Source organism: Jaculus jaculus, chromosome 19 (assembly GCF_020740685.1).
Source record: "Jaculus jaculus isolate mJacJac1 chromosome 19, mJacJac1.mat.Y.cur, whole genome shotgun sequence".
Taxonomy (NCBI): Eukaryota; Metazoa; Chordata; class Mammalia; order Rodentia; family Dipodidae; genus Jaculus; species Jaculus jaculus.
The window spans coordinates 32,688-159,468 of NC_059120.1; the positions used below are offsets into that span (position 1 = coordinate 32,688).

The 126,781-nt window shown below is 39.8% G+C and overlaps 1 protein-coding gene and 1 non-coding gene across 2 annotated transcripts; one reads left to right on the forward strand and one right to left on the reverse strand.

The window, feature by feature from the left end:
• Positions 1-987: 987 nt before the first annotated feature.
• On the reverse strand, positions 988-121,471 carry Wls (Wnt ligand secretion mediator). The gene is made up of 12 exons (XM_004671382.3): positions 121,108-121,471; positions 66,419-66,691; positions 36,280-36,404; positions 30,168-30,329; positions 27,891-28,027; positions 22,073-22,241; positions 20,550-20,647; positions 20,187-20,250; positions 18,073-18,216; positions 16,512-16,595; positions 6,941-7,094; positions 988-1,817 (listed from the first exon to the last, which is right to left on the reverse strand). Exons 1-12 carry the CDS (start codon positions 121,211-121,213, stop codon positions 1,708-1,710), a joined length of 1,626 nt encoding a protein of 541 aa, XP_004671439.1. The 5' UTR covers positions 121,214-121,471; the 3' UTR covers positions 988-1,707.
• Positions 68,501-68,607, forward strand: LOC123456091. The gene has a single exon (XR_006634312.1). It is a non-coding gene; the product is annotated as a U6 spliceosomal RNA (small nuclear RNA).
• Positions 121,472-126,781: the final 5,310 nt, after the last annotated feature.

Consider the following 126,781-nt stretch of genomic DNA (forward strand, 5'->3'; position numbering starts at 1 on the left):
AAGCCTAGAGAGAACAGCTAATGCTTGAAAAAAAGACAACTTGGGGGCAGGAGAATTAAACAGACTGTACCCCAGATGTACAGGCAGCAATTTCTAAGAAAAATAAAAGCACTTCTAAAATTGTTGTTAGATTCCAAGGTGAACCTATATATATGAACTTATAGTTGAAGCATTTCTATACGCATGAATTGACTTAATTTTCACTAAGACTCTGTAACACAGTTTCAGTTTGTGAGCACTACTTTGTAGATGAGGGATAGCCAGGTCAGATGGCCTCAACAAGACCACACAAGTAGTAAATGACATGTCTTCAACAGCAAACTGCATTCTAACCTTCTAACAATGTTCTTTCTTTCTTTCCTTTTAGATTTTATTATTTATTTATTAGAGACAGAGAGTGAGTGAGAATGGGTGCGCCAGGGCCTCTAGCTACTGCAAATGAACTCCAGATGCATATGCCACCATGTGCATCTGGCTTACGTGGGACCTGGAAAATTGAACCTGGGTCCTAAAGCTTCGCAGGCAAGCACCTTAACCACCAATCCATCTCTCCAGCCCTCAGTGTTCCTTTCTATGTCATGTGGCCTCTCCAGTGACATTAATATAATAATGCAGGCTATGGGGGGGTAGGGAATAAGGAGTGTGGGAGGGGGTAGGGGGATCCTGCTTCTAAGATGTCTGAATTTTCCTCCATCTTTATTGCCATTCCCATGAGCATTTCTTGCCAGCCTAGGAAGCTTAATGACCCAACACAGAAGGTTATTACCTCACTTATAAGAATATATATATTCCCAAATACTTTGACTGGAAAAATATTTTAATGTTTTCATTAAGCTATTTCTTCTCCTCCTCCACTCAGTCCCTCCTAGATTCCAGGCAGACTTAAATCTGCATTGGTTGGGGTAGCAGGGATTTAAATTATTAGACTGACACTTTTGGAGGCAGTTTGAAACATCTTATCAAAAGAAAACACGTTTAAACAAAAGGTTAAAAAAGCTTTTAGGACCCAAAGGCCATTTAATACTGTAAATCCTACTTAGATAGTTTAGCAAACATTTTTCAAAACCTACATCCAACAGACAAGTTAGTAATGGATACATAGATTTGGTTTCAAAGCTGAAATGCCCTTAGTGGGATATAATTTCTCATGGAATTCAGTTTTTTACATTAAGCCATAAAAAATAGGGGCACATAGGTATTGATATCTTAAATATTAACTCAGCCAGCTACTTGATGATATAAATAGGGGGACAAAAGTACCCATGGACTAGGGTGAAAAGACTATTACATCAGCATACCTTGGACTGTAAAGAAAGTTTAAATCTATCCCAGAATCTAAAAACAGAAAAAAAAGGTTATATTCCATTTAATATAGACCCTACTGGTCCAAATCATCCCAAGAGGTACACCCTTCAACACGAAGCTTACTAACCACCTGCTACAGATGTCACTATGTCACTAACAATGATCACAGATATTGTGTCATATCAGAGTTTTTGTTAGCATGTACAATGTATTAGTGTCAGCAGTCCTCCAAAAGCTACTGTAAGAAGACCAGTTAGCAAATACCATCCACTGTCCAAAAAACTACAGCTAAGGGCCACAAGGCATTTGCATGTGAATTGAGCTCTGTGTGACGGGCTCCCCACTCCAGGGTATTGATATGGAATGGGTGGAAAGACAGTCCCAACCCAGCACCCCAGTCTCCTATTCCTGTGCTTCCTTGCGAGTCAACTTGTAGATTTCAGTGGGCCCATCCACATGGGTGATGGTGGTGGTAAGCTGCAGTTCTTCTCCACTGTGAACACCCAGGTCACCTGAAACATAGTATTTGGTATTAGACTTGTTCAAGGAAGAGGAAGTAGTGAGTCACCTCATATTCTGTACTCATAACACCCAACTTTTCACTTGATACTTGTTATATTTTAATGTTTTTTTTTTTTTTTTTTTTTTTTGGTTTTTTGAGGTAGGGTCTCACTCTAGCCCAGGCTCACCTGGAATTCACTATGTAGTCTCAGGGTGGCCTCAAACTCACGGTGATCCTCCTACCTCTGCCTCCCAAGTGCTGGGATTAAAGGCGTGCGCCACCACGCCCGGCTCTTAATGTAATTTTTTGAATAGATGATATGAGTTAGATCACTATTGATATTATTCATGGTAACTACTAATATATGTTGAGAGCTGACTTTGTGTGTGATGCTATTCTAAATGATTCATACCTGACCCTACTTAATCTTCACAAGAGCCAGCTAAGGTTCAGGCACACAAGAGTAAGCCCTTGGACTCCAAGGACTATGAAGTGGGTGAGGTGAGCAGGGCATATCTCCATGTAGATGGCCAAGGCTGGGTAGGTGCATATACAGTTGCTGGAAGCCCCTAAGATACCAAGTTAGACATTGACGGATTTAACAATTTCAGAAGACCATAGTTCATCCCACTCAGGCCATATAGGCTGCTTGGCTAGTTCCTTCTAATATGACATGGTATCAGTTTTTAAATGTAGCTCCATTTCTCAGTGTTGCTTATAAAAAATATGTCATATTATTAAACAGCCTGTAACTCTCAGGACTTGGAAAGAGGCATTAGCCCAGCCTCCAGCACCTGATTAGTGTATACTCCTGGAAAGAACAGAGGCAAAGCAGAGCTGGTAAGAGATGCTGCCCAAGGCTACTTCAGGCCATATACAATTACTGCTTTCACAAGGATCATATTCACTCTGGTCACTAATATGTACTCTGTTTTTTTCTTTTCTTTTCTTTCTTTCTTTTTTTTTTTTGGTTTTTCGAGGTAGGGTCTCATGCTAGCCCAGGCTGACCTGGAACTCACTATATAGTCTCAGGGTAGCCTCAAACTCTCAGCAATCCCCCTACCTCTGCCTCCCAAGTGCTGGGATTAAAGGCATGTGCCACCATGCCTAGCCCTGTTTTTCTTAATTTTTTAAGGACCTTTTAATTACATCCTTACAACTACCAAAGACAGTTAACCCATTACTCAAGATTACACATCAGAAAGTTCCTATCCTGTGAGCTCCGGTATGTTTCTTGAGGCCATACACAGTCTATGCTATAGCCAGAATCCTGAGTGTCTGTGCCTACCTTTAAATGGTGTACTCATTTCCTACAATTCGTGACTCACTTCATCCTTTTTCAGTAGATTTTTCTTTGTACCCACACCTGCCTCGCTCCTATTCACTTTCAAAGATAAGATCAAATGATACCTCTTAAAAAATAAAATCCCCAGCTGAAAATAACAAAAAAATGCATAAAGCCAAATTTATGCAAAGGACTATTGTTTAATATGTTTTCCCTCTATGTGGAGTGTTAATATGATTATTAGTTAAAAATATACTTTTGGGGGCTGGAGAGATGGCTTAGCGGTTAAGCGCTTGCCTGTGAAGCCTAAGGACACCGGTTAGAGGCTCGGTTCCCCAGGTCCCACGTTAGCCAGATGCACACGGGGGCGCACGCGTCTGGAGTTCGTTTGCAGAGGCTGGAAGCCCTGGCGCGCCCATTCTCTCTCTCTCCCTCTATCTGTCTTTCTCTCTGTGCCTGTCGCTCTCAAATAAATAAATAAAAAATTTTAAAAAATATACTTTTGGAATAAATATGTAATAGTGGACAGTAGCAGTTTTATTTGATCCCTCATTTTTTTTTTAAGAAAGCAAATAGTCAGCACAATATCTTATATTCAGTAAATGCTCAGTAAAATTCTCATCATGATTTGTTTAGTAGCTGGGCATGGTGGAGCATGCCTTTAATCCCAGCACTTGGGAGGCAAAGGTGGGAGAATCATCCTGAGTTTGAGGCCAGACTGAGACTACATAACAAATTCCAGGATAGCCTGGGCTAGAGTGAGACCCTACCTCAAAAAACAAAACAAATCAAAAAGCTGGGTGTGGTGGTGCATGCCTTTAATCCCAGCACTCGGGAGGCAGAAGTAATAGGACCGCTGTGAGACTACATAGTGAATTCCAGGTCAGCCAGAGCTAGAGTGAGACACTACCTTGAAAACAACAACAACAAAAATATTGTTTGATGTAGGTAACCCAGCTCCTCCCTAAGCTGCCCAGATAGCCTAGCATCTTAGCCCTGTTATTCTCTCTTGGGTTTTAGAAACAAATTCTCCACTAGAAAGCAGATATGTCTTGGAGTGGCTTAGCTATAAGGATCCTTTTAAGGGAGGGAAGTTTGGTGGAACAGGGTTCAGGAAGTCTTAATCTATTTGCCTTTCAATCTCTTATACCAAAGGCAGTTGATATCAGCCTTGAATTGAGCCATTTCCCATCTGCCTCCAAAGTATTACTAGACACACACACACACACACACACACACACACACACACACACACACACACCAGGACAAGTCCTGCTTTTAAGGACTGAAAAATAAAATAGGAGAGAGAAGGTATAGGCCAGCTTACCTCCCATCACTCACAGAAAGTAGAATTATGTTCCCTCAGGCTTAGTTCCAAAAGACATACTGTCTTGAAAAATGGTGATGGAACACAATTTAAAGCCTGAGGAAAGAGGTCTGGAGCAATGGCTCAGTCAGTAAAATGCATGGCATGCAAACATGAGGGTCTGAGTTCAGACTCCCTAGCACTCATGTAAATGCTGGCCAGATGTGGCAGGCCACCTGTAATCCCAACCCTTGAGGGGTAGAGACAGGGGATCTCCAAGGCAAGCTGGCTAACTAGAATAGCTAAACTGGAAAACTCCAGGTTCAATGAGAGACCCTCTTATTAAATAAGATTGAAAGTTTGGCACGGGAGATGACCCAGCACTTAAAAAACATAAGTTTGCAAAGCCTCCTGGTACCCAGTACCCACGTAAAGTCAGCTGCATGAAGCGATGTTTGTCTGCTGTTAATTTGCATCAGCAAGAAGCCCTGCCATGCCCATAGTGTATGTATGTGTCTCTCTGTTTCTCCTTTCTGTCCCTCCCTTTCTCCCTCCTTTCCCTGTATCTCAAATAAATAAATAAAAATATTTGGAAAAAATAGGTTGAGAGGGATTGAAGAAGGTACCTAACGTCAGCCTCTGACTTCCACTTCATGTAAGCCATATATATCCACATACACATGCAAGAAAAAAACATGAGAAAATGCTATAAATACTGTTAATCCCACCTCTTCTAACCCACTTAAAATACAAATTACTAAAGGCATTAAGATGACTTGCAGTAAAAGACTATGCTTATCAACCTGTCTCAAACATATGACTACTAAAATCTGCCACCAGTCCACAGAAATGACATTCTACTGGGCATAATTTGCTGATTTCTGATGTGAGTGATCAGTAATAGCTTCCAAGTTCATGGCTACATGCAGACTAGATAAAGGTGGGAGGAGTTTCATCAGATCCAGATGAAGACAAAATTTGGAATCTCTCCATTCATGGTACACATGCTTCTTAAAGGTGAGACTAATCCTTGGTGTAAGGAACTACCATGACACCTGCACTAAGGCAGACAATGCCAACCAAGAGGAACTTTAAGCTTCTGTTTTCCTGCAGGAACTCACTTAGGGTAATCTTAAGTATGAAAGAGAGAAGAAGGGCTAAGGCTAGAAGCCAACAGTAAGGAGCCATTGTGTCAGATGTTTACTGGGCCATCTATGACACATTAAGAGTACTGGCCTGGGCAGAGACAATCATTTCCCTCTGCCATGATGAGCAGAGAAACCCCAGCAAGTTTTTCCCCCTCTCTAGTTCTCAATTTACTCATTTCTGAAATGATCATATTAACTACATTCTCTTAGTTCCTACAGGCATCAAAATCTCAGGGTCCTGTGATTGATTATAAGACAGGAAAAGGCAGTTTTCAGCACTAAAAGACAGGAAGGTTCCAGAGACAGATAAGCTATTGGTGTATTTGTTAAAGAACAAAACAACTCGAAGGATCAGATATATAGTATACATCAATAGTAGAATAAGTGCCTAGTATGTGTGAATCACTGGATTTGATCCCAGTGCTACAAAAAGAGGAGGTGAGGGCTGGAGAAATGGTTTAGTGGTTAAGGCGCTTGTCTACAAAGCCTAAGAGCCCAGGTTCCATTCTCCAGATCCCACATAAGCCAGATGCACATGCATCTGGAGTTTGTTTTCAGTGGCTGGAGGCCCTGGCATGCCTATTCTCACTCTCTCTCTCAAAAAGGAGTCAAGCCGGGTGTGGTGGCACACGCCTTTAATCCCAGCACTTGGGAGGCAGAGGTAGAAGGATCACCATGAGTTTGAGGCCACCCTGAGAATACATAGTGGATTCCAGGTCAGCCTGGGCTAGAGTGAAACCCCACCTTGAAATAATAATAATAATAATAATAATAATAGGAAGAGAAGAAGAAGAAAACAAGAAAATTGAGGAGGAGAAAAGTAAAATTTCTGTTTTTAATTCTTAGGGTTTAGACCCCCTTTACCTGGTATATCAAGATTTTATTCCTCAAATTGAGAAATAAGTATAGCATACTTTCCAAGAGTCTTTCTCCTTCTTCTTCCTTTAGTTTTTGAGATAGGATCTCACTCTAGTTCAAGCTTTCTTGGAATTCACTATGTTGTCTCAGGGTGGCCTTGAATTCCCAACGTTCCTCTTACCTCTGCCTCCTGAGTGCTGGGATTAAAGGTGTGTGCCACAATGCCTGGCTAGTCTTTCTTTTAATCAAAAAAGTTTGAGGGAAACAAATTTGGGTTGTTTTGTATTAACACTATGGCATATTTTAGAATGTAATGAAATATTTTCAACATAATTTAAATAATAATTATTTCAAAAGATGTCAACTTATACTAGCTTTTTGTTTTATGGTTTCAAAATCCTTTGGGGTTCCCATTCAGACTATTCCAATGTTAGAAAGACACCAGAGGAAAGCTGAACTGCTGAACCTAGTGTTTAATCTATCTGATCTTGCCTACTTATCTTGAGTGAATCTGTAACCAAGAGACAGAGCCTCACCATTAGACTGGTCTTCCCCATAATTCTTATGGGATGGTGCATACAGAAACATCAAAGCAAAGACATACAGGTTCCACATTCCATATATGCCTGTGAAAAAAGCACTGTTCACTTGGACTGTAACACCACCCCATTTCCAATGGCCTTCTGTTACCTATAGGGAAACAAATAAAGCAAAACAAAAAATAAGTGACATTCAACTGGAACAAAGGAGAAACAATACAAATAGAGACATAAGTCAATCAGAACGCTTCTTCAGATGAGAAAATCAAGGGCTATGATAGACCCCATGTTTTAATCTGAATGATAGTTGTATAGATCAAGGTCAACTGAGGGCTTACTATGCATAGGTGGCTCTTATCTTGGCTACATTAATATAAACAGGGGAATATCTTTTCCTAGGAACAGCAGTCTACTGTTATTCATCAGTTTGACTTCATCCATAATTAGTTTCACTTCTGCTATCTTACCAGCTACACAGAAGCTCCTCGAGGTAGGCTAGCTCTGGCTTGCCTGCTAGGACATCTTTAGTGCCTGATCCACCACTGGTGGGCAATGAATAGAAATTTACATTTAGGTTTTAATCAGTCATTCAATAAGACAAGATTGGCAATACTGGGCTTTGAGAATTAAGTAAAAAATGTTTCTAGAAATTCTGTGGTACCCACTAAACAATAAATCTTATTTATGAAATGCCAGTCTATGTAAGTCATTTGGCAAAAGTAATTATGAAGTTTCCATATGCATTGTAGTTTTGCAAGAGATGATCTGAATTAATGACTTGGTACTTGTCTTAAGGATGGCCTGAAGTTATATGGGCTACACTAACTGTCAACAGAGATGATGAGCTGAGTTCCTTATAATTTGTAGCAGCTTTGCAATCACTGAAAAGATTATGAGCACTTCTATTTAATATATGAAGTTTTAAATGGGAATAAAAGAAAGTATTAAATAAATGTTTCATGACAGCTTAACGAAGCTGTTGTTAATATGGTTATAGAAACCTTATTTAGGAAATACTTTTACATTGCAAGAAGAAAAGCTCAGATTGAATGTTAATGGTTTTAACAAGCAGCTTGAGCTCAGCTTCAGTTTATAATACAGTGAGTCTATATTCATTCATGCCTTTGACTGTATTCACCATAACCCACTGGGTCACTAGGTGTAGCAAGGGATAAGCTCATGTCATGTTTTCCTTTTGAATGACTTTAAGTATCATGGAACTAGGTTACCTAACTGTAGACTTACCAACTTCAGGGTGGCCTTGGTGATATATAATTTTTCATTTTTGTGACTCACAAACAAACTGCCACAATAAAGTCTTCCTTCTTTGGGAAAATAATTCATTTTATATGAAGTGTCCAGGACTGATTTTTTTTTTTTTTGTACAGGAAAGATTTTTTTTTTTTTTTTTGGTTTTTTCGAGGTAGGGTCTCACTCTGGTTCAGGCTGACCTGGAATTAACTCTGTTATCTCAGGGTGGCCTTGAACTCATGGCAATCCTCCTACCTCTGCCTCCCAAGTGCTGGGATTAAAGGCGTGCGCCACCACGCCCGGCTAGGAAAGATTTTATAACCATTACTGACTTAAGTCACATATCAACATTCAAGCTACTAATAACATCTTTGAAATATCTCCAAATGCTACTCTTAGGTTTAAGTACAGAATGAATATCATCTTTATAAAAATTACAGTGTATCATACTTGGGCTGCAAGGCCACTGAAAAGTCCTGCTGGAACTGAGCTGATAACTTCCTCCATGTAGACCAGCTGACAGAAAGCTGAAAGAAGCCATTCTGCATGCAGTTCAATGGGAGAAAGAGAAATCACCAGTAAAGATGCTCAACAGTAGACACTGCAAGCCTTATATTTGGCCAGCCAGGCCAAATGAGCCAACGGGTACACCCAGTAAGCACTTCTCTTAATGTTCATTCCCTTATATTAATGCTACTCTCACTTTTGGTAGAAAATTTTCTCTTTTCAGATGGCAGTGACCTTGGGGATAACTCAGAAGATATCATGGTGCTTGAAAGAAGTGACCATAATGCTCAGTACTGCAATATCTCGATCACACCTTCCAAGGCTCAGGGTCTAATGCAGAAGAGGTGGCGGAAAGAATGTAAGAGCCAAAGGAAGGGTAGGACTCCTTACAACGTGCTCCCTTTAGACACAAAATGGCCTGGATATCCATGACTTCACAGTGCCTGACACTACCTACACAAGACCATCATAAGAGGAGGAAAAGATCATGACATCAAAATAAAAGAGAGACTGATTGAGAAGGGGAGGGAATATGATGGATATTATGGAGTCTCAAAGGGGAAAGTGGGGGTGGGGAGGGCATTACCATGGGACATTTTTTATAATCATGGAAGTTGTTAATAAAAATTGGGAAAGAAAAATATATTCATATCAGGAACTGGAATGGCTCACAAGCCTCCTCCAGTGATTCCAATAAAATAAACTATTTGCTCTGTTAAAAAAATTACAGTATGAGAGCATGTTATAGTTTTTAATGTATGCTAAGAAATGGGAAAGGAAGCTTTAAGACAGTCCCAGAAATCTGTGCCTCTGCTGTTCTAACACAGGAACTTTACTGCATGTTAAGGAGTGGAATTTGGGCTTGATGAGCAAAATGTAAAGCAGAATGGTAGCTTTTCTGCTCTATTAGGGCAGCATGATTCTAGCTATAGGAAGGACATGTAAAAGCCTCCATTCTGTGACATAACATGTGAGAACTGAGAACTAATTGATAAATTGATTCTTGGTAGATTTGTCATGACTGACTCATCTAATGACATCATCTTATAGGCCAGAAGTACTCAATAAATGCTTGTTGAATAAATAAGGGAATACAGGGGGCTGGAGAGATGGCTTAGCGGTTAAGCACTTGCCTGTGAGGCCTAAGGACCCCGGTTCGAGGCTCAGTTCCCCAGGTCCCACGTTAGCCAGATGCACAAGGGGGCGCATGCGTCTGGAGTTCGTTTGCAGAGGCTGGAAGCCCTGGTGTGCCCATTCTCTCTCTCTCCCTCTATCTGTCTTTCTGTGTCTGTCGCTCTCAAATAAATAAATAAATAAATAAATAAAATGTTAAAAAAAATAAGGGAATACAGGAATGTCAGTGCAAGCATCAAGAACAGAAAGGAAAGCTAGAACTGGTGACTCTTCAGAAATATACAATTGAGGCAGGAAGCTGACAGGGTGAATGAACCTGGAATGGAACAATACTGTCCATGGAGGAGTTTCAGCAGTGTAGGTTCTTCTTACAAGAGATAATATAAATGGGTTAGGAGGAGGGAGCCATGCCACAGGCTCTGAGGAATTAGTTGGGTTGGACACTGAGTCTTAAGGGGTTGGTTTAGAGAATGGAAACAGGCCCTGGTGGTAAGACTCTTGAATTCAAATAGTGTTTGTGGGTTCTGTTAGTCTTGTGGAAAGAGCATCCTTGAATCAAGCAATACCTTATTCAGACATGGGAATGATAAGACCTTTCTGTGGGTATACAGGGAATACTGCTGTTTAGAGATTGAATTGTTTTCCTATTTTTTTAAACTTTTTTTAATCAACAACTTCCATAAATATAAACAATATACTATGATCATAATCCCTTTCCAAATACCCCCACCATTGAATCCCTTCTTCTTTTCAACTAGTTTCTCTTCTATTTGATGTCATCATTTCCCCCCCTGCTATGATGCAGGTTTTATGTAAGTAGCATTCACCACTGTCTTCTCTCTATTCCTCATACTCAAAATACCTGAGCACCGAGCACTTTCCTATTCACATGAACAACAATGCCTCCACACAGCAGGCCTTGTAGATCCAAAAGCTTATAATGTTAAGTTGGTAAGTTTCCCTTTTAACTTTTAGAGAGAAAACTCAAGTAGCCTTCCCCCAAATTTTCTCATACTCTGTAGTATTTTCTTTTAATTTTTATTTATTTGCATGCATGTATGTATATGTGGAGGAATGCCAGAATCTCTTGCTTCTACAAAAAAAAAAAAAAAAAAAAAAAAAAAAGGCCAGCTACTTGTGCCACCTTTTGTGCCTGGTTATGTAGGTGGCTGGGGAATTGAACCCAGGCTGGCAGGCGTTGCAAGCAAGCACCTTTAACCACTGAACAATCTCCCCAGTTCTTTATTCAGTCTCATTTCTAAAAGCCTCTGCTTTTACCGATCTTAGATTTCAACAAATTACTTTTGTGTGAAACCACCCAATTATACCCCTGTAGCCAAGTGAGGTCAGATCCTTTATACCCAGTAGTCTTGACAACCAGTAATCCACTTAACAATGAAATTTCCAAACCCTCAGGCTCACTTACATTTTCTCTTAAAGTCACAGAATGAGGTGGAGATATGGCTTAGCAGTTAAGCACTTGCCTGAAAATCCCAAGGACCCCAATTTGAGGTTCAATTTCCTAGTAGCAATGTAAGCCAGATGCACAAGGTGGCACATGCATCTGGAGTTCATTTGCAGTGGCTGGGGGTCATGGTATGCCCATTCTCTCTCTCTCTACCTCTCTCTCTCTTAAATAAATAAATATTTAAAAAATAAAAAAATATGAAGGTCACAGAATGAACAAAAAATGCAAGCATGTGAACATGAACACACACACACAAACATACATGGATAGGCTCTCTGAGAATTTGCTGTGTATGGCTTGACCCAAATATCAGGGACCTGGGAATCTCTTCAGTGAAGACAAGTGATCTTTTTCCCTATACTGCACTTCTGTTCCTAGTTGACACCACCTCCAAATAGAACACCTCTCTCTTTGAGAGGAAGGTATTGAAAGACCAGATTGTGATGTAGCATCTCTTGGTTGCTATGACTGAGGCCATTAAAATAGCAGGCATTAAAAGACTGCACACACCTCAGTTCCAGCTACAAAGCCTGAAGGTTACTACATTCCACAACCTCCTGTGGGTCTTTCATTCCTGGCCTCAGACCTCAGAGCTTCAATATTGTGGCAAGGTCTCCCACATTATATTTCATGGGGCTTAATGCAAGCCCTCATAGCAAGACTGAGAATATAATGAGTTTTTTTTTTTTTTTTTAACATTCCTATTACCTAAGCCTGGGATCCATTTCAAAAAAGTTACCCAATATGTTTTCTTTCAGGTGAGCTCATTGCTCTGGCATTCCAAAATGACATTAGAAAATAAATCCTCTGATGACTATATTAATACAGTACCTGGGACATGGAGAGCTATGCTGGAAAATGTCTTAGATGTCTATAAATAAACCTTGAAAAAAACAGCAGGAGGAATGTGAGAAGCTAATGGAATTCAAAGGCTTCATGGCTACCTCCTTAGAGTTGAAATCCACTTTATCGCAGCAAATATAAAAAGCCAGCCACAGGTTGTAGCCTGAGAGTAGGGTAATGGAAAATTACTTTTTTTCTGCAAAGAAAGACCACAACCTATGCTCCTTGAAAGACAGCTTTCATCACTTTAAAAAAGTAGAATAATAAGGGGTGGAATACCTCTCAGTGAGTTGTTATTGGTGAGCCTTTTGAGACCCCCAAACAATACAGGCTTGCTCTTGGATGCCCCAAAAAACTACATGATAAAGGGCTGAAGAGATAGCTTAGTGGTTAAGGTGCTTGCCTCCAAAGCCCAAGGACCCAGGTTCAATTCCCCAGGAACCATGTAAGCCAGAATGTTAGGTGGTGCATGCGTCTGGAGTTTGTGTGCCGTGGCTGGAGGCCCTAGCGGACCCATTCTCTCCCTTTCTGCCTCTTTATCTCTCTCAAGTAAATAAAAATAATATTAAAAAAAAACTAGATCATAAGATTCTGTTACTGAAGACACATGGTTTGGTTGTAGAACACTTAGAAATCAAGTTTGGAAGTGAGCTGGAACCCTCCTCACTGCTGGCTAGCTGTCATAGTGCCACAAAGTGCTATGCAGCTTGCTGGGGAAAAATGGGAACAAAACAGTCTTAACAATGAGTGGACATTGTAAGTTACACAACTGAGCAGCCAGACAAGATGTGCCCACTAGTGCATGACTTAAGGGAGTAACCAGTGGCTCTCTGATTGGACTTGAGGCCCACTCCATGGGAGAAAGTTCATACTTGGTATGAAAAGCCTATTCAAAAGCCTATGTCCAGGAGGGTCCTATGCCCTAGGAGGGAAGCTAGCATTATTATTTGGCTAACTACATAGGTTGTACCCATCAAATTGACCTAGAAATATTTAAGTTTGTGCCTATAGATTAATGCTGCTCTCACCTTTGGTCAAAGAAGCTTCATTTTGCAGACAGTGGTGACTCCTGGAGAGATTCAAAAGGTACTGAGAATAAGAGACTGTTGAGTGCTCAGCACTAAATGAGGCTTCTATATTACTCCTCCAAGGCTTAGGGGCCATTGTGGAAGAGGAGACAAAAAGAATACAAAGGCCACTGGATGGAAAGAGCACATTGGAATGCTGCCTTTGGACACTAAATGGCTGTTGCATTTATGACCTGAAAGCAACTGCCATTATTGCACAGTACCTGCATAATAATGGGCCCATCAAAGTTTCATCATGGGGGGGTGGTGCTGGAGAGATGGCTTAGTGGTTAAGCGCTTGCCTGTGAAGCATAAGGACCCTGGTTCGAGGCTTGATTCCCTAGGACCCACGTTAGCCAGATGCACAGGGGGCGCATGCATCTGGAGTTCGTTTGCAGTGGCAGGAAGCCCTGGAGCGCCCATTATCTCTCTTCTTCTTTCTCCCTCTGTCGCTCTCAAATAAATAAATAAATAAATAAATAAATAAATAAATAAATAAATAAAATTTCAGGGCTGGAGAGATGGCTTAGTGGTTAAGCGCTTGCCTGTGAAGCCTAAGGACACTGGTTCGAGACTGGATTCCCCAGGACCCACATTAGCCAGATGCACAAGGGGGCACATGCATCTGGAGTTCATCTACAGTGGCTGGAGGCCCTGGTGCACCCATTCTCTCTCTCTCCTGGCCTCTTTCTCTCTCTGCCTGTTGCTCTCAAATAAATAAATAAATAAAAATAAACAAAAAAATTTTTTTTAAAAATTTTATCACGGATGATGAAGGGCAAAAAACAAAAACAATAACAAAAATCCCTACCTCAAAATTGAAGAAGGACTAGCTGGAAAATAGAAGGGATTCAGTAGAAGAGGGACAAGGGAAGGAGGATAACAGAAGATACTGGGAAGGGATCATGATAAAAATACATTATGTGCATGTATTAAAATTATTAGTAAAAATTACAAAACAAAAAAGTTGTGCTAATTAAACCTGTACAAGGTTAAAATCTGGTAATGTGCACCCACCTTAAGAACCAGTCCCTCTTTATTTCTGGTGGGAGGAGCTCTGCAGAGTTAAAATAAGAAATGGATATGGGAAAGACTCCAGCTTTGTAAAGGGGTAGAGGTAGACCTTAAGATTGCAAGTACTCTCCCTTCTGCCTCTCTGAGAACATAGCCCATCTTACTGGAAATTCCACTTCTGTAGAAGGGATTTCAGCTCCATTTGCCTGGCAGACTGGGAGGGCTGTATGGTGCCACACAGTGCATTGTTGAAGGACTAGAGGAGCCAAAAAGTATATTTGTAACATGATAAGATTAGCTAATGGCAGAGTACAGCCTCAACCATTCTTGCTTGAATATGGATGTTTAAGCCTTAGCTGGTTGAATTAAAAACTAATTCAGAAGTAGAAATAGTTTTGCTTGTTTCCTAGACTTTATTAATGCTCTGATACAACTGCAGTTTTGTCAATGGTCAAAGCAGAAGCAGTGAACAACTATAAAGATGTATAGATATACTGTTCTATTTATTTTCACATGAACTTAATTTTGAGCAGAGCTGCAACCCAATATTTCCCAGAGTGCATAGCCAAAAGGCTTGAAGTCCCTTTGCATGGAAGTCAAGATGTCCATGAGCTGAGTAGAAAATAATAAATCTTTATTTGTACTAGTTTCTAACAGAAAGCTCATCAAGGTAGCATCATTTTGACACTAATTAGTTGGAGATATTTATTAGTAGTATACCTATAATATCTATAATGTACATATGAATATATGCATTATACGAATATATGTACATATGAATATATGCATTATATGAATATATGATTCACTTTGAACTGTAAAATATTTTTCATTTTACTCTCGGAAGTAGTCTGAGAAGAAATCCATAATTTTACCAGGTTGCTAAGGAATCTATACAGAGCCACTGTACTAGAGGAAAACCTGCTAGCAGATGGAACCAGCCTTATCCTAAGGCTCCATCTGTTCTAACAAAATGCTCTATATTTCCCAAACATAGGGATAAGCAAGTATCAGAAAGACAAGGTTCTAGTCTCCAACTTATGTGTCTTTGGAAAGACACTCAACTTTCTCAGTCTTCACATGAATGCAACTGTTTATGATTATGGTGTACCAGGGACCCAACTTTGCAACTTTGCACCATCACTTCTAGTGTTCCTTAAGGCAATCTCAATATTATAGCTGTTAAATAACCTCCCATATTCTCACCCAGCTAGAAAACAGAGCATATGGAAATACTTCAGAAGCAACATAAATTCATATTCCAGCAAACTCAGCTAACTATTCCAATCCTACCTACCTCAGAAAATGTGAAGCACAAATGAATGCTAAGTATAATACATTAGATTTAAAGGATATATTTTTCACTTTCAAAGCAAGTTACCAATTATTTTCAAGTCATTATTATTGATTTTTTTTTCATGGTAGGGTTTTGCTCCAGTCCAGGCTGACCTGGAATTCACTATGTAGTCTCAGGTGGCCTTGAACTCATAGTAATTCTTCTACATCTGCCTCCCAAGTGCTGGGATTATAGATGTGTGCAACCATGCCTGGCTTTCTTTTAATATTTTTTTTTTTTGGTGAAATTTTTAAATATAACAAAATTTTTGAGCTTTCTAAGTAACCAGTTTCTATCAATAGAACTTGAGTATGGTTAGCTGGTAATATAACCACAAAGAATGGTGAGGAACTATCTGTTAAAGGGTCTTTGTTAACACTAGATAAGGATCCAATTAAATTACTACTTGCTGGGCTGGAGAGATGGTTTAGTGGTTAAGTGCTTGCCTGTGAAGCCTAAGGACCCTGGTTCGAGGCTCCATTCTCCAGGACCCACGTTAGCCAGATGCACGAGGGGGCCCACGTGTCTGGAGTTTGTTTGCAATGGCTGGAAGCCCTGGTGTGCCCATTCTCTCTCTCTGTCTCTTTCTCTCTCTGTCACTCTCAAATAAATAAATAAATAAACATGAACAAAAAAAAAATTACTACTTGCTTTTTAGTTTTATGCCATAGGGCTTGAAATATTACTCTCACGTGAAATGGCCCTTCAATCTGGCTCAGGGTTTAATTTGTTTGGTAGCCTTTTATAAGTTTCAGCTGAAAGGGAAAGGTCAGTCCACATATATATATGGCCTGGAGATCATCACAACAGTTCCATATTGAAACTTGTGTTAGCTATGTAGAATGAACAATAACCTGTTTCTGACCTCAGAAGCTTTGCAGAACTCTTTGTGCACTGTGCAGGGCTCTCTGCAGGGAAAGCTTCCTGGAAGGCTCAGAATTCACTCACCTGGCTAACGATGAAGAAGATAACAGTCATAGCAGCACAGGCCAAGGTAATAAGCATGAGAAACTTGAACCTGAAAATCAGCCCCTATTAGGAAAGATAGAATGTGTGCTTTAATATTTCACCATTTTTTTCTCTAAATATATACATGCTTCAGCTCTAATTTTATAGAATTCTGCAAAACCAAATCCTTAAGAGTGACATTAAAATAATTTCACTTAGGAGTACTTCTATAAAAGTGAATGCAGCTGAGGAATTTCGGGGGGTGGTGGTGGTTTCATATGTTCTTATCACTCATGAAACAGTGATGCCAGAACTTAGAAAATTACAAGCATAAACATGTTCATGAGGCTGCTGATTTCCCTGCTAACCTAGTTATGCTTCTCCACAAGGGTTCAGTTACTAAGCGCAAGTTTTCTACAGCTATAATAAAATTCTGTTTCACTGAACCAAAAGGAAATATCCACATTAATCAGCATGAAGTAGATTTGGTCTAGTTTTCTCATGTGTCACTGTAGCCCTAGAAACAAGCAAGACTGAAAATGTGCCTATAACTGCTGGTCAGAGGTTCTGTGTAGATCCATCACATATAAGACCAATCCAGTCCTGCAGTTTTCCTGTTCTTTTCACAGAAGAATTAGGCTCATGTCTCCAAGCACAGTCACTTAAACATAAATAAGCCTGTGCTTTAAAAGTCAAGAATATGTTCCTTACTTTATGAATTTGAAGATGGCAGGAGATGGTGTGGTGATGCATGCCTTTAATCCCTGCACTTGGGAGGCAAAGGAAGGAGGATCTTTGTAAGTTCAAGGCCACCCTGAGACTCATTCCACATCAGCCTGGGCTAGATCAAGAACCTAACTTGAGAACAACAACAACAAAAAATCTTGAATAAGAAATATATTCTGTAGACATCTGAGCTCCTGCTGGATATTTTAAGGAATGTGGACTATTAAGAATCTGGAGCCAGGCGTGGTGACACACGCCTTTAATCCCAGCATTTGGGAGGCAGAGGTGGGAGGATTGCCGTGAGTTTGAGGCCACCCTGAGACTCCATAGCGAATTCCAGGTCAGCCTGGACTAGTGTGAGACCCTACCAAAAAAAGAATCTGGGAAGTAGGCTGGGCATGGTGGTGCATACCTTTAATCCTAACACTTGGGAGGGTAAGGTGGGAGGATCACGGTGAATTCAAGGCCACCCTGATATTACAGAGTGAATTCCAGGTCAACCTGGGTTAAAGTAAGACCCTACCTTGAAAAACAAACAAACAAACAAACAAACAAACAACAACAACAACAAAAAGAATCTGGGAAGTAGATTACCTGGGCTGAAATCTTCAGGCTGATTATGGGTGAGGCAAACCTGTTGAAAGCCTTGCCTCAAGCCAAGCCCCAATTCTACATAGTCCAGGCCTATCTAGTACACACCTGTGTTCCATCAAGAGCTATTTTTGCAAAACCTGCTGAACAAGTTTCCATCTTACTGTAAAAACACATTTATACCTCAGAAAACTCCAAGACTTAGACAGCTGTTGTTCTAGAATGAGCTAAGAGATCTGCTCACCTCATAGTGTAGTCGCCGGACTTTGCTCATGGCTGGTAGGCTGGATTGCTTCCCACTGATATTTCGAAACACCTGAAATACCATGAAGCACAGAAACAGGAAGTAGAGGCAGAGGCAGATCCCAGCTACGATGATAAAGGCCATCTAGGAAAGTTCAGTGAAGGAAATGGCTGGCTCACCAAGGCATGAGCTGAGGGGCATAGCACTTCCAGCTGTGCTCATGATGCTCACTTTGTCTTCAAGTATTCATGAAATTTTGAGTGAACCTGGCATTTTAATACCACTGAAAGAGGGTTTTCTGACAAGCCAAATTCTATAAAAAGGAGTATTCAAAATGCTTTGTAAGCCAAGAAAGGACATAAACTGTTCCTTTCTTGTTAGAAATGCAGTCTGAGGTCCACATTGGTACTAATAAATCAGATTCAGCATTCAAACTGATCATCAAGAAATTCAAATATACATAAATTCAAAAAGCACTGATTATTAAGTGCAAATCACTGATTGGTGAAAAGTCAATTTAAAAATCTCTGAAAGAGCTCAAATAGGGATATGAGGGTTCTTCCTCTACACATATGAAATCAAATTTGCCAGAACCAAAACACAAGTATTGGTATCTTTGAAAATCAAGGGCTGTGTGTAAACTTCTCTAAGAACAAGACCAATGCCCTAGGGAAGGAACCAATGAGGCAAGTTTAGCAAGTGCTGCCAGGGACTCTGGTAGGGAACAGGATACATGGCAAAAATTGGGGCTGTTGATGCAGGCAAGACACTTTGAGAGTTAGTAGGGAAACTCTGAGACTTGCAATTGGAGTCCAGACTAAAAACAAGCAAGGCTTGCAGTAGCATGAACTGTTTTGGATGGCAAGTGAACAGATTTCAGCTCCTCTTGGTTGTAACAGCTCTATCCCAGACTACTTATATCTTTTAAACATTTTTAACAAGTATAAACTCAAGTTTTTATTACTACTACTTATTGGTTTTATGAGGTAGGATCTCGCTCTAGCTCAGGCTGACCTGGAATTCACTATGTAGTTTTAGGGTAGCCTCAAACTCACAGAGATCCTCCTACCTCTGCCTTGCAAATGTTGGGATTAAAGGTGTGCACCACCATGCTTGGCTAACAAGTGTAAACTCAGTATTCATCTTTCATTAGGTAGAAGTTTCTGCTTTCCTATAACCAACAGTACTTCACAATGAAGGGAATGTGGTTAATTGTTACAGGTCATAAATATTTATTTGCTTCCAATCTGGAAAATGAAAGGGTTGAAGTAGACAATGACTTTAAAATATTTCATCTTTGTTGTATAATTGACATGGGACAGGGTGGGACAGAGCAGTTAGTTCCACTCTCTTTTAGGTGATGACCCCATTGACTTAATTTGCTCACAGAATTTTGTGACACTAAAAGACTGATCTGAGCATCTTAACTGTTCATCAAGGAAAAGCCCAAACTCAGGCTTCCTCCTTATTCCAGAGAGGCTCTGTCTTTCAGAGCCCTAAACATACTATTTAAGAAATATGATTTGATTCTTCATCTCTTCCTCAAATAAATGAATGAATAAATAAAATATTAAAGGAAAAAAAGAAATATGATTTGAAAATCCAGCATCTTTAAAGAGACAATCTAAAACACTTCTGTTTCACAAAGATGGTGCAAATAAAACTTATGTGGATGAACTAGAGGCATCAACAGTGCTCTGAACTAATCACCTTAGCCTTATTCCCACTGGGACTCAGGATCAGGGGTTGGCAGCCAATGAGACCTGCAGCCTTGGGCCCAACTCTCCAACAGAGCCAGGAAAGAAAGAAGGTTCCAGGGGATGCCTCAGTTTGTAGTAAACAGTGGAGAACAGACCCAGGTTTCAGTTAAGATGAGTGACTGTGACCCCTCTGCCATGGGAACAGGCTGCAAGCACCCCACCTTGTCTACTCTCATAGGGACCTAAAAGCAAGTGATAATTATTTGCCTAATTTAGCTGTTGTCATTGGTCTGAGGACCACAGCTCTAGCTGAGCTCACACACAGAGCATCAACTGAGGTATGAAAAATGATCTTGGGGACCAGGCAAGCTATGTGGCAAAAAACCAAACCATGCACCCATCAAGGAAGGATACAGCCAGCTCTGTTCCCACATCTGTAGTCCAGATACTATAGAAGGGATTTGTGAGTTGTACTCCTCTATAAAAACAAAACAAATAATTAAAAAAGTGGAAAGTTATCACAAGATGAACACAAAGGCAAAGCGGGATACCCCATATGCAGATAAGAAACCTCACAGAGAGCTTCAAGGGAAGGAAGCAGACTTAAGTATACAGGGCTATGCTTTTGACTCAGTATCAAACTTCATCTGAGGACATAAATATATTTCATCCCATAGGCCCCCAACCATCATCCATGTTTCAAAATCCACCCTAGAAAGATAGAGGTGGATATGGCAATACCCATTTTAGCTCAGGATCTCTATGGCACCTGCTCACCTCTCACACATGTCAAATATGAAGAGGCAGAAAGAGCCAACAGCAATTGGTCCAACTTGCTTCCAATAGCCTGAAATGTGATTGCGCTCATGTTGATCCTAAGGAAAACAAAATTAAGGAGATAAAGATAGGAAGAGAACAAAGCTACTCAACAGGTGACCCAGTTAACCACCTGTTTGTTATACACTGAGCAATGATCTAGACCCAATTATTGGAAAATGAAGGTGACAAAATTGGTGGTCATGTCTGCTAAGAGAGGCTGACAAATGAACAGATCAGCCATCACAAACTTCATCCATGAGGGCTGTGGCAGCACAAGAACAAACAGGGCAATGAGGAAACAGAGAAAGACCTTAAACTTCAGGCAGGAGAGAGCTTTATGAGCCATAAAACAGCTCTTCCAAAGTAAATTCCTATGAGTCTAGAGATAAAATGATCCCTAGGGAATGAAGACATTAAGGAACTTAATTATTCAAATTTATCTCCTTATTTTCATCATGTTAAGGAATATCCACTCCCTCCTACTCTTTCTGGACATCACCTTGCAATGTGCCCCAGGATGGCCTAGAACTCAGGATTATCTTGTCTCAGCCTCCTGCATTTGCCATCATTCTAGCATGAATGATTCCTCTTGATGGGCACAAAATGGCCCTCATGGGGGGAAAAAAATGGAAGGATTTAGGAGAAAATGGAGAAAGGCAAAAGACATATCTCATCATCTGGGCAGGCAGGTTGGTGGGGCAACCATACCAGCTTACTCCCAGGCCTTGCAGTCCACAGCTCATTCCCAGTTTCTCTGCTAGAGGAACTGCTTATGTGGAGTTTGACAAAATTTCCCTCATTGCTTACTGCTCTCCTGCTTGAGGAGTAAGTTTCCAAGGCCAGGTTTTTATGAGCAAACAATAATGGAACCTAGAACCATCTTCTTCTGTCCAGAAGCCCATGTGCTTGATGAAGGCAAAGCTGAGGATGGCATAGCTCTACTTCAACCACAACCTAAAGATGGTACCAATCTTGTTTTTATTATGGCGCCTCAATCTCTCTTGAAATTGAATTTGATGCCATACAAGGAGGTCAGTATTCCTGGGTAATATAGGTCACTAGGACCAACTGCCAGCTAGAAAGAGCTAGGCCCATATTCCCAAGTAGTTATCCTATTCATGGGGACAGGACAAATAGAGCTGAAGCCTAAGGATAGAAAAGAAATAAAAATAATCATTACCTTATGTGTTAATTTTCCCTTACATTATCTCATTATATTCTAAAAATATATATACAATAGGCCTTCCCACTCTATTTTAAAGACACAGGGCTTGAGATTAGGGCACTTTGCTTTAGGCCACTTGCTGAGTTACTAGGTGAAGCAGTAATCTGACCCTATGATGTTAAACTCAATTTGTGAACCCTTGTTTCTTTGGATTCACCTACAGCAGAAGGGAGGCACAGGCAGCTAGGCAGCAGTACAGCAATCTACTCAGAGCACTTGTGATACAGACAGATATCCCTTTTGCAGGGGCTCTCACCATCATGTGCTCGCCACAGAAGATGATCCAGAAGGAAAGAAGCATTGCGTAAAAGATGCCCTGCCGGATGTCTCCAAACAGAAGCATCCAGGTCCAGTCAAACCCAATGGAAAACCACTCCACAGGAATATTGATGAAGGTCATGGAAATCCCAAGGGCAAAGATGACTCTGATAATAAGAACATACCCACAAGAGCCAAGGTTATTCCAGATGCCAATTTTAAAAGAAGATGTAATTTATTGAGAAAGCTATCTAATCTATTTCTTAGTGCTGATGAGGAATTGCCACATTGAGAAGCAAATGTTCTGGTTGAACCATTACTAAATGAAGAAATGTCACACCAACTTTTGTCTAACTGGATGCTGTCCCCTGAGAAGCCCACATTTTAAAGAGCTGCCTAATACATGGTCTTCTTCTAAAGAATTGATTGGTTGTGCTAAAGAGATGACTTAATGGTTAAGGTACTTGCTTGCAAAGCCAAAGGACCCAGGTTTGATTCCCCAGGAGCCATGTAAGCCAGATGCACAAGGTAGTGCATGCATCTGGAGTTTGTTTGCAGCAGCTGAAGGCCCTGACATACCCATTTTTTCTCTCTCTCCCTTTCTCTTTCTCTCTGTGCTTCTTTCTCTTCCTCTCTCAGATAAATAAAATCAATTTAAAAATTTTAAAAGGGAAATTGATTGGCTATAATTTTTCTTCTTACCTCTTTAGGACATCATTGACCCAGTAAGAACACTGATCATTACTGTGATACCAGCATCACCAACTATGAATTATGTGTGCATATTTGCTTAAATAAAAAGTGACATGAGGGGCTGGAGAGATGGCTTAGCTGTTAAGCACTTGCCTGTGAAGCCTAAGGATCCCGGTTCGAGGCTTGACTCCCCAGGACCCATGTAAGCCAGATGCACAAGTTGGCACATGCATCTGGAGTTCGTGTGCAGTGGCTGGAGGCCCTGGCGTGCCCATTCTCGATCTATCTCTATCTGTCACTTTCTCTCTCTGTCACTCTCAAATAAATAATAATAAAAAAAAAAAGTGACATGAAATGTAAATTGTTTTAACCACTTGCTTAGCTCTATTTTTGCCTCTTTCCTATCTTATGTTAACCAATTTTTCTAATATCAAAATGTCCAGTATGAAGCCAGGTGGTCTGGTAGCACATGCCTTTAATCCCACCACTCAAGAGACAGAAGTAGAAGGATCACTGTGAGTTTGAGACCAGTCTGGGACTACAGAGTTCCAGATTAGCCTCAAATAGAGTGGGAGCCTACCTTGAAATAAAACAAACAAACAAAATCATTACGACTTATTTACACACATTTGTTATGTATAAACCATGTGCCAGGCACAGTGTTAGTGCTACCTACATGAGAAATACTAGTGCTTTTACTCAGGGAAATGCATTTATTCATAGAGCATTGAAATTGGGAGTAGTAAACAACATCAACCCAGTTTGGAAGTATAGAACACTGCACCAGGACTTGTCTCTTAGATTGTGTGAGAAACTAAACCAGCAGAGTTGAGAAGAGAGGTGGGTGGAAAGAGTGTTCCAAGTAAGGACAAAAACCTATGTAGAGGTACAGAGGCCTGCCTGAAAAAAGCATACGTATTAGGAATCTAAATGTAACATATCTCAGGAACTAACAGGACATGAAGTCAGAGAAATAGAGGGATGAACTTCTGAAGAAACATTCATAGCTTATAATAGAATTTAAAATTTTGCTTGAAGAGACTAGGAATCCAGTAAAAAAATTATAAGGAATATAACACCAATCATTCACTTAACTAATATTTATTAACTTATATTATACTCTGTATTTAGATGCTAAGGATGCAGTGTTTGAAAAAAAAAAGGATCCTACTGTCGATAATATGATATGGCAGGGAGTATAGGAGGAGGGATAGTGAATAAACAAAGGACCACTAAGAAGAACAGTAAAGCTAGTAAGAGATTAAAGTGTGATAGGGTGAGACTTTATATCAGGTGAACAGGAAACAGTCTCTGTGATGAGAAACAGTGAGTCAGAGCTTAGTGGAAACAAAGAGCTGGGTCACTAAGATACCTGGAAAAGGATATTTCAGATAAAGAGAACAGCACATACAAAGGACCTGGGATGAAAGCCTATGTGCAAGGCATCTGAAGTTTATCACAGGTATGTCAGAGACAGGAAACAAGATGCAGGAGAGTTTATGGGCCAGGACAAAAGTGATGAAAGCTGGAGAAAGATTTCAGCAGAGAAATAACATAATCTGCTTAACACATAAAAGGAGTACTCAGGCTGGTAGAGAGGAAAATGGTGGAAGTAAGAGGAGCAGCTTGGGAGGTTGCTTCCAATAAACCAGGTAAACAGTGATACAAGAGGTGAGATTAGGAGGATAGATAGTACTGGAGATGGAGAAACTTCCAAAGAATTTGGACAGAGATGTGGAAAACAAGCAGAACATATGGTGGCTTCCACTTTCCCAATATAATAATTGAAAGGATGGAGTGGATTTTCACTGACATGGGAAGCCTAGGAGAGAGACAGCTGGAAACAGAAGAACATCAAATATATTATTTGTACAAGTTACATTTTCAATGCAAGTAAGGATGTTAAATAGTTGGAACACATGGGCCTAGAATTGGGAGAAGATGATGCTGAAGTTATAAATTAAGATTCAGCTGGGCGTGGTGGTACATACCTTTAATCCCAGCATTCAGGAGGCAGAGGTAGGAGGATCACTGTGAATTCGAGGCCACCCTGAGAAGACAGAGTGAATTCCAGGTCAGTCTGGGCTAGAGTGAGACCCTACCTCAACCCCCCCCCAAAAAAAATTATCATCTATACTGGGCTTGGTGGCTTAGGCCCTTAATCCTAGCACTAGGAAGGCTGAAGTAGGAGGATTGAGTTCTAGTTCAGCCTGGGCTATAGAGTGAAATCCTGCCTCCAAAAAAAAAAAAAAAAAGAGTCAACACAAAGTAGATCATATCAAGAGCACGTGATCACCTAGTGAATGAACAGAGCTGATAAAGAAATAAAGTCTAGGGCTGGAGAGGTGGCTTAGCAGTTAAAGGTGCTTGCTTTCAAAACCTGATGGCCCAGGTTCAATTCCCGAGTACACACATAAAACCAGATGCCCAAAGTGGTACATGCATCTGGAATTCATTTGCAGTGGCAAGAGGACCTGACATGACCATATTTTCTCTCTCTCTCTCTCTTCTTGCAAATAAATGTATATATTTGAAAGAAAGAAAGAAAGCAAGAAAGCAAGAAAGCAAGAAAGCAAGAAAGCAAGAAAGCAAGCAAGCAAGAAAGCAAGCAAGCAAGAAAGAAAGAAAGAAAGAAAGAAAGAAAGAAAGAAAGAAAGAAAGAAAGAGGGAAAAAAATGAAGCCAGGTATGGCGGAGGACACCCTTAATCCCAGCACTTGGGAGGCAGAAGTAGGAGTATTGCCATGCATTTGAAGCCACCCTGAGACTATGTAGTGAATTCCAGGTCAGCCTGAGCTTGATATAATGAAGCCCTACCTCAAAGAAACAAAAACAGGAAAAAAAACAAAAAACCATAAACATTGTATCCTGGCTCCATAGTAAAAGAGGCTGGAGAGATGGGTAATCAAGAATTGGTTGGGCAGTGGACACTATAAGCCTTATATTTGGCCAGCCAGGCCAAATGAGCCAATGGGTGCAATAGTGGCATGTCTATCATGGTGGAAACCAACTGCCCTCTAATTGGACTGGAGGCCTGCTCCATGGGAGGGAATACATCCCTGATAATGAAAACTTAAAACAGGGGTAGTCATGAACGCTAGGGGTATAACGTCTGCTGCTGTCTGGCTAAATATATATACTATGCTTATCCAACTGCCCAGTAAGCACTTGTCTTAATGTTCATACCCTTATATTAATGCTACTCTCACTTTTGGTAGAGAATCTTCTCTTCAGATGGCAGTGACCTTGGGATGACTCAGAAAGCATAATGGTCTGGGAAGAAGTGACAGGAGTAATCACAGTACTGTAATATCTCTATCATACCTTCCAAGGCTCAGGGTCTATTGTGGAAGAGGTGGTGGAAAGAATGTAAGAGCCCAAGGAAGGGTAAGACTCCTTACAATGTGCAACCCCCCAGACACAAAATGACCTGGCTATCCATGACCTCACAGTGCCTGAATCTACACAAGACCATCATAATAGGAGAAGATCATGACATCAAAATAAAAGAGAGACTGATTGAGAGGGAGAGAGGATATGATGGAGAATGGAGTTTCAAAGGGGTAAGTGGGGGGAGGGAGGGCATTTCCATGGTGTTGTAGTCAGGTCCACATTGCTGGCAGAAATCACCCAACCAAGAGCAGCTTCTGGGAAAAAGAGGTTTATTTTGGCTTATAGGCTTGAGGGGGAAGCTCCACAATGGCAGGGGAAAACGATGGCATGAGCAGAGGATGGACATCAACCCCTGGCCAACACAAGGTAGACAATAGCAACAGAAGAGTAACAAACATTGGCATGGGGAAACTGGCTATAATACCCATAAGCCTGCCCCCATCAATATACTCCCTCCAGGAGACGTTGATTTCCAAATCTCCATCAGCTGGGAACCTAGCATTCAGAACACCTAAGTTTATGGGGGACACCTGAATCAAACCACTACACATGCGATATTTTTTATAATCAGGGAAGCTGTTAATAAATTAATTTGAAAAGAGAAAAAAAAAAAAGAATTAGTTGGGCAATGCCCAACAAAGGAGAATAATCAAAACAAAGAATGAAGAGGAAAAGGGGAATTACCTATGCCAAATGCTGCCCGTGGGTCAAGGAGGGAGAGAACTGAAAACCAACCTTTGGATTTGGAATGTGGAGGTCACTGATGCTCCTGTGAAAGACAGATTTTGAAGTGGAGATGAATTCAGACTAAAATGAGCTCACGAGAGAGAAGATTACTACAGTTTCTTCTAAAGAAGAGAAAAATGGTATACTGGCTTCAGAAGTGGGGACAAAAGAAAATTTGCTCAGTTTCTACCAATGGTCATAATCCAGCAGAAAGGAGAAGTAGATGGCATAGCAAAGAGAGAGGATTAATCTGAAGGAACATTGCCTTTTCTAGATGAGAGTGTGCATGAAGCTGGGGATGAGGCAGTTCATCATGTAACAGAAAAGGGTCTCATTTGACCATGGGGCATGTGATAGTTTGAATGGATGGCCCCATACACTGATGCATTTTTTTTTTATTAAACTTCCTACTTGAGCCCCTGACAGGCAGATCTTTGCTACAGGGGTATATCACTAGGAGTGGGTCCAGTCCTATGGTATGTTTGGGGTGGATCTTGAGTTTAGTCCTAAGGTGTTTAGAGAGTAGTTTTAGAGTCTTGGTTGTTGGTGCTTGCTAAAAATGCCATAATGGGGGCTAAAGAGATGGCTTAGCAGTTAAGCACTTGCCTGTGAAGCCTAAGGACCCCAGTTCAAGGTTTGATTCCCCAGGACCCATGTAAGCCAGATGCACAAGTTGGCACATGCATCTGGAGCTTGTCTGCAGTGACTGGAGGCCCTGGCATGCCCATTCTCTTTCTATCTACTGCCTTTTTCTCTCTCTGTCTGTCACTCTCAAATAAAATATAAAAATAAAAAAAATTTTAAATGCCATAATGAATTCTAATACTTTGTATGCTAGTTTAAAAATAAAAATAAAAAGCTTTACAAATAGCTAGAAAGGAGTCCAGGATGACACTAGGTCAGTTCACCTGCTGAAGTCACACACTGGTACCTTGGATTTTAATACTCTAGAACAAACAGGAGCAAACCAAGCATTACATAAGAGTGCTCTGAATCAGCTCTTACTTTTCCAGAAGCACTGGGGGTCTAGACATCATGGTGATCCTCCTCCAGTACCATACCATAATAATAAAGATGCTGGGTGTGAGGAAGGTCTTCATAGCAAACCACACCTTGGTGAAGCCTCCATTTTGGTGGATTCCCTGGACAGAGATAAATCATAGTTTTGAATATCTTAGTATTATTCTTTACTATTGAATGTATTCTAGGACAGATAAGTGAACAGTTGTACCTATCCAACTTTCAAGATCAAAAGTATTCAGAGGGCTGGAGAGATGGCTTAGTGGTGAAGCGCTTGCCTGTGAAGCCTAAGGACCCCAGTTCAAGGCTCGATTCCCCAGGACCCACATTAGCCAGATGCACAAGGGGGCACATGCGTCTGGAGTTCGTTTGCAGTGGCTACCAGCCCTACTGCACCCATTCTCTCTCTCCCTCTCTTCCTCTCTCTCTCTCCCCCTCTCTCTAGCTCTCACTTTCAAATAAATAAATAAAGATAAAACAAAACAAAACAAAATTAAAAAAAAAGTTATTCGGAGTCACAGCATATACTGCCCTTAATACCCTCTGACTATTCCTCAAACATCATAAAAATATATATTGAAAAACATACAAATGAGCCATGCTATTCTAAGGGAGTAATTAAGAATATGATTAGGCAGGCATGGTGGCACACGCCTTTAATCCCAGAACTTGGGACACAGAGGTAGGAGGATCACCATGAGTTTGAGGCTACCCTGAAAATAAATTCCAGGTCAGCCTGGGCTAGAGTGATACCCTATCTCAACCCCACCCCCCACCATATGATCAACAGCCAGGTGTGGTGGTGTACACCTTTAATCCCAGCACTTTGGAGACTGAGGTAAGTAGATTGCTTTGAGTTCAAGGCCAGCATGGGCTACATAGTGATTCTAGGTCAGCCTAAGCTAATGTGAGACCGTACCAGGATAAAAAACCAAAAACAACCCAAAAGAGAATATGATCAAAGTTCTTTAAAAAAAAAAATATGAGAGAGAGAAGGTGGGGGTGGAGGAAGATTGGCATGCCAGGGCCTCCAGCCACTGTAATTTAACTCCGAATGTGTGTGCCACTTTGTACACGTGTGACCTTGTGTACTTGTGCCACCCTGTGTGTCTGGCTTATGGGACCTGAAGAGTTGAATGTAGGTCCTTAGGCTTTGCACACAAGCACCTTAATTACTAAGCCTTCTCTCCAGCTCTGACCAAAGATTGTTTTTTGTAAGCGTCACTAAAACATTGGAGATATCCCATATGCCAGTAAACATATGATAAATTGAAATAAAACTGTAGTGGAACACTAAACAATATTGAAAAGTAGATTTAATGATGTTCACAATATACTATTAAATAATGAAAAAGCAAGAAGCAAAAATCAGCTCAGTATGACTGCATGTTTCATACAGTAAGGATGTGTGTGTATGTGTATGCTCAAAGAAGTGGCCTTAAAAATATATTTCCAAATTTCAGTGGTGTTATTTCTCTAGGTTTTAGAATATTATAGGTGATTGTTATGCTTTTTCATGTATTTACCTGTACATTTTAATTTACTTTTGAATTATCTATACTAAATATATATCTTCTATGATTTTTTTAAATTGTTGTTTCTCAAGGTAGGGTCTTACTCTAGCCCAGGTTGACCTGGAACTCATTATATAGTCTCAGGGTGGTTTGAACTCAGGGAAATTCTTTTACCTCTGTCTCCCAAGTGATGGAAATAAAGGCATATGCCACCATGTGTGGCAATTTTTTGTGATTATTTTTGAATTTTAAAAATGCCCTTCTTGCTCCATTTCTACTTTCTATAAATTCAAGGGAAAGAATCTAACACCATTGTTCCCATTAATATTTGTACTTTTCTAGGTGAAACATTTTTGGTATTATCTTGTTCATTATGTACTCATAATCATATTATGATATTATAATCACTAAGTCCATGTATAAGTCCATGTAAATTCTTAATTGGGAACAATAATTGAACTGTTTTCCATTTATGTAATCTCACACATCTTATTTTCAATTTATGAACACAATAATCATGGTCATATATTATTCCCAATTTTCAATTGAGCAAAATGAGTCAAGTTTTTCACAGAGGTATTAGGACCTACAAGGAGCTCCCTCCTACACACACATCAGCTGGCCCTTGTGAGCACAGAAATGCCTGGACCAAGAAGAGGCTTCCTTCCCACATGCATATTCAAGGTCCTATGTGATTTTGGCCCCTGCTCCAAAGTCACAGCCTGTTGGCTTCATTACATTTACTTACCACCAACCGAATATCCTTTATCTCTCCGATTCCAACATTGATTTTCTTCTTCTCATTCACTGGCAGCCGGATATTTAGAAGGTAATACTTATGAGCTACTGATCCGATTTCCATGAAAGGAAGAACATCACACTCATAGTAACGGCCCTCATGCTCAGAAGTCTGTAACATCAAATGTTTGAGACAGGTCACTATTTCCAAAAGACTGTCTGAATCCTTTTATATTGGCCTCATATCAGCAATTTTTAGAAAACTAATGTGTAACAGTACATATTAGAGGTACAGACCTACAGCAGACACTTGAGTTACTTGAGTTACACAGAGCTACTCCACCTTTAAAAAAAAAAAGCCACATTTTAGGCAAGACCAAAAATTTTAAGTAAAAAGCAAAAATCTCTCTCTTGACACCTTTCTCAGCTCTTTATTCTTATTATAATCTTGCAGCATGTGTTCTAGATCTTAGGGAGTTCTATATTTATAACATGTCACTAGAGACCTCAAAAAACTCTTAAGTGTCTAGGACAAAGGTCTTGCTAAAACTTATTACAAGCTTGAAGATGGCTAATTGTTTTCATGGTGAGGTAAAACAAGCTGAAGATAACTTCTTTTATTGACTTCGTAGCAAAACAAGCAATAAAGCCCCCTTCAACAATCAGGTCAGTTTGCTTGAGATGCTAATTCAGAAATTTCTTCTTCAACCCAAGAAGCAATATTCAGTGAACTGAAGTTTAAACTAAACAGAAATATAGCTAGTTTTCAGAAAAGCTTCATGGGGCCTGGAGAGATATCTCAGTGGTAAAAGGCATCTGCTTGAAAAGCCAGGTGGCCCAAGTTTGATTCCCTAATGATTCCCTAAGCCAGATGCACAAAGTGATGCATGCGTCATTTGCAGTAGCAAGAGGCCCAGGCAAACCCATGATCTCACTCTCATATAAATACTTTTTGTTTCCTTTTTAACAGAAAACCTTCTTGGATTTCCTAACCAACAATTTAAAGACATTTCGTATGGTGATAGGAGTTGAAGGGGGACACAGTCTTTATTTTTTCCTTTTTTAACTAAATTCTTTCCTGCTTCTACAGGCCTGCTGGCTATGTGCCTACTAGGGTAGAAGGTGAGGGGAATATGGTACACAGAGTCTTAAGCTGCATTAGACAAGGGTTGATTCTTGACAGAGTAGGTGGAGATCTGCCATTAATGGTGGGTCTATAGGCCAGCTTTTATGTTGTTTTGTGCATCCTGATTAAGTAATAGGAGAGAATTATTTTAGGACTGAACTATTTCATAGGATATTTATAACTTTTTAAAAAATTTTTGTGCTTATTTATTTATTTGAAAGCAACAGACAGAAAGAGAGAAAGAGGCAGAGAGAGAGAGAGAGAGAGAGAGAGAGAGAGAGAATGGGCACGCCAGGGCTTCTAGCCACTGCAAACGAACTCCAGACGTGTGCACCCCCTTGTGCATCTGGCTAACGTGGGTCCTTGGGGATCAAGTCTCGAACTGGGATCCTTAGGCTTCACAGGCAAGCGCTTAACCACTAAGCCATCTCTCCAGCCCAGATATTTATAATTTTTCAAAAATTTTCAGCACAAAAGATCCATTGTGAAATTCATAATGAAAAAGATGGTAAGGAATGTACAGTCTAGTATGGAAAGTATTCTGCCACCTCTGTGATATTGGGGGGTTCCTTCCTAGACCAAGTCAGATCTTAAAGTGCAATAAATAGCCCTCTGTATTGAGACAAAAGACACTCATGGCCAACGTGGAGGAAGAACAGACAAGTATCTGATTTAGGTGCTTCTAATTTCTTCATTCATTCCTCACCTAGGCAGACAGCACTAATCAATTGGGACACTATAACCTCTATGGTGTGGGGGGCTAATCAGATATTACCAGTTAAACAGAGTTGGCAGATTCAGATTTTGAAAATAAAAAATTATGTGTGTAATAGTTTGAATGTGGGGTGTCCCTAATAGCCTAATGTGTTTGTGGTTATGCCTCATACTTAGTTCCCACATGTTGTGCCTTTGGGAGGTAAATCTTTGATGGAGGAACTGTATTGCTGGGCTGGAGAGTAGGGCTAGAGCTTAAGGTTCAGTCCCACTGAGTGTAGCAAGCTCACTCTTGTTGCTTCTACCCTGCTCATCTGACAAGATGTGGTTGTCTTTGGTTTTTGTTTGTTTTGAAACAGGGTCTTACTCTAGCTAAGGATGACCTGGAATTCACTTTGTAGCCCAAGCTGGTATTGAACTCACAGTGATGCTTTTTCCTCAGCCTCCCATGTGTTGGGATTAAAGGCATGCTCCACCACACCTGGCAGATATGACAATATATGATGCTTGGCTTTCTGCTTTTGTCATTGCTTCAGCAGCATGATAAACATTGAAGATGCCTCAGTGGTAAAAAGGTGTTTGTTTGGAAAGCCTGCCAGTCTGTGTTTAATTCACAAGCCACCCACACAAAAAGTGTCACAAGCATCTGGTATTCATTTATAATGGCATAAGAGACCCTGGTGTGAGACAGACAGACAGACAGACAGACACACAGACACACACACAGACACACACACACACACACACACACCCCAACCCTTTCCTTCCTTAAGCTATTTATTTCTGGTTGAATGTGGTAGGTTGAATGTGAAGTGTCCCCCATTCACGTGTTGATGATTAAAACTCATACTTGGTTCCGAGCTGGTAGACACTTTGGGAGATAAAGCCTTGCTGAAGGAAGTGTGTCACTGGGGGTAGGTCTTAAAGTGTATTAGTCCAGCCCTGCTGTTGTTCATAAGCCCAATCACTCTTGCTACTTTCTCCTTGCTGATAAGAAAAAATATGAAGTCTGGCTTCCTGCTCCTGCCATCATTTCCCTGTCATAATAAAACTTTCCTTCTAACCTACAAGCTGTAACTTGTAAGGACATAAACCCTTTCCTTCTGTACATTGTTTCTAGCTAGGTATTTTGTCCAGCAACAAGATGGTAACTGCTACAGGAAATTGATACCAGGAGTGGAGCCATGAGCCTATGGAGGCCAGAGGCAGAATATGGTAGTTTGAATGTAAAATGTCTCTCATAGCCTCAAGTATTTGTAATTAAGTTCATACTTAATCCCTAGCTGGTGGGACCTTTGAGAAATGGGGCCTTGCTGAAGGAGGTATGTCACTTTGTGTGATGGTTAAGTTCTACAATCAACTTATCAGATTAGGAATCAAGAGACATGCCTCTTGGATGGATCCATGAGGTTGTTTCAAGAAAGGATTGAGAGAATCCTTTCTCCAGAGTGGACAGCCCTTTCAGTGGTAGACTATACATAGTGAAACATGAAACACCAAGAGAACACAGCTCCTTTTCACCTGGGTGCCCATGCTACTTGGCATTGAGTATTTTTTTTACTTGGCTACCCTTGCTAGTCACTTATATGTACATCTAACCTGTTTTTTTTTTTTTTTTTTTGTTTTGTTTTGTTTTGAGGCGAGCCCAACCAACACACTGAACCACAGGGAATCGATGAGCTCCTTCCTGGTCTTTAAAATATTGTATTTTTATTTATTTATTTGACAGAGAAAGAGGGAGAGAGAGAGAGGGAGAGAATGGGCATTCCAGGGCCTCCAGCCCTGCAAACGAACTCCAGAAGCATGTTTTGCCTTGTGCATCTGGCTAACGTGGGTCCTGGGGAATCGAACCTGGGTCCTTTGGCTTTGCAAACAAATGCCTTAATTGCAAAGCTACTCTTCCAGCCCCTCCTTCCTGTTCTTTATCCCTGCTGATGTGACAAGATGTGAGCCCAGCTCCATACTCCTGCCTGAAACTTAAACTCTAAGCCACAAATGAGCCTTTTTCCTTTTATAAGCTATTTCTAGTTGGATATTTTATCCTAGTAACAAGAAGGTAACTGCTACAACTGTGGGAAGAGAGATTTCACAAATCTTAGGTATAGATGTTTAGTCCTATAAAAATGGTCTTTCTTCACCTACACCCCTTTCTCTCCTCTATTTACTAATCAGGGACAAAATAAGGGCTTTGCAGTACTGAAAATATGTCACAGTTCTTATTTAGCATGCATGATGGTTAGTGAACACTGTGTGATAACAATAGGGAGACAAGTGTCTGACGTGTTTCCAGTCAGAGTTTGGTTTATAGAAACTGAGAGACTAGAGAGATTGCTCAGCAGTTAGGGTACTTGCCAGCAAAGCCTGATGACCCAGGTTCAATGCCCCAGTACCCATGTAAGCCAGATGCACAAAGGATAGGTTCTGGTACAGCCATATACACACTTTCCATTGTCTGTCTATCTATCTATCTATCTATCTATCTATCTATCTATCTATCTATCTATCTATCCTCTACCTATCATCTCTCTGCTTGCAAATAAATGAATAAAATATTTTTAAAAAATAAATTGAGGATTTGGAGGTCAGGGAATAAAATTTACTTAATCTAATGCCACTGCACATGTGTCTCCCAAGGATTCACAGCAGTAGCAGAACTTGGGCCAGGAACTGGTTCTTCCTAATCCAGTCACTCCATACTGTTGTCTCCAGCTCCAATGGAGCAAAAGACACAAGTGTGGCAGAAACAAAGGAAGGGATGCCTTAGACATATTCACAGTTGGGCACTAAGCTGTAGTGGGGACAGTTCTGAATGCCAGGCCAGAGGCTCCTAACATAGTCTTGACTTTGTTCCTGTCTGGGTACCCTCAGCCACCTAACCTCATTTGGTCTTATTTCTTCAAGGTTAAATAAGATGAACTCTAGGGTCACTAATTCCCTGCTAGATCTCTGGTTGCCTACAATTTCTACAAATAATACTACCCCTCATGAGACAGATCTGTCCAAATTCAATAAATTTAGAGAGATACACTGGATTCTGTGATGCTGGCCAACCTACCAGGGTCAGCGTCAAATTCACTGTATGCTGTTGGGGTCTTTCTTTCTGAAGTTTTCCCTCAATCAGTATTTAGGGCATTTTAAAAAGAGAGATATTAACTTTTACTTTCTGCCTCATTCCATGTTCCCTCTCTCCTTTCTCTTTCTCTCTCTTTTTCTCCTTACTCCCAACTCTCTCCATCCTCCCCTAGATCTGGCATGAGACTGTCTAATTAGGACAAATTACAGCAGGTGGTAACTTTATTTTTTTTTTTTCTTTCTCTTAACTTCACAATCCACCAGGGACTAAAGAGCTTTAAAGCAATTTCTCATTTAATCTTCAGGCTCAATATTAAATTTCACTGCAATCAAAAGCATAGGCTTAATGATTCATTTCTTCACACCTTTCAAGGTTTAATATCTTTCTCGAAAGGGATCAAAATATCCTAAAGATAATTAAGCAGTTGTAAGCAACACTCCTCCTCCCTATTCTCTTTCCCAGTGTATAAGGAAAGTAAAAAACTGACTTGTCCCTTTTTTGAGGATAAAATTCTATACTCAAAGCCCTCTAACCTTATATTCAAACAGGCTCTCCTCTAAAAGGGGCAGTTTGCAACACAGCTAGTAAGGTTTTGATTGATTTTTTCCATTTCCTTAAAAATATGAAAGTGATATTTCTCTCTATTTTATAGCACCCTACCATTTTTACCAGTAGATTTCCCCCAATGACCTATCCAAAATAATTCTATTTGACACTCAGCAAGGGGTCTGGGGCATTAGTATCTCTTAAGAAAATAGTTGCTAACAATACCTAAACAAGACCTGCATAATAGGAGGGGGGAGTTGCGGGAATGATGACACCAAAATAAAAGAGAGACTAGTTGGAAAGAAAGCATTCAGTGGAGTGGAGATTCAGGAAGGGGAGAAAGGAGGGTGGTGAGAGGGGATGGTTATCATGGCATATTGTCTATATGGGCAGAGTTTGTCAATAAAAAATGTGTTGTTTTATCATAATATTTCAGACAAACAAGAAAAGAATCTCAGGTAGGCATCCCTTCTGTTCTTTTTTTTTCTCCTTTGCAAATATGTGAAATATTGACTACACTGCAATCCCACCACCAAGACAAACAAAAATGACTAATGTTTATGGGTTATGCTTTCTAAGGAATGGGAGATATATTTGCAAAGTGAAAGCAAATCTTTCTACTTACCTGAGAATCAGACACTATCACCTATCAAAGTACCATACCTTGGGGGATGTGAAGGAGCATTTGAGTTTCCGTGGTACTCTCTCATGGGCCATTTCAGTCCATTCAGCAAGTACATCATCACGGTAAGCCAGGGAAACATCCATGGAAACTTCTGCATTTTCTCCTGCAGAAAGAGGACATACTTTAAGAACATATACTCCACTAATTTTGAAAATCTGAAAGAAATAGATGATTTCTCAGATGCACATGATCTACCAAAATTAAATCAAGATGATACAAACCATTTAGATAGACCTATAACAAACATGGAGATCAAAATGGTTATACAAAACTTCCCAACAGAAACATGTAGGCTCAGATGGATTCACTAGTGAATTTTACCATACCTTCATGAAAGAACTAACATAAATGCTTCCCAAAGCCTTCCATAAAACAGAAAAGGATGGAATTCTAACAAACTCCTTGAATGAAGCCAGCATCATCCTGATACCAAAAACCAGACAAAGACAGAATAAAACAAAAAAAAAAAAAAAAAAAAGAAAAAGAAAAAAGAAAGAAAATTACAGACCAAGTTTCTGCATGAACATAGATGCAAAAATTCTCAACAAAATACTGGCAAACAGAATAAAAGAATACATCAAAAAGATCATTCAACCCAGCCAAGTAGGCTTTAGTCCAGAGATGCAGGGACAGTTCAACATACACAAATTGATAAATGTAATACACCATACAAATGGACTGAAAGAAAAAAAAAAAAACACATGATCATCTCAATAGATGCAGAAAAGGCATTCAACAAAATCTAACATCCCTTCAAGGTAAAAGTCCTAGAGAAATTGGCAATAGAAGGAACATATCTCAACACAATAATGGCTATTTATGATAAACTTACAGCCAACATAATACTAAATGGAGAAAAACCTGAAGCTTTCCTACCAAAATCAGGAAGAGGACAAGGGTATCCACTGTATCCACTTTTATTTCATATAGTACTGGAAGTCTTAGCCATAGCAATAGGCACAGACATACATAAAAGAGATAGGAAATGGAAAGGAAGAGACCAAATTATCATTATTTGCAGATGATATGACTCTATACATGAAGGACCCTAAAGACTCTATCAGCAAGCTGTTAAAGCTACTAAACACTTTTAGCAACATAGCAGGATAGAAAATAAATACACAGACATCAGTAGCCTTCCATAATACTAAAAACAAACACACAAAGGATAAAATAAAGGAATCACTCCAATTCACAACTGTCTCTTAAAAAGTAAAGTACCTTGGAATAAACCTAACCAAGGAAGTGAAGAATCTCTACAATGAAAACTTTAAAACACTCAAGACAGAAATTGCAGAAGACACTAGGAAATGGAAAGGCATCCCATGTTCTTGGATTGGAAGAACCGATATTGTGAAACGTCAATCTTTACAAAAGCAATCTATACATTTAATGCAATCCCCATCACAGTGCCAATGGCATTCTTTATGGAAACAGTAAAAACAATACTAAAATCCATTTGGAAGCACAAAAACCCTGAACTATCCAAAACAATTTTGAGCGACAAAAATAAGGCTAGTGGGGGGCTGGAGATATGACTTAGTGGTTAAGTGCTTGCCTGAGAGATCTAAGGACCCCGGTTCGAGGCTCGATTCCCCAGGACCCACGTTAGCCAGATGTGCTAGGGGGTGTATGCGTCTGGCATTCGTTTGCAGTGGCTGGAGTCCCTGGCATGCCCATTACCTCTCTCTATCTGTCTCTTTCTGTCTGTCTATTGCTCTCAAATAAATTAAAAAAAAATAAAAATTAAATTAAAAAAATTAAGACTGGTGGTATCACCATACCTGATTTTAATCTATATTACAGAACAATAGTGACAAAAATAACATGTTACTGGTATAAAAATAGATAAGTATATCAATGGAACAGAATAGAGGACCTAGATGTATGTCTGGACAGCTACAGACATCTGAATTTCAACAAGAATGCCAAAAGCATTCATTGGAGAAAAGACTGCCTCTGCAACAAATAATGCTGATAAAACTGGATATGGGGCTGGAGAGATGGCTTAGTGGTTAACTGCTTGCCTGTGAAGCCTAAGGACCCCGGTTTGAGGCTCGGTTCCCCAGGTCCCACATTAGCCAGATGCACAAGGGGGCGCACGCGTCTGGAGTTCGTTTGCAGAGGCTGGAAGCCCTGGCGTGCCCATTCTCTCTCCCTCTCCCTCTATCTGTCTTTCTCTCTGTGTCTGTCGCTCTCAAATAAATAAATAAATAAAAACTGGATATGTAGGAGGATGAAATTAGATTCTTATTTCTTACCATGCATAAGAATTAAGTCTAGCTGGGCGTGGTGGTGCATGCCTTTAATCCCAGCACTTGGGAGGCAGAGGTAGGAGAGTTGCTGGGAGTTCAAGGCCATCCTGAGACTACATAGGAATTCCAGGTCAGCCTGGACTACAGCAAGACCCTACCTCAAAAAAAAAAAAAAAAAAAAAAGCTACAAAGAATTAAGTCTAAATGGATCAAAGACCTTAATATCATACCTAAAACTCTAAAACCACTACAGGAAAAAGGAGGGTATACCCTTAAACATCTTGGCATAGGCAATGATTTTCTGAATATAACCCAGTTGCCCAGGAAATAAAACCATTAATCAACTACTGGGACCTCATGCACTTATAAAGCTTTTGTAGAGCAAAGTACACTATGAATAGAACAAAGAGGCAACCTACAGAATGAGCGAAAATCTTTGCCAGCTATACATCTAACAGAGGATTAATATTTAGGATGTACAAATAACTCCAAAACCTAAATAATAAGAAATCAGACAACCCAATTAAAAAATGGACTATGATATACAGAGTCATTTATCGAACCAATAACTGTGGGCTAACTCCACAATGCACGACCCATATGCCTCAACAAGGGGGAGCCAATGGGGAGGGGTAGGTCACAGATAAGCCTAATAATGCTACCAAACTGCCTGTACTTGCAGAATAGAAAACTAATGAAAAAAAGATGTAAAAAAATGGACTATGAAACTAAATAGACAGTTTTCAAAAGAAGAAATACAGATGGCCTATAAACATCTGAAAAAATGTTTTACATCCTTAGCCATCAGAGAAATGCAATTTAAACTACTTTGAGATTCCATCTCACTCCTGTCAGAATGGCTATCATAGGGAAAACAAATGACAATAAATGATAATGAGGATGCAGAAAAAGAGGAACCCTTCTACACTGTTGGTGGGAATGTTATCTGATGAAGTCATTGTGGAAATCAGTGTGGAGGTTCCTGATACAGCTAAAAATAGATTTGCCATGACCCACCTGTATCAGTCCTAGGCATATATCCTAAGGACTTGTCTCACTACCTTAGAGATACTTGTACATCCATGTGTATTGCTGCTCTAGTCACAACAGCAAGGAAATAGGGCCAGCCTAGATGCCACTCAACTGATGAATGGATAATGAATATGTGGTACATTTATACAATAGAGTTCTATTCAGTGGTGAAGAAAAACAAATTACAAATTTTGCAGGGAAATGGATGAACCGAGAAAAGATTATACTTAGTGAGGTAACCCGGGCCCAGAAAGCCAAATGCTGCACGTTCTCTTTCATATATGGATCCCAGCTGCATATGTTTAGACATGTAAGTGTCTAAAAGAGTAAAAATTGGTAGCAGAGAACAGTAAGCTAGAAAGTGCCTATAAAGTTTAGGAGAGGGGAAGACTTAAGGAGATGGTATTGTGTGTATATATACATATATAGATATATGTATATTTATAAGTTAAATTAAATTATATGTGTAAATGTGTGTGTGTGTGTGTGTGTGTGTGTACATAGATGAACTGATTACTGGGCATGGAAAGGCCTAAGTGAAGTCAGGGGAAAAGACTGAATAAAGGAAGGGTGAAGAGAGGGTTAGAGTATGAATAAGCCATAGGGAAACCTACTTTTTTGGACAATAGTGCACCCAGAACCCATAGATTGTTACTAGAAAAATTTCAGGGGCTGGAGAGATGGCTAAGTGGTTAAGCGCTTGCCTGTGAAGCCTAAGGACCCTGGTTCAAGGCTCGATTCCCCAGGACCCACGTTAGCCAGATGCACAAGGGGGCACATGCATCTGGAGTTCATTTGCAGGGGCTGGAGGCCCTCCTGCACCCATTCTCTCTATATATATCTGGCTCTTTCTCTCTCTGTCTGTTGCTCTCAAATAAATAAATAAAAATAAAAATAAAATATTTAAAAAAAAATTTCAGTGTCAGGGATGGGATACCTTCCAGTGAGTTGTTGGCCAAGGAAATCCCTGATGACCCCAAAACATTATAGGCCATTGTTAAGGCTCTTAGTTTCCCACTGGAAATAGATGGTAAGACCCTATTGCCAAAGATTCCACATGCTTTGGATGCAAAGTCAATGAGAAATCAAGCTGGAGCTAGGCTGAAAACTGCCTCCTTATAGACGAGCTGACAGAAAGCTGGACAAAGCTACACTGCATACAGCCCTATGGGAGACAGAAGCTATCGGTGAAGATAAAGGACAGTAGATACTGCAAGCCTCAAGTTTGGCCAGCCAGGCCAAAGGAGCCAATGGGTGTAATAGTGGCATATCTGTTATGGGGGAAGCCACTACTCACTAATTGGACTGGAGGCCTGTTCCACAGGAGGGAATATATACCTGGTACTGAAATTCTAGTCAAAAGCCTATGATGGGGGAAGTCATGAGCCCTAGGGGTGTAACACCTGCTGGTATCTGGCTAAGTGTATCTATTATGCTCATCAAACTGCCCAGTAAGCACTTTTCTTAATGTCCATACCCATATATTAATGCTACTCTCACTCTTGGTTAGAGATGCTTTTCTTTTCACATGGCAGTGACCTCTGGGATGACTCAAAAGGCACCATGGTGCTGAGAAGAAGTGACTGGGTGGTCAAGAGTGATCAAAAGGCTGTTGTTCATAGGAAGACATAGAAAGAGTTTGGGCTCAGAGTTTAAGGTGTACATGCATAAGCAATAAGTATTCTTATGGCATGAATGAGGCCACAGATGAAAAGAAAGGGTCTATGGAGCCCACACTTTCTGGTCATTTTAGCACAAAATTCCAAGATCCTCAAGAAACCTAAATTCAAACCCAGCCTTCCAGTTCATTAGGAGAGTAGTCAGAAAATAGAACATATTTTGCTTAACAGGTTATTGGCTTAATTTATTATTGTGAAATACTTAAAGACAGGCTGGGCATGGTGGCACATGCCTTTAATCCCAGCACTCAGGAGGCAGAGGTAGGAGGATCACCGTGAGTTCAAGGAGACTACATAATGAATTCCAGGTCAGCCTGGGCTAGAGCAAGACCCTACCTTGAAAACAAAACAAAACGAAAAACTTAGACATATGGTAGGCATGTTTTCACTCATAATCCTGCCTTAGGCCTCATAAAGGTTAGCAGTGAGCTTTGTTGTAGCTATAGACTCACCTCCTGGCCTTGCCACAGCTTTATCAGTTCTTCTAATTTGCTGGGAATACCCAAGGGAAAGACAAACAAAAATTCATATACTATTTTAGTATATAATCACTCCATTTTAAGCAGTGATATCCTCTGAGATTTCATTTAAGTTACTTTATTTCATTTTTACAACAATCTTATTTTGATTAATAAGTAAACCAAGGCTCTTAGATGTTAAATAACTTGTACAAAGATATATTGTTGATATCAACATGAGGGAGATGAATGTTCTGAAATGGCCTTAAAGAAAATTGTGAGGGGGCTGGAGAGATGGCTTAGCGGTTAAGCGCTTGCCTATGAAGCCTAAGGACCCCGGTTCGAGGCTCAATTCCCCAGGACCCACGTTAGCCAGATGCACAAGGGGGCGCACGCGTCTGGAGTTCGTTTTCAGTGGCTGGAAGCCCTGGCGCGCTCATTCTCTCTCTATCTGTGTCTCTCACTCCCTCTCTCTCTCTGTCACTCTCAAGTAAATAAATAAAAATGAACAAAAAAAAAATTAAAAAAAAAAAGAAAGAAAATTGTGAGGGCTGAGAGCTCTGGAAGCTCTGCTTGCCTAATGTGGGCATAGCCACAAGTTCCATCTCTAGGACTGGGGGAAAAAAAGAAAAGTTATCTATCATCCCCATTACTCATTTCTTTTTTGTTTGTTTGCAGCAAATTACAATAATTATTTGCTACATTATAAGTAACCTTTTTACTTACTACCTCTATGCATCTTTTTTGTGTGTGTGGTTTTTCAAGGTAAGGTCTCACTCTAGCCCAGGCTGACCTGGAATTCATTGTGTAGTCTCACAGTAGCCTCGAACTCATGGCAATCCTACCTCTGCCTTCCGAATGCTGGGATTAAAAGTGTGTGCTACCATGCCCAGCTTTCTATGCATCTTAAAATATCATGTTGTATACATTAAATGTACCCATAATTTATTTTTAATGGACTATCACCATTTTTGTATCACTTAAAGAAAACTGTCTAGCTTGTCATAGAAATATCCCCAAGCAGTTACAAAATATGAATTTTTAAAAGATTAATATCTTCCTTTATCATGTTAGTGTGTGTCCAAGTACTATTCAGTACTCATACTGTCATTTAAGGAAGAGGTTACATGAATTGTCCAAGAACACATAGTTAGTGAATAGTAATGGTGAGACTTCAAATTCCATCTGAACCACCACCTCAGAGCCACATTGTTCCTACTACTTTTGTCAATAAGAAACAGTGGACTTAAAAGATACCCAGCAGCGGAATAAAGCATATTTCACGAGAGAACTACTGAATTTTGACCAGAGGCCCTCCAAAGCTTTCTACATGAGAGAAATATGCTGTGTTGCTTAGAGGGGAAAGGATGGATCAAAATAACATAAGAAGTCCTCTGATCTGAGACTGAGGGAAGGATCTACCAACATTGTCATACCATGTCTCCATAAAGGATCTGAGAATTGGTGTGAGTCAAACAGCATCAAGCTGCAGGCTGGGGTTTGTGTGGCAACTCTGCCTCTCATTGCATGTGTGCCCAGAGGTAGGCTGGCTGTGGGTGAAGAATTCTGTCTAAGGAGAAGGAGGAAGAGGAGGAAGAAGAAGAATAAGAAGAAGGAGGAGGAGAAGGAGAAATATTTCATAGTGTCAGGAGATTCAAGAATCTTGATTTCCCTGGACTCTTGCCTGAGGTGTAGGGCCGGGGGGGGGGGGGGGGGTTCCCCAAGCCTCACATGTACTCCCATGCTACTCAGGGACTGCCAGTCACAAGAGTTGGTTTGGATAACCTCAGAAGATGCAGGCCACTCAGATCAACCTGCTCCTAGCCTACAACAGACATATAATCTGATGTTATTTATGCCAGCATTCCTTCTTCAATCAAAAACTGACCTGGCTGATATTTTCTTGATGCTTTCAATTAAGGAAATAACAAAAAACAACCCTGTCCTATATCCATATGTCTGCCAAAATGGACTTAATTATAAATTTGGCCCTGCCTATGTTCTTAAGATACCCTCCGGGATTGGGTGTGAGCAATTATACAAATGAATGAGCATAATTATTTTACAACCCAGCCAGCAGTTTGGCTACCATGTATTTCTCATCCTTGTCCAACCTGTCAAGCATTTTCCGTATATATCATTCCAACGCATTATCTGCTAACTGAAATTAGATCTTCTCCGAAAAGATTTACCTGTCCCTGGTATAAGCAAGGCTGCCAGGGGATAAAGGCTGAACTGCTTGTAAATTAGTGAATCTGATGTGCTACAGAACATGGGTATGCTGTATCCCTGTGAGTGATTTCATCTACTTCTGAGGTTCAAGTATTCCATCTTGTTCAGATTTCTTTGAGTTAAAGATACATGTTCAGTTCTAACTGATGGCTCCTCTCCCAGGCTTCATAGAGCCAAACAGTCCAACTTGGTTGATTCTCTCTTTCAGGATTACCCCTCTCCACACTGTCCTCTCACGCTGCACCACCTCCAGCCTTGATGAAATGTTGGGAGCTATAAACCAAACCTCGGCCATGTTAACAGAGACTGCCATATAGCAAGTTAAGTTTCTACTTCCTTACCTAATATTCAACTACCAGAAACAATGGGATCTTACACCTGGCCAAACACTCCCCCATCCTGCTGGTAGCTGATGAAGAAACAAAGTCATTGCAGTTTAACCAGTAACTCTGTGATCTTTGCCCTAACTATGTCCCCTCACCCCTACAACTCCTTGCCCTGACCACATCCCCTTCCCCCTACAACCCTATATAAACCTACATGTAAGAATAAACTCTCGGGCTGGAGAGATGGCTTAGCGGTTAAGCGCTTGCCTGTGAAGCCTAAGGACCCCGGTTCGAGGCTCGGTTCTCCAGGTCCCACGTTAGCCAGATGCACAAGGGGGCGCATGCGTCTGGAGTTCGTTTGCAGAGGCTGGAAGCCCTGGCGCGCCCATTCTCTCTCTCTCCCTCTATCTGTCTTTCTCTCTATGTCTGTCGCTCTCAAATAAATAAATAAAAATTAAAAAAAAATATTTAAAAAAAAAAGAATAAACTCTCGAGGCCATGACAAATACCTAGCATGGTCTTCTTCTTGTGTCTGTTTGCCTTTCACCCAGGTTAGCTTCTCCTCAAGTCCTTGTTCAACTCCCCGCTGGCCAGGGCAATGAAATACTTGCTAGTTCCTGTCTATTTCACACTATAGTCAAAGAGGTGGTTTCCAATGTCTTTACACTATCTTCTGTCCAAAATGAAAAGTACATGAGTAGCATAATAAGCTACTGTCTGGCTCCTATTTAGCATCACAGGTACATGTCCTATGGGCCCTTCTTTTCTTCTGTCCACAATGGCAACCTCAGCAAGAAGTCAGCTCTGGAGACAGATACCAACCAGGGAATGCAGCTGAACTTGACCAGAATGCAGCTGACCTTGACCACTTGCCAAGGACAAGTTCAGTATTGGGCAAATCTCTGAACTTCTCCAGCCAAAAAAACAGAAATAATAATGATGTCTATCTTAGAAGGCCAGGAGAAACAACAAAGGCAATCCATGCCAAGCACTAGACAGAGGCTTCAGTGAATGTTGTGGCTATTTCAAAGCTGCTACTGGTTTCAGCGTACAATACTGGTGATAAAAAGACATATAAGGCAAAATCATTGCCCTCAAATTGTTCACAGTAAATTGGGAAGGGCAAGCATATAGATAAATAAGTACAGGCCCATGTGTTAGCTCAAACTGTATTAAAAGCACATCAAGTACAGTTAGCTCAAAGTAGTCAGAGCACTGGGTCAAATAATATAGCATAGAAGGTATGACCATCCAGAAATGGTGTTTACCTATGAACTATGGAGTGAGATTTCACTAGACAATAGGATAGAAGGGACTGTACACAAATGAAGTTGCATGTATAAAAGCCATATAAACATGAAATAGCATGGTATAGTCAGAGAAAGTAACCAATTCAATGTGGTAGGGATTTTAGAGGGTCAGGAGAGAGTAGAAGGTCAGCTAGCAGGAAGGGTCTGATGATAAAGGAACAAAGCTTGAGCTGAATGCTGCAGTATGCTCTTTAGAGCTGTGTAAAAGGTAGACCAGGATGGGGTTGTGGGGTACCTGTTAGAAAGCCAGGTGGAGAAAGCTGGATAGCTGCATTACATAGCTGTCAGCGTGCTTAACATGATTGTATGTCTCTCTCTCTCACACACACACACACACAAAAAAAAAAAAATCAAAAGAGAAATACTTTCTAAGGAATTTGTTTTCTGAGGAATTTGAACTCAACAATGAATCTGTCTTTTTCCTAACAAAGGTAGATAAAACAGAACCATCCAAGCTGTCAAGTATTAAAACATTGAAAGCAAGTGTGGCTACAATTCTTACTATTTGACCAAAATAAACATAAATGTGGGGAGAAAATAAACCTGGCAGTTGAGGGAAGCAAACACACAGTGGATACCTTTGCCTTGCTTTCTCCCCAGGACAGCTGAATGCATGGAGCATTCAGAATAGCTTGTTTGATGGCTGGGAAAATCTCGATCCCCCCCACCCCGTGTGTGTGTGTGTGTGTGTGTGTGTGTGTGTGTGTGTGTGTGTGATTGCAATTAGAGAAGAGCACTTCATTCATACTGACGCTAAAAATAGACAATGGCAGAGTTCACAGACTGGCAGCTGCATTCTCATACTGTAACCAGGAAAGGAAAGGATGGCTAATTTAACTCAACAACTTCCAGAGCAAGCAGTGCGGTAGGGACTCAGGATAAAGAGCAAACATGAAGGTCAGCTCTTCAAAGCCTGGTAGAGCAGCAAGATCACTGTACAGCAGTATGTTAGTCCTCCCTAAATTCTGATGTGACTAGTGAAGTGTTTTGTCAAGTCTGTCCATAGTCCTAAAGGCTGAAACTCCAGCAAACTACTGTAAGTAGTGGAGAAAGAACAAACAGGAAGGCCAAGACATTCCCCTCTGACTTTTCCACACATTGCCTGGACACCTAAGACTTAGAGGAGCCACTCCCCACCCAGATAAGTGAAAGCTGGTTCCCCCTTCACCATAACTAAATTATATACCATTTAACCTGGGGCATTAAAAAAATGGTTTAAGAAATAAACATGGAGGACTGGAGAGATGGCTTAGCAGTTAAGGCTTTTGCCTTGCAAAGCCAAAGGACCCAGGTTTGATTCCCCAGGATCTACATTAGCCAGATGCACATGCCCATTCTCTCCTGTCTCTCTCTCTCTGTCAAATAAAGAAATAGATAAAAATAAAATACATTTAAAATAAACATAGATCATTATAAGGGAGAAACAGGTGTCTAAAAAGAGTGAACCAGTTCTTTCCCTCCTGTCAGTCATAAATGTTTTGTTTCCCACCTCCGGCACCTTGCCCATGGAGGGGATTATTGCTGGGCTTCAAAAGGAACAAGGGGATGCTTGTGGGTGGAAAGCAGTCTCTCCACTGCTCTCCCACAGTTATGTGCTGGCTCTCAAGGCCTAGCCAGTCAGCCAGCCAGCTAAATGTCAGTTTACTGCACCCCAGCATTCTCTCACCACACTGCCTCCATTGCCCTGGTGACTAAGCTGTTTCAACAGCTGTGTTATTGCTGGAGCCAGGCCAGTGTTACTCACACAGAGTATTTGCTTTGTACTACAAACATGGAGAATTGTTGCACTCAGGATTTGGGGTTCTCTCTACAGACAAGGCCCGCTTGCCTTGGTCATTCAGACACAGTGTTTCCTAATTTGAGATTCTGTGGCTAACAGGGCAACATTCTGCTATAACCCAGGTTTCTGGGAGATGGACATATTCATAACATTACCAAGAAAGTAGAAGAGGGCATGTGTCTGTTTAAGAGGGAGAAAGGAGTATACCAGAAAACTGTGATTCTTGGTAGAATTCATGAAGATGTTTGTTGCCTCTCCAGTGATAAAATCCACCCAAGCAAACCTCCCATTCAGCTCTGTGCTCTAGCCTTTGCCCTCATCTTTCTTTTCTTGTAGCTGAAATCAGCAGTACTGTGTCTGTGGATTAGCTCCAGTGTATTCTTCTATACTCCTGTCCCTAGAGGCTGTCTGCAGCATCCTCCTGAACACTTTCCTCTGCTCCCAGACTTCTCCTCTCCCATCCCACTGCTCACAATCACTTGTGTTCACATCACTTCTGAAGCATATAGAGCCAGACTTGTCCATCTTCTCTACCATACCATATCCCCAGCCTCTTACTCATCTCTGAGCATGGAAAGTAGATGATGTTATATTATCTACTGCTGAACAAATCAACCCTAACTATAACACAAAGGGGTGACAGGACAAAGAAAAGGTGTGTCTTATGGGTAGAACAAACTTCTGTTTATAGCCCAGGCTGGGTCTCCTTTCAAAGAAAGGTCTTATCAGCTAGCTCTCCCCTTCTGAGTTCTTTCCAGTGGCAATGAGGCACCACTTTTTGATACTGAATTGAAAAGATCTCAGAAATGAGTTTTCTTATAAAGGCAGTATGGTGTTTGAAAAATAAATAAAATACTTAAGAGCTCACATTTTTGAGTTCTTACTACAAACATTTTCATCCACACAGATGCCAAACCAGATGAAAGCACCCAAAATGAGGAATCAGAGGCCCATGGTCATGATGTTCTTATGTGCCTTGCTTTGCAAGACTCCAAAGTGCAAACTCTTTCCCATATGTCACTGAGCCACATGTTGGGAAACTGATCATTCCTTTACTAGGAAGGCCACTATCACAGTGCAACTCTAAGACACTTTACATGTTGTTTCTCCCACTAAATACTAACATTGACTCATGTGATAATTGATGTCCCTTTATGTTGCACTATTTCATGAATGTAGAAATCTAAAGCACCACTTGCTCATTAACTGCCCTCTATATCTAAGGTGCCAATGGCTGGGTAGGAGGGGACATCTATAAAGCCATTCCTCTTCTCAGGGAATGTACAATGGCAGTGGAGTGGAGAGACCAAGGTCTGTAAACTTGTGTCTAATAATGTAAGAGCTAACAACAAACACAAAAACACCAGATTCACAGATGCATGGCAGTACTTGACCCTCCCCCAAAAAACTGTCACAACCCTAAATAGAAGAAAAATAAATGATAGCACTCCCCCAACCCTCAGAATAAGTTTGGGCTGCTGGCAAAGGGAAAAGAGATGATGAAAGGTTCATACAGGAAAAGCCACCAACTACAAGAAATCCTATCACTTCCATTGAAAAAAAAAAAAAAGCTTTGTTTCTGACAATACTGGTAAAGGAAAAAGTAGGCTACAACAAACATTTTATTTGCAATCCACCTTTTCTTCCTTCCCATGAAGTAGGAGAGGACAGATGATGAGAGCAGCCAGCCAAGGGAAAATAATATGGCTGGAGTATTCTGACCTCTGGGACTCCTGCCAACAAAGAAGACCAAGTGGTAGCATTTAATTATGGAAAAACTAACCTGGCTCTCCTCTTATCTTTTTACTCTGTGACTTACACCCACAATTACCGGCAACTTCTGGATTCTGCATCACTGAGCTAGTTGTAGTGGAGATGTTAGCCATCTGTGGCTAAAAAGCAAGAGTGCCTCAGAACTCAGCCCAGAGTAACACCAGCCCATTACAATATTCACAGGTGGCCTCTTATGGGGAACACATCGAGTGAGAAATCCAAACTGAAGAAAGGATGCATAATTTCCTATTCAAGTCTAGTTAAAGGATAGCAACAAGTCTCCTGTCTGAAATTCTGCATTTCAATTTGACACTTAGATATGTGAGTTTCCAAATTCCCAGTTTCTTAGCCTGGCCATTTAGGCAACTCACTGGAGGGTACTTCCATCTTCTGGGAATTTATCTTTTCTCTTCAATATGGACATTCTCCTGTAACCTAACAAATGGGTTTACTGTCCTTTGTAGACAGTGTGCTATTTTGCAGCACTTCATAGAAGAAAATAGGGGTCTTGATTCTGACTGTCTTGTCTTTAAATTGGATGAACTTGAAAATGTCACTTTATTGCTGTCATTTCAGTCTGCAAACCTTTAAATCTTGTTCTCTGGTTATAGACTCACAGAAAAGAGCAGTGATTGAACTTGAACATCAAAAGTTGTACATGCATAGGACTCATAAGAAATGTCTCTGCCCTCAACCTCAATTCCATTGCTTGAGTTTTTAATCTTCATTCAGAAAATGTTCTCATTGCCAATTCATTCCTTGTTGTTTCCTTAACACTCTTCTACTCTCAGAGGTTGTCTCCTGTATTCCTCTTCTCCAACTTGAATTACAACTATTTTAAAATCTTAATTTTCATGTTAATGTTTACAGTTATAAGCAAATCATGCCCTATAAACACATTCTGCTAAGGTTGCTGAGAATACCCCATGCCTTGCGATGATCAACATATACTTTGTTACTCAGGAGGTATACATATTCAATGAATTTATAAACCACTGACTTTCATGGAAAAGTTGTAGGGCTTGAGTTGAAGTATTGGACTGGGGGAGGGCGTGGCTCAGAGGTTAAAGGTACTTGCTTGCAAAACCTGTCGCCTAGGTTCAATTCCTCAATACCCACATAAAGCCAGAAGCAAAAAGTATCACAAGCACCTGGTGTTCATTTGCAGTGAGTGGAAACAGACCCTAGAGTGTGTGTGTGTGTGTGTGTGTGTACACACACACACACACACACACACAAACAAACAAACATATAAAGTATTTTTTATAAAAAGAAATGTGAATGCGAAATGCACATTTGCCTTCCAAGGTTGAAGTCCTTGACTCAAATGAATAACCACCATCCTGAGATCAAACAAAGGCCTATGGCAAGCATCCATCTGGTTTTTGTTTTATATACTTATCCCTATGTTTTTGAGCTTCCATGCCTTTCCCAGAACTCAAATTCCTCTTGATTCAAGTCAAAGAATAATGGCTATGATCTTTCATTGAGCATTTACACCCAAAGTTCTAGCTTAATTCTAATGGTCATATAGAGGTAGTACTATTATCTTTATAGAAAAAATAAACTTCTAAAATTTACTGACCAAAAATCACATAATTTGTAAATAGCAGGTCAAAGAATCAGATCAAACATTTTAGCTTGCCAAGTATCCAACTCAGTGCTATAGCTGCCTCTCAAGTTCTTACACTTCCCAGAACAAATAAGGTTGCTTCTAGACTATTTCTTTGCCTTTTCATAGTATCACAGATTCTAATATCTCCTTAAAAACCTCATACTTCAATACTCAATTAAAAATTTACTTTTTCAGTACTATTTATGCTCACAGAATTCTTTGGACAATAATAAATACATATTGGTGTCACTTTTTGTTTCCTCTCTCCCTGAAGTAGACTGTGATGCCTCGCTGGTCATTTTGAAGATATTTCAAGATTTATGGTGTTTGGCACTGGTGTTCTGTGCCTTCCCACACTGACTTCATTCTTGCAGGACAGAGACAACTAAAAGAAGACAGTAAACTTTTTTTGAAACTGTATTAAGTGATAAAGACATTTCTCTTTTTCTCTTAACCCTAGGTAAAATGCTAGTGCATGGAATTTTAATAAAGGGCTACTGAATAAATGAATGAAGTTGGGACAGAGTATTCAGATGCTGGACAGTTAAAAATCTAGTATCCCTGTAGCCAGGCATGGTGGCACACACCTTTAATCCAAGTACTTGGGAGGTAGAGGTAGGAAGATTGCTAGAAGTTTGAGGATACCCTGAGACTACACAGTGAATTCCAGGTTAGCCTGGGCTAAGAATGAAACCCTACATGGAAAAACAAAAAGAAAACACTGAAACTATATGCTGACTCATTTAAAAACCATTTCCTGTGTTGTTTCCATGATACATTTTTTTAATGTCAAACCAAAAATATGCTTCCAATACACTACTCTGTCTGCCTACCCAAAGACTAAAAATGAACACAATACAAAATGATAAAGTTAAAATACAGGAGAAGTTATTCTTTTCAATACTAAGCTCATCAAACAAAGAAGCATTTACTGATCAGTGTTTTCTGAACTGGTTCACATTTGAGGATCTGTAACTTACGTATTTACAAACCCAAGAGTATACCCATAGGATTTTATTTATATATTTATTTTTGAGGTAGGGTCTCACTGTAGCCTAGGTTGACCTGAAACTCATTCCATAGTCCCAGGCTGGCCTGGAACTCATAGTGATTTTCCTACCTTTGCCTCCCAAGTGCTGAGATTAAAGGCATGCACCACCAGGCCTGGCTACTCATAGGACTTTATATAAAAAATATCTTGAAAAAGTTTTGGATTCTCAGCATCAGAGAGTTATAAAACAAATAAAACTTTACTTGGGGCAGGGAGGGAATTACCATGGATTATTGCCTATAATTATGAAAGTTGTCAATCAAAAGAGTAAATTAAATTAAAAAAAATTTTACTGGTCACTCAAAACAATAAGCCATTCCATGGCAGTATCAGTAAGGCCATGGAGTCCTAACATCACATATATTTATAACTCACCATTTTCTAGCTGGGAGTGTTTGGATAAATCATGTAACCTCTCTTATCTTCAGTGTCCTTATTCTGCCAGAGAGAATTATTAATATGATCAAATGAAAAAAACGTAAAGTATTAGTCAGAAATTTCTGGTTGCAAGCAACAGGATTTTACCTATAGTAGCTTAACCAGAAAGTATCTGAGAAGATACAGGAGTACCTTAAGAACTTCAAGGGCTGACAGACTAGAGAAACAAGGCCCAGGTAAAGAAAAATGTTAAAAAGAAAGTTGTCTCTCACAGTCTATCCTAATCACACCACACAATTCTCCATCTGCACTTTCCTCTTTGTGTCTGGTTTTCCCTCTTCCAGACAGCTTTCTCTGCTACTCTGTCATGTAGTGAATGATGGTTACACAGGTGGCCTTTAAGACTTTCCAGCTTGAATGCCCATAAAGGAGAGCCTTAGAATTACTGACTCCCAATTTTATACAAGAAAGAATGGAATCAAATCCCCTTGAGTCATGATCACTTCCTTAATCTGATCATATCCACTAATCGTGTCCACTCACCTGGGGATGGGAGTTAGACAAACTTTGCAAGGGAAGGGCATGAGATTAAAGCCAATGACTGAAAACTACTAGTCAGCTACTAGCAACTGTGGTATGAACACATGCTGCAAAGCAAACAGATAGACCTTAAAAGTCATGCAGAATAGGAAGCTACTCCACGTGACTACTAGTAAGGCCCTGTAGTTCTAACATCACATACATTTTTAACTTGTGATTTCCAAGCTGGGAATGTTAGGATAAACAGCCAAACATGCCCAGCAAGGCATGATGGCTCATGTCTGTAATTCTAGCACTTGGAGATGAAGCAGGAGGACTACTGTGAGTTCTAGAACAACCTAAGCTTTGGTGGCAGACTTGTTGACCCATAGCAGACTTGTGGTCAGGTGCCATTCTCCATCTACATTGTTGATGCACATTAATAAGAAACTGCTCTTGGACTAGCTAGCTGTACCAAGGGGGTATTATCATTCACTAAGTTAAAGGTTTCTTCATCTGGTAAATTAGATGAGTGTTTTAACTAACATAATGCAGTTATATGAAACCCTAAGCAAAGCCACAAAACCTTACTACAAAAAAATGCATATAAAAAATATGACCAGGGCTGGAGAGATAGTGCAGGGGTTAAAGGTACTTGCTTAGAAAAATTGATGGCCTGGATTCAATCTCACAGTAACCACATAAAGCCTGATGGTGGTGTACCTGCCTGGTGTTTGTTTAGAGTATGCCCATTCATTATTCTCTCTTTCTTCTTGCAAATAAAGATAGATAGATAGATAGATAGATAGATAGATGATAGATAGATAGATAGATCAATCTTGGTTTTCTGAGGTAGGGTCTCACTCTAGCCCAGGCTGACCTGGAATTCACTCTGTATTCTCAGTGGCCCTGAACACACAGCAATCCTCCTACATCTGCCTCCTGAGTGCTGGGATTAAAGGTGTGTGCCATCATGCCTGGCGCAATAAAGATTAAAAAAGAAAAGATGGGCTGAAAAGATGGTTTAGTGGTTAAGACACTTGCTTGTGAAGCCTAAGGACCCAGGTTCAATTTTCCAGATCACACATAAGCCAGATGGACATGGTGGCATATGTGTCAGGAGTTTGTTTTTTCATGGCCAGAGGCCCTGGTATGCCCATTCTCTCTCTCTCTCCCTCTCTCTCTCATAAATAAATAAAAATAAAATATTTTTTAAAAAGATGATTAAAAATGTGTCAGATCAATTGTCAGAGGCCTCTATTTACCCTTGAACTACAACCAGTGTCTGGTTGGAGACTTTAGGCCACTAATCAAAGTCTCTAAGAAAGCAATTGATGTCAAATAACTATTTTTGCAAATTACTGAATACACAGATGATTGAACTAGTACAATGTAAAACTGACCAGCAAGCTGGTAGGTAACAGGAAGAAATTGTGAGGGATTAGATATACCAAAAGAAAAACAGTAGAGGTTCAGTATTCCTTACATACAATGCTTTAGACCGAAAGTGTTTTGAATTTCATTATTTTCAGATTTTTTGAATATTTGCACATATACTAAGACATCTTGGGTATGGGAACCATATCTAACATGGAATACACTTATTTCATTAACACAGCCTAAAGGTAATTTTATACAATTTTTTTTTTTCCTGAGGCAAAGATAGAAGCTTTTATTGGGTTGGGGAGCTGCCAGGACAGACTCTCAAGAGCAGAGCAGTCAGCTTTGAGATTACAGATATTGCACTATATAGAGCTCTTCAGTTGGGGGAAGGTGAGGAAAGGAAGGAACTCCTTTGTTCTTTATATTAGCCATAGGGTGTAAGATCAGAACAATGGCCTGGGAGATAAGAGGGCAGAAAACCTAGACCTGGAGCATTGTTTGGCAAGGAAGGGATAAATGGCTGGGTGATTCCTTGAGCAATGTGAATGACCCACTTCCTTATGTCTCAGTAATTGTCATATAAAGTTTGGTGTGGACTATTTCACTTGTGGCATCATATTGGTGCTCAAAGTTTTAGATTTTGGAATATTTAGGATTTTGAATTTTTGGAAGGATGCTTAATTAGTAATAAAAAAAAACTTGGAAAGATTTTGGAGGAACCATACTTTGTTTCTAGATTAAATTTCATCATTGTAAATGCATGAGATAAAGCCTTTTAAGAGGTTTACTATGATGCTGAAAACAGGACACTTCACAATGATGCTGTCCAAGGAACAATATGTTTGCTGATGTCAACACCTAAGAAAGAAAAAAAAAATGGTTCCCAAGCTCCTCCTGCCAATACAAACATGTTCATAATGGCTAATTTCAAAGGAAGCACTGTCTGTGCAAATGTGCTAGGAGATTCCCTTAAGGAAAAGAAACTCCATGAATAAACATGAGTAAACACCATGCCCCTAATCTTCTCTATGCTAGGTTAAACATCAAAGTATATTTTCCCCCATAACTTCACTTACTACTCCAAGTCAATCAAAATAATTCATATTAGTAAATTCTAGGTGCTAGTCTTGGTTTGAAGGGGGCATATATTTCTACAAAGATAACGAGAGTCGCCATATAAGCCCTATACCAGTGTCATCCCTATATTTTACCCAACATTATAAAGCTTATCCATTTAGGTCTCTCTTTCTGATGTATTTGGAATATCTTCAGCTTTCGTAGGGGTGAAGCAGGGTTGATAGCAGAGAACAGAGTCTGACTTAAAGCTTTTACTTCTGTTTACATTAACTGTCATTATGTTTAAGTATAGACATGTTAAATGTAACCTTAAAAATATTGGTGATGCCAATATTTGAATAATAAAAACTATCCAACTAGAGACTTCCAGGTAAGATGGCAGCATAGGAGCCAGGCCAAACTAGCCTAGGGAGGGATTTAAGCAAAACCCCAGCAAAATACACTCTTCTTCTGAAAAGTGAAGTATAGGTTAATTTTACACACAGTAGAGAAGCTAGACAGACCAAGATCCACCAAAAAGGAAGAAAATGGCCTGATCTGTGTGATCTGCACACCTGCCCAGCACCAAGTGGCAGCAGCTGCAGAGATCAAAGAAGGGCTTTTTTCAATTCCATCAGCATCCTTGCTAAGTTAAGAAAACAGAAGTAAAGATAGATGAGATCAACCAAAGAGCTACTAAAAGCAATACAGGTGGAATTGCATGAGCAACTGCATAAGTCTGAACTCCTCCATCCCCCACCATCAGAACCAAAAACCTCTGGCATTCAGCCTCCAGTGGTAGCACAAGTCAGCAGAGCTGATCAGAGAGAGGTCCAGTTCCACAGCACAACACAAAGGGATCGAGGCAGGCACTCAGCATTGGTGAGTCTGGAAGCCACCCAAAAAGGTAACGAGAATGACTGACCAAGAAAAAAAAAAAAAAAGAAGGAAAGAAAGAAAGAAAGAAAGAAAGAAAGAAAGAAAGAAAGAAAGAAAGAAAGAAAGAAAGAAAGAAAGAAACCAGGTACATAAGCCTGCATTGGAAGAGCTAATCTCTCTTGCCTTGTCAGGGCAGGTTATGGGTTACATATTCTTGGTTGGCTTTACCACTTTCAAATAACCTGTATTTGGGGGTGGAATATTGTTGCCTTTAATGCTTTCTTATTTATAGGGCCTTTGTCTTTTGTTTCTGTCATTATTGGGGGCAGGGTCTGATCCAGATCCAGGTTGACCTGGAACCCAATTCAGAACAGAAATTTCTACCTCCCAGCTGACAAGATTAAGGGTGTAGAACAACACACACCCTTAGGGAATTTGGTTCTATAAGACTATCCATCACAACAAAACCAGGTTAAAGGGATTTATGACAACTAAACCAGGTCTACAGAAAATGCTTGAAGAGAAAGCAAAACACTCACAGAAGGAAATAGGAAAAAATAAACCACACCCAAATAACAGTTAAAACAAACAAGTAAAGGGGAAACAGGAAACACTAAAAAATAAGAAGAATGACGGGAATAAATGTATACCTTTCAATAATAACTCTTAATATCAATGGCCTTAATATACCAACCAAAAGACACAGACTTGCAGACTGGATTAAGTCAGGATCCTGTCATTTGTTGCCTCCAGGAAACTCATCTCTCAATAAAAGATAGACTCTCGGGGACTGGAGAGATGGCTTAGCAGTTAAGGCATTTGCCTGCAAAGCCAAAGGACCCTGGTTCGATTCTCCAGGTCCTACGTAAATCAGATGCACAAGGGAGCACATGCATCTGGAGTTCATTTTCAGTGGCTAAAGGCCCTAGAATGCCCATTCTCTCTCTCTCTCTCTCTCTGCCTCTTTCACTGTATCAACTAACTAATTAACTAAATAAAGTATTAAAAAAAAAGACACTGTCTTAGGGTGACAGGATGGAAAACAGTATTTCAAAAAAATGGGCCTAGGAAACAAGCAGGGGTTGCTGTACTAATATCTGACAGGATAGGCTTCAAACCAACATTAATGAGGGAAGATAAAGAAGGTCATTTTAGGGCTGGAGAAATGGCTTAGCGGTTAAACGCTTGCCTGTGAAGCCTGAGGACCCTGGTTTGAGGCTTGATTCCCCAGGACCCACGTTAGCCAGATGCACAAGGGGCACACGCATCTGGAGTTTGTTTGCAATGGCTGGAAGCCCTGGCACGCCCATTCTCTCTCTCTTTCTCTCTCTGCCTGTATCTCTCAAACAAATAAATAAAAATAAAATAACAAAAAAAAAGGTCATTTTACACTGATTAAAGGAACACTCCAATAGGTGGACATTACAATCCTAAACATATATGCATCTAACATAAGGGCTCCCACTTTCATCAAACAAACACTATTAGACTTAAGGTCACAGATAGCATCAAACACAATTGTAGTGGGTGACTTCAATACCCCACTCTCATCAATTGACAGGTCATCCTAGCAAAAAATAAACAGAGACACATCTAAATTAAATGATGTCATGGAACAAACAGATATCTACAGAATATTCCATCCAAATGTTGCACAATATACATTTTTTTTTTTCTCAGCAGCACATGGATCATTCTCTAGAATAGACCATATTAGGACACAAAGCAAATCTCAACAATTACAAGAAAAAAATTGAAATGCACCCTTGTGCCCTATCTGACTGCATTGGGATTAAACTGCAGATCAGCAATAAGAAAAGTTACAGAGCATACAGAAACTCATGGAGACTAAACAGTACACTATTGAATGATTAATGGGTCATTGAAGAAATCAAAAGGAAATCAATAACTTCATAGAATCAAATGATGATGATGATAATACAACATACCAAAACTTTTGGGACACAATGAAGGCAGTCCTAAGAGGAAAATTTATAGCTCTAAAGTGACTTTATTAAGAAATTAGAGAGTTCACACACAAAAAAAAATTAATGCTTCACCTTAAGGCCTTAGAAAAAGAAGGACAAGGCAAACCAAAAATCAGTAGATGAGAAGAAATAATAAAGATTAGGGCAGAAAAAACGAAATAGAAACCAAAAAAAAAAAAAAAAAAATCCAAAGAATCAATGAAATGAAGAGTTGGTTCTTTGAAAGAATAAACAAGATTGATAAACCCTTAGCAAATGTGATCAGAAGAAAGAGAAGACAAATATTAATAGGATTAGAGATGAAAGCGGTACCATTATAACAGATACCATAGAAATTCAGAAAATTATAAGGATATACCTTAAGAATATAAATTCCTCTAAGTTTAAAAATCTCAAAGAAATGGATGATTTCCTTAATTCATATAACATACCAAAATTAAATCAAGATGAGATAAACCATTTAAATAGACCTATAACAACTATGGAGATCCAAGCAGTTATAAAAAGTCTCCCAAGTAAAAAAAATTCCAAGCCCAGATGAACTCACTGATGAATTTTACCAGACCTTCATGGAAGAACTAACACTAGTGCTTCTCAAACTTTTCCATAAAATAGAAAAGGAAGGAATTCTGCTGAACTCCTTCTATGAAGCCAGCATCACCCTCATACCAAAATAAGGCAAAAACAAAACAAAAAAAGAAAATTACAGACCAATCTCCCTCATGAACATAGATGCAAAAATTCTGAACAAAATATTGGCAAACAGAATACAAAAATATATCAAAAAGATTATGCACCCCAACCAGGTTGGCTTTATCCCAGGGAAGCAAGGATGGTTCAATATGTGAAAATCAATAAATGTAACACATCATATAAATGGTCTGAAGGACAAAAATCACATGATCACGTCAACAGATACAGAAAAGGCATTCAACAAAATCCAACATCATTTCATGGTAAAAATATTACAGAAACTGTGAATAGAAGGTACATATCTCAACATATTAAAAGCTACTTATGACAAACATACAGCTAACATAATACTAAATGGAGAAAAACTTGAAGCTTTTCCACTAAATTCAGGAACAAAACAAGAGTGTCTACTGTCTCCACTTTTATTTAATATAGTACTGGAAGTCTTAGCTATAGCAATAAGGCAAGAGACACTCATAAAAGGGATACAAATTGGAAAGGAAGAGGTCAAATTATCACTATTTGCAGATGATATGATTCTGCAAATAAAAGACCCTAAAAACTCTACCAGCAAACTGTTAGAGCTGATAAACACTTTTTAGCAATGTAGCAGGATACAAAATAAATACACAGAAACCAATAGCTTTCCTATATACTAACAACAAACATGACGAAGATGAAATCAGGGAATCTATCCCATTCACAATTGCATCAAAAAAATAAATAAATAACATAAAGTACCCTGAAATAAACCTAACCAAGGAAGTGAAGGATCTCTACAATGAGAACTTTAAAAAACTCAAGTGAGAAATTACAGAAGATACAAGGAAATGGAAAGACATCCCATGTTCTTGGATTGGAAGAATCAATATTGTGAAAATGCCAACTTTATCAAAAACAATCTACACATTTAATGAAATCCCCATTAAAATTCCAGTGGCATTCTTCACAAGAATAGAAAAACAATCCTAAAATTCATTTGGAAGCACAAAAAACCTCAAATAGGTAAAACAGCATGGTATTTCACAAAGACAGACATGTAGATCAATGGAACAGAATAGAGGGCCCAGATTTTTATACAGGCAGCTACAGCCATCTGATTTTTGACAAAAATATTCATTGGAGAAAAGACAGCCTCTTCAACAAGTGGTGCTGGGAAAACTGGATATCTTTATGTAGAAAGATGAAAATAGATCCTTGTCTTTCTCCATGTACAAGAATCAAATCTAAGTAGATCAGGGACCTTAATATCAGACCTGAAACTCAGAAATTGCTAGAGGAAAAGGTAGGGGAACCCCTTCAACATATTGACATAGGTAATGACTTTCTGAATATAACCCCAATTGCTCAGAAAATAAAACCACTAATCAACCACTGGGATCTCACAGAGTTATAAAGCTTGTATACAGCAAACGGCACTGAATAGAGCAAAGAGACAACATACAGAATGGAAGAAAATCTATGCCAGCTATACATCTGACAGGGGATTAATATCCAGAATATACAAAGAACTCAAGGAAACAGAATAAAGCCAGGTGTGGTGGTGCATGCCTTTAATCCCAGCACTTGGGAGGCAGAGGTAGGAGGATTGCCATGAGTTCAAGGCCACCCTGAGATGACAGAGTTAATTCCATGTCAGCCTGGACCAGAGTGAGACCCTGCCTCGAGAAACCAAAAAAAAAAAAAAAAAAAAAAACCAGAATAAGAATTCAAGCAACCAAACTAAAAAATGGGCTATAGGAGAGTTCTCATCAGAAGAAATACAGATGGCATATAAACATCTATAAACATCTAAAAAAGGTCCTACATCCTTAGCCATCAGGGAAATGCAAATTAAAACTACCTTGAGATTCCATCTCTGTCAGAATGGCTACCATTAAGAAATCAAATGACAATAAATGTTGCTGAGGATGCAGTGAAAGGAAAATCCTTTCACACTATTGGTGGTAATTTGGTATAGCCATTGTAGAAAGCAGTGTGGAGGTTCTTGAGACAGCTAAAAATAGACTTACTATATCATCCAGCTAGCTATAGCACTCCTAGGCTTATATCCTAATGACTCTTCTCACTACCTTAGAGATATTTGCACAACTATGTTTATTGCTGCTCTATTCACAATAGCTAGGAAATGGAACCAGCCTAGATGTCCATCCACAGATGAATGGATAATAAAGATGTGGTACATTTACACAACGTAGTCCTATTCAGCAGTAAAGAAAACTGAAATTATGAAATTCACAGGGAAATGGATGGATCTAGAAAGGACTATACTAAGTGAGTAACCCAGACACAGAAAGCTAAATGTTGTATATTCTCTCCCATATTTGGATCCTAGCTACAAATATATACACTTGTGTGAGCTAGAACCAAAAATCAGTAGCAGAGGCCCATAAGCTAGAAAAAGGCTACAAGGGAGGGAGGAGATGGAAGGAATTAAGGGGATGATATTGTATATAGTTAAGTAGAAGAACAGATTACAGGGAAGGGAAAGGCCTAAACTAGGTCAGAAGAAGAGATTGTATCAAAGAAGGGTGGGGAAAGGTCAATCAAAATTCAAAATATTTTGAATAAGACATATGAAAATCTAATTTCGTGAATAACAGCAAATCTAGAAGTCATAGATTGTCAATAGAAAATTTTCAGTGCCAGAGATGGAATACTTTCCAATGAGTTGTTGGCCAGAGAGGTCCCTGTTGCCTCCAAAACATTATAGGCTATTGCCAAGGCCCTTGGTTTCCTGTGAGAAAGAGATAGTAAGACCCTATTGCTGAAGACTTCACATGCCTGAGCAGCAAAGTCACTGAGAAAACCTCAATATAGCCCAGCCAACTGAAAGCTCGAAAAAGCTGCACTGTATGCAGCCTTATGGGAGACAGAAGTCATCAGCAGTGAAAACAGTGGACACTGGAAGCCTCAAGTTTGGCCAGACAGGCCAAATTGACTGAAGGAGTGCAATAGTGGCATGTCTGCTCTGGGCAAAACCAACTACTCTCTTATTGGACTGAAGGCCCACTCTATGGGAGGGAATACATGCCTAGTATTGAAAAGCTAATCAAAAGCCTATGGCAGGAGAGGTCATGAGCCTTAGGTGTATAAAGCCTGCTCTTGTCTGGATAATGTACATATTACTGTAACCAAATTGCCCTGAAAGCACTACTCTTAATGTTCATATTCATATATTAATGCTAATCTCACTTCTGGTTAGAGACGCTTCTCTTTTCAGATGGTGATGACCACTGGGATGACCCAAAAGGCAACATAGTGCTGAGAAGAAGAGACAAAGGAGTACCCAGCACAGAAACATCTCACACCCTCCAAGGCTCAGGGTCCATTATGGAAGAGGTGGCGGAAAGAATGTAAGAGCCAAAGGAAGGGTACCAGTCCTTATATACAACTGTCTGGACAGAAATTGGCCTTGATATCCATGATTTCACAGTACCTAGTAGTACCTACACAGGACTCTCACAGGAGAAAAAGATGATGACATCAAATTAAAAGAGAGACTAATGGAGAGAGGGAGGGGATATGATGGAGAGTAGAGTGAAGGAGAAAGCAGGGGAGGGAAATACCATGGTTTGTTGTCTGTAAGTATAGAAGTTGTCAATAATGTGTGTGTGTGTGTGTAAATATATATATATATATATATGTGTGTGTGTGTGTATATATATATATATATATATATATATATATATATATATATATATATGTTAAAAACAAAAAGGAAGCATTTGAGAATTACCAAAAAAAAGAAAAAAAACTATCCAACTAGAAATGTTCCTGTAAACACAGACTAGCAGAACATGAATCAGATAAGGTCATTTTTGGTGAGAAGCAGGAGTGAAGGGTATTGAAGGAGAGCTCTCAATTGCTTCTTAACTGTTGCTGAAGCATAAAGATCCAGACCTCACCTTCTAAAGCAGATGCCTAATACCTTCATAACACACCAGGTGACATTCCCAGAAAACACAGCCATTTTACTTGAGATCAGTTTGGGAAATAATATTCTAATTACTTTTTTCTTAATAAATGCTTTCAGTTTGGGAGAGGAAAACCATTGCTACTTGTGGAAATAATTCTTGTACTTTAGTTAATCATTCACAATAATAAAATAAGTGAGAAAAACTTAATTTTGGTTTATAGTCTAGTCCACAGCAAAACATGTGAATTTCCTTACATTGAACACAGGCTGAAGGCTCAGTTACACAAGACTGGCCCTGCACTTCAGATGCCAGCAGCAAGCATGTGTTGTGTGGCCTATACTTCTCAGAAGTTGGCTATAGGATGTTCCTATGACCACCTCCTTAGATGAGTCCAATTTGCTAAGGCAGCTCACAGAACTCAGAGAATACTTTACTGATGCTTACTAGTTAATATAAAGGCTATTATAAAGTATAAAGATAGCCAGGCATGGTGACACATGCCTTTAATCCCAGCAATCTGGAGGCAGAGGTAGGAGGATTACCATGAGTTCAAGGCCACCCTGAGAATAGAGTGAATTCTAGGTCATCCTGGGCTAGAGTGAGACCCTACCTTGAAAAAGCAAAACAAAATAAATAAATAAAGGATAAAGATGAACAGTCAAAGCAATGAGATGCTCAGGGCAAAGAGTGTGGGAAGGAGCATGGAGCACCCATATCCTTATCCAGATGAACCACCCACAAGAGCCACATGCTTGTTGAGGTATTTGGAGTCAAGGCACAGTCCTTTGGGGGAGTTCATAAAGGCTTCATTACATAGATAAGATTGAACACATGATTGCCCACTGGCAATTACCTCACCTTCAGCCTCTTTCTTCTCTCCAGAAGTTAGAGGTGGGGAGTAGGGAGGTGAAACTCAAAATTATCTAATTGTGACTGGGTCTTTCCTATTAGTCCCATCCTAAAGCTGCCTTGTCCCTCGCTCTACCCCATCCCTGTGGATTTATTCATATACCAAAACATTTTATTACTCAAGAAATCCCAAGAACTTTAAGAGCCAAATATCACAAAATCACACTACATATTCTTCCTTTTTATATTTCTTACTAAATAAGGTACTTGTATCTTAAAGGTAAGAAGCAGGGGGTCTGTTTAAAATAACCTTTTTTGGATCAGCATTATTTTGCCTAATAATTACATACAATACATTTTTTTTTTTTTTTGGTAGGGTCTTTCTTTAGCACAGGGTGACCTGGAATTCACTCTGTAGTCTCAGGGTGGCCTCGAACTCACAATGATCCTCCTACCTCTATCTGTGAATTTTTTTCAAACATTATTTATGAGCTGGGCATGGTGGTATAGACTTTTAGTCCCAGCACTCAGGGAGCAGAGGTAGGAGAATGGCTGTGAGTTCAAGGCTGGTCTGAGAGTACAGAATGAATTCCAGGTCAGCTGGGCTAGAGCAAGACCCTACCTCGGGGAGGGGAAAAACAAAAACAAAACAAAACAAAAATGTTATGTACTTGAAATGAGAGAGAGAGAGAGAGAGAGAGAGAGAGAGAGAGAGAGAGAGAGAGAGAGAAAGGGAACATATGCATGGATACGCCAAGGCCTTTTGATGCTACAAATGAAGTCCAGACACTTGTATCACTCTTTGTACTAGGTTTTACATGGGAAATTTACTGGGAAATTGAACCTTGGCTGGCAGGTTTTGCAAGCAAGTGCTTTAAACCACGGAGCCATCTCCCCAGCCCCTACTCAATTATTTATGACCACAGATTACCAGGTACTATCATTGCTTCCCTTCCATAAGCACTGGTCTCACTAAACTTCATGAAATAATGGCCAAGTTTTGGCATAGAAATAAAGTTTTTTCTTGACTTCTGTAGGTTTGCTATAATCTCAAATTCTAGCTAAAACTAGAATCACATTTAATTGAAAGATTTAGGGGCTGGAGAGATGGCTTAGCTCTTAATGCACTTGCCTGCAAAGCCAAAGGACCCAGGTTTGATTCCCTAGGACCCACAGAAGCCAGGTGCACAAGGTGGCACATGTATCTGGAGTTCATTTGCAGTGGCTAGAGGCCCTGGTACACCCATTCCCTCTCTCTCTCAAGTAAATACTTTTTTGGGGGGGTGGGGGTTGAGGTAGGGTCTCGCTCTAGCCCAGGCTGACCTCAGTGGGACTGAGTGCTGGGATTAATGGCATGCACCACCACACCTGGCTGCAAAATGTTTATTCTTTTTAAATCTTCCAATTTAAATATTTTATTTTTGCTGGGCTTGGTGGCACACACCTTAGTGGCACTTGGGAGGCAGGGGTAGGAGGATTGCTGTGAGTTCTAGGACAGCCTGAGACTATATAGTGAATTCCAGGTTAGCCTGGGCTAGAGTGAAACCCTACCTCAAAAAAACAAACAAACAAAAAAAAGGTGGGGAGGGGGGCTGGAGAGATGGCTTAGAAGTTAATGTGCTTGCTTGTGAAGACTAAGGACCCATGTTTGACTCTCTGTAAGCCAGATGCATATAGATGAGGCAAGCACAAGGTTGCATGCCCATGCCAACTAGGTGGTGCAAACACATCTGGAGTTCCATTTCAATTGCTGAGGCCCTGGCATACCAATTCTCTCTCCCTCTTTCTCTCCTGCTCACTCTCTCTCTAAAAAAAATAACAATAAAAGATTGTTTTAAAAAAGGAAGTAGTTGAAGGTATTTGAGTATTTTTTCACATTACCAGGAAAGTTTCTATAACACTTTCATTTATAAAAATCCACTTTAGGGCTGGAGGGATGGCTTAGCAGTTAAGTCTCTCTGCCTCTTTCTCTCTCTGTTGCTCTCTAAGAAATAAATAAAAGTAAACAAAAAAATTTAAAACAAAACAAAACAAAAACCTTGCTCCTAGAAAATTATCTTGGCATAAGCTACTTGTTAAGTTCAAATAAGGTGTTGGCCAGATATCCAGACTGTTCCAATTCTTAAACAGAGTAAAATTAATATAATTATATACTAAGATTATTGCAGATACTGGAGAATCTTAAGTGAAAAAGTACATTAGTCCATGGATAGGCCCTAGGTAGGCTATGTTCACACTTTTCTCTTTTTCTCATATTCATGATTCTGTTTCAGTATATTAAAAAAAAAAAAAGCTGGGTGTAGTGGCACAAACCTTTAACCCCAGTGCTTGGGAGGCAGAGGTAGGAGGATTGCAGAGAGTTCAAGGCCACCCTGAGACTACAAAGTGAATTCAGGTCAGCCTGAGCAAGAGTGAGACACTACCTAAACAACAACAACAAAAGCCTTTCTTCTGAGCTGGGTATTTCTTTAATCCCAGCACTTGGGAGGCAGAGGTAGGAGGATCACCTGGAGTTTAAGGTCAGCCTGGGTCTAGAGTGAGTTCCAGATTAGCATGGGCTAGAGTGAGACCCTACCTTGCAGGGAAAAAATTTTAAAAATGCTCTCTTCCTTTCTAACTTCACAACTTATGATTTCCTATACTATTCCCAGATGAAACTTAGTGGGAAAAGGCACTTAAGGGCAGGATCTTTCCAAAGCCTTAAGTCCTTACACTAGGAGACACTCTAGTGGCTAGGGTAGCATCCTGGATTAGGACCTTAGCTCTTCAGATCTCTGATCATGCACAACCTCACCAGGACCCAAGTGATCAAATATAAAATAAATACTAGGATTTACCTCAAGGAATTGCTAAGATGATTAAATGCACTAAAATAGATAAGGTACTGAGAAAGTGCCTGGTAAACAGTAAATGGTATATCAGGAATGGGACAGGGTCTTACTGATCTGGTTGTTGAGCTTGAAGGCGATGTCCAACTGAAGTATGAACAGCATGAACTGGAACCAGGGGCTCATCTCCATGGTAGGCAGGGGGATATGCACTGAGAACACGATGTCATTGGCTTCAATTTCCCTCGGAATTGCTTCCTCAATATCTCGGATCTTATCACATTGATTGGCTCCCCAAGGCATCAGCCATCTTGTCCTGTGGTGGTTCTTACGGACATCTACACATTTCACTGACATGTAGGGCACTGCTGTTGTGGGCGCTGGAGCTGAAAAAAAAAAAATTCCAGGGGGGAGGGAGGGAATTACCATGGGATATTTTTTTATAATCATGGAAAATGTTAATAAAAATTTACAAACTAAAAATAAAATAAAATAAAAAATTAAAAAATAAAAAAAATTTGAGATGAAAAAAAAATTCCTACTTTAGAAAAGAATCTACTAAAGTGATCATTTCTAGCTAATGATCTTTCACTCTACCTTCCTTATAGTTGTACAGTGCTGTCTACAGCTGGAGAGCAGTCAATACCCAAAAATCTCTCAAGTCCAGGTAAGGATCTTCCCAGGGCCCTCAAGAACCTTCTCATCAAGTTTTTGATCCATTCTTTTTTTAATCCATTATTTTAAAACATATACTTCTAAGCAGTCTGGCATAGTTACCTCCTCACTCAAAATCTATGTTACAAAAATCTAGTACTCCAGTTCCCATCAGACTGAGAGCCTGAGGACTGTGACACTTCATAGACCAACCACTAAAGGTAGAAGATGAATCTGAAGCCTGGTAGACAATTTACTACAATAGATCTTGTATAGGAATAGCCACACTACTTTCAGGACTCTCATTTAAGAGTACTCTTAGCTCTAGCATGCCACAACACTGCTTATGATGTACAAGAATTACTATGATGAATTCAGAACTTCATTTAGCTTGATACCTGCCTGAGGGTGGATCCTCAAACACTGGTACCTCAAAGGCAAACTAAAGTGTCACACACACACACACACACACACACACACACACACACACGTATATATAGCAAATAAAATAAAATTTAGAAACTATTTTTGAACATAAAATGATGTGATGTGATTAAAATAGAAAATTTGAAAAATATAAAAATTTTAAGGTTAAAATATTTACCCATGGTCCAGAAGAAAGTAAATCTGTTAGAACATCAAAATACTATTTATACTTCTAATTATGTAATCAGATAAGTTACACATGAATTAAATTGCATTACTTTGCTATACATACAATGTTAATGATTTTGCAAAACAAGGTCAGACTGACAATGGCCTTGGAGCCTTAACTTTTTATTCACTAAAGGAACCTCATGATAAATTAGCTCTGTAGCCAACCTCTCTGGTGACAAATTTGGACTCTACCATTTATAGGACTGTTGCTACTAATTCATATAGGGAAGTTTGCAGCAAATTAAGAAATATAAGTTTAGTGTACTGGTTTTGTCATTTCTTTAGGGGCAATAACAGTAGTTCTATTATTGCACTAGATACTGCAAATGAATCCCAGATGCATGCACCACCTTGTACACATGTGACACCTGTCACTTTGTGCATCTGGCTTACATTGGTTCTGGAAAGTCAAACAGGCTTCATAGGCAAGTGCCTTAACTGCTAAGCCATCTCTCCAGCCCTTGTTTAGTTTTTGAGGTAGGGTCTCGCTTTAGACCAGGCTGATCTGGAATTTACTGTATAGTGTCAGAGTGGCCTTGAACTCATAGCAATCCCCCTACCTTTGCCTCCTGAGAGCTGGAATTAAAAGGACTAAAGGCGTTAAAGGCATGTGCCACCACTGCCAGCTAATTCTAACATTTTTATGAAAAAATTTTCCAATACAATGGTGGTACATGCCTTTAATCCCAGCACTTGGGAAGCAGAGGTAAGAGGATTGCCATGAGATCAAGACCACTCTGGGACTACATAGTAAGTTCCACGTCATCCTGGACTACAGTGAGACCCAACCTCAAAAAATTTTTTTCCAATATAAATTTGTTTATAACATAGTTTAAAACAATTTTTATATTTTATTTATTATTTATTTATTTAAGAGATAGATAGTGCTCACTTCAGCAGTACATATACTAAAATTGGAAGAATATAGAGAAGATCAGCATGGCCCCTGTGTAAGGATGGCATGCAAATTCATGAAGCAGCCCATATTTTTTTCCCTCCAAACTGATGGCTGCCCCACAATACATGACCCACAATCCCAATAGGGATGACTGGCATCCCCAAAGAGGAGGGTCCCATGGGGGAGCAGGGATAAGGGAAAAGATGGTACCAACATGTGCTGTTTACATACTGAGTATGTCCAAAGCTAATAAAAAAAAAAAAAAGAGATAGACATATAAAGAAAGTGAGACACATAGAGAGAGAATGGGCATGCCAGCCACTGCAAATTAACTCCAGACACATGTGCTACCTTGCACATCTGGCCTACGTGGGTACTGGGGAATCAAACCTGAGTCCTTAGGCTTCAAAAGCAATGGTTTTAACCACTAAGCCATTACTCCAGACCATATAACATACTTTAATAAAAAGAAATTCCAGATTTTATGTAGAATCCTTCTCTCCCATTATCTCCAAATTCAGTAACAATTATATAAATTGACTTCAATATATTTAAAATGAGTGTGGTGGCACACACAGTAAATCCCAGTCCTCAAGGTAGGCTATAAGTTCAAGGCCAGTCTGGGCTACAGAGTGAGTTTCAGATCAACCCAGGTAAGAGCAAGATCCTGCTTCAAAAAAACAAATGAAGCCAGGCATGGTGGCGCATGCCTTTAATTCTAGCATCCCATCACTCAGGAGGCAGAGGTAGAAGAATTGCTGGGAGTTCAAGGCCACCCTGACACTACAAATGAATTCCAGGTCAGCCTAGTGTCTAGTGCAATAACAGGACTACTGTTATTGCCCCTAAAGAAATGACAAAACCAGTACATGAAACCTGTGTTTATTAATTTGCTAAAAAACTTCCCTATACAAATTAGTAGCAACAGACCTAGCAAGACACTACCTTGGAAAAAAAAGAAAAAAGGAAAGAAAGAAAAAAAAAAGGTTTTATGTGTGTATAAGTAAATATATGTATACATATACACACATGTATATATGATGGTTAATCTATATGGAATTTGTTTTGAAATTACATATGCTGTCATGACATCCGCTCTTTCCCATGTATGGTACTATCAATTACTAAGCCAGTTCTTATTCCCTGTGTGGCAGTTAGGTTTGCATTGCTGATAGAAATCATCTAACCAAGAGCAGCTTGTGGGGAAAAAAAAAAGTTTATTTTGGCTTACAGGCTTGAGGGGGAAGCTTTATGATACAGGGGGAAATGATGGCATAAGCAGAGGGGTAGACATTACCCTCTGGCCAACATCAAGTGGACAATACCAACAGAAGAGTGTGACAAACTCCTGCAAGGAGACACACTATATTCATAATGCCGCCCACAACAAACACTGCCTCCAGGAAGCATTCAGACTACCTAAGTTTATGGGGGACAACTGTATCAAATCAACACATTCCACCCCTGGCCCCCCAAAACTGATAACCATACATAATTTAAAATGCAAGGCATTCACTCAACTTTAGAAGTCCTTGTAATTTTTTATCAATCCCAGTGATGTTCAAACATATGTATAGTCCAAGATCTTTTAACTGAGCCATAATACCAAAAAAAAAAACAAAAAAACAAAAAAAACCCCAAACCCATAATGGCACAGAATAAACATTCACACTATGAAAGATGGCATTGGGCATAGCAAAGAAATATTCAACCAATAGAAGATTTAAAACAACCAGGAGCAACTTCCAGTTAAGGTGGCAGCATAGGAACCATGCCAAAGCAGCCTAGGGGAGAAAAAGCCAAAAAAAAAAAAAAGGAAGAAGGAAAGAAAGAAAGGGAAACTACACTCTTCTACTAAAAAGGGAAGGTGTATCATAAATTATCAATCACAGCAGAGAAGTACGAGAGACCCAGAGCATCTAGAGCCTACAGAAGCAGCCAGAAGCAGCTCCAGTAGCAGAGGCACCAGGTCCACTTGGCCACATCTTGCCAGGCTCAGCCTGAGCTACAGGAAAAGCCAGGTGAAGAGATTTTCCACTAACATGGGCCTCCTCACAAACTCAAGAAACATGAAGGGAGGATGGCAGGGACCAATGGAGGAGCAGCTCATGAGGAAGAGGATCACTAGGACCAGTGAGAGAACTTCAAGCACCACCCACAGCTTCCCCTCCCACATCACCAGAGCACGCAGCAGCAATTACAAGAGACCTAGGGAAAGGAGCTCCTCTACACAGCACCCCGAATAGGTGATCAACCCAGCCATCCTACCTGAGCCCACAGCACAGCAAAGAGGGACCCAAACAGGTGCACAGCATAATTGAGACCAAAGCCATCCTAACACCAGGTCAATACACTCCAAATAAGCCTGGTATATAGCCTTGAATTGGAAGTACTAATTGCATCTTCCATGTCAGGGTAAATTATATGTTAAATCTGATGGATGGTCAGATTTGCCATTCTTAAATAAGCTATATTTTTGGCTTGTCATTTGTTGCTTCTTGATTTATAGTGCTTTTTTTCCTCTGCTGTCATTCATTGGGGACGGGTTTCACTTGGTCACAAGCTGATTTGGAACCCTTTACAGACCGGAAAAATTAGTCTCCCAGTTGACAGGATTAAGGGTGTGGGGCAATACACATCCTAAGGGACTGTGGCTTTGTTAGAGGATCTGTTTGTCATAATACCTACTCTTGCGTAAATGTTCTATGCTGGTATTCATTGAATGTGTACATTATTTAGTTAAATTTTAGAATTTGCCTGTATTTTGTTCTACTCAGCCTATGTAAATACTCTCATAGCAGGAAAATCCAATACCTAGGGTCACTTTTGTGGCTACTCTGAGAGCCACACCTAGCACCTTAAGCACCTACCCTGAAAATATATAACATGAGATTGATTGATACATAATACGGTAGATAATTAGAAAACCCAAGCATTAAATTAATCCAAGATGCAAAAATCTCTACATTATAATACAAGAAACATAAAAAAAATCAAGACAATATAGATCCACCAAAAAGTATTAATGCATCAGAAAGGACCTCCAGTGAGACTGACTTAGAGGAAATGCCTGAGAAAGATTTTCAAAAGAATGATTATAAATATGTTCAAAGAAATCAAAGGAATCAAAGAAAACACAGGAAACCAATTTAATGAAATAAGGAGGCCAATACCCTATCCCTAACTAATAGGAAAGTATGATTAGGAATTTCAAGATATTTGGGACACTGCGAAAAGATCAAACATAAGAATTCAGTGTATATACATTTAGCCAGACACCAACAGATTTTTCAAATTCACCAGCCTTCTTACAAAGTTAAAAAATATGAAGGAGCCGGATGTGTTGGCACATGCCTTTAATCCCAGCACTTGGGAGGCAGAGTTAGGAGAGTTCGAGGCCACCCTGAGACTACATAGTAAATTCCAGGTCAGCCTGAGCCAGAGTGAGACCCTACCTCAAAAAACAAAACAAAACAGAACAAAAAAAATCTGAAGGAAAGATAGCTGAGATCAACTAAAGAGCTACTGAAAGTGTGAGCAACTCCAGAAGTCTGAACTGTCCTATCCCCTACCATCAGAACCACAAACCACTAGGGGCATTCAGCCCCCAGTGGCAGCACAGCTGATAAGAACTCAAGCTACACAGCACAACACCAAGGGATCGAGGTAGGCACTCAGCATTGGTGAGGTTGTAAGCCACCCCAAAAGGTGATGAGGCTGGCTGCCGACTGACAAAAAAACAAAAAGCAGGTATATAAACCTGCATTGGAAGAGCTAATCTCTCTTTCCTTGTCAGGGCAGGTTATGGGTTACATATTCTTGGTTGGCTTTACCACTTTCAAATAACCTGTATTTGGGGGGTGAATATTGTTGCCTTTAATGCTTTCATATTTATAGGGCCTTTGTCTTTTGCTTCTGTCATTATTGGGGGTAGGGTCCGATCAAGATCCAGGTTGACCTGGAACCCAATTCAGAACAGAAATCTCTGCCTCCCAGCTCATGAAATTAAGGGTGTAGAACAACACACAACCTTAGGGATTTTGGCTTTATCAGACTTTTTTTTTAATCCCCCCCAAAAGCCCAGGCCCAGATGGATTCATTGGTGAATTTTACCAGACCTTCATGGAAGAACTAACACTAGTGCTTCTCAAACTTTGTCATAAAATAGAAAAGGAAAGAATTCCACCGAACTTCTTCCATGAAGCCAGCATCACTCTCATACCAAAACCAAAGACAGAACAAAACAAGAAAATTATAGACCACTCTCCCTCATGAACATAGATGTAAAAATTCTCAACAAAATATTGGCAAACAGAATACAAGAATATAACAAAAAGATTATTCACCCTGACCAAGTTGGCTTTATCCCAGGGATGCAGGGATGGTTCAACATACACAAATTGATAAATGTAATATTATATAAATGGTCTGAGGGAAGGCATTTGACAAAATCCAACATTCTTTTATGGTAAAAGTATTACAGAAAGTGGGAATGGAAGGAACACAACAACATAATAAAAGCTATTTGTGACAAACCTGTAGCCAACATAAAACTACATGGAGAAAATCTTGAAGCGTTTACACTAAATTCAGGAACAAAACAAGGGTGTTCACTGTCCCCACTTTTATTTAATATAGTACTGGAAGTCTTAGCTATAGCAATAAGGCAAAAGACACTCATAGAAGGGATACAAATTGTAAAGGAAGAGATCAACTTATCATTATTTGCAGATGATATGATTTTATACAGAAAAAACCCTAAAAATTTACCAGCAAATTGTTAGAGCTGATAAACACTTTTAGCAATGTAGCAGGATACAAAAATAAATACATAGAAGTCAATAGTTTTCCTATGTACTAACAACAAACAAGTGGAGGATGATTCAGGGAATCTGTCTCATTCACAATTGCCTCAAAAAAATTTAAATAAATAAGTAAATAAATAAATAAAGTACCTTAGATAAACTTAACCAAGGAAGTGAAGGATCTCTACAATAAATAAATAAATAAATAAATAAATAAATAAATAAATAAATAAAATACCTTGGAATAAACTTAACGAAGGAAGTGAAGGATCTCTACAATGAAAACTTTAAAAAACTCAGGTGAGAAATTGCAGAAGACACAGGAAATGGAAAGACATCCCATCATCTTGGATTGGAAGAATTGATATTGTGAAACTGTCAATCTTTCCAACACCAATCTACACATTTAATGCAATCCCCATTAAAATTCCAGTGGCATTCTTCACAGGAATAGAAAAAAAAAATCCTAAAATTCATTTGGAAGCACAAAAGCCTCGAATAGTCAGATGATTTTGGGCAACAAAAATAAGGCTGGTGGTATAGCCATACCTGATTTTAAGCTATTATTTCAGAGCCAAATAAAAACAGCATGGTATTGGCACAAAGACAGACATGTAGACCAATGGAACAGAACAGAGGATCCAGATGTTAATCCAGGCAGCTACAGCCAGCTGATTTTTGACAAAAATGACAAAAATATTCATTGGAGAAAAGATAGCCTCTTCAATAACTGGTGCTAGGAAAACTGGATATCTATATGTAGAAAGATGAAAATAGATCCTTGTCTTTCTCCATGCACAAGAATCAAATCCAAGTAGATCAGAGACCTTAATATCAGACCTGAAACTCTGAAATTGCTAGGGGAAAGTTAGGGGAAACCCTTCAACGTATTGACATAGGTAATGACTTTCAGAATATAACCTCAATTGCTCAGAAAATAAAACCACTAATCAACCACTGGAATCTCATGAAATTACAAAGCTTTTGTACAGCAAAGGACACTGTGAATAGGGCAAAGAGACAACCTACAGAAGGGGTGAAAAATCTTTGCCTGCTACATATCTGACAGAGGATTAGTATCCAGAATATACAAAAACCTAAAAAAAAAAAAAAAAAAACAGAACAATAAGAAGTCAAACAACCCAATGAAAAAAATGGGCTATGGGGGATGGAGAGATGGCTTAGCAGTTAAGGTGCTTAACTGCAAAGCCAAAAGACCTTGGTTCCATTCCCAGGACCCATGTAAGCCTGATGCACAAGGGGACACATGTGTCTGGAGTTCGTTTGCAGTGGTTGGAGGCCCTGATGCACCCATTCATTCTCTCTCTCAAATAAATAAAAATAAAAATATTTTTTTAAAATGGGCTATAGAACCAAATAGGGGCTCCTCATCAGAAGAAATACAGGTGGCACATAAACATCTAAAAAAAGTGTTCTACATCTTTAGCCATCAAGGAAATGAAAATTAAAACTACCTTGAGATTCCATCTCTCTCCCATCAGAATGGCTACCATCAAGGAAACAAATGAGGGCTGGAGAGATGGCTTAGTGGTTAAGCGCTTGCCTGTGAAGCCTAAGGACCCTGGTTTGAGGCTCCATTCCCCAGGACCCACGTTAGCCAGATGCACAAGGGGGCGCATGCGTCTGGAGTTCATTTGCAGTGGCTGGAAGCCCTGGCGTGCCCATTCTCTCTCGCTCTCTGCCTCATTCTCTCTCTCTCTGTCTGTTGCTCTCAAATAAATAAATAAAATAAACAAAAAAAAAAAAAAGAAAAGAAAAGAAAAGAAATGACAATAAATGCTGGCAAGGATGTAGTAAAAGGGAACCCTTCTACACTCTTGGTGGGAATGTAATCTGGTACAGGGAGGTACTTGAGACAGCTGAAAATAGATTTGCTATATGATCCAGCTATAGCACTCCTACACATCCTAATGACTCTTCTCACTATCTTAGAAATATATGCACAACCATGTTTATTGCTGCTCTATTCACAATAGCTAGGAAATGGAACCAGCCTAGATCCACAGATGAATGGATGTTGTAAATCTACACAATGGAGATCTAGTCAGTGGTAAAGAAGAATGAAATTATGAAATTTGCAGGGAAATGGGTGGATCTGGAAAGGATTATACTAAATGAGGTAACCCAGGCCCAGAAAGCCAAAGGCCATATGTTCTCTCTCATATGTGGATCCTAGCTAAAAATGTATAGACTTGTGTGTGATCTGGAACCAAAAATCATAGCTAGAAAAAGGCTATAAAGAAGGGATGAGAGGGATGGTTGTAAGGTGATGGTATTGTATATATGTAAGTAGAATAGATTACAGGGAAAGGAATGGCCTAAGCGAGGTCAGGGGAAGAAAAGACAGGTAAGGGGGAGGGTCAATCTAAATTCAAGATATTCTGGGCTGGAGGGATGGCTTAGTTGTTAAGGCATTTGCCTGCAGAAGCCACAAAGGACCCAGGTTCGATTCCCGAGGACCCACATTAGCCAGGTGCACAAGTGGGCGCACATGTGTGGAGTTCATTTGCAGTGGCTGGAGGCCCTGGCATACCCATTCTCTCTCTCTTTCTCTCTCTCCTTTCTCTGTCAAATAAATAAAATTAAAAAAAATATTTTTTTTAAATATTCAAGATATTCTGAATAAGACATATGAAAATCTACTTTCTTGAATAACGGCATATCCAGACGCCATAGGTTGTTGCTAGAAAATTTTCAGTGCCAGGAGTTGTTGGCCAGGGAGGTCCCTGTTGCCTCCAAAACATTATAGGCTATTGCCAAGGCCCTTGGTTTCCTGTGAGAAAGAGATAGTAAGACCCTATTGCTAAAGATTTCATATGCCTGAGTGGCAGAATCACTGAGAAATCAAGCTGGTGCTGGGTAGAAAACCTTCTCCCTGTAGCCTGGCCAATTGAAAGCTGGAAAAAGCTGCCCTGTACGCAGCCTTATGGGAGACAAAAGTCATCAGCAGTGAAAACAGTGAACACTGGAAGCCTCAAGTTTGCCCAGACAGGCCAAATTGACTGAAGGAGTGCAATAGTGCCATATCTGCTCTGGGGCAAACCAACTACTCTCTAATTGGACTGAAGGCCCACTCTATGGGAGGGAATAAATGCCTGGTACTGAAAACCTAATCAAAAGCCTATGGCAGGAGAGGTCATGAGCCTTAGGGGTATAAAGCCTGCTCTTATAAATGCATAAATTACTTTCACCAAAATTTCCCTGAATGTGCTGCACTTAATGTTCATACTCATATATTAATGCTAATCTCACTTCTGGTTAGAGAAGCTTCTCTTTTCAGATGGTGATGACCACTGGGATGACTCAAAAGGCAACATAGTTCAAGAAGAAGGAATGGAGGAGTGTCCAGCACAGAAACAGCTCACACTCTCCAAGGCTCAGGGTCCATTGCAGAAGAGGTGGCAGATAGAATGTAAGATACAAAGGAAGGGTATCACTCCTTACATACAACTGTCCAAACAGAAATTGGCCTTGATATCCATAACCTCACAGTGCCTAGCAATACCTACACAAGACCCTCATAATAGGAGAAAAAGATGATGACATTAAATTAAAAGAGAGACTAATGGAGAGAGGGAGGGAACATGATGGAAAGCAGAGTTATGAAGGAGAAAGCGGGGGAGGGGAGGAAATACCATGGTTATTGTCTGTAAGTATAGAAGTTGTCAATAAAAAATATATATATTTAAAAAAATAGAGGAGCCAGACATGGTGGAGCACACCTTTAATCCCGGTACTTGGGAAGCAGTGGTAGGAAGATCACTGTAAGTTCAAGGTCACCCTATGACTACATGGTAAATTCCAGGTCAGCCTGGGCTAGAACAACACCCTACCTCAAAAAACAAAAAAGAAAAAAAAAAAAAACAGAATAGAAAAGAGGAGAAAAACATGGAATAAGAGGAAGGGTAAAGTAAAAAGAGAAAAGGAATGGAGAAAGAAAAGAAGATCAAATAGTAGCTAGAGAAATATGTGACCAAAAGGGAAAGACACCTATAAGGGAAAATATGTATTATTAACATTCTGTTCTACATGTAATACTCAAATGACATAAATGTTTATACTAAGTGGTAAATTTGGAGGTCAAAATATGTTTGTAGAACAGTAGGCTAACGACAATTAAAACTGACAGGAGTATTCTAGACATAGCTTAGTGGTTAAAGCACTTGCCTGCAAAGCTAAAGGATCTAGGTTCGTTTCCACAGGACACACATAAGCCAAATGCACAAATTGGCGCATGCACCTGAAGTTTGTTTGCAGTGGCTAGAGGCCCTGGCATGCCCCTTTCTTTCTATCTGCCTCTCTGTCTCTGCTTCTCTCTCGCATATAAAGAAATAAAAATAAAATATTTTTTCAAAAAAACTGACAGGAACCTCAGCATTACTAAACTATAGATGAAAGCTCTAGGATTGATCTCTGCAACACTAACCCTATGGACCCACACTAGGGGTGTTTTTCTTTGAAATACAAACCTATGCTAGCATTAAGACTTTGTATACATAATGTATCCAAAGCCAGACATCTAGCATACTAAAGAAAAAAAATGAATCAATCAAACTTTGGTTATCTTGATTTAGGTATATAGTATCCTGACAGAAAGACCTAATGGCATATTAACTTTTGTGATGTAGCTGAAGATAATAAACAGTGAGACAAAATTTTTGAATTCTATTTTTGAGTAAAATATTCAAACTACTTGTTGCAGAAAGTTACATTTTAAAACGTGTATTCTTCCAAAATAAGCCTAACCAGTGCTTTCATTTTATTCCCTTTTGACAATCAAGTCTCTCATTCCTCAGACCAAAGTGAAAATAACTAGCTGAGCTCCTCAGTTAAGATCCAAAACTACATTCCACACTGAATAGCAGAGGCAATGAAAACTGGAGGGTGCAGAAGCTGCATTTTAGGGGCCTCCATGGAAACCTGTATGGTAGCATGGATGACTTTCATTCTCTCATTGGACTTATGAAAACACTCATGAGTATTTGCTCATCAAGAAAAGCTCCAAGGGGGCTGGAGAGATGGCTTAGCGTTTAGTGCTTGCCTGTGAAGCCTAAGGACCCTGGTTTGAGGCTTGGTTCCCCAGATCCCATGTTAGCCAGATGCACAAGGGGGAGCATGCGTCTGGAGTTCGTTTGCAGTGGCAGGAAGCCCTGGCACTCCCATTCTCTCTCCTCCCTCTATCTGTCTTTCTCTCTGTGTCTGTCGCTCTCAAATAAATAAATAAATAAATGAATAAAAAATATTTAAAAAAAAAAGAAAGAAAAGCTCCAAGGATTACTAATATTTTCATAAAGATCATGGCAATAATCTTGGAGAAGATGCAATTACATAACTTTAGCTAGACTATGAGACTGACAAATATTTTTATTCACTTGAATAACTTAGTCTTCTGGCATCAAAACTTTGGCAAAACTTAAAAACCTACAGATAAGTTAACATTTTCAATTTTTCTAGTAGTACTTAAAAGAAAAAATGTGTACTATGTATATTATTTGAGAGAGTAAACAGGTACCCTGGTATTCTTGCACGGACAGTTAATGTTCCCTCAGTGATAGGTCTGGAACTCAGGAGAAACTCTCTTAGTACTGAGGCTGAATCCCCGGCACAATGGACAGCATCTCGAGAGAACTAAAAGCAGAACTTCAAGTTTATGACTGTCTGTCTCCCATAGAAGATGCTTTAATTAGCTGTAACCAAAACTGTGATTACATGAATCATAAAACAGTAAGTATCTAGAATCAAAAGGCATTTGAACTATCTTTAAGTTCTTTTTGAAAGTGATTTTGCTGTAAGCAAAAGAACTAAATGGGGAAAGTGAAACTATTTCTAACCTTTGAACAGGACACAGTCTACTATATTTGTAATGAATATCTTGGTTGGATGCTGTGTGGTTCTGGGTATCAACACACTGTGTATTAAGAACAACTATCTGAATTCAAGTCAACAAACTAAGTCGTGCTTGCTCTGGTGACAGCAAAACTAACCCCTCCTCAGTATTTCTAGACTATAAATGCAGTATCACCCTAAGTTGCCTCAGCACACATGATACATGTCCTTTGTACCCATTCAAAGCATATAAATTATTGAATATATGTGGGGCAGAAGTTCTACATCAATGCAATTTAGCAGGCAGTGATCACTGTGTATTGTTAACCTGTATGGAAGGCTGAGAGCAATGAGGGCATACATAGAAGTTATAGAAAGTACTCTGCCAATGCTGGCCCCATCACCACTCAGTTCTTACTACTATAACACAGGCCATGTTTGCTGTCCTTATCTCTATTTTAACAGTATTTTTGGTATCTATTACAGTATTCAAATATAGAAGTACACTTCCTTACATTTAATTTTAAAGTGATGTGAAACCAGGAAGGCATATTTAAAGTTGTAAAGACACCTCTTTGAAGTCAGTGATCCCTCAGTCTCAAATTAATTGACTACACGGAGTATCCCCTAAGTGCGGATACTGTTAAATGTTGGAGTGGACCTAATAGGTATCAGTGACGTGAAATGTACAAATAATGAAGAAAACATATAACCTGCAGAAAAGTTAATTATATTTGTGATAAAAGCTACATTTATGCTGATAGTACTTGAGAAAGGTCAACAGTTGGCTATTTGGGATGTAGAAGAAGTAAGTATACTACAATGAGACAAAAATTCCAGCTATCATTACCAATATAACTCTGAATAAAAATGTAAGCAAACTGTGACTAAACTTGTCCTTCCTTTAGAACAATATTCCAGCAGCATCCTGTCACCTCATCTCCAGTGGCATCTGGTTCGCCACTTGGCATCTAGCCAAGCACTACCATTCTCATGCTCAAAGCTGAGTCAACATTGAGTCATCATCCCTGCTCCCTTCAGGAGGTGTAATTAAAAATCTTTGCCTTCTAGAAAAGCCAAAACTAAAACACAATGGTGACATGACAAATAGTCTCCATTTAAGCTAACACAGACGATTTCTTTGCTTTATCACAAGCAACAAAAATGCCTTTTGCATTTATCTTGGTGTGTTAGTACTGTACAGCATAGTGTTAACTAAAGACAGAGACAAATAACAGTCTCAGACCATATGTTGTTCCCAGTTTGATGGAGGAGGTTAGGCAGTCAACAGAGACCTACATCCTTATGAAAAGTTGCTCCAACAAGCATATGCCTAGAATGCATTGACTATAAAAGGGGCTAAGGGTGGGTGATTGAAGGATTTATCTCTGAAAGACAGCAAGAATCAACTAAGGGAGAAAATGGACTACCAAGTCTGGAAGGCATGTGCTGGAGCATAGAAACCCCTTTCCTACAGATGTACACGTTTGGAAAACTAGAAAGTGTATTCTATCAGTGCAAAGGATAGGACCATTCCTACCTTTGTCAGTATTATCCCTTTATTTCTCTAGGCAGCAGCATACTATAATCAGGGTGTTTTTGTTTCTACTCCTAGTGGGCTCTGCTTAGCTCTGCATAGTACTAAAAAGGGATGAAAACAGAGTGTGGTGGTGCATGTTTTTCATCCCAGCATTCAGGAGATAGAGGTAGGAGAATTGCTGTCAGTTCAAGTCCAGCCTGAGACTACATAGTGAAGTCCAGGTCAGCCTGGAGTAGAGAGAGACCCTACCTCGAAAAACAGAGTGGGGGGGGGGGGAGAAGCAATGAGAAAAGATCCATATAACAACAAATTCTTGTGGGAATGGGGACAGGTGTTTTCTTTCAAGATTTGTGTCCGTGTGTTTGTGTGTGTCCTCTCTGACTTTTTTTCCTCTCTCTCTCTCTCTCTCTAACATCCCTACCCCCATTTCTGACTTGAACCTTCCCACAATGCACACAAGAGATCTGCTGAGAGAAGAGGAGCCCTCTGGAATGTGGTCTGGGTGGGAATGGAAGGAATGAAGGCTCTACCTCCTGCTCGGGCAACCAGGCTGCAGGAAACCTTTGAAGTCTCAGTCAACAGGTAATAATAGCCTTCCCTAAATTAGACGAAGAATGTCTGCCTTGCAACAAAGATGATATTTAAAGATTAATCTGCTTTGGGCTATGAGGGGAAGGAATGTAGAGAACAGACTCGACTCGTTTGTGTGAGTAATTCTTGTTTACAAGCATTCATAAGCAAAACCTTGCAATGTGAAAAGCTGAAAAATGCATTGATTAGTAAAAATGGTCAATGATTTATTTTTATAATAACTTTTAGCTGACAAAAATGACAGCAAACAATGATATACAGATACATACTACTTTCTCCTAACAACTCAAAAGGAAGGCTAATTTAACTTTTTAAAACCTTTGGTTTTGTTTTTGCATGTGTGTATGTGTGCACTGAACATGGTTCATAGAAAATAATCTCGGACCTCTTCCGGGTGGAAGCGTCACGTCCGGCCGCCAGGACCGAGGCGCTGTGCGGTGGTGACGGCTTGCCATGGAGCCACAGTCACCAAGCTGATTGAGCCCGCAAAGGTGAAGAGGAGGCACCTGGGAGATAGGAGCCACCTGGCCCCAGAGCAAAGGCTCGAGTTAACTATAAAATTAAAAACCTGTCTAGGTAACAAACCATATGAACCAGATAAGCCAGGAATATAAAGTCTCTCTGCAAATAATCTTCTACTCTGGAATTCTTGTGAACTTAGATGACTCTCATAATAACAACAAACAAACATGGGAATTTTAACTGGATGTGGTTGCACCAAATTTTGAGTCTTGCCACTGTCTAGAATGAAGCAGCTTTCTGTACCTCCTACCCCCACCCTCATGTCATGTTCATCAGAGAGCTGAGCTCTCCTTCATCCCAAGAGACAGCTGACAGACACCATGGGAAAAACACGGAAAGGTGTGAGTGTAGCACTCCCAGATACACTGGGGAACAGCAGACGCTTGAGATCAGCGTCTCATCTCATGTCAACTTCATGTTCATCTCATGTCAACTTCATGTTCATCTCGTATCAACTTCATGTTCATGCTAGTGTTGTGTCAAGCACAACTTGTCCCAGTGACATATGTGTAACAGAAAGACACAGGGCTGGAAAGACGGCGTAGTGGAAAGACGGCGTAGTGGTTAAGCACTTGCCTGTGAAGCCCAAGGACCCAAGTTCGAGGCTTGATTCCCCAGGACCCACATTAGCCAGATGCACAAGGGGGTGTCTGGAGTTCCTTTGCAGTGGCTGGAAGCCCTGCCATGCCCATTCTCTCTCTCTGCCTCTTTCTCTCTCTGACTGTCGCTCTCAAATAAATAAATAAAATAAACAAAAAATATAAAAAAAAAAAAAAGAATCTCAAGGGCTGGAGAGATGGTTTAGTGGTTAAGGCACTCATCTGTGAAGCCTAAGGACCTAGGTTCGATTCCCCAGAACCCACACAGGCCAGATGCGCAAGGTGGTGCATGCATCTGGAGCACATCCATCCTCTCTTGCTATCTGCCTCCTCTCTCAAATAAATAAATAAAATATTTTTTTAGGAAAAGAAAAGAATCTCAAGTGGTTCATAGTCTATCTTATAAGACAGTCACCACAACCTGTAGCTTCAGACTGCATCTGGACTGGATCTGGTTTTACATGGGTGGATGCTAGGGAATTCAAATGAGGCTGGTAGGCTTTGCAATTAAACACCTTTAATCCCCAATCTGTGATTTCCCCAACCCCTGATTTAACTTTTGAACCTAGTCTCAGTTAAAAACCTACCATTGGGCTGGAGAGATGGCTTAACAGTTAATGCACTTGCTTGTGAAGGCTAAGGACTGGCCACATATGGCAGATGCACAAAAGGTAAGGCAAGTGCAAGGTCGCACATGATGACTAGGTGGCACAAGTGTCTGGAGTTCGATTGCACTGACTGAGGCCCTGGAGCGCCAATTCGTTGTCTGTCTGTCTCCCTTGCTTTCTCTAAAAGAATAAAAATAATTCCTATCATTACCATCTCTATACATTTAAAAAGTAACAGACTTATTTATCTATGACTATAATTTCACTTTATTATCTACTTTGTTCTATAAAAACATCCTAGGCTACTAGAAGTCTTAACTTTTATTCAAGAAATGAACATTGGGGTTAATTTGAAGTAATAGGATTAATGGTTTGTATCCTTTTTTGTGTTTGGTTGGGTTTTTTTTAAATTATTTTTATTTATTTATTTGAGAGCAACAGACAGAGAAAGAGGCAGATAGAGAATGGGTGCTCCAGGGCCTACAGCCACTGCAAACAAACTTCAGATGCATACGCCCCCTTGTGCATCTGGCTTACGTGGGTACTGGGGAATTGAACCTGGGTCCTTTAGCTTTGCAGGCAAATGCCTTAACCACTAAGCCATCCCTCCAGCCCAGTTTTGTGTTCTTTGAGGCAGGATCTTTCTCTAGGTCAGGCTGACCTGGAACTCACTTTATAGTATCAGGTTGGCCTTGATGTTCCTAACTCACCCTTGCCAGTGCTGGGATTGAAGGCATGCTCAACCATGCACTGCTTCAATGTCTGTATCTTTAGAAGTAGGAAACAAAAGCAAAAACCCTACAAAATTTTCACATGAACTATGACACTAAGAAGGTCAATATCTGCTTTGGTTTAGGATGTAGAGAAAACCTCCACTACTTGGCTAGCTATGAATAGAATTTATTAGTATTTACAAGAAGTTGGGCCAGGTAGTGGTATGGATATACAATCCTAGCACTGTGGGACAGGAGGATCAGCAGATCTTGCACAACTAGTGATACCTGTTTTTTTTTAAAGGCTACTAAGAAAATATAGAGACTATGTGCCTAGTAAAAACACACATATGCAGGGTGAACCTAGGTCTTTGGACAGTTCCAGAATCTGCTTAGACTAAAGGACACTATATAGTTTGTATTATGGACACCATAACTTTGACTCAAATACCAATTACCATTTCATTGCAGGGACGAATCACCTGATCATAAGCAGCTTATATGAGGAAAGGGTTCATTTCAGCTTACGCTTTATTTTTAAACTTTTTTAAATTGACAGTTTCCATAATTATAGACAATAAGCCATGATAATTTCCTCCTCTCCCCAGCGTTCTCCGTCACAACCCCACTCTCCATCATATCCCTTCCCCTTCTCAATTAGTCTTCCTTTTATTTTGATGTCATCATCTTTTCCTCCTATTATGATGGTCTTGTGTAGGTAGTACCAGGCACTGTGAGGTCATGGATAGCCAGGTCATTTTTTGGAAGAATGCATTGTAAGCAGTCCTACCCTTCCTTTGGCTCTTATATTCTTTCTGACACCTCTTCCACAATGGACCCTGAGCCTTGGAGGGTATCAGCTTATACTTTTTTTTTCTCAATTTTTATTAACATCTTCCATGATTATAAAAAATATTCCATGGTAATACCTCCCCTCCCCCCACATTCCCCTTTGAAAATCCATTCTCTATCATATCTCTTCCCCATCTCAATCAGTCTCTCTTTTATTTTGATGTCATGATCTTTTCCTACTTTTATGATGGGCTTGTGTATGTAGTGTCAGGCACTGTGAGGTCATGGATATCCAGGCCATTTTATGTCTGGAGGGAGCATGTTGTAAGGAGTCCTACCCTTCCTTTGGCTCTTACATTCTTTCTGCCACCTCTTCTGCATTAGACCTGAGCCTTGGAAGGTGTGATCGAGATGTTACTCAGTACTCCAGTCACTTCTTTCCAGCACTATGATACCTTCTGGGTTGTCCCAAAGTCACTGCCACCTGGAAAGAGAAGATTCTCTACCCAAGTGAGAGTATCAGCTTATACTTTTGAGGGGACATTTCTTTTTAAAGAAGTTTTATTTAGTTGAGCGTGGTGGTGCATGTCTTTGATGCACTCAGGAGGCAGAGGTAGGAGGATCACCATGAGTTTCAGGTCTCCTGAGACTAGAAAGTGAATTCCAGGTCAGCCTAAGCTACAGTGAGACCCTACTTCATAAAACCAAAATAATAGTAATAATAAATAGATAAAATTATTTATTTGCATGTATGTATGAATGTATGCATGTATGTATGGCAGGGCCTCTTGCTTCTGCAAATGAATATCAAGTGCTTGTGGACTCCTTGCATCTGGCTTACATGAGCAGCTTGAGAACTGAACCCAGGCTGGCAGACTTTGCAGTACCTTTATAGTCTTCCCAACCCTTAATCATGGCAGGGAAGCATGGCAGAGAAGGCAACTGGTTTGCATCTTCATATATATATTGGCAGCATGGTGGAAACAGCAAGAGTGAGCTGGCTCTCAGCACCTAATGGGCTGGACTAATAAACTTCAAGGTTGTCCCCCAATGACACACCTTCCCCAGCAGGGCTCTACTTCTTCAAAAGTTCCAACAGCTTTGGGGATCTACTAAAGGCTTAATCACAAACACATGAAGCTATGGAAGACATTTCTTATTCAAACCACCACATGGCCCAAGCTGTTCAGTTGGCCTAAGAGAATCCTAACTAAATTTAGAAGTTGATTTTTAAAATGTGTTAGCCCAGGCTGGCCTTGAATTTGTGGGGGTTCTCATATTCAGCCTTAGCAATTAGCTTTTTGTTTCCATTGAGTTCCCTCAGCCATTTCTCTTGGCCTTTCTCAAGCTTAAAAGTCTTAATTGTAGGTAAAAGGAAGCACATGAAATAAGACTGCACAATTTATGTAGCCAGACCACATTATCTCATTGAATTGTGAAGTCTATGACAGCCAATAGCTATTAGAGCTAGGGTACCATACACCCAAGATACATTCCTAAAAGGATTTCTTAGTATCCTCCTTAGCATATATCTAAGTCTTAGAATGTCTCAGAATGATAAAATGTTCAGCTAAAGAAAGTGCAAATAGTTGGGGGGCTGGAGAGATGGCTTAGTGGTTAAGCGCTTGCCTGTGAAGCCTAAGGGGCTCGGTTCCCCAGGTCCCACGTTAGCCAGATGCACAAGGGGGCACACGCGTCTGGAGTTCATTTGCAGAGGCTGGAAGCCCTGGTGCGCCCATTCTCTCTCTCTTCCTCTATCTGTCTTTCTCTCTGTGTCTGTCGCTCTCACATAAATAAAATAAAAAAATTATTAAAAAAAAAAGAAAGTGCAAATAGTTGAACTGACTTAGTACTTGGGAATTAGCTAATTTAGTCAGTTAATTCTTTGACTGGTATTGCTGTGAAGTTTAATGGTCTGACATTTACTTGAGGATAATATTATCCTACATTTCAATCATGCCCATTAAATCTTAGAAGATTGCTAAAAAACAATCTATTGTTAACAATTTGATCACCAATTCTGGAGAGCTGAAAGTGTATCTGCAGAGGCAAGAATTTTGGAATAACTGTAACTATGCTCTTATGAGTAAAATGAGGTACACCATGTGAGATGTAATTCATTTGTGACAGCCATTTTCAGTGTGTAATTAACCATGCTAACATCTGTGCTAGGAAGCTAATTATTTCATAAAGCAGAGTATTCCCATGAAGCAAATGACTATCACAAAAAAACAAAGATACATATACATATAGACATAGCAACACAGAAACACATATACCCATAAGGCAATACCCATATGCACCCACACAGGAACACCAACACACATGTACCTGAATGGTAATACACAGACACACACAGAGTAACTAACATACATTCTATGCAGCAATACACACACACATACACCCTGCATAGGAACACTGACACACTGCAACACGTAGACACACATGTGCTCACGGTCAACACAGACACATATACACAGAAATACAGACATATAAACACAGCAACACATAGGCAATACACACACACAGATGGCAACACACAATGCATACAACCCACATGGCAACAGAAAGACACACATGCACCCACATGACAATCTACAGATACACAAACCCCACAGAGCAACCCACAGGTGCACATATGCCTCACATGATAACATGTAAACAAACATGTACCCCACATGGTAACACAAAGACACATTCCCCCCCGCAAGAATAACACACAAACATACATGAACCCCTCATGGTAACACACAGGCATACTTACACCCTGCATGGTAACATATTCTACATGGAAACACACAGATGCACATACAATGACACACACACCACATGGCAGAACTGAAAACAAAGTAACCTGCAGTGGACATACTTACTTAAAAATGTTTCTCTGTGACAGAAATATAGGAAAAAAATAATTGCAATCAGTATGACACCAAAGTCTCAGAAATTGGATCAACCATTGCATCATTGATTCTGAATTAAAAAAATATTGAAAAATATTATGGTTCTGTTTTAGGCAAGTGAGGCCTCAATTGTTGTGGAGCCAAAGATGTAGCAGCTTTGAAGAATAAAAGAATTATTCTGTGTTTGTCAGAATCTACATGGCAAACAAGCAGCACCATTTGGCTTAATGTTATTTGCCTGGCTTGGATCTCATGAACTGAGGAGTGTTGGAACCAAGAGAAAAAAAAATTAAATTGCTTTGGGACAGTGAGCCAAACTCTTACATAGTGTTTGAAATGCTGGGGTAAACATGAAATTATTTTAGGATAAAGATTGATGCCTTTTTTTCCCCATTTTTAAAAGGTAATAATACTTTATGCATTAATAATAAAATCCCTGCCAGAGAATCAGCACATAAAACCTACCAGTCATTAGATATGCTAATGGGAACAGCAATCCAGTGGCCTGAATTTAGATTTAAAAAACTGACCTTCACCTTTGGTATCCACCAAATCCTGATGGAAGTGCATAAGTTACTACTCCTAACCAGTCTTCCTGAAATATGTCTGTAATTACCACTTGCCTACAATTCTAAGAATTCTTTAAACAGCAGAAATTACACACACACACACACACCAATGAGCATAAAAAACATCTACCACAAACTGGGCATGGTGGCACATACTTTAATCCCAGGACTTCCAGCACTTGAGAGGCAGAGGCAGGAGGATCACTGAGAGTTCAAGGCTACCCTGAATCTACATAGCGAATTCAGATCAACCTGGGCTATAGTGAGACACTGCCTCGAAAAACCAATATATATATACATATATCTTCCACAGGAAAAAAAAAATCAAATGGCCCATCAGTTGATGCACCCAACAGGAAGATTATGTAGGAAATATACAGTTCTATAAAGGGGGTGAAAGAAGAGACTTCTGAAAACTTGCTAAACTTGTCTCAATGTGAAATCTGCACTTTTATTTATTATGCAATTGTAATAATTATGTAATAATTTATTATGCAATAAAACAAGAGACACAAATAAAAGGGATACAAATTATAAAGGAAGAAGTCAAACTATTATTATTCACAGATGATATGATTCTATACATATGGGACTTCATCAATTTACAGGTCATCCCAGAAAAAAAAATAAATGGAGAAGCACCTGGATTAAATGAGCTCATACAACAAATGGACCTAACAGATATCTATATAGCATTCCATCCGAATTCTGGAGAATACACGTTTTTTCAGCAGCACTTGGAGCAGTCTGTAAAATAGACTATATATTAGGACACAAAGCAAATCTTAACAAATACAAGAAAACTGAAATAATTCCTTGCACTCTGATCACAGTGGGATTATGCTACAAAACAGCAAGAAAATCTATAAAGCATACACAAAATCATGTAAACAATGCACTACTAAATGATGAATGGAACGATGCAGAAATCAAAAAAATTCATAGAATAAAATGCTAATGAGAACACAACATACCAAAAACTTTGGGACACAGTGAAGGCAGTCCTAAGAGGGAAATTGATAATTTTAAGTGCCTAAATTAAGAAATTAGAAGCCTGGTGTTGTGATACATGTCTTTAATCCCAGCACTCAGGAGGCAGAGGTAAGAGGATCACCCAGTTTGAGGCCATCCTGAGATTACATAGTGAATTCCAGGTCAACCTAGACTAGAATGAAACCCTACCTCAAAAAAAAAAAAAAAAAAAGAAAGAAAGAGAGAAAATTACAGAGGTCATAAGGAAACAATTCCATGCTTTACTTTAAGGTCTTGGAAGAAAAAGAACAGGCAAACCAAAAACCAGTAGACAGGAAGAAATAATAAAGATTAGAGCAGAAATTAATGACACACACACACAATCAATAAAACAAAATGTTGGTTCTTTGAAAGGATAAACAACATTAATAAATGCTTAGCAAATCTAACTGAAAGATAGAAGAGACACAAATCAATAGAATTAGAAACGAAAAAGGCACTGTTTCAACAGGTATCAGTGAAATTCATGAGGACATGCTTTAAGAACATATACTCCACTAAGCTTGAAAATCTTAAAGAAATGGATGATTCCTTGATTTATATGACCTACCAAAGTTAAGCAGACCTATAACAAGTGTGGAGATCAAAACAGTAATTAAAAAAAAAAAATCTCCCAACTAAAAAGTCCAGGCCAGATACACAAGGGGGTGCATGCATCTGGAGTTCATTTGCAGTGGCTGGATGAACTGGCATGCCCATTCTCTCTCTCTCCAACTGCCTCGTTCTCTCTCTCTCTGTCACTCTCAAATAAATAAGTGAAAATAAACAATAACAACAAGAAAAAAGTACTGTAGTAACTTGGAACAAACCTAACCAAGAAAGTGAAGGATCTCTACAATAAAAACTTTAATTAAAACACTCACAAGAGAAATTGCAGAAGACACTAGGAAATGGAAAAACATCTAATGTTCTTGGATTGGAAGAATTGATTCTGTGAAAAATGTCAATCTTACAAAAATAATCTACACATTCAGTGCAATTCCCATCGAAATTCCAATGGCATTCTTCACAGAAATAGAAAAAAAAAAATCCTAAAATTCATTGGGAAGCACAAAAAAACCTTGAATACCCAAACCAATTTTGAGCAACAAAAGTAAGGCTGGTGGTATCACCATACCTAATTTTAAACTATATTACAGAGCAATAGTAACAAAAACAGCATAGTTCTGACACAGAAACAGACACATAAATCAATGGAACAGAATAGAGGACACAGATGTAAATCCAGGCATCTACAGCCATCTGATTTTTGACAAAAATGCCAAGAACATTCACTGGAGAAAATACAGTCTCTTTAACAAATGGTGCTGGGAGAACTCTATCTACATGTGGAAGGGAGAAAATAGATCTCTATTTCTCTCATGTATAAGAATCAAGTCCAAATGGATCATAGACTTTAATATCAGACCTGAAACTCTGAAAATGCTAGAGGAGAATGTAGGGGAACTCTTCCACATATTGGCATAGATGCCGGGCGTGGTGGCGCACGCCTTTAATCCCAGCACTCGGGAGGCAGAGGTAGGAGGATCGCCATGAGTTCAAGGCCACCCTGAGACTCCATAGTGAATTCCAGGTCAGTCTGGGCCAGAGTGAGACCCTACCTCGAAAAACCAAAAAAAAAAAAAAAAAAAAAAAAAACATATTGGCATAGGTAATGACTTTCTGAATATAACCCCAGTTGCTCAGGAAATAAAACCTCTAATCACCCACTGGGACCTCATGAAATAAAAAATCTTATGTAGAGCAAAGGACATTGTGACTAGAGCAATGAGGCAACCTACAGTATGGGAGAAAATCTTTGCTGGATATACGTCAGACAGATGATTAATATCCAGGATATACAACAAACTCAAAAAACTGAATAATAAGAAATCAAGCAACCCAATTAAAAAGTGGGCTATGGAATTAAATAAAGAGTTCTCAAAGGAAGAAAGACAAATGGCCTAGAAACATCTAAAAACATGTTCTATATCCTCAGCCATAAAGGAAATGCAAATAAAAACTACTTTATGATTCCATCTTACTCCTGTCAAAATGGCTATCATCCAGAAAACAAACAAATATGATGGAAAGTGGAGTTGTGAAGGGAAAAGTGAGGGGTGAGGGAATTATCATGGTTTATTGTTTATAATTATGGAAGTTATCAATAATAAAAATAAAAGTAAGAAAACAAATGACAATAAATGCTGGCAAGAGTGTGGAAAAAGAGGAACCCTTCAACACTGTTGGTGGGAATGTAAACTGGTATAGCTACTGTGGGAATCTGTGTGGAGGTTCCTGAGACAGCTAAAAATTGATTTACCATATGACCCAGCCATAACATATCCATACCATATCCTAGGCATATATCCTAAGGACTCGTCTCACTATATTAAAGATACTTGCACATCCATATCTATTGCTGCTCTTTTCACAATAGCTAGGAAATGGAACCATTCCTAGATGTCGTTCAACTGATGAATGGATAATGAAGATGTGGTACATTTATACAATGGAGTTCTATTCAGTGGTAAAGAAAAATGAAATTAGGAAATTTGCAGGGAAATGGATAGATTTGGAAAGGATTATACTAAGTGAGGTAACCTAGGCTCAGAACACCAGATACCACGTTTTCTCTCATATGGTGTCTTCAGCTATTCCCAACCACCCTGAGGCTCTCACAGTCTTTCTGCCCCTCTTCTGCGATGCTCTCTGAGCTTTTGTGGGCAAGATAGAGATGTGATTTAGTGTTGCTTTCTCAAAGTAGGATGTCATACTAGACAAGGCTAACCTGGAATTCACTATGTAGACTCAGGGTGGCCTTAAACTCAAGGTGATCCACCTACCTCTGCCTCTTAGGTGCTGGGTTTAAAGACATGTACCACCACATGTGGGAATGACCTATATATTTTTAATTTTTTTATTTATCTGCACGTGTGTGTGTGTGTGTGTGTGTGTGTGTGTGTGTGTGTGTATGGGTATGACCTGACCTCTTGCCACTGCAAATGAACATCAGAATCTCATGCCACTTTTTTGCCCAGCTTACATGTGTGGCTTTTGGAACTAAATCTGGACAGGCAGGCTTTGCAAGCAAATGCCTTTAACCACTAAGACATCTTCTCAGCACAACATCTATATTTTAGGATGACAGACATATGCTCACTAGAGCTAAGCCTGTAATTCAGAAGAAATCAGAATCAGGTATTTGCTGACCTAAAGCAAAAGCCACTGACAAAATTTTCTAAGATATCCATTTATAACATTTGTTAGGATTTTCATTTTAACTTCTAATTCCCAATGCATTTAAAAATTTATCCAGACTTCTCACTATTAAAAAATATGTAACAGAAAACAATAAGAAAATTACTTTCATAGGAATGGTTCTGCGTTACTAAAGATTGTACAAAAACAGTTAAAACAATAAAAGCAAAAATTCTAGATTCAGTTCTTAAAAGCTATTTAGTGGGACTACTCAGCTTTCTAGAATGCTAGTTTTTCCTTTTCTAAAAAAAAACTGTGCTGGAAGCATCCACTTCATAGATTTGCTGTGATGCTAAAATAATTGGCCCTTTCCTCTCCACAGTCAGGCCTTCATAAACTACTGATAATAATGCTGTCAGCATATGCAGAAGAGTAAGTAGATGGATGAGGAGGTCATGCTCTCTGTTCAATCTTCATTCTTCTTCCTCTGAGGGATGTGTTAATCCCCATGAAAGTTACTAGAATACGTAGTTCAGTTTTCAGTGAATTGCCCTAGCAATGACAGAAGATTCTACAAAGTCTTAACATGAACATCTAAGATTTTTTTTTTTCCCTCAGAAATAGCTCAAGGATATCCTAGGTAGCCTGCAGCTTGCTGAGGAACAATTAACCCTTGGTTTCCTCCTCAGTAAAATAAAATGGGATTCTGAGCTGGGTGTGGAGGCGCACACTTTTAATCCCAGCCAAGGTAGGAGGATCACTGTGAATTTGAGCCCACCCTGAGACTACATAGTGAATTTCCAGGTCAGCCTGGGCTAGAGTGAGACCCTATCTTGAAAAACCAAAAAAAAAAAAAAAAAAAAGTGGGGGAAGTCTGATATCTTTTCTCACAATCAAACATAATTATGAAGAGCAAACATTATCTGTATAGGTACTTGCTACCTCTTCCTCCCCCCTCCCACCACAGGAAAATTCTGTTCTCCTCTTTCGTTGCACTCTGCCCCTCCCCAAGGACGGTTCAGCTATTGGTAGGTGGATTCTTTCATGAAATAAATCAAAGAAAGGTGACAAATTGAAGAGAGAGGACCTGACTGGGGTAGGAGTATTACCAGAGGAGATGTTGGGGATATTTTAGAAGTGGTTAGGGTTCAAAGTGTCCTGGAACAAAAAGAGAATGTTCTTAAAGTTTTGCTATAGATTATATGTCCTTTTCACTATACTTTGACAGTACAAAATAAGGATAGATATTATTAAATAACTTAAAATTCACCCTTTGCTGATTGTCTATTTCTTTTACAGAATAAATAACCTCTTGGATAACCAGACCAACTAGATCCTGCCTCCAACAGGGGAAATAAAGGGCAATAATAGGTGCAAAAAGTATCACGTATTTATTTAATTACCATATGACATGGGAAACACGGAGTTAAACTAGTAAGAACTATGGAGGTGAGTCTCCATGAGGGTGAGTTAAGGCTACAGTAGGGTTCATTTTAGTATTCTGTTCAAAAATAGAGCATCATTGTGGATACCCTGTTCCAGTGACCTACTTCCTTCTGCAAAACTCTACCTCCTAAAGCACAACTTGCACATCCAGTATTTCTCAGTCTTGACACTGGTATTTTGAGCTAGTTGGATATGGTAAGAGCTATCCTATGAACATCCCTAGCTTCTACTCACTGGGTGCCAGTAGCATCTCCCCTTCTTTCCTGGCAAATTCTGAAAATAAGTATTTTTTTTTCCATTCAAAATGTCACTAAAGGACAAAATTTCTCCTAGTTAAGAACTCCTGCTCTAACAAATTAAAAAGAAAAGTCATACTTCAGGCTGGATAGATGGCTTAGTGGTTAGGGCTTTTGCCTGTAAAGCCAAAGAATCCTGGTTCGACTTCCAGAACCCATGTAAGCCAGATGCACAAGGTGATACATGAATCTGGAGTTAGTTTGCAGTGGCTGGAGGCCCTGGTGTGCACATTCCCTCCCTCCCTCTCTCTCCCTCTCCCTCTCTCTCTCTCTCTCTCTCTCTCTCTCTCTCTCTCTTTCTCTTTCCCTCTTTCTCTCTTTCAAATAATAAATAAGTGAATAAATAAAATATTTTAAAAAAAGAAAAGTCATACTTCACTCTTCACTCATTCATTCAACAACATTACTTTTCATGGAGTAATGAGAAGGATTCTAAGTACCCAACTATCCATAACCATCACAGGTTGCCTACGTGCCACCCTAGCAACATCAGGTTGTCATCTACAGCTAGTAATTGTAGTTGATTTCTTATGTGCTGTGCATTGTGCTTAGGATTTAACTGGAATGGTTTTCTTTTTTATGTCTAATTGACTGATGAACAAAATTCTCTCCATTCAGATTTAGGTAAAATGAAAAACACTTATCCAAGGTCATAGCTGATAAGTGGTTGTACTGGGGTTGACTCCAAATCCATGTGAGTCCAGAGTCTCTCTTCATTTTGACATACTGTTCCTCCTCATGAGAGAAGTGAATACAGAGATAAATGAGAAATGTACCTGCCAAATGAGGTAGAGAGGCTAAGATAGGATCAGCTTGTGTGGGGCTGAGTTCTCAGCCTAAAGCGGAGATGACTTTATTCTAAGGACATCAACACATTGGTTTTTGAATGATGGATTTTCTACTGAAAATAGGAAAACTGGTGCTTTTTATTCTCTACATAGAAACAAGCAGTAGCTGGTTAGTGTCAAGGTAGCCAAGGTAAACTTGACTGGAAGTTCAATTACCAGAAAAGGCTAGTGAGTATGGTTAGCAGGTTTAAACTAGGCAAGGGGGAGCTTGTTTGCACTCTCAATCTCTCTCTCTCTCAAGAGAAAATCAAAGGAGGGAAGCAACAGACATCTTCAATGAAAAGCCACTGTGTAACAGATAGAAAGCAGAAGCTCTAGATTATTTCAAATTACGTGGTCGAAAGAGCAGCATGCTAGGCTAAGGAGATGGATGGTGCATTTGGGGAAGTGCTTGCTTGCCTCTTAAGCATGAGAAACTCAGTTGATTCCCAGGACTCATGTAAAAATACCAGGCATGATGGCACATGCTTGTAATCCCAGCTCTGGGGAGGTGGAGATAGGAGGATATCTGGAGCATGCTGGTCAGTCAATCTAGTTTAATTGGCAAGCTATATATCAATGAGATCTCATTAAAAAAAAAAAAAAAAAAGCAGCACCTGAGAGGAAAGACAACTGAAGGTATTCTTTAAACTATACTACATGCATGCTCACAGGCATGCAGCATGTTACCAAAATAGAAGGTGCCAACAGGATGGTGCTCACTGTTGGAAGAGAGTAAGACTGAGTTGGAGAAATCCCCAGACCCTCTCCAAAGTTAGAATTAGTAATATGTAGATTCTCAGTTGAAAACAAGCTAATGGAAGGTAGGGATCTCCACTGGGAAAGCACCAGTAACTGTCCATTCTCATGACGAAAGGTAAATTCCAGTTTCACCTGGGAGGAAAGGCCAGTACCTGAGAACAGATTGAAGTGAGAAAGAGACGCATAGAAGATCTTGACTGAGGGATAGGATACTCAGGGTGCAACAACAATTAAAAACAAAAAGGCAGAGAGGGCAGGAGAGATGGCTTAGCAGTTAAGATGTTTGCCTGCAAAACCAAAGGATCCCAGTTCAACTCTCCAGGACCCATTTAAGCCAGATGTACAAGGGGGTGCATGCATCTGGGGTTGTTTGCCACAGCTGGAGGCTCTGGTGTGCCCATTCTCTTTTTCCCTCTCTCTCTTTCTCAAATAAATAAATATATTTTTTAAAGGCAGAGAATTAAGCTATATTCCAAACATGACTTCTGATGTCTCAAAGTTAGGGCCACCTCTCCTTATCTGGCTTAAAACTCTATTTCATTTTTTAAAGAAAACAGATCACAAGAGTAAGTGAATGGATAGGCTAAATTCAAACTTCCTTCTTGCAAACCCAAAAACACTATAGATTTACAGGCTTGTCCTCACAAATTACATTATTACAAAGTTAGCTTATAGTTAGACACATACTCTCGTAAAAAGAGAGATGCTGGCTGGGCGTGGTGACACACACCTTTAATCCCAGCACTTGGGAGGCAGAGGTAGGAAGATCGCCATAAGTTCGAGGCAACCCTGAGACTACATAGTGAAATCCAGGTCAGCCTGGGCTAGAGTGAGACCCTTCCTTGAAAAATAAAAAAAATCAAAAAACAAACAAACAATGTTTCCTTTAAAACAACAATAAATAGTGATTCATCTTTCCCTCAGATATGAATAATACTCAGGGGAACTTCCCTTATCACCTCTTCTACAGGACACTCAGAGCATTTGCAGTCTAAAACATCTCTAACAATACCCATTAAATAGGGACCAAAGATTATTCTCCTTTGAGTTCTAAGAAAGCAACTGGAGGAAGATTAAACAAGTTGTCCAAATTTTCTCAGTGAGTTGAGATGCTTGGATTTTCCATTCAGTACTTATTTTAGGGGCTTAGTACAAAGTGACTAAAATACAGTAACTTCACCAAAACCTTCAAGTCTTGTAAATTTCTTTCTTGTTTCTCACCACCCACAAAATTTTCACCATCTATGTACAAGCTGGCCACCACACAGCCCTTGGACAAGGAGGGCACCATCACTATTAACCAACTTCTTTATCAAGACAAGTTGATTCTACCTGACTACTTCTGTGAAATTTTTAAACCCTTGGTTAGCTATTGCACAGTTGGCTTAACTCAGACGAGACAGTGGACCAAATAGCATTGCTTAAAAAGTGCCTCCCCATTCTGATTACAAAGGAGGCATGATTAACGAAGTTCCCTTTGTGCCCAAGCTCCATTTTAGGAGAGCGAGAAAGAGCTTTCCTCCCCAGCTTTTTGATTGCTGAGTCCTTTCCTTTCCTACTTGTCTCATCACCCACACAATCTGTTCATGGCCCACACAGACAATCTAGCTAGTCTGTGAAGAGTTCCTAAAACATTTATGTCATGAAAGCAGACAGAACGAGCAAGACCTCATCTTAACAAAGGATGATGAGACATTCAGCAGAAAGGGAAATACAGACAGAAGCCTTAAGCTGAATGGATTTGCCCATAATGGCTAACACAATGCCTGTCCTTTTGGGGACTTGTCAACTTTATGGTCAATTTACAGCTGCCTTTAGGTTTTGGCCTCCAAACTCCATTACTTTTAGGATAGAGGATTTTTGAAAAGAAAATGACACATTAAGGAAGTCCAGTGCTTTAAGGAAACTTCAGTTTTTCTAGTACTTGTAATGTAAAAACATCAAGTATGACAAAATGTAGTTCCAACTGAACCATTTCTGGGGAATGAGTGCACATAAAAATACCTCTCATTCTGCCTAGTATATAGCAAGTGCTCAGCTAACTGCTTTGTTACAATCATATGATGCTCTGTTTTGCTAATTACATTTTTATACCTGATCCTACCTGTTTGTTCATCAAAAATAGTTTAACTTTATCTGTTTTGGCTAAATAAAAGAGACAGGTGTCATATGCATTTTTTTTTTTTAAGAGCCTACAGATCAACAGTAGATCCAAACAGCAAAAAAAGCTTGGTCTCATACTCAGTTGATTCCTTGCCTGAGTATCACCTCATGAATTTTACATACAGTGCTTTCTTTCAGATGATCACATCTGATAATTCTTTATAATCTCCAGAATTTAGCAAAGTGGTAAGATATACCTTAATCATCACCCAAAATAAATGTCTGGTTCAAAGGTAGCCAAAAGATTCTGAATATTTACTTTAGAGATTTTAGCAAAAAAAATATATGAGTGGAAAGGACCAATATATTTGGCTTTGAGAAAAGGCATGCCTGTTTTATTTCCCAGGGGAAAGCATGATGGACTAGATAGTATGACAAGGAGGCAAATGGTACTACAGCCAGATTTCTCCATACTCTGTACATGACTCTTTCTATTATGCTCATTATTAATTTAGAATCTTGAAAGATATGACTCTTGTCTTAAATTATGCTTATCAAATTGTGTTTCAAATAATTACCTCATATTAAACAATTTATGTCAAACTCCAACTATTCAAAAATCATCTTTTCATCAGATCTAAAACATGCTTTAAGGTCCTGGTCTACAGCACATAACTTAGACCTTAATAGCAAACTGTTTTATTGGTATTATCTTTCCCATCAAAATTAAGTTGCTGGAAAGCAAGATCCAAGTGCACATGCATTCTATAGCCCATGGCCAACCCAATTAAGGAACTGTGCTAACCTGTGCTGGCTTGTTGCTTGCTCTGCCTTGTAGTCTTCTGAATGTCCTAAGGAAACCTCTAGAGTCATCTAGCATCTAATGAAATTGCCCAACCATCCACAGAAATAAATGCTCTGCTTGGACAGTCATTAAACTCTTCTGCCTTTCATAAGTACATTTCAGCTACTGGAATATGGTGTTACCATCTGTCTCACACAGACATCCAGCCCAGCAGGAATATGTGCTGCAATGAGCTCTGCTTCAAAGTCAGCATCTTGGCCATGTTCCAGAAATTGTCACTAATGATCTTCACTTGGTACTCAACAATGGTATCTGAACACATGCATGTACACACAAGTGCATGCACACACACAAACACACACACCTCATTTTTCTCAATATTTTATTTATTTATTTGAGAAAGAAAGCACATTGGAGCCTCCTACTGCTGCAAATGAGCTCCAGTCACATGCACCACTTTGTACACCAGGACTTATGCAAGTACTGGGGAATCAAACCCAGATGGTCAGACTTTGCAAGCAAATGCCTTTAACTCTGAGCCATCTTTCCAGCCCCGTACACCTCATTACTTTTTCTGAAGTTGTGCCTTATATTTTATTAGCTTCATTTGTGAGCTTTATTGGAAGAACTCCAATAGCTTTGAGGTTTACATTCTAAGTTACAAATTCAATTACAAAAAGAGAAGGGACAGCTTGGTAGTTTCCACACAAGTCTCAGAATTCATTCTGATAAGTAACTTGAACCATATGTCCACTGTGACTGAACTAAGAGTAGGGAAAGAAAGGTTAACAAAGAGATTTGAGGTCCTACCAAAAAGTAGGGTGAACACTGAGTACCTCCCACCAAAATATATATATGTGTGTGTGTGTGTGTGTGTGTGTGTGTGTGTGTGTTATATATTTCTCAATAAATCTCTTAATCTCTAAGAAGTTGCATTCCTAAAATTATCAACTTCGAAAATACAACACCAAGCCGGGCGTGGTGGTGCATGCCTTTAATCCCAGCACTCAGGAGGCAGAGGTAGGAGGATCTCTGTGAGTTCAAGGCCACCCTGAGACTCCATAGTGAATTCCAGGTCAGCCTGGGCTAAAGTGAGACCCTATCTCAAAAAAACAAAAAAACAAAAAACCAAAAAAAAAAAAAAAAGAAAATACAATACTAAAGGAAAGAAACACTCATGCAAGTCATATACAAAAAGAAGAGGTTCGCTTTTATAACCTTCTGATTAACCAAATGATTACAAATGAAAAGAATGAACATTCTTGGCATACTAAAAAATGTTTTTTTCAAAATTAAAGTAATGCCCAGTACTGGCCAAGAGGCAGGTTGGGATACACTTTTGGACTTGGCTAGTGGGTGACAAGGTGATTATCACTGATTGTTAGTCTTTAAAGTCAAATCTACAGAAGTGAAATAGATAATGAAACAATAAAGATGTGAATTCCTCAGCTATAAGGAATGTTTCCTCAAATTTTGCATAATACCTCCAACTAAAGGAGACTGATTTAACTGCACTATCCCTTGTGTAGGATGTTGTTTCAACACCAGAAAGTGATCCTTCAGTGTATATTTGAATACTTACTGGCATGACATACATAAAAAAATGCATAGCAGAGAAAAGTTAATATAGCAGATAGCCACACCAGAGTTAAACTTAGTAAAATGGTTTCACCCTTATTTCCTGAGAGTTTTCTGGCTCCTCTTTTAACCAAGTTTTTAAAGATCCAGATTCCGCCCAGGGAAAGAGCAAAAAGCATCTGAACAAATTCAGCAGGCTACAATTTATTGAAAAAATACTTAAAGAAATATTTAACAACTGGTCCAAGAAGTAGCTGTTATAGGGAGAAAGGTAAAGAAAATGGACTACAGATAGCATTTATTTGTCCTAGAAAACACCTATATTTAAAAGTCATTTAAAAACATGAAACTGCTTTTTTTCTGTTCTGTCACTTCTCATCATATAGCAAACAAATTTCCAAATCTCCAAGCTCTTCCTACCACAGGTAAATCTATTGTCTTGCAGGAAAAAAGAAAAGAAAGAAAGAAGGTAGGTAGGGAGGGAGGTAAGAAAGGAAGGAGAGAAGGAAGGAAGGAAACACTACAAAAACAGTTATTCTCTAAGTTTCCATAATATGTTAAAATACGAAGATCACTGGCAGACTTAGAATGTTGTTGGTAAGCCCAGCACTCAGGAGGCAGAGGTAGGAGGATCACTGTGAGTTCAAGGCCAGCCTGAGACTATATAATGAATTCCATATCAGCCTAGGCAAGAGTAAGACTCTACCTCTAAAAACAAAAAAAACAAAAATAAAAAGTCAAGAGTCCTTTGAAGAAAAGTAAAGCCTCTATACCTAGGTGAGACATGTTCTTTTCAGCTATCTTCTCTAAAAACTAGATGTTTACATGTAGCATTTCCCTGCAGCAAAGGGGTAGGTTTTCTCAGTGGTTAAGGAGCTAAGGTTAAGTCTAAAGACCCAGGTTCGATTCCCTTGCATACATATAAAGCCAGATGCACAAAGTGGTACATATATCTGGAGTTCATTTGCAGTGGCAGGAGGCCCTGATGTGGCCATTCTCTTTATGTGTCTGTCTCTCTTCTGTCTCTCTCTCTGTTTGAAATATATATATATTTAATAAACTGGGTAAAGATTGATTATAAGAGCATGTTGACACTTAAGTAATTAAATAATGGAGGATATGCCAAAGGTAATCCAAAACAAGACAGATGTGCCTGGTAGAGAATGAAAAGGGCTCCACCATGAATGAGTTCAGGGTTAATGGTTTTCATATTATCTCATTCAAGCCAGAGCAATTGAAAAAATTCTAGAAGATGCAAATTTCTAAAAGTGAGAATTCTTTAGAAATAATAATAGTGGCAATGTTTTATAATACTCCAATACATTTTCAAACTGGGGAAATTACTGCTTCAGAAAGTTGTTTCTTAGTAGGTTGTTCCTCTGTACTAGGAATTACATAGTGTTTCCTCTACAATAAACTCATTTTTTCGAATGTTAAAATTTTAATTCAAACATGGATGGAACAATAATAAGTACACCTAAGCACTCTTAAACCTCTTCTTTATAAATCCCTCTTCCAATTCCATCCCTCCCTTGAGGCTATTTACAATCCTCCATGACACATGCTCTGTACCTACTTGGTTCAAGGAAAACACACCTACAGCATTTCAAATTAACTACTGACCCTTACTCTCACACTATAAACAAACCCTTTTCAGAATCTCAATTGCATTGTGTCCACATTGGTTAAAGCTGGAAGCCTGGTGACCTCATGTGGTGTTAGCTTCTCCCATGCACCAACAGCATCCGCCTTTCTACTCAATTACCCCCTTTGGTGCCAGAGGATCGCTACCAATGAACATACACAATGGGCTTCTGCTTCATTACACTAACCAACAGCAGGATAGAAATAAGCAGAAGAGGAATAAACAAGCTAATTTATCATGAGGACAGAGCAAGCGTTCACCAGTCTTGCCATGGAAAACTTCAGTGGTTAACAGGAATCCAACAGTTTGAGGGTGATGTTTATGATCTTATAGATTACTGACAGCTGCAGGATAAGTTCACAGATTATAGAATTTTGCATGTTAATGGGTGTGAACATAAGCATACACACACACATAGATAAATTCTGCCTTTAAGACTCTAAGGATCTACATAAAATCTACTCAGTAATTATTTAGGGAAGCACAGCTTTGGATAATGGGGGCTGACACCCTGGTAATTTGTCCCAAGTGTTCAACCTGACTGTGGGGCCTCTTTTATTCATCCTGGATGAGGTGGTCAGGAGGAACCTGGCCTCTTTGTGAAGAGGATCTGGTGCCCCCCTTCATTAGACAAGGGCACAGCGGTTGATTAAATTAACAACTGTGGAGGGCTTCTGTCCCAGTTCCCAGACATTAGCACCATCATCCAGAACAAATTAAAGTCTCACAGCAATTAAGCAGATTTTGAAAATGAATTTCCCATGGTTCAATGGATCAACAACAATTTTGAGAAGTATAGCAGAGCTTAGAAAGAAGGCAGAGGAATTGCTGAATTCCAAAGGGCAGAAGTATGACAGCAAATCTATGTTAAGTAACTCTGCTAAAGTAGGGCTTCTGCATTTCTTTCACATAAAATTAAAAATATACACTCACCAGAGATGAAGGAATTAACATTTAACAAAAATGTGTTAAAAACAGGGATTAGAAAGATTTATTTTTCTATTTCATTTTAAATTCCTTTAACATCATTATATTCTTGTGCAAAAACATAAATATATATAGAAAAGGAACAAAAATAACTACTTTTAGTCACTAGATTTTAAACTCAAACAGGCAGACTTCTCTGACTTTGGCACTGGAATCATTCATAGCTCTTGACCCAAGGGCAGCAGGATTCAGAACTGACAGAGGCTTGTATTTGCAGCCTCCACAGAACCCAATGTGATATACCTCCAAGAAGCTATTCCTGGGAAAAGACTCAGACTAACAATAAAATAGTCCATAGCATATTCTAAGGGCTTTTTACTTACTTGCCTAGGATTGAACTGGGGTTTTTTGTTTGTTTTAAAAAGCACATTTTCTTATTTAATTAATCTCATAGTAATATCATGAGGTAAACATTATGACTCTTACTAGGACCCACTTAGAAGAGAGCACTTAGATCCTGGGATGAAGTAAATGTGTTTAAGGCTGCATTGCCAGCAAATGGTGAAACCGGGATGTAGCTCAGTAGTAGAATGTTTGCTTAGCATTCCCGGGGTTCAGGCCAGATCTTAAATGATGAAAATAAGTAAATTAAAAATTCCATCTAAATCCATACCAGAGATTTTGCCTATATTCATAGTACAGAATGTTCAATTCTAATGGATTTTACATACTCTTTAAAGCACTGATGATAGGTCCATAGCAGAACGAAAGAAAGAAGAAAGAAAAAAAAAGAAAAAAAGAAAGATAGAAAGAAAAGAAAAGAAAAGAAAAGAAAAGAAAAGAAAAGAAAAGAAAAGAAAAGAAAAGAAAAGAAAGGAAGCTAGCCAGGCTTTTAATCATAGCTCTTGGGAGGCAGAGGTAGGAGGATTGCTGTGAGTTCAAGGCCACTTTGAGGCTACCTAGTGAATTCTAGGTCATCCTGAGCTAGAGTGAGACTCTACCTCAAAAACCCAAAAGAAAGGACTGGAGAGATGGCTTAGTGGTTAAGTGCTTGCCCGTGAACCCTAAGGACCCCAGTTCGAAGCTCAATTCTCCAGGACCCATGTTAGCCAGATGCACAAGGTGGTTCATGTATCTGGAGTTCATTTGCAGTGGCTGGAGGCCCTGGTGTGCCCATTCTCTATCTGTCTGCCTCTCGTTCTCGCTCTCAAATAAATAATAAGAAATAAGCAAAAAAAGAAAAAGAAAGAAAGAAAGAAAGGAAGATTGCAAACAGCAGCAACAACTAAAAAGTGCCACTAGTTAAAAGCAGACTGCATGGCAACAGGGTGACTCAGCAGAGGAAGAACTTCTATCTTCAAGTCCCTGGTTTTTCTCTATCTCTACTAGCATAAACCTTCACTCTGTACCAGTTCCTCCCACCTCTAGCCAAAAAGTCTGACCAGGAATTTCAGTTTTTTTGTTTGCTTTGTTTTTTATTTTCTTTTTTCTTTTCTTTTTTTAAAAAATTTTTATTAGCATTTTCCATGATTATAAAAAAAATCCCATGGTAATTCCCTCCCTTCCCCCCCCACTTTCCCCTTTGAAATTCCATTCTCCATCATATTACTGCCCCATCTCAATCATTGTACTTACATATATACAATATCAACCTATTAAGTACCCTCCTCCCTTCCTTTCTCTTCCCTTTACGTCTCCTTGCTAACTTACTGGCCTCTGCTACTAAGTATTTTCATTCTCACGCAGAAGCCCAATCATCGGTAGCTAGGATCCACATATGAGAGAGAACATGTGGCACTTGGCTTTCTGGGCCTGGGTTACCTCACTTAGTATAATCCTTTCCAGGCCCATCCATTTTTCTGCAAATTTCATAACTTCATTTTTCTTTACCGCTGAGTAGAACTCCATTGTAAAAATGTGCCACACCTTCATCATCCACTCATCAGTTGAGGGACATCTAGGCTGGTTCCATTTCCCAGCTATTATAAATTGAGCAGCAATAAACATGGTTGAGCACGTACTTCTAAGGAAATGAGATATATGCCTTCGGATATATGCCTAGGAGTGCTATTTGCTTTGTTTATTGAAGTAAGGTCTTGATCTAGCCTAGACTGACCTGGAATTTACTATGTAGTCTCAGGCTGGCCTCCTACCTCAGCTCCCAGAGCTGGAACTAAGGGTGTGCACCACCACATCCTGCAGAAATTCAGCTTTGATGTCTTTCTCCTTAACTTTCACTTCCTCCTCTTTCATCTTATACATACTTCTCAATACTATTGCGCCTTTCTACCTCTGCTTGGGTATACTTGCAAGTCTTCTCCTGGCTGCAGGCACATTTAGCACAGTAGGTTTCATTATGGTTGAAGAACCTGGAGGAGTGTGTAGGTGAATTCACTTCTTCCCCACCAGATCCATAGTGGATAGTGGATGCAAAGGTGACCAACTGCATGAATGCTGCTGATTTCAAAGTACAATCATACATAAATCTGAAAAATTCTTAGAAGGAAAATGTAGAAAGAAGTTTTTATCTTTAAGGCTTTGTAGTAAAACTATGGAGTATTTGAAAGCAAGTTCCTTCAAGATAGTCCTCATAAAACAGAAGAAACATTTTTACATCTTAAAGACAATAAATTTCCATTATCATTCAACATATCCATTTGAATATTCAAACTTTGGGAGTATACGCATTAAAGCATGTCCTCTTTAAACTTTATCAACCAATATGGATAAGAAGCATATCAATTCTCCATGCTTATGGCCAAGGAAAGATCTAAATATGACAAGACATAATAACAATCAGTCCAACAGTGATCAAAGGGAATAAAACCCCTTATAAATGGTTAGAACACTTGGTTTAAGCCATATTCTGTCACCCAATCTCTTCTGGGCCTTAGTTCACTCAATAATAGGTGAACATCCCTTTATAACTCCAAATATTATTCAATATTATATATATCAAAGCATACATACCACAAAGGCAATAATCTGTTATGTTCAAGTGAAAAACTAACAACCCCCTCTTCATTTAAACAATAATAGTCTTGAACATAACATTACTAAATGTAGGGCATTTCAATATATCTGCCAATAGGTCCAAAGTATTCACTTTGCACTGATCTGTGGTAACACCTATATGTCAAGGTAAGCAAACTGAACCATCCTCATTCTCATATATGGTTTTATAGAGGTTATACTTTAATCATTATTCTTTTTTGAACATTGAAAAAATTATTTATTTGAGAGAGAGGGAAAGAAAGAGGCAGAGAGAGAGAAAGAGAGACAGAATGAATGAGTGCGCCAGGGCCACCAACCACTGCAAATGAACTCCAGACACATGCACCACCTTGTGCATATGGCTTACATGGGTCCTGGGGAATTGAACCTGGGTCCTTTGGCTTTGCAGGCAAGTACCTTAACCACTAAGCCATCTCTCTAGCCCTGAATCATTATTCTTATTTAAAAGTTCTGGTAATACAGCTTGATAATTTTAGCTAATGTGTCAATAGTTAATATTGCATAAACAAAGATCATTTTCCCTCTCAAAGTTTGATGTTCAAAGGTCTCTTTCATACATTTCATACCTACAAGGAAAAACCATAGTCCCAATGGATGATGCCTTCAATCTTATCATACAAAGCTGAAAAGTAATTATGGTCCACAGTGTAGCAAGCAGAGGTGGAATACTCTCTTCTACATATAAGTGAAATTTATTTTAAAGCCTTCCTACTATGGACAGACACAAATACTTCTCAGGAATTTGGTTGTTTTGGTTATTGTTGTTGCTTTGTTTTGGACAGGCCCAGGCTCTTATGCATTGCAGGAAAGTGGGTATGCTATCAATGAGGGATGTCCCTGGCCTCAGATCCAAACTTTAAAGTCAAAATTTTAAGATTCAAATTAAACTATGTGAAAACTGATATAATATTAAACCAAAATAATAATGATGAATCTCTATAATTACCAAATAGGTGAGTGACATGCTTCTTGGGCTACTGGGTAGCACAGACTATGCTAATGGAAAGGCCAGAGAGCAGGAATGCTCAATTTCTACTCATATCTAAATCATTGAGAAGCAAAAATATACTCCATAGTTTTAAGAAGCACAGGATAACTCCAAAATTATGCCGATGTATACTAAGAAGTTACTTAATAGTACCTACTAACTTAGAAGTGACTCATAAAGTGATTGCTCTAACACTGTTGAGCAGGTACAGCTGTGGAGCTCATATCTTCTCATTTAAATCCCACAATTTCCCTATAAATGTAGTTAGTCAGGGTTACATGACCAAAAGTAATATCATTAATGATGACAAGTCCAGAGAACAGAATTCAGGGACTGAATTCCAAAAGCCTCAGACTTACCAAGATGTTGGCTAACCACCAGCCCTTGTGCCGTTGTTCCTTTCTTATCAAGAGGCCCCCATCTACATTCAAATTAACCAACCCAATCCACCCTGACTGGATGCCTAATTTAAACCCCTGAGGATATAAGAACTGGTCCCAATCACCAAGTGAGTTAGCCTCTCTGGGCCCCTCCAAGCTTGAAAACGCTCTCTGCTGTATTTTCTAAGAATAAATAAAGCTTTGTTTAATTTGGCGTTCTATTTTGTGTGTACCTGACAGTTCTTTGCAAGTTTGAAGACTGGAGAGAGTCACTGATTTAGGGAAGTTCTAGTAACCAATGAATGCCTGGCATTCAAACCCTTTAGCTAAGCCCAATCAGAGGTAAGAAAGATTTCATTGCTCTCAAAACCTGCAACAGTAAAAACGTTTATAGAATAGAAATGTTTTGCCTAGTTTACAAAGATAGTCTGGAAACAAGTAGATGACTACTATTGATTGATTCACTGATGTTCTGGCAATTACTACAGCAAGATTACTTTGAATAGAAGGATTAGTAATACATTTTCCTTTTCTTTTTCTTTGAGGTAGTTGAGATTGAAGCCAGGTCCTCCTATACCATAGGTAAATTCTCTATCTCTTTCAGCTACATCCACCACCCACTTTTTACTTTTTATTTTGAGGCAGGATCTCATTAACCCATACTTCTGTCTCAGCCTCTTGAGAGCTAGGGTGATAGGCTTGCAGGACACTTACATCTACAGTGAGGTTTACAATGATCCAAAGGCATCACATTTTTTCAGGAACCCTGTAATAAGCTTAAGTCATCATATATCTAACAAAATTACTGAAATAATTTTGCTTGTAGGAAGCACTAATATCTTCCCCAGAAAGAGGTGGGGTCAGCCCTAACCCAGACTGTCTCATAGACATACTGACCCTGTCTTTGTTAAAAATTCCAGTATATAGCCAGGCGTGGTGACACATGCCTTTAATCCTGGCATTTGGGAGGCAGAAGTAGGAGGATTGCTGTAAGATCAAGGTCATCCTGAGACTACATAGTGAATTCCAGGTCAGCCTGAGCTAGAGTGAAACCCTACAGGGGGGGTGGGGGGGGAAATTCCAGTCTAAACTGGGTGTGGTGATGCATACCTTTAATCCCAGCACTTGGGAGGCAGAGGAAGGAGGATTGCCATGAGTTCAAGGCCACCCTGACACTACATATGAATTCCAGGTCAGCCTGAGCTACAGTGAGACCCTACCTCGAAAATCGAAAAAAAAAAAAAAAAAAGAAACAACTTAGTCATTAGTCATATACATCTTCCTTCTAAACTATTTTCTTTCTTTCCTTTTTTCTTTAACAAGTGAGTGGAGTAAAGGAAGAAGGTAATGGAGAGATTATTTTGATACTTTTTTTTTTTTTTGGTTTTTTGAGGTAGGGTCTCACTCTAGCTCATGCTGACCTGGAATTCGCTATGTAGTCTCAAGGTGACCTCGAACTCACAGCAATCCTCCTACCTCTGCTTCCCTGAGTGATGGAATTAAAGGCGTGCGCCACCATGCCTGGCTTGATGTTTGTTTTTTTAAAAAAGAAACAAATGCTAATTAAAAGATAGCAGTGGTCTTTTAAGTTTAAATCTAAATAGATCATCATGGCTTTTTTCCTTCCTTTTCATCAGTTATACCCAGAAATATGTTCTCACAGAACAAAATTGTTGTCTAGGCATGCCAAAGAATGGAGCCAGGGTCTCTGTAGTAAATACAGACTCTTGGACCAGCAGGTTCTGTATAGCCAGGAACTAAAAGAGATACAAAGATGTCTAAGGTCTAAAGGTTCCAACCAAGACCTACTCTCTAATGATATGAAGAAGCCCATTCTTTCTAAGTAGAGGCATGCTATGTAAGTGACATCAAGGCCCATGATGCAGTCTATACAAAGCCTCTGAAAAAAATCTAAAAAATAGTAGGAGCCTGGTTCACATAGGATAGAACTAGCTTAAGAGAACAGAGAAAAGAAAGGAATGTGGGGGTGGGTCTATCCCATTAGGGGCATTCCACACTGGAGCAAGTTACAACCTAAAGGACAGTAGACAAAAAGTATAAGAACCTGAATAAAAGAAATTGGACTTCAAAAATGCCCACTATACCTGGAGAGAAGGCTTGATGTGATACAATATGGAACCCAGTTTCATGTTTGTGATCTTCTGGAGATGAGCATGCTAAGCAAAGACTTGCAAGATCCTTTCAGCTAAGTTAGATGGTGCTTCTGGACTTCTTGGTTCAACAAAAGCAAAGACAGAAATGGGGGAATTTACAGTACAACCCATGATATAACTCTCATGTCACATCACAAGCTGGAGCTTTTAACAACTTAACTCTAGTTTGGTAACAAGATTTCTCTACAAGATAAAGAAAGCACAGAGATGCAGTATGATGGATTTTGTGGCTTCTTCTATATATAAATATAGGGACATGTAACTTTCCCCCAAGCTCACTAGGTTTTTGCTTTATAAAAAGGTACAAAAGTTGGTCATATATTTTTATTCAAGGAAGCCTCTGACAATGTATTAAAACTAAACACAAGGACTTTGCTTTAGGTTAAATAAGTAAGGGCCCTACTGCATGTTTATTTGGCCTGGGTTGATTGTTTTGTTTTGTTTTAGAGTTTTAAATTTCTAGCACTACCCTAAACAAGAGTGCCAGGAATTCAACACACTCTAATAGGCAAAGGTGGAATTCAGGGCTCGGTTTTGTTTTCTTTCTACTGTGTTCTTTAAACTCCATATAGCACAGGGCACTGTGTACAATTCTGTGGTTCTGTAGGTTAGACAAAACAGAAAGCACACAAAGGTAAGAGGGAGAAGATGAATTATTTTCTTTCAATTTTATAACATGAGAGTCTGTGAAACACAAGTTGGGAATGTTCTGTGGATTATCTCTGTGGGAGTCTTGAGCAGAAATCAGATGATCTTCATGAGAAATTCGAAGACAGTTGGAACATTGGCTGCTGAGACCAGACCATGGCTCTGATCTATAAAGTTTGCTCCTTCCTTTACTGTCTCAGGAAATGAAAGTAAATGAAGTAAACCAGATGATTTGAGAGGTCCTTTTACCTTTACAATTTGATACTGTCCTCAGCCCCTACTTGTGCAAGCACCACCAAAGTATCCAGATGTAGAGAGCCTATGCTTGCACACATTTATTGTAGAACCTACCATTCTGTTAGCCCATAATGGACTGACGTCCCCAAAGCAGGGATTACTGAGGTATAAAATACCTTCCTATGGATACTTTTTTTTTTGTTGTTTTGTTTTTTTGGTTTTTCAAGGTAGGGTCTCACTGTAGCCCAGAATTCACTCTGTAGTCTCAGGCTGGCCTCAGATTTGATGTGATCCTCCTACCTTGGCCTCCCAGGTGCTGGGATTAAAGGCATATGCCACCATGTCAGGCAAGGATACTTTTATTAGATTTTTTTCTTTTATGTGCCCATGCTCCAACATCTCTAGGCTGCCAATGAGAGTGAGTTTCTGTGGCATATTGTCACAGATGGCTCAGCAGTTAAGGTACTTGCCTACAAAGCTTAAGGGCCCTGGTTCGACTCCCCAGTACCCACGTAAAGCCAGATGCACATGGTGGTGCATGTCTCTTGGGTTTGTTTGCACAGGCTAGAGGCCCTGGCATGCCCATTCTCTAAATAAATAAATAAACAAAATTAAATATTTTTTTAAATTGTACACTTAGAAACCTAAACCTAGTAATATATTGGGCCATTCCCTTTCCTTCTGACTAGATGTTTAAGATTGTTAGATTCACAAGTCTGGAAGTGTTTGACAGAGTAGGGGCTAACAGGATGAAAAAAATGGGTAATAATGTCCTCATCTAAGAGCAGAAAGGGACAAAAAGAAAGCAGGAGAAACAGTGCTCAAAAAGACACTCAAGCAGGTGTCCAGTCTTCAAGAAAGTAGGTTCCAGGATATTTAATCCTCATGTAATCCTTTAGGCTTTGTCCCACACCACAGATAAGGAAGGGAACCAGAGAGCTTTTGTTGTTGTTGTTGTTGTTTTATTTTTTTGAGAGTGACAGACACAGAAAGAGGGAGAGAGAGAGAAAATAGGCATGCCAGGGCTTCCAGCCACTGCAAACGAACTCCAGACGCGTGCGCCCCTCCTTGTGCATCTGGCTAACGTGGGTCCTGGGGAATCAAGCCTCAATCCAGGGTCCTTAGGCTTCACAGGCAAGCACTTAACCACTAAGCCATCTCTCCAGCCCCCAGAGAGCTTTTGAGACTTAACTAGAGACCACTGAATCCATGCATTGTCTACAGGGTCTCTGTCTAGCCCATGGTGCTCTTTTGAGACCAAGAGTTGTCTCAGTCTTTGGGAGGGCTGTGCAGGATGAAGGCAGCAGTTAGCTAACCTCCAGTCAATTTTCACGACCTTGGCATTATTTAGGGCTTAAAAACAGAGTCAGTACCTGGACATGGTGGCACATGCCTTTAATCACAGCACTCAGGAGGCCAAGGTAGGGAGATCGCTGTGAGTTCGAGGCCACCCTGAGACTACATAGTGAATTACAGGTCAGTATGGGATACAGTAAGACTCTACCTGGGGGGGTGGGGGGAGCCAGGCATTATGGTGCACACCCTTAATCCCAGCACTCCAGAGGCAGAGGTGGGAGGATCACCATGAGTTCAAGAACAGCCTGATACTTCATAGTGAATTCCAGGTTAGCCTGGACTAGAGTGAGAGCCTACCTCGAAAAAAAACAATAAATCAAGCTGAGTGTGGTGGTACACTCCTTTAATCCCATCACTTGGGTGGCAGAGGTAGAAGAATAGATATGAGTTGGGGGCCAGCCTGGAACTACAGAGTGAGTTCCAGTTCAGCCTGGGCTAGAGTAAGACCCTACCTCGTAAAACAAACAAAACACTGACTCAACAATTTTCAGACCAATTACCTTTTTTCCTAAAGAAAAATCACAGACTAGAGCTAGAGCAATAGCTCAGCAGTGAAAAGTACTTGCATGCAAAGCCTGTTGGGTTCAATGTTCAATTCTCCAATACCCATTTAATGCCTGTAGACTAAGTGATGCATTCATCTAGAGTTACTCTGCAGAGGCAGAGTCCCTGGACTGCCCATTCTCTCTCTTTCTTCTTGCAAATAAAAATAAAATTTAAGAAATTTAAGAAAAATCACAATACCTTGAGAAAACAAATGCAGTAGTTGGGCCTTTTATTTTGATTCCTTCTGCTTTCTTAGAAATGTGTGTCTGAGCCAGGCATGGTTTTAATCCTAAACCAGAGGTAGGAGGATCACCATGAGTTCAAGGCTACCCTGAAAGTACATAGTGAATTCCAGGTCAGCCTGGACTAGAGTGAAACCCTACCTTGAAAAAAGAAAAGTATATTTGATGATAAAGCCATGAACTAGCCCAGGGAACTAGCCAGAAGTTTAAGAATTTGTACAAACCAGGAAAAGTTTTTAAAAATAAAATAAAGATATCCTTTGCTGGGATTATTAAGAGACTGGATCAAAAAGGAGAAAAGGCAGCAGAAAATTGTGCTTAAAGGCCCAGAATTTAAAGATATGGAGAAAGAAATGATGGCTCAGTATGAGGATATGACACCAAAAGTGGATTTGAGAACCTCGGCAGTTATGTCCTAAGAAATGAATGCACAGACTTTACTTTTTCTTTCCCTATGTTTCCCTCCATATCTACATGACCCTCTCTTCTTCACCAGCTACATTAAGGCCTGTTATGTACACTGATACCAAGGGGAATTCTGTGGGTCTATCATTTCACAAGTATTCTATACAATCAGCCATCTTTTTCTCTGTATGATCGTATCTTTGTGAGAGAGGTGGCATGTACTTTTCTCAGGCTCAGCCCTCTCAAGCATGGCTTGCAAGCACAATCAACTCAGAGTAGCTGTACTAAGGAGTTTTTAAGTTCTGGAGTTAGAGTTGCTTATTAGGGAATAACCAGGTCATTGATCAGCACTCAGGTTTAATGGGAGTGTTCAACTTGGTGGTGGGCAAAAGTTAAAAAAGAAAGAAAGAAAAGAAAACAGAAACAGAAAAATAAAAGGGAGACTGGGCTTTCATATCTCTTTCATCTGTGCAGAATCCTGTTCTTCACCCTCGCCACTTTGTGTCCTATGGAGAAGAGGAGGTGGAAGATGAAAAGTAGTAGGCAATAAGAGCATGATTTGTAGGGGTTGAGTTGTAGTCCTCTGACTATTATTTTACCTTCAGAAAAGTTCCTGAAATGAACCTGAGGGTCATCAAAAGAAAAATGGGGGAAATAACCGTAACAACTTCTCTGGGATGTTGTGAACATTAAATGAATTAGAATTGTCCTTGGAGTCACTCAAAAAGCAACACCCACAGTGAGCCAGACATTTGTTCCTACTCAATCTGGTGACTGCTTTTGGACCTTACAAGACTGTGTTTCGGATGGCATTTGGGGGTTGTAAGCAGGAGCAGGAAGCCAGTAATAAAAGACTAAAAAGCCTCAGTATTTTTTTTTTCTTTAATTCTGAAATACAGGTGTTCCTCTTTTTCTGTAATTTAGTAATCATCTTAGTATGTTCCTTTATAAAAAGTGAAAGTCAAAAAACATTTCTTGTGGGCCAGGCATGGTGGCGCATGCCTTTAATCCAGCACTTGGGAGGTAGAGGTAGGAGGATCGCCTTTAGTTCAAGGCCACCCTGATACTACATAGTGAATTCCAGGTCAACCTGGGCTACAGTGAGACCCTACCTTGAAACCCCCCCCCCCAAAAAAAAAAAGATTTTTAGATCTAAAAATTTAGACTTACCTTCCCCAACCCACCAGCATCAGACATTTTGTCTGGAAACTGCCTGTATCTGTCCCACTTTGTTGCTTAAAGCCACCATCAGAAAAACTCAGAGAAAAGACCTGAATGAAAAAACATGATTGTGTCTGTCTCATAGAGTTTCTACTAAGATTGAGAGCTTCAGGCGACAGGAAGAATATAAGAGCCAAATGATGGGAAGGGGTGCTTTGGAACTATCTTCCAGGTATGAAGTGGCCCCATTGCATTCATGACCTTACAGAGACTATCATTACTATTCTAAACCTGCAAAATATTAGGCTCATCAATATCTCATCATAGATAGTAGAGGGAAGCAAAAAATAAAAAGATATCAAAGTGGAACAAAGACTAATTAGAAAGGCCAAGTAGTTTGTAGAAGAGACAGAGGACAGGGGATGAGAAAAGGTAAGGGGAGGGATTGTGATTAAAATACATTATGTACATGTATGAAAATTATTCAAAAAATGAGAGCTGCAAATATTCAAATATAGAAAAAGCCATTAGTGTTTTTCCAAAAAGCAAAATGTATCTTTTATGGTATCAGCATGGTGGTTCCTGGGAGCTGTGGGGTTAGAATGTCTTCATTATTATCCTTGTGTATAGGCATAAACAAAATCTGCCCTTTGGGGTGGGGAACTGTCAACTTTTTTCCTATCATTGCTCACTAAAACTTTGTCTAGCTCCTGTCAATTCTTTCTCTGATTTTCTTTTGAGAAAGGTCAGACATTTTATATAACCACATAAATATGCCAAACCACCTGCTAGGGAAATAAAATCATGCTCAGACAATTGGATGAATCATACAATTATGGAGGCTGGACACAAGTTGTAAGAAATGTGTAGGACTGGCATCCAAACATCTCCAAAGAATATACTCTTTTGTCCTTGGCATGTAGAGCTAGACTCCCTTTATCATCCCATAAGTATTCTTCCTTTCCATGTTACCCAGATCATGAACAATGAGAAATCAGTGACAGTTTTGTGTTCCTCATTAGGTCTCTATGCCTTCAAACCATTTCTATTTAGACCCAAAGGTAAGGTGTGGGTAGGATTCCCTAATTGTGTATGTCATGTTAAACTGTCTGGAGTCTACTCTGATATTTGACTAAATCAGGTAATATGGAGCAATTTTACTAGATCTTTCTGTATCTTGGTTAAGTTAAATAGTGAAATAAATACAAAAATACCAATAACAAGGCTTTGTGGATTAAAACAGACAAATGACAGTGTGCACATTCAATACATGTTCCATATTATTTATAGTACTTTATTCACACTTATTTTTAGAGAAAATATTAGCATAGTAACCTGATTTACAGCAAAGCTTTTAATTTCATTTTCTCAATCTGATTTACAGCAAAGCTTTTAATTTCATGTTCTCAAATTCCCAACAAGTGATTCTAAGAAACCTCCACAGAGTCTTCTGTTGGTAAGCTATGTTAGCAAGGGCTCCTCTAATTTACCTAAAGTTTTAGCCCCCTCATGGCAACTCCCAGCACACATTTCTATCCTAAGCACACTATAGGCTCTGATAAGCACTTTCTACAAAAGGCTGGTGGTACATATGAACTTTAATTAAATACTTTCATGTAATCTCAATAAATTCTAGATCTCTGTAAAAACATCTTTATAAGGGAGATAAGGTAAGAATCTTTCCGAAGTCTATGTGGATTTTAAAGAATATTAAAGGCCAAATTATTATAAAATGTCAACTAAGTAGAAAAGACTTTGTACAGCTGGATTCCAAGTAGGGGAATTTAAAATCTCACAGTTACCCATAATGTTATTACCTCAAGGAAATATTTCTCACTTTTTCTACAGAAAGGGGAAAGCTGGGGCTGGAGAGATGACTTAATGGTTAAGCGCTTGCCTGTGAAGCCTAAGGACACCGGTTTGAGGCTCAGTTCCCCAGGACCCAAGTTAGCCAGATGCACAAGGGGGCGCACACGTCTGGAGTTCATTTGCAGTGGCTGGAAGCCCTGGTGTGCCCATTCTCTCTCTCTCTGCCTCTTTCTCTCTGTTGCTCTCAAATAAATAAATAAAATAAACAAAAAAAAATTTAAAGAAAGGGGAAAGGTGTAATACTAGAAGGCTAGATGGTAATCAGCACAGAGAAAATAATCAGATGAAAGAATAATTCTAGTACAAGCTTTGTAAAATAAGAGGTTTAGCTTTTACAAATCCAAATAATGTTATTTTAATTTAAAAAATTACCACTCAAAAAAAAAAATTGAGGTTCCATAGGATTCTGACAAACCACACAGGAAACTCCCTAAGTTGAGATGAAAAGGGATAGTTTAATCAGATATGAAATTTTACAAAATAAAAAGCATCATCAAATACAGAAAAGATGACTAGCATAAACCAAAAGATAATTAATACTTTTCAAGATTCTCATCACATATAGCCAGGAATGGTGGCACAAACCTGTAATCCCAGCAACTAGGGAGTAGAGACAGGAGGATCAGAAGCTCAAGATTACCATAAACTACATAGTGAGCTTAAAGACAAGCCCAGGATATAAGAAACCCATACACACACACACACACACACACACACACACACACACACACACACACGCACACACGCATATATATATATATATATATATATATATATATATATATATATATATATCACCAGGTACTCAGATACTTCAGGATCACAATTATTGCAAAATCAGTACATATCAAAATCTAATAAATAATAAATGCAGCAAGCATAATATTGAATTACAAGGAGCACATGTATATACTCTGCAGTAACTGTAATTTCATTTAATTTTTCTAAATTTCTGCAACTTTCAAATAAATAACCACAACAGACAAAAGCCCATATGAATGGACCAATCAAGATCATCAACAGTTTTCTCTCAATAAGACAATGATATAGCACAATAGGGTATATATACTACAACACTGAAAAAAGTAGATAAAGAACTAAGGAGATCACTTAGAAGGTAAAGCACTTGACTCATTAGTTGAATGACCTGAATTCAGATCCTCAGAACCCAAATACAGCTGGAGGTAGTAATCCCAGTACTTCTTTGGCAAGATGGGAAGCAGAGACAGAAGAATGTCCTGAAGCTCACAGGCCAGCTAGCAGGGGTGAACAAAAAGCCCTGTCTGTAACAAGGCAGAAGGTGAAAACTGACACTTAAGACATGTGTCATGGCATTCATATACTCATATTCACATACACACATCATACACACACATAACAAAGATGAAAAAAGTAAATGAGCTGGGCGTGGTGGTGCTCACCTTTAAATCATAGCACTTGGGAGGTAGAAGTAGGAGGATTGTAGTGAGTCTGAGGCCACCCTGAGACTACATAGTGAATTCCAATTCAACCTGGGCTAGCAAGACCCTACCTCGGGAAAAAAAAAAAAAAAAAAAGATAATTGGTGATTTGTTGATATTCGAGTTTAAGTTTTGAATATTCTCACTTATGAGTTTTCTTAAAACAATGCAATAATTATCCATCATCCAATTATTGATCATTGTTCTTTCCATGGTTTTAGAAAAAGTGGGACAACTTCTTTAACCAATGAATCTCCAGACCTAACTAACCTGAAGCTGAGAAACTGCACACCATGGACTAGGAATTCAAGTTTATAATTTTTAGTGGGCTATGCTTTTGTTTCACAGTACATGGTTTTCATCCCCAACCCCACCAGCCACTCCTATAGCTACTTTTCCTGAAATAAATTTGCCAAGCATGAAAGCAAAGGGAAATTATTTTTAAATTTTTCTGCTGGCTTGTTTTTCAGGAAGATAAAGATTAAACTATACTTCTAAACCATTTTTTTTTTCCTCTTAGGGTTCCAGGTATGATACTTTAAATGAATTTAAATTCATTTAAAATGAATTCTAAACATTAAAGAAGTTAGCCAGTTAATAACCTTTCTAAAAAAATAAGAAAAACATCAGATACCTAATTTTACAGCACCTCCAAGTTTTTACAAAAGCATGAAATAAATCACTGAATTTATAATTACCCAAGTTATACCACATAATAACTGAAAAGTCACACTCTGGCCACTTAAGAAAGCATCCTTTCCTACCTGGCTAAGTACAGCTGCATTAGGAAGACTCCCATCAGGACCCTTGGGACCACAAGTTGCAATGCCAGGAAACAGTGGAGTTCTGCTCTTGCTGAGAACAGAGGTATTTTTTTGATCTGTACCTTGACTTCCCAACCTTCAGAGTGTTTTTCCAAGTGCTGGTTCTCAAGTGGGGCATAGTGATGCACAGCTTTAAACCCAGAACTCAGGAGGCAGAGGTAGGAGGATCACTGTGAGTTTGAGGCCACCCTGAGACTACATAGTGAATTCCAGGTTAGCCTGGGCTAGATTGAAACCCTACCTTGCAAAACAAACAAACAAAAATCCTAAACCCATATGCTTGAAAAGTTTCTCCTCAGAGTCAGGTGTGGTAGTGCAGAGGTGGAAGGATTGCCATGAGTTCAAGGCCACCCTGAGACTACATAGTGAATTCCAGGTTAGCCTGGGCTGAGACCCTATCTTAACGTTCCCCCCCCCCCGCAAAAAAAAAAAAAAAAATAAGAGTAGGATCAAGTACTGGTCCACTTTGCTAAACAGTTTCATTGACTTTCTAGTTTAGGGAAGCTGAGTAAGGAAACATATCACTTACCTTTTGTTAATATTCATTCCCCATGTTTGAAACTTACAGAGTACTCAGGTACATAAATTTGTTTAACAGCAAAATTACTACTTTCCATGTGGAAGAAGTAAAAGTTATCGAATGTGGACTGTAAATAATCTGATCAGTTTCATGACTAGAACTGGGGACAGAGTCTTTGCAGCTGAGAGAGAAGGAAAGGTAAGCAGTAAGAAAAACTTCTTTAAGAAGTTTTTTGTTGTTGTTGGGAATTCCAAATGAATTCACATCTCTTGCCTACCTGTAATTCTTTGGTGTGTTTATGTTTCTTACAGTGTGAAGGAAACCAGGATACACCACCACCAAATTAGTTTACTCCATCAGTAATTTAAATCCCCACCCTCAAAAGCCAACCCTGCTTATCTTGTCACATCTCTTTAAAACTTAACTATCCTTTGTTGAAGATCCTATGGAAGCCAGAGTTCTAAGCTGCTGTTATTTTTTGATGAGGTTTCCCCTACATAATACACACTGGGTGTGTTAATACACTTGCATGGTGTTCTCTTAAGAAAAGTATGATATAGGGATATTTTTCTTTTCTAAGGAAAGTTGGAACTAAAGCAGTTTGTTAGCCTAGGGCATCTAGTTAGCTAGGACTTGCAGGGAAGATTGATGCTATCTAGGGTGGTCACTAACCAAGTTCTATTGGCAAAGCCACCTTGGCACTACTTCAGAAAAATCCTGCTTTGAACCAACAGCTGTTCTAACTCTGTAGAAATTCTTATGTCCAGCCACCACTCACAAAGAAGACTTGGATCTCTGTGGCAACCCTGAGACTCCTGAAATCACACTAGTTCCAGAAGTGCTCCAGAAAAACTGTAATATGGATAAAAATCTCTCTAAGCCCAGGAGATCAGCTTCAGTATAGAAAACAAAAAAGAAAAGAAAGGAAGTACACATCAACAAACACCAGGAAACTGTGTTATGGCTCGCTGCTGGTGCAAAAACCTCAGAGGAAGGTCAGACAAGGATAATAGGCCAATTTAATTCCGAAAGCACAAGGTGAAAGAAATTTTATTATGGTCTGCCACTGGAATCACACAGGATCCAATGACATCTAACTGCAACTGCTCATCAAGGGAGACAGGCGGTGTAATTGTAACCGCGGCGTAATCACTGCGAGCAGAGACAGCTTCCTTCAACTCCCAACAGAGAAGTATTAAGAGCCTGGAAAATCCAATACAGGGAAACATGGAGATTCTAACATGGCATAGCGAAACAAAAGCCAAAACGGGTGTGTGTGGGGTTGTGTGTGGGGTGTGTGTGCGTGTGTGTGTGTGTGTGTGTGTGTGTGTGCGCGCGCGCGCGCGCGAGCGCGCGAGCGCGCGTGTACAGTGTGGATTTCAGAAACAGGGAGTTGACACTGTTTGGCCCACACGGAGGACATTAGGAAACTCTCATTCAGGAACTCCTCTTCTATATGAAGCTTCTCCCATTCTCCTTTGTTCAAAACAATTAGCTCCGATGTTACACAATTAACAGTGCCAGAGTCCCTGCAACGTTTGCCCATCAAACCCGGGTATGGAGACAAAACGCCGCGCCCTCGCCTGGAGGCGTCGTGGCCCGCGCAGCGCTCCGGCGCGGTCGGGGAGGGCACTCCAGCCAGGGGCCCGCAACCCCGCTGCGCTCCACGCAGCCGGCTAGGATTCACCGCCCAAACCCGACGGAGCCTAACCCCCAAACCCCGCCAGTCGCGCCTGCTCCAAAGTTAGTGCTAAAGTTGTGCTGGGATGCCCCAATTTCGATGGGAAGGGCCATAAGATGGAGACAGCTACAAGGAAGGAGTTTTTCCTCGTGGATGCTAAGGATAAGGTCTTCTTTGCCAGAAGGCCATTTGGCTCCGAGAGCTTCGGAAGGTGAGCATTTGAGTGATCTCCGCTCCAGGTTTGGGAGCTGTCACCTGAAGACAAGCTAGTAGGGACGCCAGAAGAGGACCCCGGGCTCGCGACGCTTGGAGCTTTAAGCAAAGGGGGAGGGAGATGCCAGCGGGGTAAGAAGCAACACCTTCCAGGCATGCGTTTCCTTGCGCCCTCCAAGTTCGTGCGGGGCCCGCCAAGGACTCTCCCAATCCACCCTACCCCATCCTGCCTCGAGCCCTAAGCTCCAACCAAGGGCTCGAAGGTTGGGACCTCAAAGGCAGCCCTGGACCCTAGCTAGACAACCAAATGCATTTACACTGGCCCCGGCCAGCCTGTCTTAACAGCTTGGGGTTGGGGCTGGGCGCAGTTCCCCGACTCTGGTTGTTTCTAATAAAGTCGATTACGTTGCTCTCCTGGAGCTGATTGGAAGGGAACAGAGAGGAAAGGGGGGGGCAGGAAAGCGGAGTGTTGGGGGGGAGCAATCAACTTTGTGACCCAGCGCTTCCTCGCGATCCGTCGCCATGCTTAAGGTCCACCCCCACCCCCTCCAGCCTTTCAAGTGGATACTGAAACTAGGCCAAAACTTTTCCCCTCCTTTTCTCTTCGCCACTAGACTGGATTGTGCCCCACGGAGCCCCATGGAGCTCTGCTTTCTTAAGCACAATAGCCGGACTAATTAGATCATAGAGGCAAGGCAGTGATACTGTAACAAGTAGCCCAAGAGGCAGAGGGAAGGGCCCCGAACACAGGGAAAAGGGGAAAGTTTGCAGTTCTCACACTTACCTATCAAGCCTCCCACCAGAAAGGCGACGATTTGGAACACCAGTAGAATCCCTCCAACAATGCACAGCTTCTTGGTGCTCATGTTTTCTATAATTGCCCCAGCCATTTTTACGCCCCCCTTTTCTTTTCTCCCGTAAATAAATGTTTTAGGGTGTGCTTTTTGCTCCCTCCCCTCTCACTCTTTCTTCCCTCGCCTCCTTTCTGGGCGCTGCAAACTTCAGGGGTGCGGGAATTCAGCTAGGATGGGGTCCGGACGAAAGGCGCCCCCGCGGATTCCCTAGTGCAGCCGCTCGGGCTCCCCAGATGCCGGGAGCTGAGACTGCGGCCGCTCCGCCGCCTGTGGACGCTTAAAGGAGCTGGGAAGCGGATCACATGACGCGCCTCCCTCCCTTTCTTCCTCCCTCCCTTTCGCGCTTCCTCCCTCCCTCTCTTTCTCTCTCTCTCTTCCTCTTTGCCCGCCTGCCCGTTCGCGGATCGCAGCTCCCGCCTGTGCTGGTTACCGGCTCCAGGGTCTGGCTTTCAGCCTGTCGGGCCCAAAACTGGAATGGCTGGGATCTGGGGGTTGTTGTTAAGTGAACCCCCGAAGCATCATAAGCTTCATTTTCTAGTTCCTGAAGAATGAGGTCTAAGTCACCCCTGGAACCTTTTGTAAGCCCTTAACTTAGGCGTTGACTTTAGAAACAGTCCCCACCCCATTTCCAACCGCTAGAACTCACGGAGAAAGATTTTTTTTTTTTTTTTTAAAGGAACCCAACAGGTACTAAGTCAAAATACAGTGAGGAAACAAGGTTTCGGCTCAGTTTCTTTCTGCATGTCCCAACTTCAGTTATATCCAGCTGAAATCCCCACCTAGCTGCCCTTGGAAAGCCTAGCGCTCCAGCCAAAGAAGACCACTGTTCTTTACTACACCCTATGGGTTTTCTGCCTATTGCCTTAAAGCTCATAGCTTTAAACTTGATTCAAAAACCAACTTGTTAAAAACTTAATTTTCTCCTGTGCCCAATACAGTTTCATTTCTGCAGTAGCACTTACTAAACCCTATTGAGACACCCACCAAACTGTCCTGTGCCTCCCTGATAATTTTGTTTTCACATAAAGTTCATGGAGCTTACCATCCATTGTCACAGTTAGCCTTCCACTGAAACAGTAGCTTAATAAAACAAATTTGTGTTTCAATTTATTTCCAAAGTTAATGTTTAAGATGCAGCTTTCACTATATACATACATAAATATTGACTATGTGTTATGTTGCAATACTGATATTTGAAAATGTGTGTGTCAGCTGGGGGAGGTTGTGCACACTTGGGAAGCTGAGGTAGGAGGATCACCATGAATTTGAGGCCAGCCTGTAGCTACAGGGTGAGTTCCAGGTCATCCTGGGCGGGAGTGAGATCCTGCCTGGAAAAACAAATAAACAGACATGTTTATGTCTAGTTTAGTGTGAGCTCCTTTGATGCTAAAAGAAAGAAAGAAAGAAAGAAAGAAAGAAAGAAAGAAAGAAAGAAAGAAAGAAAGAAAGAAGGAAGGAAGGAAGGAAGGAAGGAAGGAAGGAAGGAAGGAAGGAAGGGGAAGGGAAGGAAGGAAGAAGGAAAAATAGATCTATTTTTTAAAAAAACAACAGCCTATTGTGGTGACACATGCTGGTAAGAACTTGACAGGAGGATCAGGAGTTCAAGGCTAGCCTAGGCTACACATTAAAAACAACAAATAAATTAATAAAACCTTGGTTTTCTACACTATCTCCATTTACTTTCTAGAAAACTGAGCCCCTCCCAACCTTCACTTCCATGTTACCTCTTATTATAAGGAATTGATCCTCTAATGAGTTGTGAGTTCCTGGGATCTAGAGACCAATTCTTTTGGTAACCCCCATGGTGCCTAACAAAGTGCTCATTCTAGGATATCCTGCATGGACTTTTGTGGGGTTAGTAAATAAATGAATGTGAAAGCAAGGCCAGTGTGCATTTCAGAAGGTTTAAAGGGGGCTGGAGAGATGGCTAAATGCCTGCAAAACCTAAGGACTCAGGTTCAATTCCTCATGCACAAGGTGGCACATGCATCTGGAGTTCCTTTGCTGTAACTGGAAGCCCTGGTGTGCCTGTTCTCTCTCTCTCTTTCTCTTGCCAATAAATAAATTAATAAAATATTTTTTTAAAAAGCTTAAAGGACCTTATTTAATTTAACTAGTACACATAGTAAGTGGTACTTGTCATACCAGCTATTCAACAAGCTAATGCAGTTATCAAATTCAAGGCCAGACTAGCAACTTAGTTATACCTGTATCAAAATTAAAAGTATAAAGAAGGTTGAAGATATAGTTCACTGATAGAGCACTTTCAGTCCCCCATTACAGGAGAAAGAGAGAGAGAAAGAATGATCAAATTAAATGTAAATTTAGCCAGGCTTGGTGGTTTATGCCCTTAATCTCAGAAGTTAGGTGGCTGAGGTAGAAGAATGGCTACCACAAATTCCAGGCAAACCTGGTTGATAGTAAGATCTGCTTCAAAATGAATAAAAATGTCAATAGTTGTTAACTAATTATGACAATATACTTGTATTTTACATAACCTTCAAGGAAATGGGGTAGAGGGTGATCTTAATGGACTTGTTGTCCAATCTGTCCTAAACTCTGTGGTCTGTTTTTATTTTTCTTTTTACAAAATGTCTACTTAGCCAATGCAGCTTGCATTACCCAATATTCTCTTGGCTTAGTAAACATGCCTCCACAAAACACAGTTTCTATTTCCATTCAGACATCTGATTACTTTTCCTTCTTTTTTCTCCATGCCTTCTTCCTGATACGGGTTTACTTTAAGTACTCTCTACTCTGCTCTATTTCTGAACTTGCATTGCCTTTTAGAAAATGTCACGTAAGAAACACTTCATATACAGGATCATGCCTAGACTAGACTTTCCTTAAGACAAGTACCAAATTGCATATGTATAAAACTTCATCTGCTTAGCCTTTAACAGATCTTAATGTTCTAGGGCTGTACTTGGCCACTTTTTTTTTTTTCCTTTCACCCATTATCCATTAATTGTTTACTGACTTAACATGTCTCCCTCATGCCTTGAGGGTACCAAAGCTGTAAGACAGTTCTAAAGAAGCCCTGTTCTACTTGTTACTCACTAACTTGGGTCACCTTTTTCAACTCTGGGAACTCTTTCAAGAAAAGAAAGAGGCAGGATTGCTGTCAATAGTAGTGGTAAGTCTAACTGCTTCCAAACAGAGCCTGACAGTTGTGGGTTATTGGCCTTACTTCTTTACTTCCTCAGAAGCTTAGATCATATATACAGACTTCTTTTTCCAATAGAAATGGTTATAGGGCATCATAAAACAAAAATGCCACTGGAGAGATGGCTCAGTGGTTAAGGTGCTTGCTTGCAAAACCTGACAGCTCAGATGCAATTCCCCAGTACCCACATAAAGTCAGATGCACAAAGTGAAACATGTATCTGGAGTTTGTTTGCAGTGACAGGAGTTTCTGGTGTGCCTATTTTCTCTCTCTCTCTCTCTCTCTTTTCTCTCTCCTCTATCTCCTTGAAAATAAATAATCCATATTTCTTATTTTTTTAATGTTTTATTTACTTTATTTATGAGAGGAGAGAGAGAAAGAGGGAGACTGGGCACATACCAGGGCCTCCAGGCACTGCACACAAACTCCAGACACATGTGCCACCATATGCATCTGGATTAAGTGGGTTCTGGGGAATTGAACCTAGATCTTAGGCTTTGTGGGCAAGTGCCTTAACTGCTAAGCCATCTCTCCAGCCCCATAAAAATATTTTAAAAGCCAGGTATGGTGGTGCACGCCTTTAATCCTAGCACTCTGGAGACAGAGGTAGGAGGATCAAGGTGAGTTTGAGGCCACCCTGAGACTACATAATAAGTTCCAGGTCAGCCTGGGCTAGAGTGAGACCCTACCTCAAAAAAACAAAAATATATATATATTTTAAAAGAAAGAAAGGAAGGAAGGAAGGAAGAGAGGGCAAAAAAAGAAAGAAATGTTTGGCAGTTTGACTCTACATTCTGTGTTCTCAGTTCCATAATGATTCCTCTGGGTTAGAACATCAACTTTACTATGAACAGATTTTTAGAAATAAGGATGAAAGGCTAGTTCATGTATGGCATGTGTACCTTATAATTCTTGAAGCCCTTGGTTTGATACCCAGAAGATTAAAAATAAAAGGATGGTCAGGCGTGGTGGTACACACCTTTAATCCCAGCAATCAGGAGGCAGAGGTAGAAGGATCACCGTGAGTTTGAGGCCACCCTGAGACTCCATAGTGAATTCCAGGTCAGCCTAGTCCAGAGTGAGACCCTACCTCAAAAAAACAAACAATAAATAAATAAATAAATAAAAGGATGATTCAATGTCAAGATTTATTATCAGAACACATTTCACTATTTAAAAAGCGTCATATGCACTTTAAGCAAGAACTGTGTCCACATGCAATGTCTTGGGCAGTTAAATTCACTTAAGATTCATGAATTCAACTCATCTGGTTCCTGGTACAGCACATCCCACCGTTCTGTTCACAAATGTATCTCTGCAGTAACTGACCTGTCTCCTTAGGGTCTAGCTTCCTCATCTAGAAATTAGAGGCTTGGGATAAAATTCTGGTTCTGCACCAAGGTGATATCCCATTTTAAAGGAGCATTCCCATTCTGAAATCCCCATTTTACCCTTTCTTTTGCATTCCACGTATATTGCAAACATTAGTCTTAACCAGTTACACCGTTATGTCTTACTGACTATGTAAACTGGGGAGATTACTTAACATTGGAATCTTACTTTCCTCAACTCTTAAAAAAAAAGGTAATAGCAACTCACACATTGTGATGAGCATTAAACAAAATAATGTTAAGTGTGCCTAAGGCAGAGTGGGCACTCAACAAATGTCCCATATATTATAAAGGAGGCAGTTTCTGTTCCCAGAGAGCAAAACAAAACAAAACAAACCATAAAACCCCTAATTATAGTCTCTCTTATGAAATTGCCTCTTTGAACCCAGGCAACCTGGAAGGGCAGGTAAGACTCATTATAGGTTTCCAGAAGCCTCTAGTGAAAGGCAGCTGGAAGCTTGAAGTAGCAAGCCCCCTGTTGTTTCCCAGGCTTTAAAGAAACTGCTCTGCCTCCAAGGTTTCAACTCCTGATATCACATGTGCTGGATTCCAGAGGCAGAGGTGGAGAAAGAACCTGATCTCTCTCATAGTATAGGCCAAATATGGTCAAAGGTAGTCACCTCGTGCTCTTGTGGCTGCTCTGTTTCCCCATGACTGCTGCACTCAGTCATCTCTTGGTTCCTTTGTCTGTTTCTCCTATGCATAAGACACAGTACAGGGAGACATACCTGCTTTGGTGATATATCACAATACTCAGCTTCATGGCGTGGAGTTGGTAAGCAGAATTCATGAATGAATGAATGATAAACAGGCAAGGTTCAGGCCAGAAGCTCAGGAAACAGCTCCCCCTCCAACACACCACACACACATATTCATACATACACATTGATGGCCTGTGGCAGGGAGTATACTATAGCTTAGACTTCACCTTAGCCCAAACCTAGGCAGAAGGAAAAGTGGGCTCTGACTGAGGTCAAAATCTAGCCCTTACTTCAAGAGAGATATTGCAGATTATCTTGGAATTACTAAGGAACTCATGAAGGATGA

Bases quoted from the DNA above. Each gene is read 5' to 3' on its own strand.
- Wls (XM_004671382.3), bottom strand. From the start codon at position 121,213: ATGGCTGGGGCAATTATAGAAAACATGAGCACCAAGAAGCTGTGCATT. The intron at 28,028-30,167 runs GTAAGTAAATGT...ATCTCTGTCCAG, and splicing joins TAAAGGATATTCGGTTGGTG to GGAATCCACCAAAATGGAGG. The intron at 20,251-20,549 runs GTGAGCAGGTGC...TTGTTTTTATAG, and splicing joins ATATTTGACATGTGTGAGAG to AGGAGTACAACTCACAAATC.